Here is a 144,179-nt window from a genome sequence, read left to right as displayed (position 1 = left end):
TTGAAAGTCTAATTAGGCGTCTAAAAATTGTTTCCTGATAAATGTGTGAGTTCCATTTCATCCCAAATTACTCAAAAATTTTCAGTTAAACCACCTCTGATGATTTTTAAACCTATAATTGAAGACTCTCATCAGCAAATTTCCAGATTTAAGCAGTAAGGAACTGTACCTCTTCACTCTTGTGTTCAAGATAATTCTGCATAAGAATGAGGATGGCTGGATATTAGAAAAAGGTTCTTCACCCAGAGGGTGGTTGGGCACTGGAACAGGCTCCCCAGGGAAGTGGTCACAGCACAGCCTGACAGAGCACAAGAAGTGTTTCAATGCTCTCAGGCCACAGTGAGACTCTTGGGGATGGTGCTGTGAAGGGCCATGATTTGAACTTCAGTGATCCTCGTGGGTCCCTTACAGCTCAGCACATCTGTGAAGGTAAAAATCCAATTCAAATAAAAGCATAATTTAAGAAACATTAATGTTACACTAATTCTTTCAAGGCAAGATTTTGCCTCCAGGCAATTAGCCATTCTGCCTCCCATTCATGTAGACTTACACCCTACTATTCCAGTTACATCCTGCAGGCACTGGAAAGGATGCATGAGACATGAGGTTACCTGGTGTGCACTTCACCATAACTCAAATTTTATGTATAGTTTTAGAGCTATTTGTAATAGTAATCCTGGCTACCATCAGGAGTGAGAAACAGACATTCTAGGACACGACATATCTTAATCTGTCAGATACATATGATTAGAAGAACCGTATCTTTTCCACAGTATAGGGGGAATGTAGACAACTATCTCTAACGAAGACAGCTGAGTTACAGATTATAGAGTCATAGGATGGTTTGTGTTGGAAGAGAGCTTAAAAATCATCTAGTACCACACACCTGCCATGGGTAGGGATACCTTCCACTAGACCTTCCACTAGATTAGACTCCATTCAACATGGCCTTGAACACTTCCAGGAATGAGGCATCCACTTCTTCAGGAAACCTGTTCCAGAGCCTCACCACCCTCACAGGGAAGAATACCATTACACCATTTACTCAAATAAATCCTAACTCTGCTACCAAAGATATGTTTTAAACTGTTACAGTGAAAATTTTGCTGTTTACACATTCCTGGTTGTAGCTCTAAAGAAGACAAACGTTGATTTACAAGGATGAATAAAACAAACAGCAACACCTCTGAGGCAACTGCTGCTTTCCCTTTGGCTAAAGGATGTATTATTTTCTGTTGTATTTTAAGGACCATGGCTGTAACCATACAATATACTGAAGTAAAACCCTTTGGAGTTATTACATTCTATCAGGTAGCTAATATGTCTTAAAAAAATACTCTAAATGTGTTTACAGGCTAGAGACTAACAATCTGTCAAGTAATTCATGTTTCTGAAGTCTCTAATATGGTATGTACATTTGGTAGGATTTCTTTTTCCCCAAGGAAAAAAAAACAGTGGCAGTCCTGATTACATCACACTAGAAAAATTGCCTCTCCAGCTTCTTGGCTGCATTAAACAAATGAAACTACTATACATTATGTAAACACTTGTAAAAATGTCAGTGGAAATTAAACAAGTTTTTTCAGCCTCTTGAGGAAGATTTCTGCAGGTATTTCTCAATATAAAGTATAAGGGCTGTCTAGAGAACCACCACTCACAACTTGCAAAGTCTGATTTCTTCCTGCACTGAAATGAGCTGAATAAAATGAAATAGTGTAGGGAAAAAATCACTCCCCTTTTCACAACATACCAGCAATCTGCACCAACAAGGAATATCTAAGCAAGCCAAATACACTCTATCTCTTGAAAATAACAGCATCCAACACAGACCCAGAAGTCAGAAATTCTCATATCTTCGGTCTGTAAACTTAAATTTAGGATATGCATCCATGTTCTTTTCTCAAGTAGGAAAGTTATTCACAACATCCTCACCATTCTCATTATTCACTCTCAGCTGCTGGTAGTTTAGTAGGACAGGCAGACGAAACTTAAAAATTTTAATTTCTTTCACAATTTTAAATATCAGGAAGGGAAAGGAAAGATAATTTGTGGTGGTGTTTTTACAGACACAGGTTATTATAATGAACCAGTCTGCTATGCAGGCACTAGCAGAGGGCAGAAAATATTTCTGCTAGTTTTGTCAGAAAGTAAAACATTATGTGGAACAAATTGGAACTACTACAACAGTAGTTTAGATGGTATAATTTAATCCTTGTACCTATGTTCTCCTACAAGTGACATACAGTAAATAATCCAGTGTTAAAAGAGTAGCTACAGAAAAGTCAGAGACTTCCTTTTTCACAAGTGATCAGATGGAAAAGATAAGGAGTGGTGGGTATAAATTATTCCTGAGGAGATTCCATTTGAACACAAGAGGAAGATTTATCACAATATGAAAAATCATCCATTGGAATACTCATCCCAGAAAAGTGGTGGATTCCCCAGCACAGAACACTCTCAAGATTCACCTGGACAGGGTCCTGGGCCATCTTGTCTAGACTGTAGGAAACCTTTCCACTTTAACCCGGAAAGGTTGGACCACAGGATCCTTGAGGTCCCTCCCAACCTAGTGTTCTATGATTCTATGATTTTCAGCTAATGATGGATCTGGGTTTTAATGATCCCTAAAGAATCAAGAAACCATTCTAAGCACATATTTTTAAGATATTTTTTTAAATAGCTTTAGCTGTTCTTAGTATAATTGTTTTTAAAATTGAAGTTGTTATCTCTTTGGAATTTTGTATTTCACCCTCAAACCAAGCATCTCAACATTCACAGCACTCCAAAGACCTATGAATTCTCTCCATAAAAACTGCCACTGCTGTCCACGCTAATTTAAATTATGCCTTTTTCCTCTTAGGAGATCTTCTGAAATTAGAATCTTGTCAGTTGATTGGCAATTGGCATTAAGCCAGGATATAATTCTCTGGTATGCACCATTAAACCTCGCAGTGAGGATTAATTAGTACTGCAAAAGCACTTTGGAAATGAAATGCGCTGTGTACTAAATAATTATTATTTTTATTATTATAACATTGTAAGAAAATTAGCAAGTGACTAAGAGACAGTTTACAAGACCTCCCACTGAAAAATACATTAGGTGACCCATTTTTGAGAGATCATCCAAATAAAATTATCCACCTCTATATACATCTAAATCTGTTTAGATGTATATAGAAGTGGATAATAAGGTGCCATAATGGATCAGCACTGGTAACATAGCTGGGTTAGGATATGGGATCAGTGAAGAAAAATAAATTTGCCAAGTAATTCACAAGACAGTGTTATGATACGGTTTTCTGCCTGTTATCTGCTGTAACCATGTATATGCGTATGTGGGCAAGCATAATTTGTGGATATCCATAAGCTGCAGAACTCACTTTGATTAGTCACTTATATTTAGTAACTAATTCAGGAGCTTATTCCCAAAATATTCCTTGCAGCATCAAGCACAATATGTGCTCAAATCTCACAGGTTTAACACAGAATCTAGATTTTTCTTCATACTGACAAAAAACAGTTTCACCATGATTCAGCAATCAAAGGCTAAATGACTCACCTTAGGTTTTTGCACACAATATGGACTGATTTAGAGCCATCTTCATTATTCAAAATAGTGCTTACCATGTCCTTAGATGCATATACAAAGCTGAATGTATGATTTCACAATCATGCTCAGCTCACTTTGAACACTTGCTTCATAATTATGAAATTAGGAACCACTTTGCCAAGAGTGGGAACTGAGGCTTTGGGTAGGAATCATTGGAATACTTTTGCCTACATTCCTTCAGCTAATCCTTTCCTTGTTTCCTGGCTTAGCAAAAGGAAAGGTAGCAGATTATGCATTTGCAAACTCTAGTGTAATAAATGGCACTGAGCGATGAATAAATTCACACAGTGGGACACAGTAGAATCCTGAAAATAATCTGTATGAACAATGCCGTTTTGAGGCTCTGATTCAGACAGATGTTGTCCCATGTATTTTTCTTCATATTCTTCAAACTGTGTGGCTATGCAAAAAAAAAAAAAAAAAAGAAAAATGCAGAATGGCACAATCTATCTTTCCATTGCATAATCTAAGCTTTAGCTCCAGCAAGGACTGGTATTTTCTCATTAAACAAGTATGCATAAAGATAAACTCAGCTTAGACTTTTTGCTTGTCTTCTGCTTTCTAACAGACAGGATGCTTTCTAAGGTATGTATTGTAAAATAATGAAAGTAGTAATCCAATTATTCTTAGACACAATTAGTCAGTCCCCTGGTTAAACAGGGGCAAGTTGCATGTGCAGCAAAGAAGCCTGTGATGAAACCTATGTAAGAAGCACATTCAGCACACTCTGTAGAAGAAAATATGAGTGGCTATCTATCAAAAGCCACACAAAATGCAGGTCTGGAATCTATGACAGTATGTGAAATTTGTAAGGGTAATGTATAGTCACAGAGCATGGAAAAGATCAAATGGCATGCCATTTATACATTATTTATATTAGTTTTGAGGACTAGCAGGCAGACTGCTCTTTGGAGACTCAGGCTGTTCATCCAGGTTAAGTCTTGGTGAAAAAAAAACACACAGCCTCTGGTTCATAACTTTCCTGCCCCTAAAAGCTTCTTGAGAAATTAAAAGATTACTCATCACCGATTTTATTTTGATCTCAAGACAGAGAGATTTATACACACTTGGTATAACCACAAGTAAATTTCTAGAATAATTTGGAATACAATAAACCTTTGGTTAATCATTAATATGTTCATTTCCTGCATACTGTCAGTGATAATTAAACTATCCATTCCAAAAAGAAGATTCTTAACCTTGCCCATCTCCTCCATTCTCATTAAATTGCTTGTTAGATTTAGTGTCTATCAATGCCTTACACATTTCCTCTGTAGTTTTGAAACAATTCTTCTTCAACTTTCATTTGCTAATGGGAATAATTGATCCTTATCCTCTTCTGAGCATTTCTTCATGGATTTGCTCTTCCCTTGTTATTTATTTAATTCAAGGTTCAAAGCGCATAACTAGTAGAAAATCCTAGTATGGCATATTTAGTCAAACACTGGAAATCCTGACTCAAATCTCAGTGTTGCACAGTGCTAAATGACTTCCACAATGGAAAAAGGACTCTCAGGTCTTTATCTAGAGTCTAAAAAGATTGGGAAATGTTCTGCATCAAAGATATTTTGGTTGTATTTGGGTGTTTTTCATACATCAGTCCTGCTCTATGGATATTTTTCTCAGATTAGGCTCAAATACATGTCTAGAAAATTTGGGAGCATTTTACTAAATCAGAGTAATGGATTCAGATGGATGAAAGACATCTGTAACAACTGATATGAGTAATAATGAAATAAAAATTAAACTCCCTTAACCTTCATAAAGCTACATAATTCTTTTGTTTGTGAAGGTTTTAAAAAAAAGTTGGAATAATATCAATCCTTGAAAAATAATTGTCATTAGAAATTCTGTAACAATAATTTTCATTCTTAAACAATCCAAGTTTTAAGAAATCAAAGAAAATAATTTTAAAAGTAAGAAAGATTTTATTTATTAATTCTAAAATATGAATTCAAAATGAATACCATATTCAATTTTTAAGAACAGCTTTGAAGAAGTTTCATCATTTTATGTAAAAACTCTTAGAATGTATCAAAAACCAAACCTATTTTTTCTCTGTAGCACTCTTTTTAAAAACCAAAGATTGTCAGGTAGGCACAATTCCTATTGCCATATTCAGATCAAGACATAATCTCTTAGATAAGGTGCTCCAAAAGAGTATGGTAAGTTTATAAAAATTGCATGAAGGCCATATAACATATTATCTATATGTCATGTAAACAACTTCACAAATCAATTTTCAAGCCATTTAAAAACACTCTAACTTGTGAGATTATTTGTATTTTAGTTAATTTTCTAGACCACTGAATCATCCTATATTAAAATTTAAAATGGTTGCTGAACATTTGGAGTACAATAATGACCCTGTCATGTCTTCTTGTGCATATGCTCTGACTGTGGCAGTTCATAACTACTTATTAACATTAGTAATTCCATCTTTCAGTATTGGTGTAAATGATTCCAGCCCACAATGTTGCACAGTCTATGAGGGGACTGTATCAGCCACATGCATTGATTGACACCAGAGATTAAGTTAGCATGTTGACATGACCATGAGAAATTACCATACTCACCGGTTAAAAACACATTATTTCTTGAAGTCCATTTCACAAAACAGAAAGTTATGCAATTATGTGGGTTATAAGGAAGTTCAGAAGGCCCTCTGGTCCAGTAGCAGATCAAATAAATAATTTGACTTCTGTCTCTCAAAAAGGCAAATTTTGGTAAAATGAATCAGCCCATTATTTCAGCTTTTTTCAGCTTTTTTTTTTTTTTTTTTTTTTTTTTTTTTTTTTTTTTGAAGAGTAGGGAAGGAACCTTAAAAATTCTTTAAGAAATTAGGAAATTTAATGTATCTTTCTGTTAGTGAACAACACTCAGTACAGTACTTCTACAGCAGCTTCCAAGATTATCTCTGTGTCATGACAGTAACCCTATGAGAGTGATTGTCATTGCTTCAACTGCAGACCATCCCAGACTGACTGCAGAATCATATTTACACTCTCATCGGTAGCCCCAGCCTAGCTTCCCTTGTAAATCTGTTTCTACTGCAGTCAACAGTGCAATTTTCTTAATGATATATGTAGTTAAATTATTGGAGGGAAAATAAAATCTTCCATAGCACCCTCACTTTCACTCTCTGCCTGAATTTTCTTTCCTGGATAAAAAAGGCAGTACGTCTTCAGAATCTGAAAGGAGGAAATAGTGCAAAAAAATGACTGAATCCTTATATTTGTAAGGAATCAAAGAGCCCATAATAGATATCAAGCTTCCCCTACATATTTAGCCTTTATTATTAGATATTGTATTCCAAATGCTTCCTAGACACTGACTGAAAAACTCAGTTTGATCTTTACTGTGGGAGAATCAAGACATCAAGACTGATTTACATCAGGTGAGAAAAGGTTTTTCCTTTTTAAGTAATCTGGGATGTATTGCAATGGTACAGTGGTATCTATGTTTTACTATTGAGTCACTTCCATGAATAATTACCAAAGTAATTTCATAAGATATAAATTATTACTAACTCCAGGCTACAGTAATTCATGAATTCCAAAGCTTTTTAATTTAATATGCATATTTTATGTACTTGAGGATGAAAAGCACACATTTTAGACTGACTCTGTTTTGATTTACAGCTTTAGCACCATGCCTGAGAAATGTTATTTCACACACAGTGGGAGGGAGATTATCACTGTATTACGTAAATATTGTATATATTGGTGTGCAAAAAATAGATTGTTTCTTTTAACATAGTATCAATGCCTCTCAGTACACAACTTTGGAGATTTGAGATAAAAAAGGAAAACTACTAATTGAAAAAATGTAAGACATGGTTATGGGAGTTTGAGAGATGATGTTTGTACAAAACGGTTGTGACTAAGCACAAGGGGTACCTAATTTCATAATTTGACTGTGTGCTACTGTTAAAAATATCTAAAAATAATGCCTTGAAATCAGACCATGATTGTATATTATACTGATGTTGTGAAAAATGCTCCATTTACACCAGATAAATTAATCAGTGGTCATTCAGATCACCACAAAATTATTTGGATATAAATACTGTTTGTGAAGAAATAGAGCTTTCTTCCATGAGAAAAATTCTACTCCATGCCAGAATTTGATAGGCATTCTTTTAAGTATTTAGAAGTAATGTTTTCAGAATCTAAAGAATTTGTAGGGTGTTAAAACCTTCCTCTTGGGTCCCCCTATTGGGGAGACCCTTAAAAAGTTCTGTGCCAGGAATGAGAGATGAACAAGACTTTTGTTTTTTTGTTCTTCAGGTTGTTGTTTATTTTTCTCTTATCCTAAGCTCTGCACACTGTCTGCATCTCAGACTTAGCGTAAAAAAGAAGGCACCAAAAAGTCACAAGACACACAGATTCAAGGTCTCTTAAAGCTATTTTGTCCAATTAACTCTTAGAATGTATTTTATTTCTATCTTTCTACCAATAACAAATTTTTCTGTCTATTCAACATCTGCATTGTGTTTTTTTTCTAACAATCACCCTCTGCTCCCAACACTGCAGAAAATGGAGTAGATGAAGAGCAAGAAGGAGATCAGAAATGCCCAAAATCCTCCATTTTGTCACCTACCTCCATACTAAAATCCCAAAACCCTAGTTTCTCACCCTGTGATAAACTATTCTACCATATATTTCAAACACTCATAGATTCCAATTCATCCCAAAGTCTTGGATGCTTTCTCCATGGACAAAGTTTAAAAGCAGTGTTTTCCTGGGGATCAGGACTTCTCAGGATAGGCAGAGAAATATTCTCTGTGCCCTGGGCTCCAACAGTAAGGTTTTATTTAAATCAACAGTTTTACAATAAATATCATCCAAGTTCATTGAATGAAAGGTCTGAAAAAGATTAAGTTTTATCTAGACAGGATGCAGATTGATATTTCATTTTTAAGTGTCAGTTTAAAGTAAAAATTTTGTAAATTTTTACTTTGTGTCCTTCTCTCTAAGTTAAAATTTTCTGATGCAGACTTCCTATGAATTTCTGTGATGGTAAGAACTAAATGCAGTTTGGGGCTCTTTCCTGATGGACAGGAAATAGAATACTGCTTCACTCCAAGAAGAGGCCAGGGAACAAATTGAGGATGCCAACCTATGGTGGCTGGCAAGTTTAACTTCAGTTAGAAAAAAACTTCACTCTTTCACTTACAATCCAGCTCTACAGCTAAATGAAACAGATTGTTACCAAAAGCTTGTAACTGCCTGGTCAGAGCACAAATGAAAGGATGGCATCTGGTGACTGCAGTGTTGGGAGGCACATGTTGCTTAGTCCGCAACCATAAAAGTAACAATAGCAACTTCTATTAAAAAATGGGGAAAACCATTTGGGAGAGTCATCTGTTAACTGCCAAGGGTGAGCAGCATCACCAGGAGCCATCCAAGTACAGACTATAGTCACCTGAACAAAGAATGCATTCTCTTCTTCCTCCTTATTTGAGAATTTATTCCATCATGCCTCAAGCCAACCACACTGGTCAGATCACAAGGAACAGAAATATAAAAACTTGCTCTTCATGGTCCATTTGCCAGCAGGAAAAAGTGTGTTTTTGTTTCACTGTTGCCAGAGAGACAACCTCAGCAGGTTCAAGCAAGCTCTTGATGGATCAGTCAGAAATTATCAACCTCGAAACTTAACTGTCAGCAATTCACCTCTGAAAGACACATGTGTAAGTGACCACTTTACCATTACTATATCTTACAAGGTGGCAGAGAGCCTAAGGGCAGGATTCTCCTAAGCAGCTGTGACTTTGGCATTCTCAGTGTCGGACATTGTGTTAGCTCACATGTAGCTACACAGGCTGCTTGGCAAGTATTACTGTGGAATTTGAATGTCACAACAGAAAGGGACCAGAAACTAGAGCTGAAGCTAGATCTTTTCACTGAAAGAGAACACAACATAGATTTACTAGATAATACAATTTTTTTTGTTAACCTCTTTATTCACACATATTTCTTCTCTTTTTGCTAGTCTTATTTGCTTAGCTCTATAGAATTAAAGATTTGCTTAAGGAAAATATACTGGTTTTAAACATATTTGTATGTGAATATCAGAGATAAAACATAGGAAACTAAGTCTTAGCATGCATTTGTTTATGCACAGAGACACTGTGGCCACCTCTGGTCAGTGAGGAAGAGAAAAATAGAGACATGATCTTTGCTCATTAACATGATGACAGCCACAGGATGGCTTGGGAATTTAGAGTGGAAGCATTCACATAAACACTTTTCTGATTAAAAGTTAAGTAGAAGAAATGTGAGCTCATGGGGCAAAAAGTCTTTGCCAGCCTAAAATTCTGAATCACAGATATAAGGATCTCTTACTTGATATTTTCAAAGACTTTTAGTTTGATTAATAATTTAGAGGTCTCTGGAAGACATGAGCCTCCAAAGCTGTAATTATAAAACTGTTTCTTTTTGAGATAAACTGATAAGAACTAGAGTTACAAAGCTGGACACACAAATTATATTTACACTTGAAAATTAAGCACATCAGATCATGCCTTGGCCTGAGACAATCATGGCCTGACCCAGTTATCATCGCTGAATTTACAACTTGTAAAGCCAGATAATTCCTTGGTCACAAATTGCCACTGCTGAGCAGTTACAATTTGAATTTCTCCTTCAATGCAAACAGCCAAATGGGAACAGTTCTGCATCTGTGCAATTCCCACACTACGTGCAGGAGCAGGTCCTGGTTGGCATTATCTGAAACCATGGTCAGCAACTCCTTGCCAGCTGATCAAATTCAACTGCTCGAGTACATTCCCTTGCACTGTTGAAGCTACTGGTACTGATATGGCCAGATTCAATTTTCCACTGGGCCTAGATGAAATAATTTTTTCTTCAGTTTTCTGCCCTGGTAGTATTGATTTATTCCCTGCCCACTTCTGTAATGTGCAAGGCAGATCACTGAGACACCACAGATCTCACACACAATGAGAATTTTCAAAGTTCTCTGGTTTTTATATCCTGCCCTTCTACATCCCTTTTTTCCTCTCCACCTCCTGTCAATAGACAACGAACCAGCAAGAGGCAGAAGCTGAGACCCTCTGCCAGAACAAAAACATCTTCAACAGGAGCTGCTCAAGAGTGAACTGCCAGCTGAGCTAGAGATGAGAAAAGAGTACAGCCTGAGCAAGGTGAGCCAGGAAGGAAGCCCAGGAACACATCTTACACGTGGGCTGAGCTCCCACTTCTTCCAGTTCTTCCTCAGCACTCTGGAAGGTTTCTGAATGATGACAATACATTTTTCTCTCTTTAGTCATCAGACATAGCAACTATTTTCCTTTTCCCCTGTGCAGGGCTGTATTTTCATAACAGTTTTTTACCATGATTTATTACTTTGGTGAGAGCAATAAAAGTATCTTTCCTGAATGACACATGCATGTTTTTTTTTTATAAAATGAATTAATGCCTTGCTTATGGCTACTGTTTTTAAGCTCTCCAGTCACAAATACACTATTTTTATAATTTCCTCCCCTCTGTTTACCTATGGATTATAATAGCTTTAGTCATCACATCCAGTTGTCAGAGAGAAAAAAAAAAAGAAAAGGAGCATTGCCTGTCAAGTTTTGACAAAATAAAATTATTGATTGCAAAATTGTTTCAAATAATTTCATTCTTTATCTCAGTAATAGAAAATGTAACATGTCAATGTTCTACACCATGCTAAAATAGCAATGGATGATGCAACCCATAAAATAGTAAAAGGAACATTAGAGGTTAGATAATAATAATTCAGATATAAGCTCACATAAAAATGTGCTAGTATTCTGCAGTTTTGCAAATCATTAGCTCTCTGGAATAAGGACTGTGTCTTTGCTTTGTTTTTCACACAGCATAATGGCACACTGACACTGATGAAGACTTCCAGGCAGTCCCAAAATGTAAATAACATCACAATTAAATTATGATGGTAATGTCTTTTGTTTTTTTGAGTATACAGCTGAAATGAGCTCTGTTCTTTATCTAAAAAAAGATAACAACAGTTTGTTTTGTATAACATTTTGTATGATCAGTGCCCAGGATCCTGGTGTTTCTGGTGGTAGAAATAAAGTCTTTATTGTTTAAACAATATCAAATACATAAATGTAGCATGAGCATATATCACAAGAGGAAAGAGGTTAGGATGGCCCCTTGAATTAGTAAACAGATTAGGGAATACAGAAGGTAGTTAATGCCCAAGTATTCTTCAGAGACCTAAGATTCAGCTGAAAGCTTTGTGATTCTATCAGCTGTGGTGACTACTTTTACTGAAACCATCAAGGCTTGTTCAGCACAGTTCAAAATCTTTGGTTTAATTAATGTTCCTGCACGACTACTGCAGTGCATAGCAAGCCCAGGATTAGAGCTAGAAGCCCCTGAATCTTGGCATGAAATATACTAATGAAGAGAAAAGCACAAACCATAGAATCCTAGAATAGCTTGGGTTGGAAAGAGCCTTTAAAGGCCATCTAGTACAAGGTGCCTGCAACTGGCAGGGATGTCTTCAAGCAAATCTGTTGGCTTAGAACCCTGTCCAGCCTCATCTGGAATGTTTCCAGATATGGGGCGTCCACCACCTTTCTGGCCCCCTGTGCCAGTGTCTCATTATGTAAAAGTCTTCATATAAACCTTTATGTAAAAATCCCAACCTAAATCCACTATCCTTCAATTAAAACCATTTACCCCCTGTCCTGTTACAACAGATCCTGCAAAAAACTCTGTTCCCTTTTTTCTTATAGGTCTCCTTTAGTACTAGAAGGGTGCTATAATGTCTCCCCAAAGCCTCCTCTTGTCCAGGCTGAATAACCCCTACTCTCAGCTTTTCCTCATACAAGGGGTGTTCCAGTTCTGTGATCACTTTCATGAGAGTACAAAAAGAGGATAGTCACTATGATTGCCAACAAGAACCTACAAAGGCTGGAACTTCACTGCAGGTTAAGGTCTGCCCACAAAGTAACTACCACACTGAGGCTGTACTGTTTTATACCATAGCTTTGCATGAGGGAAAAAAATTCCCTGCAAGCACTAAACCTCCCAAGCTCTAGTCTTCAATGAGCTCTGTCTCATAATCAACTGGCTGTTCAGTGGAAGTGCACAAAATCCAAAGCATGAACTTACTATATAACAAAGAATCTATGTCAAAGACAAAATTTAATAGGTGCATTAATGTGTTGACACATAATGAAAGAATAAAGTCCAACTGAATGTTTCCCAGTATGGGATTTGCAATATTTCTCCATTATGTCAATAAATCCATGACCTTGCTGCATTCTTTCAGTCAGTATTAGGGTCTCACAGAGAGGTTTTCTCTTTGACTGCCACAGTTTGTAGGAATTTATTGTCTCTGAACCATACATACCATTTGCTAGAAATTATCCATTGAGTAAGGAAGCAGAGGCAAAGGGACAGATGTGGAGACAGTATAATCCCATACACTTTGTTTCCATAGAAAATGAGACAAACAATCATAATTGTTATGAAACTGGTTTGGGGTTTTTTTTTTTTGTGTAGATAATTGCATTTTCCTTGTGTATATATTTCCATCATTATTATTTAATATAAATCACTCTCTATCTGCCCAGCATGATTTACTGACAGGATGTTTAAAAGGGAAGAGTAAAAGCCTGAGCCACTATGCAAGGGATAAAATATACTTCATATAATTTTAAGTATATTGATCTTGCTTTTGAAATTGAAAAGCATAATTTAGGAAGGCATGTCTATTCATTTGAATTTAGAAATAAGAAATATGTCTCATGATTCCCTGCCCCTACAAACTAAATTATAACCATGAATTTCTGAGTTGCATTGTTTTATATGATGAATTTTTCCACCAGCCATCTATTTAGGAAATCTTATTAAAGCCTCCAAACAAAGACTAACCCATAGATCTAATAGGACAGTAAACCTTACAAAAATATTAAAAATAAAGAAATATTAAAAAATTACAATAAACTGATATTACTTTTCAGTTTACCATATGCTATCTACTTGGCAGCCTCATTAAAAATCTCCATTAATTTCACAACACAAAATAAAACTAAACATGTGAAGAGCAGTCTAATGAAAAAGCTTATGCTTCTTTCACGCTGGAAGAACTGCTTGATTTACAAAAGTTCCTATAATTAAAGGGAAAGCAAACAGTCATGTAGATTACCTAAAAGGTCACTACTTTTGAGGGTAGATTAACATAAATTACAAATATCAACACTATTAATATAAAAGATAAAAATTTCTCTTTTCCTGAAATCATACACATTTTTCAAATGCAAATGGGATATAACATATAATTAACTTGAACATATAACTACTCATAGGAATAATGGTGCCCAAAAAGTTCAGTGAATATGTATCTGCATCTAGCCACAGTAGCAAGCAATTGAATCGAATACAGAAAATTCTCATCTGCACTCTTGCTAAGAGAATGATGTAAAAGAGCTTTAAGAAAAGGGTTTTTTGTATGTGCAAAGTAGTGAGGCATGGTACACCAGGTGTTAAAGTAATTTAGCCAAGCATTCTTATACTAAGCAGTGCTTTCTTATTACTGCCTTATTAAAGCTGTATATGTGTGATATTCAGCACTGATTTTCTCTATCAAATTTCAGTGCTAATATCTCATATTCTTTGAAAAATATTTGGGATTGATGACTCTGAAGTCTGAATTTACCCTTATAGAGATGAGTGAGGAAGAAGGATTGATACTACTGTATACATTTAGTGGTGTGCAGATCAGGCAAAAAGACTTTTCACAGAGGTTCAAGTAAAATTTGGTAGTAAATTGGTTACTTTCACACTTTATGATTTTCCAGAGTAACAAAAAAATTGTTCAAGACTCTGACATGTTTGGTGGTTGTTGCGGTTTTGTCTTTTTTTTCTTCAGTGGCATTTTGGTCAGCCCTGATCCATACTGTTTGTTTTGCCTACGACTGAGCAAGACATCTTGTTATAATTGTGCAATGATATATCTGTCCCTAATCTCAAACTGGCAGGGTTATCAGTCACAAAATAGGCCATATTTGAACTGAGTTAAAACAAAATACACATCACTGAGCAAGACTTCTTTTATGTTACACTTTACTGGTTTTACCATTCTTGAGATTATTTGACCAGTTATTGAATTCAGTGTAATAAATGAAAATATCTCTGTTTTCCCTATTTTTTTTTTATATCAATAGCTGCTCTTTAACTAGGCAATTGGTGACTTATATGCTTATTGTCTCCCTTCACTAATTTAATCTTATTAAAATGTGACCTTCCTAAGGCCCTGAGGAATACATCCATTTATCACTTGTAATGTGAAAAATGTACCAGCTTTCTATACCTACCTTTTGTTAATAGTTCTCCAAGTTCATATGAAATTGCTGTCTAATATGTTTTGTGTCATTGGCAAGCTGTTAAATGAGAAACTTTCTCAGTGAATTTTGTGAGAATAAAGAAAACAATTGCCTCAAATCTTTTCTGTCAAATTTCTGCTTCAAAATATCTTCATTCCCTGAGGGCTGATAGCTTCCTAATTAATCAACTGGACACATCTCTTTCATTCCTAGACTCTACAATGCACTGGACTTTCAAAGTGAAACTTCTGATTCTGTTCTAACCCATTCTTAGCTTCAATAATAAATACATGACAGCATTTCAAATACTATTAATATGAGGGAAGATGAGGCTACTTTAAAGACCACTGCCTTAATTACAGTTTAAAGATTCAGATTCAAAACTGGAAACATTACGAAAGCATAGCAGTAAGGACCTTCAGAAGCGCTCATATTCCTGAAATACAAAACCAGGATTTTTGCTAATATTTACCTCTAAAGAAAGACCTCGTAGTTGCAAAACTGAAATACAGAAAACTGGTAGTTCTGGAATGAAGAATGCCTACTACAATCAAGGTCACTATCTTTCTCTTCTTGAATACATGCTCAAGGAATAATCACCTCTGATACTGAATGCAAAATGCAAAGTAATTACCTATTTATTTGATATTTGAATTAAGTTGTGATGATAGGGCTGAGATTTCTGCTCTTGAACTAAATTTATCTTACAAGAAGAATCCAGAGAAAGCAATGAGCTTGGCATCTATTCACTTCAAAGTTAATGCTAAAGTTAGACTTAGATACACTAAGACAGATAAAAATACAAATTTGTGAAGTCTGAGACAAAATCTAAAATGCCCTATAATTAACAAGATTAACAAGATTCAGGATATCACACAGACAAGTCAATCTAATTCTATTCTTAGAAATACTCTTCTTTCATCTTCCTGCCAGCTGATCAATCATAGCAACAAGGGCCAGACCAGAGTCATTCTTAACTAAAAATCTGTAGTAAAAAAAAATAAACAAATTTTAAAAACTGAGGAAAATAAATGCTACCCCCAAGATGATGAATAATCCTGTCCATAGAAACTGCTATAATTTATGAAAAAATACATTTTTTAATTATTAAAAGGACAGTAATTTATTTTTTCTAACTCATGGGAGTATATGCTTGAAAAAGAACATAATACCTTGCCTTACAATATCTTTAGCAGTTGTTGATCTTACTGGCATGAGTCAATCTTACTGTCTTCCCAAACAACTGTCTTCACAATACCTTGCTAAATGATTTAATCAACTACCAATAAGATTGTAGTTGATTAATCAAAAAATATTATCACCCTTTGCTGTTCTGGCTCCATGAAGTCTTCATATTTAGTTATCTCTTCTCATATTAAGAGATAGGTGCTCACAGATCAAGTGGTTTAGCTTTATTGACCATTACTTTATTGACCATGACTTTATTTCTACTGCCTTACATGGACAGGTTTAGTACTAGATGAGAGGAATTCCAACCCAGCTGTCACCAGTGTTCACTCTCCAGTAGCCTACCAAAATCAGAGCACCTGTTGTAAATATTTCTGCCCTCTCACTAACAAAACAAACCAATTTTCCACTAGAATTTCTGCTTGAGGAAGATTCCATTTCATCCCTGTGGACACCAAAAGAGACCTTTAAAATACTGAAAACCCCAAGCAGACACTAGACTTGGATTTAGTTTATATGGATATTCATAGGTATGAACAGAAACAGGTACAACTCTTGCAAAATTATGACTCTTCTTCTATTAAGAAGGTTCTTTGAAGAGATATAACCTCAGCTGTGTTCACATTCTGCACACACACAGAAAGCTCCTTATGCCTTTCTGCTGCCTTTCCTTTTAAGACTTATTCTGCTTTCAGTAGTTCACATTTTTTACTGTGGTCAAGGTCCTTTCAAAGGTCTTTTTGTGTATTCATTATAGTATAAAGTATATTTTTCAAACCCTACATGCCATTTCCCTCAGCACCACTGTCCAGCTATGTTTTTTTCCCAGAATCTTCTTTCATTCAATAAACATGAAACAGTTAGCAACAAGGACAATCCTTGTTACTAGCATTAGCAAGAAGAGGCCCAGAAAGACAAACAAACATAAAACAAACCAAACTAAAAGCAAAACATCAGAATAAAGTGTTTTGAATTAAATAATTTCTGAAACATTTAAAGCCTTTAGAAAAATCAATATAGAGTTCTTTGGAACTTTGTAGCAGAAGTTCTATTTCATTCTGGAGAAGTAACTCAAGCAGTGTGTAAATTCACAACAAATTATCTATATTCCATGTACCATGTGGCATCTCCTGACAACATCCTACTGCCTTCAGTGACTTACACTGGCTTATCTTCTGGCTACCCTCATTTGAATGTGTATTAAAATATGACTACTGAATCATTCTTTTAAGCAAACCTTCACTGCACTCAGCATCTTAATTCTGTCCATTTATTGAGGGTTTTTTTTCTTTCACATCCCCCAGCATTCCTCAGAAATATCATAAAAAACCTCTTCTGAGACTCCGCATCAAAGATCACGAATCATAGTTCCAACTTCAAATTCCATTTTGAAAATTACAGGGGGGTGTTCAAAATGAGCTCCACAAAATCCAGCAAAACTTAATTTTACATCTTTTAATAATGGTATTTCATAATATGTATCTATATAGCTGTTTGCTCTACTTATACTCAAAAATCTATTACATATAAAGCAAAGTCTTACTTGTCTTAAAAATGTGGGGATTTTTTAAATATTACGGCATTCCTGCCTGTGATGAGGGGGCAGTTGGAACTCTTTAAGGTTCCTTCTAACCAAGTCTGCCTCCTACTGATATGAACATCAGACTGTAAACCTATTTGTGATCAAGTACAGTAATTAATTTTAGCATTAAATATGGGGTTTGATCAATTTTAAGAGCTTTTTCCAACCCCAGTGATTTGCATTATGTTGAACCTAGACCGGGACCAATATTTTAATTTTAAAAGGTGAATTTTTTGTATTTACTGGAAGACTATATCTTATTTAGGATTTTTCAAATTTAATTTCATATAGTCTGACTTGGAATACATTGAATTTTTTTTTAAAATACTCTCTGTTTTTATGAAGGTCATCAAAGCACAACAAAGGATGAGTATCTTATCTTGGTTGGGTATGCGAATGTTATTGCTTTATTCTTTGTAATTTAATCATCAAACTTATTCATCTCATGAGACTGTAATTTTCTTTCAAGTGCAATTATATTTCACAGTATGCCTGCTGATTAGGCAGAAACAGAAATAATTCATCAGAAAATTACAAAAAGAATTAATCATCACCAACATGTAAAGTAAAAATACGATATTCAGCAGCCAATAAATAATTAAATCCCTTCTTTCCAAATCCACCAAAGCTTAATAGGAGGCATGTATACATGTGCCAGTAAAGAATAAAGATCATATAACCACCCATTAGGGGTTTCCATTTTGAATTGTGCAAGACAGATGGATAATTTATTGCTTGCTTCTTTACAAAGAACTATTTTAATAGATCATGTAAGAGACAGCCCCTTGTAGTATAAATATGTATTTTATTGCAAACTGTGCTTCAATCTGCAGCACTAAAATCCTGAAATGGAAAAATTAAAAGACAGTCATAAAATAAGAATTACTATTCTTGCATCCCATATGACAGCCTCATAGAAAAACTAAGTCCCGAACAATTCTTTAGAAAATTGTAGCCTGATCCTGTAAATACACGCACACATGTACACATCTGTTAGTTTCTGTAAGGCCACTTAAAAACAGGCTCAAAAAAACAAAAACCTTTGCAGGAGTCAGGCCTCAAGTTCAGTGTCTCCAGTCATTATGTCACTTAGAGGCAGAAATTTTTTCACTCATGGCAAACAGTTTATAAATTAGAAAAGTCCATTTATTTGAAGTTCCTGTAACACAGAGCAAACAAAAAGCCACCTACAAGACACTAAAGAGTTAATTTAGATTACAAACTAAAATGTCAGATTCCTAGAAGTTTGTCTTTCAGAATAATTTTAATTTCAACATATGTAAACTGAGATGTCTTCAGGCATCTTGAGGTTCATCACAGCCCTGATTCAGTAGTTCCAGATTAAGTCTCATAACTGGCAGATACAGCACAGAAGTCAGGGCAATAATGTACTCAGAAATAATTGACAACACAAGGTTACATTAAAATCTTTCAAGTGGTCACTAGCAATGATGGAAATCAAGAATGCACATGTGCTGTTGAACTGAGGGCCTGTTCAGATTCTGGAGGAGATGATGGCAAAGGGACAGTGCAGGGACAAGAGAACTTCCTATCACAGGTTGCCAACAGTTAAAAATAAATGAGTTGTACAAAGGAGCTATGTCAAGTAGCTAAAAATAGTATTGAGAACTACAGAAAAATGCTAGAAGTACCAACCCAGAAGTAGTACTACCTTTTTTTGCAAAGCCATTACAAAGATGCACAACATTTTCATTGAACTCTGGAGACTAAATAAAGCAGAACTTCATGAGGAATAATGTGGCATGAGCCTGAAAGCATGTGCTGGAGAAGGGATAAGGTTTTTATCAACAGCAGCAAACATGTATTTTATATATATTTTACTCGTATATATAACCTATTTCCATGAGATTTAACCTTTAACCCCTGTGTAGTTAACATATGTATCATATGTCTCCATTTCCTCATAAATAGATATTAGCTTAAGTCTTCCTTGGCAAAGTTCTTAAAGGCCCTGAAAGTAATAAAAAGAGTAATTCCCAAGAATGAGCAAAGGAGTAAAGCAGTATAAGGTCATTACACTGATTAGATAATAAAGTTGAACCCAATGTTGCAAAAATTACACAGAAGAGATTAGCTAAATAAAAAAAATTGCCAAGTTATGTCTCAAAAGAAATAAAATATATTTTATTTATTTTACTTTATAAATAAATACATAAAGATTATAAAAATAAGTAAATGTTACAAGTTATAGTTTCCAGTGTAAAAATATATGACATAAAATCAGTCTACATTTGTCTATCATTAAAAGTTACAGAACAGTTTTAAGACAAAACAAAAAAAGGGTTATTTTTACAGGTCTACCTGCACAAAACACCTGCATACAGAATCTGTGTATTTAGACGTGGTGTAAATAAATTTGAGATTGAATTAAGCATTTCAAATAACAAGAGATATTTTCACTGGAAAATATATTTGCATTATATTTACAAAAATGCAATATAATTAGTAACACTTCCCATATCAATCATTATTTTTGTACTTAATTTCACTGCTTCATTAATATTTTTACCAATAAAAGGTCATAATTTATTATAAATTTGCACATGTAAGAAAAGAACTAGCAGTGTCCACTGTTACAGTATGAATTACAATATTATGCAAAACATAAAAGACTGATATAAATGTAATGTGGCGCAGCTGTAGGTACTTGGAAACCTATATAAATCAGGCCATGATTCAGAAATTTGCTTCAAATATATTTTTTTCAAGACCAGCACCAGAGTCAAGCATAAGTTTGGCACTGTTAAACAAGAGTCTTAAGTGTCACTAGTACTGGTTAGAGTGATAGAACTGGATCAGACCCAATGGAAATGTCGAGAAGATTCAGCCACATCCTGTGGATAAAAATACAAGTGCTTCAGCATCTACAGATTCAAAATGTTTTTAAACACTGTAAAAAAATTCATCAAAAATCTTTCAACAAGTAAAAGGCATGCAGATCTCACAAATTATTAAATAAAAACATGAAGTTCTGCCACATTTAGTACTGTGGAAGATAATTCATATTATCTGCTGCAGCTATCCAAAATAAATAGTGATTCTGTATGTAGCTATCCCAACCCTTTCTTAAAATGGAAATATGGAGCTGTTCTATATTATATAGAAAATGTGTGTAATTCACACTTATGAAAGAAGTGATGCTCCATACTCAAATTCTTTCCAATTTCACCCTTTAGAAGTGAAGAAGTAACACTGCTGCCTAAACTGGGCCTTATGAAAGTTAGACTAATCTTCTTGGCCCAGCTCCTTCTATACACAAAGAAGACACATGGAAGTTTGCTGGATTGAATCAATCCCAAGAGAGATGTTTCTCTTTATGTCTTTTACTAAGGTGTTCACAACAGAAATATGACTTCTGCTATGAAAATAGTAAATACACCATGCAAAAAAAAAAAAAAAAAAATTCTGGACAATATTAAACCTTTCACTAGTGATTTTTGTGTTTGAAAAAGAAAATAGAAGGCATATAAAGGACTTTGACATTGGGAAAAGCAACATTGTGTCTGATTCTGATCTGATGAACAACTCCTTTAGATAAAGCCCATATTCAGAGTAAGATTAATTTTTCATTATTTGTGTCTTATAAAAAGTTGCTGAATTTCTTAATATAGATTTGGAATTATTAATCAGTCTTGGTATCCCCGGCTTCTGTTGATTTCTCTGCACAACAAAAACTCTTAGAATATACTAGAACCATTTATTTTGCACCCATCACATTTCATAGCTACCTTGCACCATAGCAAATGCACGTTCTTGTTATTAAACTGACTTACACTATCCAGAGAGGAGTGGCAATGAAAGTAGAAGAGTGGTACATTTCTTCATGTAACCAGAAAGAAGAAAAAAGGAATAATACCATTTATTTGACTTCAATAGGGTTTTTTTTCTGCACCACAGAAGTGGCTGTAAAATTAGACATTATTTAAATAACATCAGACCTAACTCAAACTTTTAAATTAGAAAAAAACATCAGTGGAAATGTCAGTGCAATCAGACCTTTCATAAGCTTCACTGATCACTTAGCTGTTTTTTCAATATCTGTTGCATTCAAATACCTATCTGACTTATTTAAATAATTATCAACAATTAGGAAGATAACCTATATTAAACCTGAAAGGGCATTCAAAACAAATCACATTTGTTGCTGGGGTCTAAATAAGCTATTTTTGTCAGTCTGAAAAATCATATGAAAGTGTGACTTTTAGTTAGTTTTCAATACTGAAAAGAGTTTCAGGATATGTAATTTAAAACAGCAAAATACTCTTTATTGCTATTGACTTAGTTTGTGAAATCAGTATGAACTGCATCTGAAAAAGGCTTTACTTATATAAGCCTTGCTACAGTTAGGGGTGTGTCTAATACAAACATTGTGACCAAGAAATATAATACCCAGCCCTTCCTAGAACAGACAGTACAAACTTGTTTCAAGCTGGTAATTTTAAAACCCTCAATAATTTGAATACCCTCAATACAATCTGCTACCTGTTATCTTAGAACTGAATATTGGATATGTTTTCAAAAATTCTTACTCATCTCCGAATGAAAGAGGATTAAAGGTCCCTGTTGACCTATCTGCACTTACTATTATTGTATGAAAAAAAAAAAGGTGGGAGCACTCATGTACAAAATTCCCAATGTATTCTTTGTTTTATGTTTTGAATGGATTTGAATAAAATCTACTACTTCTATACCAGAACTTAAATTGAACATACACATTTCTCTATGAAAGGAACTATAAACTGAAGAAGTAGAACCTAAAACACTTCTCTTTCTCTCTATCATTTAATCAGTCTGCAAGTTTTACCACCCATTGTATTACTTCCTTATATGAAAATAATTAAAATTACAGTGCTACAACTTTGACTAATTGCATTAATATGTAACAGACTGAACCAGTGTCTTGAGCTACATCTATACTTCAAAAAGGGCATCCAGGAGGACTCAAGGAACTAGAGGCTGTTCACCCTAAGGTCCTGGGATGGCTAAGCAGCAAACTCCACAAGAAGGTATTTAAGATATTATGAAGACATTTACTGTTTATGCTAGAACAATTTCTGACCTCCTTTAAAGTCCCCTAACCCATAATATTAATGGAAAAGAAAAAAGATACAAGTTTTACTGAACTTGTATCTTTTTATTAAAGTTAAGTAGAAATTCATTTATATATACAGATACACTTTGACTTTTTTGCTATATTAAATTAAATTTTTAGTTATGAACATATTTTATATTAAAAATTCATGGTTCAGGAAGTGTACGTAAAATATGTTTCTCTGGTTTTCAGCTTACTTAAACTTGACCAAACTTTAGATGCTGTACCAGAAAGTAGAACAATTTAGATATGGAAAGGGCCAGTTTTCACCAAGGTGTAAACTGTGTTCTTTGTGTACTGATTTAGACAGAGTGTACCTGTGTGGATGAAATTAATCAGATTTATAATTGAACTGAATTATCCAAGGTAGTTTATCTTACAGTGATGTTTTAGCAGGTGGGGGTTTACATGACTTTCTCAGATACAGTTTACAAGTCTGTTCATTAGTGTCAGAACACCAAGCAGGTGCATTTCATTTGCTTGGTTTGTCTAAAAATGTATTCTGATAGTTGAGCAACATAGTCATGGGAAACCTTCTGCCCAAGTGATATTGTACATGCAATGAATGAAGATGAAAATCTGCTTGCAGGGGTGCAAGTTATTAACAGGAAGCAAATTACCTCACTGAATGTAAAAGAAAAACACAGTCCAGATTCTTGATAGCACGTCTGAAGTGTTTTATCAAAAATATTTTAGATTTTTTTAATTTATAGAGCTTAAAGTGTTTCTTCAGAAAATTTATGGGGCTTTTCTTCCTAACCATAAGTGTTTTATTTTGTACAGGTTTTCACATGTTCACTCTACATTAAGCTTTATCTTTCACTATTCTTGTAATGGGAAAAAAAGGTAGAAAGGACCTTTAAGAGAGCTTCAATGCTTACAGAGCATTGTATGGATTAGAAAACTAATAATATTCCTTGAAGAATAGGATAGAAATACAGGAGATGACCCCTGTGATAATGAAGCAGGGGAAAGCTATTCCTTATTTCTTTCAAATTCCCTGGCACATGATGCCAGATCCACTATCAAACCTTGAGATGGAGCAGGGAATCATAAACAAAAAATGACCCCATTGATTTGATTCAGGTGGCTGATGTGCAAGAGCATTATGACAACAAACCAGGCAAGACTGAAGTTCAGCAAGTATACATGATAATGGCCCATATATTCAGATCTCTGTTGTTCTCATTAACAATTAGTAGGATTTTAATAGATAAGGGAGGACAATGTCCAATATTAATGCAGCAGGATGCTGAGAACCTGAGTGTCTGACCTGGAAGACAAAGAGTTAAAATCACTCAAGCAAATTGAGGAAGTGTTACATGCCAACTGCTTAGATTATCTTTTGTCCCCTGGATGACAAGCAGATCCTGACCTTTCACTTTGCAGTTGAAGATCACAATAAAAACAATTTGGGTTTCAATATTCTGAAAAATCAAACCTGGTGTCTGGTTGGCAGTGTGTGGTCCTTTGGTAACATTTACCCTGTTGCTAAAAGATCACAGACTGCAATGACCTTCCTTTGTGTGGCACCTGCATGCCCTGAGTATAGAAGAAATGTCCCAGCCTGTCATTATCACCTGCTACTGGTTTTCCCACTGGGTACTGATGAAGTCTTAAGCAGGCTGCAGATGATCAAGAGGGATCTCAGGACCTTGGGAAGTGGAGCACAAGCTGTGCTCTCTTCTGTTCTGATAGTTACAAGGAATGATGGGACAAGAAATAGGAAAATCATGCAGAACAATACCTGGCTTTGAGACTGGTGTTATTAGCAGGATTTGGGGGTTTGATTATGGGCCGGTATATATGACAATGAGCCTGATGGCAACACACAGGGTCCATGTGTCTCAAAGAGAAATAAGAACTTAGTCTGGATGTAGCAGGGCTCCTTGAGAGAGTTTTAAGTAGATTTGAAGGGGGAGAGGGACATAGCCAGGCTTGACAGACATGAGGTGTGGGAAGGGAAGAACTATTGCAACCAACCAAGTAGCAAAATGAAGCTTAAAGAAGGGACACCTCCAGCAAGCACAAGTACCCAGAGACATAACAACAAGAATGGACTGTGGGGCATCCCTTTGTACCCCCACTGGGATATTGACACAATCAAATACCTCTATAAAGCTTGTGTACACAAATGCACAGAGTATGAGGAACAAACAGAAGGAGCTAGAGATCTGTGTGCACTCACAGGGCTTTGATCTCATTGCAGCTACAGAGACATTGTGGGGCAGCTCATGTGGCTGGAATGCTGTCATGAACAGCTGCCGGCTGTTTGGGAAAGACAGACTGGGAAAGCACAGTGATGGAGTTGCCCTCTATGTGAGACAGCACTTGGAATGTGTCAGACTCTGTCTTGGGGTGGATGATGAGCAAATGAGAGCTTATGAGTTGGGGTAAAAGGGCAGAGTAGCAAGAGTGACACCGCTGAGGGTGTTTCTGCAGGCTCCTGGTCAGGAGGAGGGAGTGACGAGGCCCCGGAGCAGCCTCGGAGCAGCCTCACAGCCACAGGCTCTGGTTCTCTGGGGCACTTCAGCCACCCTGACACTGCTGGAGAAGCACAGACAGGATGGGAAGAACCAGGGAAGTATTGATGGCAACTGCCTGACACCGATAGTGGAGGTTCCCACAAGGAATGGTGCGCTCCTTGACCTTTCACTGAAAAACAGGAAAGCCTTGTTGGGAATGAGTCTGACATATACTAGCAAAGCTGTCCTACCATAGTCTTCATCAATAGAGTTCTCTATTTTACCAGGTCATGTTTGCTTATTACCTGCTAAAAGTGAGAATAAATTATATCTTCATGTTAATTGGCAGTACAACTATAAAAATGGCCCACATTAGATTATTGCTCATAAGTCAACAATAGAAGCTCTCACTAAGGTCCTCTTCCCACACACATTATTTACCTTATACAAGGTAAAATGAGAAAATCCATCCCTGAGTTCAGACAGGGATGGCAAGAACAGAATTAAAAGATACCATATTTTCAAAGTCATTCTAAAAATACAACAGTTCCCTTAAGATATTGTTATTTTAGCTTCCAATTTCTAGATATAACTAGGAAAAGAAATTTTGTCTCAATACTAATTTCAGTATTTTTAATTTAATTTATGTTCTGATTGAGAAAGGAAAATCAAATTATTGGAAAATTCATAGGAGTACAAAAAGGTTTGAATCCAAAATGACCCAATTCCTGATTGAAAAATAAAAAATGGTCAATTGAAACACACACTCTCCACTAGAAAAGTATGATTTTTAGTCGCATTACATTTTCTTATATATTTTCTCCATTTTTCACAAAAATATTACCACTAAACCTACTTATTGCTCTGCATATTACTGTTCATGAGTATGACATTGTATTTATCACCATATGCCATTTTCAAAACATTTATAGAGGCATTTCTTGCAGGCTTTCCTACAGATGCACAGTTGGGAGATTTAAAATTCCAAATATGTTAGTACCTCCATACACAGCCTACAAAGTAAGAAATTTCATCCCAAAGGTGCATATACTTACAAAGTATATGCTCATAACAATAGTCCAGGTTTATTTATGCTGGATATGTAATAGCACTTTCTGTACTACTTTTTTCTATATGAATTTATGCTTACATTTAAATTTGCATTGACTTACCCCAAATTTGCAGTACTTCTTTTAGCCTGCTACCCAGACTTCTTCAGTTCAGAAAACAGTAGCTCTGTTTTCAATTAAAACTTTTCCTGAATATCCTCAGAGACAGAGTATCCCCTTCAACCTATGCCAAAAAGCATATAGCAGTTAATCCACTGAATATTTAATTGAAATCCCATTATCAGCATTTTCAACATTGGTTTCACTTGGAATTTTACCCATTGAAAATGCATGAATAAATAATATTTACTTTCACGTATGCAACTGCTGCAATCACAAATTCTTTCAAGTAACTCATATATTTTTTAAAGGGTTTTAATTATTTCTATGCCATTCCTATCACTTTTTCTAAGAGTTACAAAAATACATCAACTGAAGTGCCAATAGTGTATGTCTGGATATGCTGAATCATATCTGAATTTTTTGCTATAAATATGTATGGTTATATCTGCATTTGTGCATGAATATGCACAATTATACCACACAAATACAGAGTGCCAAATTCCATCTTTGGATTCAAATTTGAGATCAAGACTCGCTGGAATCTACCTTCTAAGTACAAGGAGATAGCATGAGTGTCTTTGCCTTTTCTCATGATAGAAAATGCAATCCCCGCAAGTTCACCTTGTGGCAATAGTGGTAGGCAAGGTGGGCTACAGCAAAAGAGTCATCAAATAGACAACTGTCTTAGTGTCCAGCAGTCTGAGGGACCATTATGTTGTATTTCCTACTTCAGTGGGCATTTACTTAATCATACAATTAGAACATAATTTCCATTAAAAACAAATGGAAAAGACTCATGAGCAACTCCCACAACTCAGTCAGTGTCTTAGGATAATGTAATAAAGCCTGAGTTTAAATCCATTCCCACTAAGGGCTAGGACTTGTGACACCCATCTTGCCAGCTCAGATGACGCGCACCTGGAATTCAGGATTTTGTGGATCACAGTCTGAGATTCCCTATTTTCCACATGCATTCTACAGGAAGCTTAAGAGACCATGCTGAAATTACAAATGTGACTGAATAACACCATGTTTAAAATGTACATGCTATAATTATGATCATAAATCTTCTTTGTGAATCCTGACTAATTTTTTCAAATCATTGAGTAAACTAATAAATTGCCTCAACATCAAGAAGCATAGACCTTCCCAGGTTTCAGTCTCAACATCCATTTGCTATGTTCACATAGTCAAAATAGTGACAGTGCTGTCTTTAAAATTAGACCTGCTTCTCTCTCTCAATTCATTGACTTAAGTGTACATAGAATCAGTGTAGGCATTCTTTTAAGCATAAGTAACACACAAATGCACAAATGATTAATGACAAAGAAATTCTGATATAGCAGCTATGATTTTCAGATTAATCTTTATCTCATAAAACATATGTGGTACAATTTTATTAAACTTACTAAAGTCAGTTATGAAGCACACACTATATTTGGTGAAGCCAAATTTTCTGCCAGGGCATTCATCGTATGACGCCTAAGAGGTGCCTTCCTCTCTCAACACTGTTAAAGAATGAGTCAATTCTCAGTCAATTTTGTAAAAGACAAATTACAATTTAAGGTAGAATGAAAATAAATATATTCTTATAAAAGACATACATAAACAGACTTATTTCAATTGCTTCCGTAAGTGTTCACAAGAAAATCTGTGTTGTTGTATTGCATTTTCTTTCTTGGTTGCCAAAGGTAAAAAGGAGTGTTGGTTGTATATTCTAGTTAAGTCAAATGGATTTAAATTTTCAGTTGAAACTGATTTAATGATGTTGGCATTTCATGAGTTACCCCTGTAATAATGACAAAAATTTGATTACTGAATCCTACAGGACTCCAATCATCATTTAATCATACCAATATCCTAAGCAAACGCTTCATTGAAATTTCAACCACATCAGAACTAAGCAAGAAACCTCACCATTCCACCCCTTAATCAAAAACTATATTAAATGGTTTCATGTTCAGAATCAAATGCAATATGCTTCACATTCTGCATGAAAAATCCAGCTTGCATTTAAAATAGGCAAACACATTTAAAAAACAAGGAAATCTAACATCAGTCACAGTATTGCTGGCATGTACTGTAATTTCTACTTGCACATTCTCAGGTGGAACCTACATACATAAAAACCAATTTATCTCTTCCTTGCAGACTTTATATACTAATCATTAACACTTTCCTCACTCTTGTTTCATTCTAACTTTTATTATTAAATTAATCTTATTTTATTTCCTCAATTTTAAATTATATTCAGTGGTAATAGACAAAGAATTAAATACTAATTCTTTAACTTATGAATCAAAATACCTACAAAATATTATTTACATATGTATTATTAAACAAAAGATCTGATCTGAAGGCCTCATTCAAGTCAAAACTCTGCTTCAGGGATAGATATACACTTCAGCAAGGTTTTTACTTAAATAAGACCTGGAGGGTCTGGCTTAAAGAAGTAAAATAATGAATTACGCTAATTTCATATTCACAAAGACATTCAACTCTTATAAATAATTTAGCCAAATCAAAATTACTGTTGGTGTATGAAAGTGAATTAGAACAAGCGTAGGGAACAAAAGTATCACAATTACAATACTAAAACTATTATAACCTTATCCCACTAAAGACTAACATTTATCTAATAAGATTATTGAGAAAATGTTTATTTTAAGGAAGCAAAGCACTGAAATGTAATTTTCAATCTTTTTTAAAATTTAAATGAATTTCAAATTAGCATCTTCACTAATAAAAACACAGACAACATGTTTTCTGCATTTTTTTAGGCTTTTAGCAAAATCAGTAGTTCTTTCTTGCTCTGCTCCTGACACATAGACAAAATATGCTGGGCCCCATTCAGTTCATATCCTTTAACTGGCAGACATAGCAACTGCATTTTGGCTAACAGAGGACAATAAGCAGTAGTCTTTGATCCACTGTCCAAATGCTTCAAATAGAGTAATAAACCCTTATCTATGAAAATACAGAAGTTTTATTTTTCAAAGTTAAATGCAAATGTGTTGGATTTGATAAAAAGGGCTTACACACAAACGTTCATCAAACACATTGAGCAAAAAAGGATATAAGAGGCAAAGACATAAAAATTAACTAGAAGGCTTTTTTTGAGAAGAATGCTGCAATACTTAGAGAAAGTACAATAATCTTATTAATTAAATTAATAAAATATATATTTGGAAACTACTCAATACATTTATACCTTCCAAGAAAAATATCATTAAAAGTAAAGCTATAACATTCTAGCAATTCAAAATAGTTTTATGAAAGATTGATCTTATTAATATTGGTTCTCCAAGCAAAGAAAAATATTGATGTAATCCCATGGCTGTAATAAAAATGAGCATCATAATTATGTATAACAAGGATACTCCAAAAATGAGCATTTATTCTTAAATAAATATTTATTGTGCCCTCATATTCATATTTAACATTCTTTACTCCTTATTTTAAGTGTTTCTCTTTTTTTTTGTCTAGTGTCTTTGTTTGCATTTCTGAATTCTCCAGCTCTATTTACATTTTCTGTATTCTGCATTTGCCTATCCCATGCTTTACTGAATTATAAGCTTGCTGTACTTTCTTTCTTATTCTTGCTCTCCTTTCACATTCTGTCTTTTCCTACTTTACCATCAAGTGTGATATACTGCTGTCCAGTTTTCAGCTATCTGGCAATAGGTTAGTGTGGTAAAGATCATCTCCAAAAGAGCCAGTATGGATATAAAACAGCAGCACATAATCTCCATTGACCTTACTCAATGGGCAGTCAAACACAAGCAGGTTGAAAACAACTTCGTACACACAAAAGACTAAAGTAGGAACTAAGTTATAAAAGCTGATAAACCTGGTGCTGTTTTCAGCTGCAGTAGGCAACTCTCCTAGATTTTGTTATGGTTTTTGAAATTATTTTCTGCAAAATCAATTGTGAAGCAGCTGAACTTTAATGCTAAAGCTTGTGTGAACTTTCTAGTAAAATCTTAACTGCTGATGTTAGCTGATGAGCAGCATCTCTTCTGTGAACAGATTGAGGACTTCACCTTTCTGTACTGTCAGTCTGGCACCTTTCACAAGCTTTGAGTCCCCTTTAAAAAATAAAAATAAAGATTTCACTGTCAAAACAGGTTTGACCTGACAGATGAATTGAGTGAGAGATTTCAGAGATGAAGACAGGTCATTGCCCTTCAGCAGTCTTTCACATCTGGGCTGAAACTGAAAGACAGTACCATATTTAATCATTTGATTTTGTGAAAAAAAAAAGAAACATAAAAGTCATCTTTTGTCTCAGTCCCTTCCAAACATAAATAAAGATAAAATAAAATACTACTGTATCCTGATTTGTATATTTTCCATTTTTCCCCCCTATTTTTAAAGTATCTACTACTCTAACTTACATGTTTGGGCAGCTTATCTAATATTGTTAACACTAAGGACATCTTTAATATAAAATAGCTTTTTTATGTTTTAAAAAACACAGATATAGTGCTATAAAATTATAAAATAGCTATTTCTTTATTGTAACTATTATAAAAATGCCTAAGATGTTACAATATTCATGCATATAAAAGCCCTATTAATTACACTAAATATATGTAAAAATAATGCAATAAATTAATTTAATAAATTAATGATTTATTGACAACATAATCATCATGAGCTAACAGTAGATGCAATCGTTTTTCATATGTGGTCTTCTCTATTGGTTTTATAAACCATAAATGTTCCTCTTTATTAAAGTTTTCATTGAGGAAAATTATATGCTCTTAATGATCACTAATATAATTTCTGATTTGCCAGGATAAATAGAATCAGCTCAGCTTTTTTGACTGACAGGGCTCAAGTTTCTATTAAAAATGTATATGCATCCATTCAGCATGACACAAAAAATTCAACACAACACATTCCAACTCTGCCAGAAAGGAAGCAAAAGAAAACCTGAAACTGAGTATCAGATTGGTATATACAATTCTGCGTTTTCTCTACCATGACATTAACATTCAAAAACCAAATCGATCAAACAAAAAGTTCTATTGTGAGTTCATGGGTGAGTGGCCCTGGTTTAATTCCACTATTTTATAAAGAGTTTAAAGGAGTAGTGGAACCATAAATCCTTCTGGTAGAGACTCAGCATATTCCCCCACATTATCCAACCAGCTCACCTGGCTGCTTGAGCAAAGAAAATCCAAGAAATTGGTCTAACTTTTCAAAAGGGAGGACAAAATCACAGCAACTTTCCCAGGAACTTTCCAATGTAGATTATGGGAACCTGATCATCTCCACCAGTATATAGTTAGATGATCCTCCAGTGTTAATCAGCCAAGTGGCTTCTGTAAGATTTGCAAACCAGTATTTCCATGCCCCAGCATCAAACAGTTTCAGCAGACTTTAGCAGTCCATCATATCTTTCAATCTTTATAGATAATAGTAAAGATGATATTGTAAATAAAATGTTTTGTCTTTACATTCTAAAAACATATTAAACCTTTGGAGGAAAATAAGTACTTCAAGATATATAGAAATTTAGGAAAATTAAGAATGACAAAACTAGTTTTAGATGTATTTATGAAACACAAAGATTATATTCTTTACCTTCTAATAGCATCAGATACTTCTGGTATTTCAAGTCAAGTTGTGCTGTACAGTGGCACTAAGTGGTACTGTATAACTGCATTACTGTATATCTGCAGAACAGAGCCCATCTATATTATTTTTGAGATCTATAGAGATCCAGCTGTGCAGCATATACAGGAAAAAATTCTATATTAAAATCTTAGCATTAGAAGAGATTACCCATGTATTTAAACAGTATTTCTTTTACAGGTTGATTAAACTGGATTTAACATTGTCCTAAAGAAAATTCACAGTTCTACCTTATTCTGTCATCCCAAATGGTTGGGTATAGAGAGTAGTTCTGAGAAGGACAAGACTGAATAATATTAATTCCACAACATTTAACCTCAGAATTTATTTATATTGCCTTAAGTGATCACCTATATGTTATCTTGGGTTACCTTTTTCCATAAAAGTGTGGTTTTCATTTTTCAAGTGCTATTTTTGTATTTTAATGGCTATTCCTTGAGGTCTACTGGAAGGTTCCTGGTACTTTGCTTTGCTGACTAATGAAACATAAACAGAAAATGTCAAAATAGAGATTAAACAGTTTTGATATATTGGTAATTATGCCAAAATAATTTGTTTCCAATTGTATTTAGTGTAACCAGTATCAATGTTCTTATTTATCACATCCATAATCTTTTTTACTTCGATTTCTAAAGTTATTTTGGCTTTGCAAAAGTGAGAAATTAACTGCAGCTCTTATGCCTATATTCTCATATTTCAGTCACTGCAGGTAGCATGCATAGATCCCATTAAGAAATGTTAAACTATTTTTGGTAATTTTAAGAAAAAATAAATTATTCCATACAAAACTACAATTAGTTCTTTCAATTTCAAAGCAGAAGCCATTAACAACTTGTCATCACTCCTTTAAAAATGCAGGTAACATATAGGCTACCTTATATATATATACATAGCATTTTTACATGCTATTCAGTTGGACGGAGAACATAGCCAGTATGTTCCCAAATTGTCATTGCGGCCCTACTTACCACTAACTCCAGTAAAGGGTTATTCCCCTTCTGGGTTCCAGTTCCCTCTTCTGAAACTATTTCAGTCCTTACACAATAATAAACATCAGAACTAAACAGTATGCATCAGAATTGTAAACAATCCAGAATCCTTAGAACTTCCTTTTACTTTAAGAACAGACAGAATGTGGCACTCAGTGCCATGGTCCGGTTGACAAGGTGGTGTCAGGTATAGTTTGGACTCGATGATCTCAAAGGTCTCTTCCAACCTGATTGATTCTGTGACTCTGAGATCCTGCAAAGCTTGCTGTGACCAGATTTAGACTGGTTATTTGTTAGCAATGCAAGAATTGCATCAGGCCAAGGTTTAGATTTAATGTCCCAATGGATTACAAGTAGCCAAACTTGTGTAATATCAGTGCAGTGATATTTCTAATATTATGATAAACGCATATGGCGCTGTCATATATACTAGCAGAAAAAAAAGAGCGAAAAAAATGAGAAAAAGACAATTTTATAATCATATAATTATATTGATATAATTCCATTTTACAATTGATACAAAAATCCCATTGAAAGCAAATTGTAAACTAATTTAATAATGAAAATATGTCTTTATTTTTTATAATGTGATCTTTCACATTAAGAGAAATTTTAGAGAAAGTAGATATGAAGTTAACTATGATACAGAAAATAAAAGGATTGTAATAAAAACCTATAAAAATATTAAGTGAACCACAGATGGCACTCATCTTAATTCAGGAACAGAAGAATAACCAATAAAATTCCAACCTGATGGAAATAAATGTAACTTTTATTACATGACAACTACTTTCCATGTAGTTATTGCTGTTTAAAAAAACTAATATCTCAATAACATTTAAAGAACAATTAAGTTTATGCACAGATACATTAATGTATTAACTAAAAATTATGAGATAAATCCAGCATAGAAATCAAACTTTGATAACATTAAAGGAAAAATTCCTTTATAAGTAGTACAAAGATCCCTCCATGGTTACCCAGGTCTCCCCAGGTGAGAGAAAGGTAGGTCTCAGGTTCAGGTACTCTGTGGCCTTATCACTCTTCACTGAAGTGCACACTGTGGGTTTGAAACCAATTAATCTCAGAAAAGATTAAGAACTTTTTTTTTCTAGTTAAGGCCTTAGACAGCTAAATAGTTTATGCAAACATTTCTCTCTTCACTTTGAGCCTTTTCGTTGTGTTTTCTAAAACAGGAGAGTAGTCCAGATACCTGTACTCAAATGGTAATGGAACACAGACTCAGACAAAGTATTACGCCATGAATCTCCATTTCTCTGAGGTGACCATTTCTCCATGGTTCCATACCAGCACCTTACTCTAAGAAAATGTCAATATTTCCAATATACTCCTTTTATTAGTATATATACATATATATATATATATATATATATATATATATATATATACACTATATCTCTAGCTGGTTTATGCAACATTCCATGATGTGTCAGCTGTTATAAGTCCCATTATGCAAAGCCCAGAAATTTCTTTATATGTCCTTCTCCAGCAATGGTTGCACTGATTGCAATGGGTAGTCCTGCACTACAAACAAAAAAGGTAATTATAGTACAACTGTGATGAATACTGTCTAATCCATTTAATCAAGCCTACTCTGAATGGAAAGAAGATTCAGCCAGTAGAGTTAAGAAGGCAGATATTTCAGGAGAACAAACCAGCAAGAGGAGCAGGCTGGAGGCAGCAGCCTCTTCAGTGCCATTGCTACAGAAAGTTACTAATGCTCTGGCTTAGGTGTGAGCTACAGCTTCTAAGCCAGGTCCAGATGAGTTCACTGGCCATGTCCCAGCTCCGTGTCACCATATGACCCAGACACATGTAATCTGGAAAATACATGTGCACCTTGCCCTGGTTGCCTTATGAAAGGGGCCTGAGCAGGCTCGGTTTAGAGAACGCCCACCTGGCCAATGCACACAACGTAGCCACTATTTAGATGCAGTATCCCAAGTGTACCTCTTCAAAATTAGCAAAGAAGCTACAATAAGCAACTTTTAATTTAATTCCAATATGTGGGCTCCCAAATAGATTTGATTTCTTGATTTTCTTCTTAGTGTCTAAATCTCTGAGTTTATGCCAGAGGTCTTTCCTATAAATCCCATCTGTAGGAAATCAGGAGACCAAGAATCTAGAAACTTTGTAATCAGTGAATTTTACCCATGACTTCCTTGCAAGCTTAACAAGAAATTTAAAAGTGGAATAGTCTTTTCCTTTTGCCTGAAATATCCCCAATAAATTAAATAAATTTTTTTCATCTTCTACACATGAATATTAAATCACTTACTTTTCTAGTGCAGGTCAGAGAAGTAATAAATTCAACATAAGAAAACTAAGCACTATGAGAATTTGGTGATGAGGATAAATGCAAAAATAATATGAAAAATGCACTCAGTTATTTTCAGATTTAAAGCATATAGGTATATTTTCATAATTGTCTACATTTTACTTACTTAAAATGAAAATAATTAAATCCACATAATCTGAATTAAAATATAAATTACAACAAGATTCATTATGTTACCTAATGTTATGTTAGCTATTTTTAAAATACCTGAAACATACCCTAGCCACATCTTTAAAATGTATATTTAAAATTATTTTTTTAACTACCTCTCACCTTTTTTAACTTAGGTCCTCTGGAAATTGCATATAATAATCCTAAAAAGGAAACCATAAATAATTCAAATTGAAATTATAAGTAATTTCTGGAACACTGTCCTCTTTTAGTAATTGTAGAATAGATCAAGACTAGCCCAGAGGAGAAAGATGGGAGTGTTGTAGACAAAAACTCATCACAACCTGGCAGAGTGCCCTTGCCCAGAAGGCCAGCTGTGCTCTGGGCTGCATCCAGAGCAGTGTGGGCAGCAGCTGAGGGAGGGGATTCTGCCCCTCTGCTCTGCTCTGCTCTGCTCTGCTGAGACCCCACCTGCAGTGCTGCATCCAGCCCTGGGGTCCCCAGCACAGGAAGGACATGGAGCTGTTGGAGCGAGGCCAGAGGAGAGAGCTGATCACAGGGCTGGAGCACCTCCCGTGAGAAGATAGGCTGAGAGAATTGGGGCTGCTCAGCCTAGAGAGGAGAAGGCTTTGGGGAAACTTTAGATCACCTTCCAATACCTAAAGAGACTACAAGAGAGCTGGAGAGGGACTTTTCACAGGGTCAGTTGTGATAGAACAAGGGGGAATGGCCTTTAACTGAAGGAGTGTAGATTTACATAAGATATAAGGAGGAAATTCTTCACTGTGAAGGTAGTGAGGCACTGGAAAAGGGGGTCAAGAAAGGTTGTAGATTCTCCATTCAGACTGGAGAGGACTCTGAGTAACCTGGTCTAGTGGAAGATGTCCCTGCCCACGTCAGGGTCTTGGAACAAGATGACTTTTAGGGTGACTCCCAACTAAAACTGTTCTATGATTCTATGATTCTAATTTTATAATTTTGAATGACAAGGGTTACAATGAAGATCCATTCTCTTTTTTACTAATTTTAAATAAGTGTAATAATGCTAATAAAGTCTTCCTTCTGATGCCTAAAGAGGCTACCTAGAAGGGAGGCTAGATGGTGTTAAAGGAATATTTATTAAAAATAAATATTTATTATAGATATTTATTAAAAAGGCCTTAGAAGGATAAACCTTGGGCAGTACAAGAGCCTGGCTGAGGCTATGTTCAAGATGGATGACAGTCATGAATTTCCACGGTTTTTTTTAAGTTTTAGACCATTTATGTTTTGGGGTTAATTGTCCAATTACAGCTTCATGTTATGAAGCTCTCCTCAATTTGCTGTTGTTTACACTTTTTGGGCCTGAAGCTGCAGCAGTGTCCTTGGTTCTCAGGCTGGAAAGGATTGCTTTGTCTAACTGAACTTACTAACAGGCTATATGAAGCTCAGAGTTACACACTAATGCAGTACAAGATCTGAAAAATATGAAAGTGAAAACTTAAGGCATCACTTCCACCTACTGAAGAGATTCAACCAGGTGAAAGTATTTATAACATCATAAGGTATTATATTAACAAAGAACTTAAATTTTAGATGCACTTTAATAGTTTCCCTTCTATATGAGCTATTGCCCCCTGCAAATGGCATATACCAAATAGCTTCTAAGTGATTGGTTTATAAAATTAAAGAATATACCTTCAATTACAACCCTAAATCCTACTCATTTAAATGTGAGTTATACTTGAGAATTGTAAAGTTGATGCAGTTACTACAGGCAGCTGTACACATTTTGTCCCATTTTTTTCCATATACCATATTTTTTTAAGTAAATGTTCTCCCACAAAACAACCAGCATAATTTTACCCAAGTAGTGGCAATATAATACATGTCATCATTAAGAAAATATTGCCTTTTACAGTCAAATTTTGAAGAAATCATAAAAATTTCAATTAAATCAGCAGGGTGTCATCTGAAGTACCTAGACACTGCTGTGAAACATTTTCTTAAAGTATTTAGACACTAGCAAATGGTGTGAAACCATCAAGTCATTTGATTTAGAACTCTGAAAGACTTCCAGGTGGTAGTAATTTCTGCCTACCATAAGTCTTGTCCAAATTCACATTCCTTATGTACAAGTAAGAGGCTGAAGAGCTACAGAGCAAACCGCTTTGAATTACCATTATTTAATAATAATTATGTGAATTCATTTCAAAACTTATCAACTAGACATCAGTTTTAAAATGCACTCAAATGATACTTAACATAGTCAAATAGAATATTGTTATAATAAAAACCAAATTATTTATGCATTTGTTCTGAACCCAGAGGAAGAAAATTATCTTATGAACTGTTTTAAATCTAACTCTAAGCAATGTAAATCATAATGTTGTTTATTTATTCAAGTAAGCACTAACAAATAGGTAATTATATTTGTGCAGTTCATTTTTTATACCACAGGTATCTCTGTTTAATTTTTTTAGCTCTCATATTTTATGTGAAACTAATTTTTTGGAAAACTGTTCTAGGAAGAGCATACGATATTGTGTTAGTATCATGAATTGCTGATGGAGGTACATTAAGAAAGACTGGGAAGATTCATAGATAAATGAGCACCTAGGTGGTAATTTTTCAATGAATTCAAACAGTTCACAAATTTAGAAATTTATCTGTTAGATTATTCACTATTTGCAATATGGCCAATTGCAACATAGATAAAAGAGTACTGTAAAAACAAACTTGACTTTCCGAAGAAAAAGTATTAGGAGAGCTAAAAAGAATTATTACTCACAAATGGAAGGTTTAGTAGGCTGAACAAAAATGCCAAACCCATCAAATTAAAAATGCAATCAAACTATAAAGGTAAAACATATGCCAACCCATAAAGATATCTGCTCTCAGAAACTGTGAAAGCAGTTACAATATTGTGCCAAATCACACTATAGAAGCAATGACACCTCATGCAGTTAACAAAAACAATATTGCAAAAGGTAAAAGCATGTTGCTGTTCATAAAATAAAAATACTGCCTGAAGAAAGCCTTCAAACAGAAAGGTATTGGTACATCAGACTGTGAGTCCATCAGTACAGTATAATTGTTAGTCTTAATCTTTTCAGAAACTATTATAATAGACTATATCAACAGTAAATATAATATCCAAATTAAATGCTTTTGAAAAACAACTAGATAGCCCAGCTTGAAACCTCCTCTGTAATGACCTATAAAAACCACAATTAAGTGCAGCCCTGTCTGATCCAAGAAATCTGATGTCTTTATTAGATTAATTCCTATTTGACTGGTATCACATATTTTTCTTCTTTTGGACTCCCAAACTGGATCTCTCACCACTGGCAGTCCAATGCACAGTCTGTGAAAGTGGATCTTTCAGTCTGTCACCAAATCTAACTCCCATCACAAGTGTATGTGTAGATATCCAACATGGGTATGCAATATGACAGCAAGGATAAAGACCACAAGAAAACTTATAAAATAAGGAAGCTGAGTAAAATAACCATCAGATTAATTCTGACTAATAAAAAAGTCCAGATTCAATAAATAATGTAGCATGACAGGCAGAGAAGTTAATCACCGTGTCATAAGAAATGCTATGAACCGTGACTATTTAGATTGAATGGTGTCATTTGTAAGGATGCATCTAATCACAGAAGATCCATCTTCTTTCAGCTCTCAGAGCCATCAAACATTGAAGCCATGATATGAATGAGCTGAAATTTCAGCTCATTGAGTGTTGAAACCAGTTTATATAATAAAATTTATTTTAAAATCACTGTCTTCAAAGGTAGGGCAAGTTTCTGTTGATTCTAATGGTTGCATTGTGGGATTAAAGAGCTGAGGTATACTTTGTAAGGATTTGCAGTGCTTGCTTTAACTCCCAAGTTCTCTTTCAGTGTAGAGACTTGAAGGGAAACATGCGACAGAAACATGATGAAGCCTCTTGAAAGGCCGCATGTGTAAGCAAATTTCTCTTTTTCTCATTGTTTTGAAAACCATGCAGATTTCTAAAATACAGAATGGTACTCCAAGTTTGATCTTTCCATATCCAGCAAGTAACTATTGTACAACATGCTTCCTGTAAAATCATTTCTAGAAACTTCCTCCAGAACAAGGTCTTTTTGATCTACTCAACTGGAGGACTTGCAGTATCTGGAGTCCATCTATGGGAGACAAAAACACCACAATAATAGGCAAAGAGGATATTCAAAGTGCACAATGTTTGTTACAAGTTGTTCTGGCCCAGAAGATTCCTTAAAAAATTCCAGAAGTTGCCTACAATCACAAACATAGGTTTCAGATGCCTAATTACTGTGCCTAGTGCACTTTCATACCTGTGGAATCTGAGCCACAGAAGTGGTGAGCTGCATGACTTCTGGAGCCTTGTGCCACTCTGGAGCAGCAGCTGGAAGTCAGGTAGCATAAACCAGAGGATTTCAATCAGCAGGGGATGTCTATAAAAATCTCATCTCAGATGTCTCTACTGTCAGCAATAACAAACTGTTCTGATAAAATATTCAAGATGTGGAAAGATCTCTCCGTAGCGAAGAAATAAATAGAAAAGTTTTACACAACAGAAAACACAGGAAAACAGCTTGATTCAGCCAGCTGGCTGAGGGGAACTGGAATCTTTTATAGTAGCATTAACCCCAAGAACCGAAAAATGCTTTGGGAGTGTTCAAACACCATTCTCCAATGCCTGTGTACAAGAAAATTATGACAAGAAAAGTGGAGGTACTAAAACTGCTTCCATCTAAGAGGGAATGGTGGATGGCTGACAAAAGGCACCTTGAGGAAATGTCTTAGCTTGACCAAAAACTCAACATAAGCCACAGAAAATATCACTGTGACCCAGCTGTAATGTTAAAAAATAAATGATGGGAGCTGAGATGCTTCTTTTTTACACAACATGTGTAAGATATAGAAGAGATGAAGAAGAAATATGTCTCCACAGCTAAAAGCTCCAAAAATTTCACTTATGTACTTTCTCTCAAAAGAGGAATAAATTGTCTGAGACATAAAGAAGTTAGTGTAGCACAAGCATTGGTAGTTTCTTCAATGTTTCAAAAAACTGTGGTTAAAAAAGGTTGCAAAAATCAGGTTCCTAACTAAAGAATTAATTTAACAGGCAAGCCAACTCAGTCTATAAGGCCTTCAATGGCAGGTTCTGTGGAAAGCAAGAGAGAGGGGGCACCATATTTAAAGAATAAAACATGCTGAAATTGTAAGAGTCTCTGCAAATGGGAAGGTAAAATTTTCTTTGGTAATGTACTGGTTTTCATTTTGTAAATCTGAACTCTTGAACTCCTGAATTACTGTTATCAATATGAAAGTAAAAAACCTAATAAATTCTCAAGAAACACAGGCCTTGAGAGATATATGGCAAAATAGAGTAACAAATTTCAGTGTAATTTTTTTTTTTTTTTATTTGTAGCTTTCAGGAACATTGCTCCTGCCAGAAAAACACTTTCAACATATGAATAGATCTGAGCAAAATAGTTGCTTAGAAAGACTGAGAAATAATCATTAAGTCATGTTGAAGTTAGAATAAGTGAGAATAACATTTTTTTGTCCTCCCTTCAAGATTTTTTGTATTTTAAAGGCTTTCCCAAAGAAAGCCTTATCAGAATCTTTACACTTTCTAAAGTGTAAAGATTCTTATAATTTAATAATTAGAGGAAGGATGCTAAACATAAAGGAAAAGACATTTTATTATCTCTGACTTAAATTGAAGATTTCACAAAATAAATAAAGTTCCATTAACATCCTGGGAAATTAAGAGATTTGTCTAAATGGGTAGAACCCTTCTTTTTCATTTTACTTTATTTCTCTGGTGATACACTATAAGCTCACCAAGTGGTTTACTCTACTTTTTGTTTACAAACTGAACAAGATCAAAACCAAACAATAACAAGGAATAACAACTGATTCAAGGAGAAATCTGTCTAAATTTAAATCATCTGTCTATTCAAACATGATTTTAAATTTCAACAGTTCATTTTAAATCCTAGTGTATTTCATCAAATTTTAAAACTCATTAAAAAAATGTGGGGTCATATCCTTAGTGCCTGTCTGACATAACAGATGAGTCAACAGTGAAATACATTGTCCTCCAGTCCTCAGCTGCACTCTTTTTGTGTTATTCAACAAAGTGATCATGATTCCAAACAGAAGCAAGGTAAGTTCATCAAAACAGTTAGCAAGACAATAATTTAGTGCATTGCAGTCCATTTTAGATGTCATGTCCAGCTCTGGGCTCCTCAGTCCAACAGAGGTGTGGGTTTACTGCAGCAAAGCCCCAAAGACGAGGAAGGCCTTGGAGCACATCCTGGATTAGGAGGAGAAGCCAGGATAATTGCTGCGTGGGGAGGTGGGATAGCTCAGGGGGATCTTACCTTTATAATGTGTATAAATTCCTGACAGACTGAGTAAATAGACTCTTTGCAGTAGTGTCTGGCTACAGGACAATGGGTACAAACTGAAAGATGGGAAATTTCACTAAAGCATAAGAAAAAACCTTTTTTACAATGAGGTTGGTCACCTCTGGTACTGGCTGCCCAGAGAGATTGTAACATCTTCATGCTCAGAGATATTCAGGACCTACCTGGGTATGGTGCTGGGCAACCTGCTCTTGCTGACCTGCCTGTGAGCAGGCATTTGGATGACTCCCATAAGTGCCCTCAATTTTTAACAATTCTGATTTTATGTGATTTTGTATCAATGACAGATTCTCAAAACTCATTTATTCTCCTTTCTTTCCCTTTCAACACACACTGTTCTCCCAAATACAGATTAAGCTAAATCATTAGAAAAGTACTTAGATTTTTTTTTTGATACTACAATCTCTTTTCCAAAAGATGTGTTTTCTAATTAAAAAAAAAAAAAAATTATGATAAGTCACCTTCCTCAGAACCTAGCATTACATGTCCATTTTCCTTGAAACTCTTCTTCCTATTACTTCCTTCTGACAATTACTTCCTATTACTTCCCTGAAACTCCTCTTCTTCCCACAAGTGTAAGTTTCTTTTGGACCTTTTGAAGATTATCCATAACTCACAACCCATTCAAATATTAAAATACTTCCTTCCTTCTCCTACATCACTAATGACACTAATTTTAATACCTAATTTTCAGTCATTTTTCATTAATTTTCATTCATTAAATCTTTTCTCTTTTTTGATATTGAAGGTCAACTGAGAAGAACAAATGTAAAAAGTAACTGAGTCCAGGACTTTGAAAGCAGATTTCCTTGTCTTGTGATATGAAGGTTTTGAAACAAAAAAACCACAGTATTTATAAATTAACAGCTGAAAAATATATTTTTTTAAAAGAGATTTGGTAATCTAGGCTTAAGTCGGCCATTTCACTCTGATAATGCTGCAAGCCTGCTCTAAATTGCTTTAGAAAGTGATCTTCTGTGATCTTCCATGGCAAAGTAACTTCTAATAAATTGTGTATGCATATCAAAAAGAAAGCTGAAGCATCTTCTGTGTAACATAAGGAATCTACCTCTATTTAGATGTCATAAAAGTAATTAATAATTTACCAATTTTCTGTACTATTGGGATCTAAATGCTTTATATTGAACAGATCTCTTCCCTCCTTTTCTTCTTTTTTTTTTAATATGGAATATTATGATGTAGTTTGTTGTTCTAAGATCAAGAAGATATATTTTAATGATCTGTTTATCTTGCAAATTGCAAAATATAACTTTCTGTGTAGGTAAATACTATGTCAAGAAAAACCCTTTCCAAGAACATGTGTTCTTTTTTTCTTCTTTTTCCTTTTTTTTTTTTTTTTCTTTTTCAATAAATAAATAAAACTGCCTGGGCCAAGTCCTAGCACTCCTACCACAGCGTGTCAAGTTCCAGCCAAGAGCAAATATTTATGTCTGCATGCCACATTAAAACATCTTGAAGCAATAAAGCTGCATTCAGAAGACGTTTGGAGCCATCTAGTGGAACTGAGTCAGGTAAAACCTGAGCACCGTGGACATGAAATGCAATCAGTTTGGCAGAAAAAGGAGAGACATGGTTCATTTTTAGCAGTTTTTATTCCTCAAATACATTATGAAACTTGACACAACTGTTGTTATTCAAGTTTAAGAAAAAAATAGCTTTAAAAAGAACTTGACAATTAACATAAAAATTCAAACTTGCAATATGCTCTGAGGGTTGATTTCAAAACATCATCCCCAGAAATATATAAATCCAGAGAAACTAGGAAAGTTTCCTGTAGCATGGCAGCTACAGGAATTAACTAAAATACCTAAATTATTCCTTTCTCTTCAAATTCTATTATTTAATTTTCTAGTGGTAGATATACATTGGTCAAGAATTATTCAATTTAATAATTACACACTTCCTTTTCTTGAAGAAGCAATTCACATCATATGTCAGACATATTCTTCAATTTATACTTTTTAAATTGGCTCTTGATTTTAACATTGGAATCATGTGTGATTGCTTGATTACAGAAATGTCAAATCTTTCAACATTAGCCTCATGATAAAATTTCCTGCATCACATCTGCACTCAGAGAATTACCTCAGCTTTGTATTTATTTCTGTGTACACTTTAAACATTACTTGCTTTAGTACACAAACCTTTCTATCGAATTTATCATGATTATTTCAGCTGTCTCATCAATAGGGTTTCAGATAAGATCATACCATTTTTGGGAGTTATCAATGTTCCCATATGCAGAGAGAATACACTCCATCATCAGTATTGTCTTCAATGGTAGAACAAATGCTGCCATTTTCACAGTCCAAGTCCATTGTTTTTCAGCTAATGATGAGAACATATCTGGTCTTCTTTCACATAATAGACAAGTTTTTAGGTGGAGATAATAGAATAGATCATTAAAACCACATTAGTTATAGAATGACACTGCAAAATCTGCAGAGATTTTTGATCTCTCTGTATTTGTAACTTGCTTGAGTTAACTAAATTTACACAATTGTCACAACAATGGTTTGAATTATTAGGAGGTAAGTTGAAATCAAATTAGATACTAGATAAGCAAATTTATAAACTTCTACTAATAGTCTTTTCTGTGGTTATATCATTTTGAATGCTCATCACTTTAAATACTAGTTTCTCCATTAAATAAGTCTTAACATTTAAGATGTTAAGACTGGAAAACAATATATTTTCTTCTTCAAAATTCTCCTATTCTTGTACAGTTGAACTCTGTCTCCAAAGAAGGTGGCTTTTCTTGAATTTTATACACATTACTTGAGTAAAGGACCTGCTGTTAAGGGCCATAGTCATAATACACCCCTTTGTACACCCAGGCAGAGTGACAAAAGACATGTGGAAGATAAATATTAATTCTTTTTCTGTTTTATTGTTAGAATAATATTATCATATATAAAAACATGACATTATATCAGACAGAAATGTATAGGAAATTAGGTTTCATTAGCAGTTCACAGAATTAATTTCTCAAATTGCCAATTTGTAACATTGTTGTTTTAGAAAACTCTGTGGTGCTTTGTGATTATGAGATTATTTTTTCTAAATAACTGTTGGATTAAGGGTCCTTTCATGTTATCTATGATTTTTAAATATTGTATTCTAGAAATTTTCTTAATATTATATAATGGTTTTTCTTTAAATTTCACTAATATACTATAACTATGCATTGCAGTATATCATCACATTCTCAATTTATTTCCTTCCTTAAAAATACTTTGGAAAAATTAAATCTGTCATACCATACTAATTTAACTTTAATTCACAGTATCAAAATCAAAAAATTGACCATTCCAAATCCTGCCTGGTTAACCAGAGTTTCACTACAAACATTCAGAACTGAGACATTTGGAAATTTTTATATGTTAAAGTAGAAAACTTAAACTCAAGTAAACAATCTGATTTATAACATATTTACTTGATATTATGTGACTTATTACAGATAAATTGCCATCTGGAAGACCCACAGAAAGTACTGTGAATTATTGATTTAATCTGCAGAAAAAATAAATCATACATCATTAGCTGATGCAAGATGTTTAAAATATTTTCTTCTCAAAAGCATTCCTTAAATATAAACACTAGTCCCACAGTCAAATACTATCTTTGTTCAGTGCAATATGTTACACGTCAGTGTTTTGGAAAATCTGTCATACTTGAGGAATTCCAAGGCTTTCACTGTTACATGTCTTCTATCCTCAAAAACCTGTGTCATATTCTTTCACCATTTGTCCAAAAGACTTTTCTGTTTGGAACTGGCTGCCACAATTTAATCAACCAGAGAACTCACTGTCAAGTGGCCTGATACACTCTCTCCCCTGAGAAAATAAGCTGCCATCACAGCTTTTCCACTATCTACTAAGCCAAGAAGTGAAAAATTGAGGCTTGGAATTAAAAAGGATTTCCAACACAGAAGTTCAAACCAGGAGAAAAAAGCTATTAAATATTCATAGTGATAGTCAAGTAACTCTAAAACCTGCTTTCCTAACCTACTAAAAAGACATTGTAGGTGCCATTTTGCTTTAATTTATGCTATATAAAGCTCTGGTATCATTAATGATACTGCAGCAATTGTAAACCTCTATGCAACTTCAATCTGTTCATTCAAATAATTTTGTCTATCGATGAAGACCCAGTAGAAACAAAGATAAACTGCTAATGTAATGGCAAAGGTAGGAAAGCATAAGTTTTTCCAGCATAAAATCTGTCCTTAGATGCAAAAGCTGAAGTGTTACATGAGAAAAAATGTGAATAATCAGTGAGACTGGGTTCTATACTGGTGGGATTCTATCAGTAAATGTGTAAGGCAAGGAATTTGTTAGACATAAAAATCTGTGTTCTCTCTTTCACATGTTCTTTAGCCTGGAGTCAATCTCACTATTTTGTATCTATACAAATAGCCAGGGACAGGATGCCACAAAGCACAGTATTCTTTGTTAATATCCATGCCTAAACACTCTTCAAAGGATATTCAATTGTCCTCATTGGAACTGTGAACCTCAAAACAAGGACTTCGTTGGAAGGGATGCTGAATGGCATTCACCTGAAGTGTGTCAGGGACTGCACTAACAGATTGGAGATTTCATCCTACCCCTTGCAGGCTTAGGACCCTGCCTTGGCCCTGTTCTATACAGTATTAAGGTGCACACTAGGTGCTGTTATAGTTCTAAATGTTAATTGGTTGGCAATTATGTAACTTAGGTTTACATTTTAATCCTTTAATTCGCATTATAGATACACTTCTTATAGTTTTAAAGGATATTTGTGGAGTAGAACAAATGGAAAAACACTACAATGTACGACAAAATCCTAGTCCATCAAAATATCCACACACAATTTGCTACATTTACACTACTGAACAAAGAGTGGCAATACCTATTTCCCAGACCCTAAATCACATAGCATCATCTTCTAATCCATAAAATTTAGTTCAGTGAGTCTTCAAAATAAAGTTCATGCCTATTGAAATGGTGTTTGGTCCATCCTAATATCTAGGCTGGGAACTAGGGTGTGAGCTGGTGCAAGCCAAAAGCATGTCCCAGTACAGATACTTGAGTTCTGGTATCCCAACATATTATCCTAGAATGAGACAGTTTAATGTACTGATAAAGATGCAGCCAGAGGCAAACAGACTATGGCACTGTGTATTATAGCTATTACCTAGAGGTCTCTTTCTGACCATATTCCTGTACCATTTCAATGGAAGACAAAGTACAAGGAGAGGAGATGATAAACACCAAGGTTGCATAATGACATCTGGACAAGACACAGCTGGAGTAGCCACCTCAGCCTGAGAACTGAGGTTTTCTCAGGTACTTCAGTCATCCACTCCATAATCACTTAGATCTGGTCTTCCTGCCTTTCAGTCTGTTTCCATGAACAAACAGAATTTGGCTCTAAATAAAACTCAATAGAGAGAAAAGAATAAAATAAATTTTGATATATTTCCAAACTGATATTTTGTAAATCCTCCCTATTCACAAAGCACTCTTATAAGGTACGTCACAAGCAGCTATACAAAAAGACATGCTACTGTTCAAATTAGACCCAAATGTTTGTGTCATTAAAATAGCTTTTATAATTCAGGTGTGAGAATATAAACTTGCTGTTGTTTTTTTATTCACAGTAATTAAAAATGTTAATTTAAATAACAAATTCAATTTAAATAAATTCAAAGTCTTTTTGAAAAAGGTTTTGCTGTCTGAAGAGGGTGATCCACGGAGATATTATGTGTATAACAGAAGACAATATTATGGCATTTTACAAATGTGTAGTTTAGTCATTTATACAAAGTAGGTATCAAAGGAACAACATAAGTTCCAAGATTTATATTTCTTATTTATAGAAGAAATTGGGTGAGATTAACTTCATTTATTAACCTTAAGGTTAACTTACTTCATTTATTTATTTATTTATTTATTCTCAGTAAGAATGGCAGAGTTTCAGTAAATTCACAAGTCTAGCCCAATTCATTTTCACAATATTTTTTTATCAAAGAAATGACAGAGGATGAAAATACTTCAAAGTTATATTTTGAACCAAAATCCAGTTATAATTCAAAATGTAGAAATTTATCAAAGGCCTTTCCCTTTTAACCATTATGAATTCAATCCTGTTTGCCTTCAGTGCCATATGGGAAAATTAGAAGATCCTATTCAGAATGATAATGGCAACTTTTGACTTTCAACGCTGGACTCAAAATCATGTATTCAGTGAGATGGGGATACCCATATCCGGTCGTTTGGACTCTGCCTTCTCTTTAGAGAGAGAAGACAGAACAAAGAACAGATTAGAGTCATTGTACATAGGTTGGCTTTGATGATGCCAAAGGTCTTTTCCAACCTGGTTAATTCTGTGATGTATAAAACAGATTTACTCTGCATGTGCACACAGTACTCAGGGCTTTCTGCATTCTTAAAATAGTCCACCATTTGGATTGCTTAAATTCCCACTTGAACCACTTTGGTTATACTTGTAGGATATAAATGGGACTTCAGTAGTACCAGTGTTCCATATTGGCTGTTATGACCCTCTCTGTAACAAGCTATTATAATGATAAATACAGCAGAGATGTCACAATGCAAATTGCCAAAAATTACTATGAAAGGATATATAGTTTAACATTGCATTATCTGTATCAATACTGTCATAAAAATTCCCTGTAATCCATACTAGATGAATTACACATAACTAACAACTGTTTGAAAAATAAACAGTTTGAAAAATGGGCTATTATTCTGTGTGATGAAGTCATATAGTTTTAGGTTTATGAGTTAGAGTACTTACATTCTAATTTTGAATGTTTCTTATCCTCTGTAGCAGTTTAAATCCAAATAAGCTAACTTAACACCTATGTGATTTGGTCAGTCTCTGACTCCGCATAAGCCAAATAATGAGAATATCTTACTTATCTGGCATCAGTTTCAGCTGGGATGAAATCCATGCAAGATCAGATAAGAAAGAACAACTCTTTTTGCAGTGTGGGTGGTCAAACATTGGCTGGTTGCCCAGACAGATTGCAGTCTCCATCCATTGGATATATATAGAACCTAAATGGACAGGGCACTGAGCAACCTGCTTTAGCTGTCCCCTCAGTCAGTAGGGGTTTGGACTGGATGACCCCCAGAGGTCACCTCCAATCTCAACAATGTCATGATGCTGTGATTAATCACTAAATGTTATCTATAGTTTATACTGCCTGAACTTCTGCTTTTACACTCTACAGCAAAGAATGTAAGAGAGTAATAATTACTCTTAATTTCTGAAAATATTTATTGGCAGTCAACTGATGTTTAAATAGTTGCACCGTAAGGACAAAGGAAAGTTAGGACAGAGTAACATTATCTTTGTAGCCAAAATTTTTCATTATAAATCTCAGGTAAATTGATATTATTATCATATCATACTCTTCCCTGAAATAGCACACATTAACAGTTAAACATAAATTATACAAGCATAAAGTAATGAATGGGTATTTTTTTCATAGTAATTTAAACAGGCAGTATTCATAATTAAACACTTACTATCATTTCTTTCTTTTTTCCCCTCAGGCTTTTTAATTCCTATTTCAATGTAACTGTAGAGGAAAAAAAGACACAGTAGATAAAGTATGTTCATTTGTATTCAAATTAAATAGACAATCTAAAAATACTTTGGCCTCACTTTGAAATCTTTGTCTAAGAGTTGAGAGAAAAAAAAAAGGACATGGATAACATCACTTCAACTTACCAGAACTAAATGTAACACATTGTCACCACCTCAGAATCTAAAATCCCATCAGGCACAAGCCTCCACAGATTTGGAGACTTTAAGCCACTTCCAAAGGGCTGCTCAGAAACCCCACTCTGCCACAAATTGCCTGCAGACAGCCAGCAAGAGCTACAAGGCACGAGTAACAGCAGGAAACAGCAGCACGCACAGAGGTCCTGAGGCAGGAGGCAGGATGGGCTCTGCCAGCTCCCTGCCCTGAGCCTCAGCTCTCCCTGCTGAGCATCTCCTGGTGCAGCGCCGCCCGCCTCCAGCACAGCAGCACCATGACCAACACACTTGTACTAAATCACTGTGGTTTAAATTCTAGTCTACAGACATTTTCCTGATGTCTACTCTGATACATTGCATTTATGTGTATATGTAAGTATACAGAGTGGGAGTTTCATGGCCAGATTTATTCAGATCCGGAAGAGATTTCTGTAAATGGTCAATTAAAATATGGTTTTTGAAAAAGGTTTTGCCATCTGAAGAGGGTGGTCCAGGTAGATATTATGTATATAACAGAAGACAAGCACCATTATATATATACCAGATTTTATTTCTGCGGTATTCTTTTTCAATGAAATCTGACCAAAATTTCTGTGCAATCTAAGCAACAACTCACACTGGATATCTAAACTACTCAAACTTATTTTACTCAAGTTGAGATCTGCCAGCTAGATAATCCTGTTCATGAAAAAAAATGCCTTAACTTCACAGGGAAATAATTGATTGTATACAAATGTGGCTTATTGGTTATCAGAATTTTAATTCAAATTACTGAATTCTATTTTGCAGCAGTCAATTAGGTCTATCACTGCTCAAAAAAAAAAAAAAAAAAAAAAAGGAAAAAAAGGAGAAAAGGCCACTCAATGTTCTTGTTGCTCCAGTTTCCCTAAGGCAGTAGCAGCAAAGCATGCCTGAAGATTATGAGGCTCTTGACTATTTCTGCTGTACTCTGAGGTTCTTCAGAGCAACAGGAAAACCGAATAAATCTTACTGTTTTGACTTGCTTGACAAAACAGAGACCTAACCAAGTCTCTAAATTTGGGAAGATTATTCATTATTTGCACAGAATTTCAGCATAAAAATCCTAAAAGCTCTTGCTAGAATTCACTGCCTGCTGTGAGCACCATTACTCTCACTGGTGAAAAAATCACAGTTTTATCTTGCTGCTACTGACAGCCCTGTTGTTGCCTTCTCAGAGCAGGAGCAGCTGAACTGTGTTACAGCACCCCACATGAGAACAGACAGTTCTAAGATCAGCTCTGAAAAGCTTTGCAGGGTGATAAATTAATTACTGCATTAAAGAAAGAAAAAAACCCTTTGATCGTCACTATTTCCCAGAGGAGCAACTTGGCTGAATGAAACTTAGGTGTCTTCTCAAGCAGGCAATTTGCCTTTTCAGTGTAACACATGGTAAGGAAGAGTATTTCCATTCCTTCTCCTCCTCCTCTTCCCTCTCCTTTTTGCATTTTCATCCAGATTTCAGTTGTTCCACAGTAATTCAAAATGACAAAACCCTGGCAATACTTAGGCAGTTTATAAACTCAGGGGCCAGGGCAGCCCATCAACAGAGACAGCTTAACTGGTCAAAGAAAGAGCATTCCTGGCAGGTTTCATGAAGGTTTTCTCCCCTCCCTCATCCCAAACCCTGATGGCCCTTTATGAGCCCAGCAAGCCCAGGGTGGGCACCAGACAGCCCCATCCCTCCAAGGTTCAGCTGAGGCAGCCAGGAGCAGACAGTGCCTTCCTGCCTCCTGCTGCCCATCCCACCTGCTCTGCCCAAGGAGTTGGACGTGCTGGGGGACTGGCAGGTGTGCTCTGCACACAGGGGCAGACCCACAAAGGTGGGGTTAATTGTTGAACATGTCAAATGTCCTGAATAGCAGCAGGTTTTGGGGTGGATGTTACAGAGCACTTTGCAGTGAACAGAAAAAGGTTGATAAGACATCCCTGAAACACAAGGCTTTTGTTTCTCTGCGTGAGTCATTCCTTTTCTCTAACAGATGCTGAAGTGCCTGTGGAGTACTGAGGAGGGCAGCCAGCTTCTTGGAGCAGCAGAGACAGTGAAGATCCAACAGTTCAGCTGGGGATTGTGTGGAGATGCCTTTCCCTTCGCTTTCGTCATGACTTTAAAATGTCACTCATTATGAGCTTCTTATTTTAACTAGATTTCCTCAACAGTTTTACTCCTTTCCAATAGAACAACCAGCACAGAAAGGGGTGCTAAGGACCAAAAGTCCTTACATGAAAGACAATATCTAAAAAGTGTCATTTGGACTAGTAAAACAAACTTTTGTCCTGCTTGTCCTTAAGCAAACAAAAATGCTATTCTTATTTTATAATCAGTGAAGAATAATATAATTAAATAGAAACACAAAAAACAGAAATGCAATAAATCAAAATAAATATTTCTAATTATAGTATTACTCACTGCATCACAGGCCCAAACAGTAGCATGAACCAGAAAGGAACAGAAGAACAGCTATGAAAACCAGGTCTTTTCTATAATGAGATACTAAATATCTGTGTTTATTGGAAAGGAATAAAAGTCCTAATACTAGGCTCTGAAGATGTGGAATCAAATATTGTATTTTCTACAGACTTCCTGTTTACTGCCTCTATACCTCTTTGTTTCTGTCTTGTTTCTCTGGACAAAATAAATATTCTGTCACTTACCTGTCACACAAAGTATTCTGAGCAGAAATATGTTATACATGAGGGCCATTTTACCACTTTAACATTTTACAGCAAAATAAGTAAGCACCATTTTTTATGGGAATGCTGATTCAAAATAGTGTAAACGCAATAAAGAACTTACATTCCATAGTTATCACACACCTAAAGTGATACTTCATCTCATCTGAATGGTCAAACAGTAGGTGTATGAAGGTCTGTCTGAGGTATTACCTCCAATGGAAAAAAAATCTTAGCTAATTCTTTCAAAGCACCTGAGTTCTTTGGTTTTATATTTTCTTAACAATTAAGTTCCATTTGTCAGGTATGGGAGATAAGACAGGGAGTACAATGGAACTGATAAAGCAGCCTGATATCTTAGGCCTGATCGAGCAACAAGCATGGGAGAGACAAACACAGATAACTGCTCTCTGGTGTGGAAGTGACCAAGAGACATGTTGTGAAACTTTGTAATGATTACCACATAATTGATAACATAAAGAATGTGTAACCAATGGGAAATTGTCACTAAAAATAGAATCCTATATTTAAGTGCCATACAAGTAAACCTTATTTAAACCCTTTGTATTCTCAATAAAATTGGCTTTTGATCCACCTCAGTCATCCCAGTCTCTCCATCGCCAATAGCCAGGCACAAAACATCCCTTGGCAGTGAAGCTGGAGATCTGCCAGGCAAGATGAAGATCTTGGAGGAAGCTGTGGAAAAAAGTGTTGAAGGAAAACCACGGTGGTACCTGACACCTGTGTGGGCTAGGCTGTGTTCAAGCTGTTACATCTCAGCCATCAGAAGACAGAGGCACACAGGCAGATTTGCCCTGCTCTAATTCCACAGTCTTCTTCTGAGGGAGGTACAGTTGCTCTTATGGATGTAGCTCAGAAATCCTCTAAGGAAAATGGTTCTCTGGATTGCTGCTGATTGCTGGCCTTGTATCCTATATGAAGGATTTTGCTTCTTATAGCCAAAAGAAATGATCTTCAAAACACCTATTAATGGCAAATGCTGCATAAAACATATATGTTAAAAAGCAATGAAGTCAGCTGCTCTTTCTTCCCACTGGCATTTTGTCCTTGATAAGACACAGCTATTGAAACAGTATTTTTATCCAAACATCAGATTTTAAGGAATTACTTACACCAACTATGAACTCTAAAATCCAATTCCTCCAAAAATAGCATATCTTAACTATACAATGCAATGATGCAATAGCTCTTTCTTCATGGTGTCTAGCAACTTTTCAGAAACTAATCTTTTACCCTGTTTCAAAACTAATCTTTTTTGCTGCTTCAAACATGCTTTTGAATTGGCAAAAGAGGAATACCTTTTCTAGCAGAGAAAGGTTTAACTCATAATGACAGATAATGCCAGGTGCTCCCAGCCGGGTAATGGATCAATCATACCTGTTAATGGAAAAAGATAGAGAATATGTGTTTTCTTTTGTTTGTAACTAAGACAAAGATATGCACAGTCTCTAAACTTAAATTCAAGTAATATTTTTAGCACATGAAAGTGTGACAACATTGAGAATTATCTTCAAATGCAGGTTGTGAAACAAAAATCAAATTATATCTGCAAAGTAATCAAAAACCCCATAATATATCCCAATTTTATTTCAAAGAAATTTTATGCAGTCAAAACTTTCCGAATATATATATATATATATATAAAAGATTGATTTATTTATTGTTAAGGATAGAATTCACTTACTAATTTGGCTTCCAGAAAACCACTAGTCTTGGAAAATGTAGAGTGGTGGAACTTGCTTTACCTTTAGATGTGAAAGGAGAAGTTTAATTGAAAAACTCTTGAGAAAAATGCATGTGGCTATCTAAAAGTGTAGATATGTATGATTTAAAACAGATTAAGTACTCATAGTAAGCATAAAAAAAAAGATAAATGTCTTCATGGGGATCTTGATCTTTTAAGGAAAGAAGTTGAAGATTTGGCTGGTTTTCTCTGGACTTTTGGAGTAGTTTATTTTATTAAAATGATTATTTTTGACATTCACACCAAAATCTAAATTTGAGCAATGAAATTACTGAGTTGCAGGCCTTCCATCTGAATGCACCTGTATTTTTAGATAATCACTATGGGCACTGTCAAGCTCAGGAAAATTTTCAGAGATAATATATTTTGGTGCTAAGTAAAAAAAAAATTCATATTTTGTGGCTCTAAGGACCATTTTAGAATAGACTTGTGTCACCACAACAAGTACTCAGATATACACAAAACCCTTCACAGCCCAACACAGACTAGTTTTACATCCTGGTTAAACAGGAGAGTGTATAAAAGCTGAAGGTCTGCTCTTTCAGTGGACAAAAAAAAAAAAAAAAAAAAAATTTCCTATACTTCTCATCATTGCCTTATGTGAAAAATAACATATATGTGAAGATTTTTGCTTGGTATTTTTCTTAGATTTGGAACTTTTCCAAAATTTCCCCACAGTCACCAGAAAATAATGGATTTGACTGGACCAAAGCATTCTGAAGGGATATGTCAATTCCGTTGAAACCCTTGAATAAAATCTACTCATTTGTGGTCACCCTTCCCACTGCCCATCTCCTGGGTGCTTGGCTGCTAAAGTCCTTTTTCCAGCCAGCTCCTGGCTGCCTAATCTCTGGAGCTCTGTGGGGTTTTTATAAGCAGTCTGGTTGGCAGAGCTCTCAGCCACCATCCAAGCTCACAAAGGAGCTCATAAGGTTTAGCAATTCCCTGGACAGCTGGAAATCAAGATAATACAACAAAGATGAACTCTCTGGAGCTACTGTCCTACTCTGCAGCCAACTGGTTCCACATGCCACAGACAACACCAAACATCCTACCTCAGCAGCTTCCCAAGCTCTCTCAGCTACATGGGTAGTGAGTTCCTTGGTAACTCAGCTGTCCAGACATCCCCAGCAGCTTTCTTTCTCAGCCCTTCATCTTATTGACAATACTGCTTCACAGATGCTCTTTTACAAGATAGACAAAAAATTCATTTTCATTTTACTTTTTGTCTTCTATAAATTATTTCTCATACTAATTGTTGTGCTCCTGTAATTTTGTCCTTTTGTTGGATTTGGTCTTAAACCAAAAAGGAAAAAAAAGGAGTTTGCAAGGGACTGCCAGTCCTCTGGCCAACTGGAGTGTTGGAATCTGTGGTATTGATGATTCCAACATTGTAAAAAGTCTCTGTCTTTCTGCCCCGTTGCCAAAGAAGAAGTCGCAATTCGTCTGTGCTGGTTTCAAGGTTGTTTATTCTGTTTATCTCTAACATTTTATGCTGCCCTGCCGCAGGTCTGTCCTGCAGGGCAGCGTGTGGGGCTCTGCCCTCAGTGCGATGTTACAAACATTAAATACCAGAAACTACCTGTGCTATATTTACAATAACTTGCCAAGATCTATCGTCTACGTTGAACAGTGTGTCCCCAGCCTAAACCAATAGAAAAATGCCAACACCACAGGGAAACATGGAGGGCATGAAGAAGGAGAAAAAGGACAAGGCACACCCAATTTCCTCCATCTTGTCCCCTTTGAACCCCTAATCTAGAATCCTATAATTTTATTTTTGCACTCGTGCCACACTTAATTATTACTCATATCAAACACTCAGAGCTTGTGCTTCATCCTGTAAGATTGAAAACTCTTTTCCATGGACAGAGATCAGAGACAGTGTCTCTGGGGGCTCTGTCCAGGGGGGTTCCTGACCCCCTGCCAGGGTCCCAGGCTTTCCAGGGCAGCCAGAGGGAAGCTGTGGATTCCCACACTGGACGTTAGTTTTGATCTTGGTAACTGTGAAATTTCCTTGTTTCTCTCATTTTTCACCTTGCAATTCTCAAAGGTTTGGCAACGTTCCAAAATATACTTACCTGTTTTTCTTGTCCAAAGAATACTTCAGAATGCTTCTGAAACATTGTCATTATCAAAAATGATAGGGGATGTTGGAGCAAGAACACAAGTATGGTTCAGATAATTAGCACATCCTCTATTGAAGTTTGCTCACCACATTCTGTGTCATTTTACAGTTGAAGTGAACAGTTGAGGAATCTAAGTTTAAAGCTCATAAATTTTCACTCCATCTACAATTTCAAAATCTTGATTGTCACATTAGTCATCATTTTTGAATGTTATTGATTCACCCTCTAGAATCATTAACCCGTAATAGTTGGATTTTCTTTGGGGAACTTTCATTTCTTGCCATATTGGATGACAACCAGAGGTTTCAAGCTTGCAGTGGAGCTCCAGGACCTCCCATAATCTTCAGGAGCGGTTGGCATCTTATCTTACCTCTGCTTACAGAGAATATGCAAAGTTCAACCCACCTCACCTGGAAAGCTGAGATCCAAGAATAACAAGTATGAGAGGTATAACAACATGAGTAAAAAATCCTATCATTAATTGTAGAGTTGACAATTTCTGTGTAATACATACATGAAGCTAGACATGTGAAGTAATCTTAGTTTATGCACATCATAATTACTTCTTGTCTCACCCACCCTACTTTATTTTTGTAATAGTATGCAAGTTCTCTACTCTTGGACAAACTGAGCATAAGTCTACTATACCTTGAATAGCTCTTCTGATGGAGCAAAAATCTCACCTGAAGTAAAAAATGTTTATCAAGGGAAAAAAAAATAAAACTGAAATTTAATATTTTGTTAATACTTTGTGAAAACTTGTAAGTAAAACAAACAAACAAAAAGCACCTATGTATCAGCTTTCATTTATGACCACTCACTTCACCCTTTTAAAAAATCACCTTTTTGTGCCCTGTGTTCCTACTCTTTAAAAGTGAACTAGTCCTGAAGATCACATGAAAAAGAAAAGCTCCATTAAATTAGTTTACAGATTAAATATTAATGCCTGCCAGTGCACATGCCACGTGTGAAGCTAGCCATGCTTTGAGCAGGAGCTGGGGCCAGGTGACCCCCAGAAGCCGTTCTGACCCGCTGTGCAGTCAGGGCAGTGCAGCACAGGAGCACAGGCTGTCACTGTGTGCCTGTCCCTGCAAACGCAGCCTGGCAGGTGGCTGTGAAATGGGGCCGCTGCAGGAGCAGGGCTCTGCTCATCTCCTGCTGCTGGGGACATTCCTAGTCAAGCTCCTCCCGGCTTTCTGACAGAAACTGCTGTCATTATCCCAGCAGTAAGGACTGGATTCGTATTCCACCTCAGTCACCCCATTTCAGTGTTTTAAGCCCATCCACTGTGAAGAGGGAACTGTGTCCACATGCAAGGTGTGGCCAGGAGTGGGCACAACCTGTCCCATATTGCCTCTTCTGCTCAGCAGAGGCAAGCTCTGCTGTAAAAACAGGGCAGGCAGGAGAAGCAGCTTTTGAAATTGCTAAATCTATTACAGCGTTTTCACAGGTTTTGAATACAGATAGGAAGGGTAGTTTCTAGCCTGCAGTTCCACAGCTGCCTGCATATTTTTCAGAGTCGTCAGCTTCTGTGTGTGCAATTCCTACTTCTAATAAATTCAGTTATTTCACATGACATTTGCAAAGAGTTCAGTTCTGAGATACATATCTGCCAATGACAGCAGTCACCTACCACTCCTCTACCAGCTAGTTTGATTTATCCCCCTCTGGATTTTTAATGATTCAGTAATGCACCGTAAAAACAATCTTTTAATTACAAATAATTTTAAAGAATAAAGTCTCTCTTCTTTCATGGGATTTCATATACAAAGCAATTCAGCGGGATATTTTTTCATCTTTTCATTAACAGTCTTTCTTATAGTACACAATTCCATTTACTTCAAAGGCACGTAAAAAGAGGGGGATTATGCTAGTGACCTATAGTTTATGCTAAAGTACAGGGAGGAGAGTGTTTTGCCAAACAAAAATTAACTTTCTTTTTATGAGCTCTGCTGAAGGCTGTTCATGCGCATCCTCAGAAGACAAGAATCTAATTTCCACGCTTTAAAATATTCAATATAAAATTTAATTAATTATACTAGCAGAATTTCAACCCATACAACTAAAAAATTGCTGAGAACCACTTATTTTAGGAAACAGCAATTAAATCAAAAGACTATGCTGAAGATTTTCAGGCTTTATTCTGATTTTTACCACAGGATTGCAATAACATGGTTGATAAATCTGATTATTTCTTAGTTTCACCTACATGGAAAATTAGATCACTACCTAATTCACAGGGATGTTGAGAACCTTAATTTTTATGGGCTATAAAACACTTTTTGATCTTCACCTAGAAACAGAAGTTTACTTTTTTTCTGCGTCTTCTTTTACATATAGGAAGTCAGATAAATACTGAGTTTTTCTCTTTGTGAAGACCAGACTATAAAAGGTCACTTGATTTTCATGTCTGCAGCTTGCTCTCTGCCCTTTCAGCAGCAAAGAAAACTGATATGAATGGAATTAGTTGTTAGTTTCAAAAAGCACTTACACATCAACTCGAGATACTGCTTTTCTATCTTTATGTTTTACAATATATGCTACTGAAACACATGAGAGGCACATATTAGGGGACAAAAAATTGCAGAATTTAAGTTTTTAAAAATCTTATTTCCTTCAAGTATGTAAGGCTGACAACTAATTATGTTTTTATTGCAGCCATATTATAAAAATACATACTTACCACAATCATAATTTTTGCTAGTAAGGGTGGTTCCCAAATTCCCACTTCCTATGCTGGTGCAGGACATTGTCTGTATCACAGGTGCAACAATAGACTTAGGGAAATACTGTGATTTTTTTTTCAATCAGAGACTTAGTAATTTACTTTCAATGCTTTTATCATCTGTTGCCAGAACAGCATTTTGGAGAACATATAATTGATGAGCACAGGGCAATCCATATGGAGACTGGGAAGCCCACAGGAGCCCTCTAAGAAAAACATACCCTGTGTTAGCTCTGGCTCTTCTTTTGGCTGAGTCCAACAGTTGGTGCCATCCATCACTTACCTCCCAAGCAGGAGGGCACATGGTAGTGTGGAAAAAGGAGCAGGGCAGTGGCAGAGGAAGAAGAAGTGCTAGGGCCATACAGTCTTGGAACCTGGAAGAAACATCTGAACAGAGCAGGAAGAGGGATGAATTATAGTAGGGGTCCGTGGATTTGTGGGAAGCACCCACAGTATGGAAAGAACCAACTTTTCATGAGCTTTTCCCATACAAGTTCCAAAAGCTATCAGATAAAGTGAGTTGGAATCATCCTCAGCAAAAGTAAATGTTGTGAAGCTCTACTCGAAACATTTACAAGGGTTCTTTGACATTATTTTAGAAAACAAATATTAAGTTGAACAACTAATTCCAATAGAACTACCCTTATATTTCTATGAAATGCAATTTAGCCTCTCAGAAATATGACTTAGAAACCTTAAAATAATAATTAATTCTTGCCTGTTGCCACTCTAGTGTCTGCTAGAGACTCCCTGTTGGGAGATCAAAATCTAGAAAATATTATGGAGATCCCAAAGCAAAACTATACCTCTGAGAAGCAAACAATCCCTGGGTTTATACTTGACTCCAAAATGCCAAAAATTAACTGTTTATATTGGAATGATATTGGGTGATATTGTATCACTCCAAAATTGTGTGTGGGTGTAATTATTTTTGTGGTGTAAAGACATATGTCTATTTATAGCTCAGCATTGCAGAAGTTAGCCTAACATGCTTATAGCAAGATTTCATGTGGGGCACATTCTCCTGGCTGCCCTTGGTCTGTGTTGCACCATGCCAGAGGCGCAGCACAACATCAGCCACAGGAGCTCAGCCTCTTGTTACTTGATTTGCCCTTGCCAACAATACATAGATAGCTGATTCACTATAAAATCTGTTTTAGAACTTAAGTGTCCCTTTTGTTAGATTTTTTATGGTATCCTAATCAAATCCTGTTTGCTTCACAGTAAGTTATTTTTTCATGCCACATCATGGGCAGACATTGGAAATAATAAATTGTCATAATTATAAAAAGTTTTTTCATCATCACACACTTGCATCATACACTTCCTTACTTAAGTCTTCTCTAGATCAAATGAAGCTTATTTCACAGGCCATATTTGCCAGCTGTTCATCAGTTTTATTGTTTCACCTTTGGATTCCCTACACTTTGTCTGTATCCACTGCCCAGAAGTGAGTCCATTATTTCAGCTGAGACCCCAATGATACAATGAAAAAGAAATTAACTCCCTTCCATGTCCTTTATGAGTATATCCCAGACTGAAATATCTTGATAAACAAAAGAATCTTTTAATCTTTTGCAATGTAGTAACATTAGCCCTAAACCTCCAAGTCTCTTTCTTCTTTCACATATTCTGAGGCATCTTGTCACTTTTTCTTATGCACAATACATTTCTCTTTCTGTTACTGAATTTCATTTGTTAATACCTGGCAATATTCCATACAGTAAAAATCAATTTTAAACTGTCTTCTATAGATCTTGAAGTCCTCCTTACTCTTTAATTATGTCACTGAAAACAGCAACATGAATACTGAGTAGAATTGTGTTTGGGATAAACCTCAGAGAACTCTAACTTCAAACGTCCTCTCATTTTTATCCCAAAGCATTGATACTGTTTCTTAGCAGGTTTTTTTAAGCCATGCACTCACTTTAAGCAATGAATCAAAGCTATACCCCATTTGACATGCAAGCACCAAGAATATAACATCTTACTGTATTTCTACATCTACCAGATCAACAACAAAGGCAGATATATAAAGGAGGATTCAACATGATTTGTTCTTGACAAATCCATAGTTATTATTTCCACCACTTTGTGATACACTTGGTTCTTTCACTTATTTTTTTTATGTATTTGCTCTGGTAATCCAGTTGATTTGCCTGATGAGTTACCTTGCATTTCTCTTTTGTTAAATAAAGGAGGAGGAGGCTTCTCTAGGGCTGTGAGACCTCTTGGTCCTCCACAAGCATCTGAAGACAATTACTAATAGTTCAGCAACTGCTTTGGCAACCTTCAACCAGATTTCACCTGACCCTGCTGACTAGAACATTTCTAATTCATCCAAATATTTTTCAACCTGCCCTTTCTCTCTTCTGACCTGTGATTCTCTTCCCCTGTTAAAATTAATTGCATCAAATTAACCTTGGGAGAGTAAATCTTTCAGCCTTTTCTATGTCATCACAGCATACAAAAGCTTATTCCATCAAATTAAAAGGAAATGTATTGTCCATATAATCCCAGCACCTCAGTAACGCATTTTCATTATGCATCACCAGACATTTGTCCACTCAGTAGTTACAATACAGTTGTGCACATACACCCCAGCAATGCTGCTGGATTTGAAGGCCTGGCCCCCTCTCTGCTGATCAGCACTGACTGCTGTGACAGGACCACAGGATGTCTCACACTCCTCCACAATGGCATTTTACCCCAACACACACGTAACAGGGCAGAGATGCCACACACACTGTATGGCGTAGGAGATTAAAATACTGTTCCCCAGATCAGGAACAATTGCTTGACTTTATATTTACAAGCAGGAAATCAGTAATCTTTTTAAAACATTCAATATGGCAAGATCCCCATCTGGGCTATGGAGCACAGACACCATGCTTCTCTGTTGAGTTTTTGCTATTGAAATGAGTCAAGTGAGAACATCTGTGCATGGAAGTCAATGAAATGGTCTCTGCCATGTCTGTGCCAGTCATTTCTTCTTGTGCATCCATTGTCTCTCCTGGAGGTGCTATTTATTGCTTTGCAGCACAGACAAGGAAAGCCAAATATCACAGTTTGCAGGGAAGAAAGAAACAATAGGCAACCATTATTGTCTCTCTCTCTCATGAGAGAAAGAGAAGAACAAATTCAGCTTGCCTCTCACCCGGCGATCATAACTGCCAGTTTGAGAAAGAAAGAAAGGAGAGTTATTTTCTGCAGGCAGAGCATTGATTTTTTTCCCGAGTGTGACTCATGAGTCTGTACCACACTGGGCTGCATGACAGAAGAGGCATCCGGATCCTCTGTGTGACAAAAAGTCACCTGCGGCAGGTTGTGCTCTTCTAGTGGATGTCACACCTCCTTCAAGACCTTTTACAACCTCTCCTTATAAACTTACATGACAAGAACCACTGGTCAGCAAAACATTTGAGTGGCAGCTCCACATAATGGGGATTTTGTGATGGAGGCTGCTGAGATTTGATGGGTAGGATTCATCTTGTCAGTCAGAAAAGTCTGCATTTTAGCTTGTCACCTTGACCTCATCTCCGAGCAAATGAAAGAAATGAAGAGTCAGAACAAGGAACATTCCTATCCTGATTTAGACATCTAAAATAAGACAGATGAATCATATCCTGAATGCACTTATTTCTCCCCACAGACTAGAGAAACATGTGACTAGCTCAGATGCAAATGTTGGCAATGCTGATGTTTAAAACTGGAGGAGACAACTCCCAACCACCGGACCTCAGCCAAGACTTCTGGCAAACCCAGAAGGCTGAACTGATTATCATGATGGACTCAGTTCAGCTGCCTCATACAGAGGTGCCTCGTGCCCTAGGCACCCTAGGACATCCAAGACATTCAGCAAATTCATTCACCGGCCTCTCCTCAAGGGATGCAATATTTGACCTCAATTAAGCAAACTACCAGGTCAGGCTGCCCACTGCAGTGCTGCTCCCAGTACAGTAACCCTACACACTGTCCCAGCAGGTGAGCATCCTCCATCACAAGACTGGTAAAGAAGCAGGGATAGAGATCATGCAGAGCAACGTGTAAGAATAAGCCAAAAAACAGTACCCAGTATGAAGACACTTAAAAAAAAAAAAAAAAACCTTCAGAAGGGTTTAGAAGTAAAACAGGCTCACCAAAACCCTTAACAGTAAGGAGCAGCCCAGTTAATTACTCTCCATATTTGTCTCTCTTTAATCCTTTTTAACATGTAATACTACTTTCTTACTTTCAAGACTAATTTCACACATAATACCTCAGTTAATAGTGATTTCCACTGGGGGGTTTTTTGATTTCTTCTCATTTTAACTACATACCTAGCAATAAACCTAGTCTGCATAATCATGATCATACTCCTTAAGACCTTTAAAAATTTCATAACAGGTTTAAATATTCCCCTCTGTAATCTTATGACAAATGATTCTTCCCTGCCTGCTCACTATTAAAAATGGATTTCTGTGAATGCACTTAAATGTAGTCTCCAGTCACACATATACATTACTTGTTTAAACAGCAGAAAGGTCTTTTTTAATTCCAATATCCAATCTCTGCATGAACAAGTAAAGAGTAAGGGGAAAAGGAAAGCAAAATAGCCATTGAAAAAAACATTATGCATGCAAAAATAAAGCATGCTGAACCCATACAGCAGAAAAAGAGGGATGCACAGGACTCTATTTTCCAGCTCTGTCTTTCTCTTTCTTGCTCCCAGGAGAGCCAGGACATTGAAAATTCTTTCTTTATCTCTGGTTAGTGATCTCAACAATGGAGGGGAAAGGCATACGATCAGTGTGGGATTAAATCAAAATATGATCAAATATCATTTACACTCAAATCACAGCAAAGCTGACTTAAAATGACATGGATGGAAACTGTTCTCTTCTAGGGTGAGAGGTGATCTAATGCTCCCTTTTCCCTGCAGCCAGCAAAACATCAACTGACATCACAGAGCAGGTGAGTTGTTCAGTGGGCAATCCAGCAGAAATGCTGGTTTCCTATAGTATCCATTAATATTAGTTCAAGTCTTCAGTGCCTAGAAAGGACAATTTATCATCAAGTCTTTTCCTGTGGTTAGGATTTTGTATAATTTGTTTCCAAGATGGCTCTTTGATGTTTAACAGGTGAGTTCCCACTGCAGCCATCTCCTGAAGAGAAGGATCTTTGTTTACTACCCAGTGACATTTTTACATAAAGTGTTTAAAAACTGCAAATCCCAGAGACTTTATGTCACATCTGGTTGACAATGGGTAAAAGGTTCAAAAGTTATTTTAAGGAAATATACCATACAATGACAGTAGCTCTGTTTTTGAACAGCAGGTTAGCACAGCTGATCAAAGGAGCAGCCAGCACCTGAGGCAGACCCTTCTTGGTAAGGATCTGCAAGTGGCACCAAAACCAGGGATTTGGGCCTGTGCAAAACTGGCCACAAAGCCTCAGACCAGGTGTCTCTGGTGTCAGCTGCTAGGGGACATGTCACTGTGCAGCCTGGAGTCAGCAAACTCAGGCCCTGCTTTACCTGAGCTTAAAGGTTAATGGCCACTGACTTCTCATCTGTTAGAATCCAGCCCACTTTGGTTTAACTTAAAATCATAAAGCAGATTTGTCTTATGGGTTAGATCTGTGGATATTCTATTTATTATAAAGCAAAAAATGTCTAGACTGAAAGGAGATTTGCCTTTGTTAACAATTTAAAACATATTTTCAAATAATTCTCTTTATGTTGATTATGATTCGAAACAACTGCACAGGCAAATCAATTCCCAAGAAACTACAGTATATAATCAACACACATAATTAACTTCATTTTGGGTCTGACCAGATGCAAAGGAAGATAAGCTTTAAAAAGAAAACTGGGGGCATTGTGTAAACCAGGACAGTAGTCTCAAAGAATATTTTTTAAAAGAGATGTAACCACTGAGTATTAAGCATGAGGTTACACATCAGCTGTAATGCATTTATACTTTTGCAATACAAGTTTAAGGGATCCAGCATTTTATCTTCCATTTTCAGAAGCTGTAGCTAAAAATCCGGACCAAAAAGGAATTCCATGAATCAAGGCCAATTGTAAGTTTTCTGCTAACCCAGCTGGAGATATTTGGAAAAGGTAGTGAACTTTACCTAGTAAGTCACATATTAGATTTATTTATGTAGAACAGAAGAGTAGTAATGCTGGGGAAGAAGCAGAGAGTTGGATTAAGTAAAACAAGCTGACATGTATATGTACAGGGCATTTTGTAATAAAGAAATTACTACATTGCATTTTTATACCTCCTTTTATTTCTGTGTTTTACAAACACAGAAACACTTTCCCTCTTGCAGGATGACCATATCATTCATTTCATACTAAAGAATAAAGCAGGAACAAATTTGGATTTGTTGTTCTTTAGATATGCAAGAAATCTTTTCTTCACTAGATGGCACCCTGTCTTCTCATATGGATAAACGTTGAACACAGCAAAAAGCAAAGGTTTCTTTTTCACAGAAGAATAGAAAATTATAGAGGACTTACTCTTTGTGTTGAATGCTTTTACTGCTTTTTTTGTGTTCTACATCATACCTCTTGTGTACTTGCAAGGATAAAGTTTTGCATCATAGACCTACTTCAATTATTTTACATTCAATATTTGTTTCAAAACTGATTATTGCCCAGAAATCTTCATGGGAGATGCACACATTACAGTGGCTTGGACTCTGAATAACCTTTAAAGTGCTCAGAATAAATTATAAATATAAAAATACTTCTCTCTCTTTCTCTGCAAAATAAGCATAGATCTAGAATTGATGACAATACTGTCTCAAATCCTCAGCAGGTATAAATCAATTTGGCTTCACTGGAGTTGATTTATGCCAGGTGAAGATCTGCACCTGCAATTTAGATGCTGGCCTGCAGAGCACAGCTTGACTTGTTTTCTTTTTCTTCACTCCAAGGCATGATAATTGAGCTCATTTGGGCACTCTTCTCACTTCTTAGTCAAAACTCCCACCTGAGAATTGGACTTAAAATCAGTGCACATCTCCTTGTAATAATTCAAAATAATCTTTCACAAAGAAATAAAAAAAATAAAAAAAAAAGAAAGCTGTCTAAAGACTTAAAGACTTAGAACTCAAAAGTCAGTTGTTCAATACAATATCAGAGATTACAACATAGCAACTGATGTAAGCAGAAGCAAAATACCACTCAGCTCCTTATTTTTCACTCTTATGCCACTAGATGATAGTATGGTAACACCTGTATTGTTCAGCTGCACACCAGACCTTCTGTTGCTGAATTCCTGGCAGCACTCACACTTTTATATGTAAAGAATATCCAGAAGCTCATCAGTACTACATAGCTAGCCTTTGAATAGCAGTGCTTAATTATATCCCCTGTGATTTCATGCATTAATATACCCAGAGTGTGGTGGATGCTATTATTTATCCATAGACCCAAACTGGGCTTTATTTAGGCACAGATATTACACTAAATTGGTCACCTCAGTCTATTTTTATGAGTTACCATCCAGAGCTATAGTGAGACATTTTGACAGAAAGGGCAGGGTAATTACATTTCCCTAGCAGGAAGCAGGAGAATGGCTGGAGGTAACATTTACATTCTGCCTCATGGGCATCCCACTCACTGCCAGTTCTTCACTCGCTGCTTCTTCCACCTTTTCCATTTTGTGCTCTCCCTCTTGAGAGGATTCCCTCCTTATCCAATAGAAAAGCTCTGGGCTAGGAGGAGGCTCGCATCCAGAAAAACACACTGAGCACACAACTGCGTCCTCTCCCCAAACCCTTTATCTCCCATTTCACAGAGTCTGTACCCTCCTATCACAGTAAAATGAAAACCAAACTGTTCTTTCTGACAGCTACTTTGTAAAGTAAATAGTCAAAACCCTTCACTGCACAATTTTTTTCCTAGGTAAATCTTAACAATCTGATTTCTTTTTACCCACAATAACATGGTCAGTTTTTTCTTGGTAAACTGGATTGACTCTCCCTGGCCAGGAACATGCACTCCAATGGAGCAGTAAGTGGCCAGCTCCAGTTTTGCACAATACCTTCCCCATCACAGCCAGTTTTATAAGCACTTCCAGGTCCCCAGAGTGGAAAAAATCCCATTTCTTCATCCTTAATCTGTGGCAGACATGTAGAGTGATGAAGCTTCTGGAACAACAGGCAAGCCAAAAATTGAAAATGCGAATCTCCAGTGAAAAGACATCAGCCCTTAGTCCAACAAAGTCTAAGGGGATGCAGTTCAGAAAGTGCAAAGGGTGAAGTCACACATGATTGCATTGTTGGCTAATTCTCTACTCAAGGATTGGATTCAGCCATGACCATCACAAGTCACTGAGTGTCCCACAGAGATATAGACCTAGGGGAAACCCTGAACTTCTGCTTTACTGTGACAAACCTTTTATTTAAGTCAGGATGAAAATATATTTGTAAGATTAAAAGGTTTCAAAAGGCTTGTATTTATCTTATCTAATGATTGGTTTGGACATTTGGAATAGTGCAGAAACTACTAGTTATATGGCATAGTACTTGAATAATTTTCATAATCAGTAAGAATATCTTCTATGTAACATAGGTTGAACTATCTATTGTTTTGTACTCAAGGCATTTAGAGTGTCATAGCAGGCCCAGGAGGAAAAAACAATTCCAATGTCACAGTGTTTCAGCATGTCAAACAGAAGTCTCAAAAAGATCACTTGTTCCCATTGGCCATCAAGACCTAAAGAATAAAGTAAAATATATCAAACCTTATACAGATCACTGTTACTGACATGGTGTAAAATATATTAACAATATTATAAAAATCAAATCCCTTTATGGGTCAAAATAAAGCTTTAGAGAAAAATTCTAAAAGTAGACATCCTGAAAAATGTCTACTTCAAAAGTCTTCCTCCGTTGTGAACCTTCATCATATTTTACAATTAAAATTATTTCAATATCATCTTCTTTCACTTTTCATCAAGAACTGTAACAAAAAGAAAGGTCCAATGAACTGCTATTTTGCAAAGCATATTTGAACTGGCATTTCCTGAGCTTATGAAAAATGAAGCACTCCATTTTACTTACATGAATAAGGATGCTCTATATCCAACTTATGAATACTAATTTTTTTACAGTTCTTCTCTGTGATATAAGAATGTTAAAACTCACAGTCAGGGAGAATGTCTGCTGCTAACAAACCTGTAACAAACCCGTATTTCCAGGGATAAACATGTCAGCTGTCAGAGCACAGTGAGGAGCAGCTGGCTCACGAGAGATGGTGAGCCAGGAGCTGAGCAGCATAACAAGGCAAGTGGGAGCAACACTTTCCACCAAGCAGTAGTGAGGTTGTGGAGTGGCAAATCTGGATGGTGATCAGGATCAGATGTGACCCAGTGCTCTCTCAAGATGTGCAGAGCGAGTCAGAGCTCTCACAGGCAGTGGAGCTCCCCTTGGACTCAGCCAGTTCAATTCTGTATCTTAGCCAAGCCCCCTCCTAGAAGGGCGGTGCACTCTGTCCTGACATCAGTACTGCAACACGCAGCCCTAGCAGCTAAAGGTGCAGAGTACAGTTGAATGAAATCCGCATTTTATGTGAATAAGTCATTCAAAACGTGAATGGGTGATTACAGTAAAAAAAAAAACAGTTGCTATTGTTGCCTTTTTAAAATGCCAAAGAATGCCCTTTATTCAATAGTAAAATAAATAAGGGCTATGGGGATATATATATGAGGAAAAATTATCCATCAAAAATAAAACATATAAGAACAGTCTGAGAAACACCTGTGCTTGCCAGACAGACATGTTCCAAAGGCTTCTGCAGAGCTACAAAAAATGAGTAATTATATTACAATTGCAGGTTTAAATGCACATGGAAACACCCCAAATAAAAACAAATTATTATTAATTTAATTTTTAAAAAAACAATAGCTCTAAATTCCAGGGAGAATAATGGAAACCTTACCGAGCATGTCAGCAGGGTTCATGCAGGCTGAGCACTACATGCAACATTGATTTCTGCCTCCAGCAAGAGTCTACCTACAGGCATCAGCAACTAGAGGGTGAAAGAAATTACAAAGGGCTCATTCATTTCCAATGCCTCCATCATTTTCCACCCAGTTCCTCAAAGGGGTAAATATCAGATGTACTGTTGTTGCCCCTTGCAGGACAGCTACAGACCTTACAGACTAGCCTTGCTCCCTCTGCCCAAATGTTGAAATAAGGGCTGCTGCAGCCAGCGTGCAGGTATCTGACAATGAAACTAATGTCGTTTCTACCTCACATATAAAGCACTGCAAAAAATATCCTGAAGAAAATTAAAACTAGGAAAAATAAATGTTTTTCCACTTCTTTTATTCTTTATCCTAAATTTTAATAGAAATTGAGACTGTTTAAATGCTACACATATCGAGGAAATCTTTAAAACCTGGTGTGACTTCAGCTAAAATAGGAGCATTTAACATCTCAAAAAGCTTCCTATCTCCATAGAAGTCCTCTTTTCATCTTTCTGAGGAAATTGAACAATACAACAGAAACTTTCAAAACCTAGGTGAAAAACAGCAACTTCAGCACACATAATGAGGGAGCTTCAAATATCTGTATCTCAGGTTTGGACTGTTTTAATATAGCAACAATGATTTGACAAAAGTATGTTGGAGATTTAAACGGTTTCAGAGGATTTCTATAGCAGGCAGGAAACAATCATGATATTCAAAAGGCACTACTCTAAACAAATTGCTCTACTGGAATTGTTAGCTCCCTGCAAATTCTACAGAGTCTTTGTATATTAGTGTAGAAAGAAATTCACATTATTTAATAGATTTCAATATGCAGTTGGGAGAATGACTAACACACAGGTATCATACCTATCTTTATTAAAAGAAAAGAAAGCAATCAAAGGACCCATTTAAGTGATTTCTCTGGAGCTGGGCTGATAATCAAATACTATAGGATACTATAGTACTGCTAGTGATCTTCAAAATTAAAGCAAACATATATATATATATAAAGGAGTGAGATTTACAGAGTAAATATATCAAACAAAACAGTTTGTTTTCTTAGGTATATAAATCAATTAATGTCAGCATCTGTGGATATGAACAGCCTTGTATGGTTATTGGTTGTTTACATGGCACAGCACAGCAAGGTTGATGAGTTGGTTTCCTTGTCAGGAAATCTCTGGGACCACATGCCATTTCCACTGTGGATAGCCTATATGCCAATCTTCCATAATGATCAGATATGCATTTTGACCAGAATGTTATGCAATGATCATTTATCCTTAAAAATCATCTTAAAACACTGTGCGAGGTATTCCTAAAGAAACACAGGGATTTTGCAAATTTTTTTTGATTTTTCTGTGCCTAACAGTGAGATGAGGTGGCATGCAACTGGTTCCTGGGAAGATTTAAAGTAATTCATCATTTCTTTTGTGAAATTATGCTGGGGTGATTTTTTTTTTAATATACATCACATTTTCCATCACATGCAATTGTAAATTTGGTACATAAATTATTTGCACAAAGTTATTTATTACTGCTATATACACAGGAAAAATTTGGAAACTTTTCTGCTTTTCAAGGGATTATTTTAACAATCTGTGTAAACATTTAAGATGCTTTCTTACTAAAAGGAACTGATTGCTAATTTGTTTTCACAAGCTTAATTGCATACATATGAAGTCTGCCTTAAATTGTGGAGGGCTGGTATTTTTGCTTATTTCGTAACAAGACACACCAAGATTTTCTAAAAAAAAAGTGAAATGTTTATTTTAGGGAATTATATAGTATCTGAAATACTTCATGTACTGAATAATTTTCAGCAAAGGAATGCAGAAAATTGAATTGTTACTTTTACATTTAGCCAACCCCAAAACACCATCTGGATGGAAACCCTCAATACTAAATTATAACAATTTTCATAGCATAGAATCATGGAATCATAAAATAGTTTGGGTTGGAAGAAACCTTAAAGATTACTTAGTTTCAATCTCCTGCCATGGGCAGGAACACCTTTCACTAGACTTTGTCCTCCCTCGGAACTAAAATTCAGTTTACTTAAATGCTTTTTGGTCATACATCTGTGAATAGATCAATGAAGAAACATTATAAAATTGTATAAATCATGACTTTTGGTTTGCTTTGGCCAGTTAAAAAAAAATAAAATTGTAACGTTCAAAAAACCTACAGTAATATTTGTACTTATTGACTGGAGTATACAAAATATGTCTTGTTGCTAAAATATCCCTGTAGCACTACAAGAAATTAGTATTTATAGCTACAAATTTTATTAAGATAAAAGAATATCAGGAATCTAATTCTAACCATTCTAACAACTAGAGGTCAAATTCTGCCTACTCTTACAGTCATGTAACCACATTTGTTAACTGTTGTAAGGGCACATTTTTATCTAAATAGATATATTTTCCTACATAAAAAGCCAACCAAGCTATGCCTTATTACTGCTCTTCCCTTCTGAAGGGTAAATTCTGATATTTGAAATACCTAAACTGTATTTACAGCTGTACAACCCTGATGCCACATACTTGCAAAATTTCACTCGTACTCTATAAACATGGAGCAACTTGTACAATTGTCTTAAGCATTTGTCTTACAATAGAGAAAGAACAGAGCAGCTTAGACATTTTCTTTGTCAAATTCACACACAAAATACATGGTAATGTGACAGGCAACATCGTTCCAGCCCCCAGAGGCCACCATCTCCACACAGTCCTCCTCGTCGTAAGCGTTGTTGGGCTCCCCGCTGCGCCACTTGTTGAAGGTCTGCATGGGCGACCGGTCGGAATAGACGAAATTCCCCTCTTTCTCCAGGTCGTTAATCCCAATGAAGACTCTGGTGAGCCCAGCTTGGTTGATGTACGAGGCAATCAGGTTGTTGGCAGTCTCATCCTTGGGCATGCTCAGCGTCCCTCCTCGTCCGTGGCAGTACAGCTGGGCTTCCTTGTACCTCTTCTCCTCCTTCACCAGCAGATAGATCTTGTTGTCCGTCTCACGCACGCCGGCGACAGCTGCGGGGGAGGGCAGTGCTGAAAAGTGAGCACTCGCATTTCGATAAACCAAGTCACTGCACACCCCAAAATAGCTTCACAAATCAGATGTGGAATGGTGACACGCTTTACGAGCGATTTCACCGATAAAATGAGGCTAGAAGAAAGGAAAACAGTGATATAAAATTAACCTACCATTTTTTATGAATTTTAGCTCTGTCGTCAGCTGGGCTACTTGAATATCCATTTCACCAATAGCCTTCCTTAGCTGACTGCACTCACAAGGGATGCCTGTGAAATGATATAGATACAAACAAATGAAAAAGCTACCTAATTTCAACTATTATCTCAACAATTTTATGAAAAGGCCCAGCATGACAGCCCTGGAGAAAGCTGACTTGTAAGTTACAGAGAGAAAATTAGAGCCTTCACTACCCTGCACCATTATATGATTCTTGGGGGTGTCTGGGCCTGTGCAGAACAGCTCAGTTCACATCCTACAAATCTTCCATCCTGAATGCTTAGTACTAACGTAAGCACAGATATATATTCTCTGCAAAACATGCACAATGCTTTTTAACTAAAAACATTTTCCAAAATTCTCATTTTCAGTAAAATTATTTTCTTTAGTTTTCTCAAAGTTTTCTTTACCAGCAAAAAACATTGCTTGCAAATTCTTCCCAAGGAACATATCACAGCAGATCCAAAATTCCAACCACATATTTCACATAATTACCTGAAAAATGCAGTTCTGTGTTTTTGAAAGTACAGAATTTATAATACTTCTGACAATAAAATTAGACAATAGAAAATCATCTATTCACCCACATTGGCATAGGTTTGACAAAGATAATCTGAATGTGAATACTAAAATACTAATACATCTCTGACCACAGATCTCAAAATGAGGATCAATTACCATTTGCAGTTCTGTATGCAATTATTAAAATCTGCATTGGACTACCCACTTACCCTGCTCAGTTGTGCAAGTCAGTACTTGCCCTATCAAACTGTGCATGCTGTCTGGGTGCACAGCACGCTAGCTCAAGAGTTAGAGTGACAAATTATGTTCTCATGAGAAATCTGATCTGTGCACCTCCAATGCACTCTGCCAGGAAGGGATGAATTCAGTCCAGTCCAAACCTGCCACTCTTGCAAGGCTTGCCCTTCTTACACTAGGCTGTTTCTCTAGAACATCTATATACTTCTGGAAGATCCATGTGCCTCCATATAAGAATCTGAAGAGAGGGTGATGAGAAGACCGAGCCAGGCTCTGCTTGGTCGTCCAAGAAATAGGACAGGAGGCAATGGGCAGAAACTGATGTACAGGAACTTTCTCCTGAACATGAGGAAGAACTTTGTTACTGTGTGGGCAACTGAGCAGGTTGCCCAGAAGTGTTGTGGAGTCTCCCTCACCGGACATATTCAAGAACTGTCTGGACACAATCCTGAGCCATGTGCTCTGGGATTACCCTCTTGAGCAGAGGTTGGACCAGCTGACCCAATGTGTTCCACTCCAGCCTGACTCATTCTGTGATCTGTGTTCTTGACAATCTCCTGCTCCTATAACTATAATCCATGGATGGGCAGGAGCCTGCTCCCTTGCAGTAACTGGTAGACAAAGAGAGATATGCAGAGACATCTCTTTGCCCTGGTGATGAATGATACAGACAGTCTGACTTCAGTTCCACTAGACTTCTGGAGGGATTACTCCTCAGAGAAAGTACAAGATACTGTTCTAGCATATATACTATAAGTCCAGCAACTCCTGCAACTTCAATGATTTTAAGTCCTTTGAAAATACCACAGTGAAATATTACAGTACCAATGAAAAAATAGTTCATTATTTCCCCCAATATGTAAACAGATGTATTTTTAGTGATGAAAAGTCTTTCACACAAACCAGGTGTGTTATGGATTACCTGGGTCACCATTAGGACCCGGTGGTCCTATGTCACCATTATCTCCTTTTTCACCTGAAGACATGAAAAATAACATAATGTTAATGCTGCCTTTTCTGTCAATAGTACATTTAACACTTATATATTTCTTTTCTGAAGTAAAATTCAAATGTGGAAAGTAGAAATATGCCCGAGCAAAAATAAAGATTTTTCTGTCCTAGTCATTCCATAACAAAGGCTAGCCATACCTATAAAACTTAAACTCAAATAATATATACCAATATTCATTTCTTGACATTCATAAACTTCACAGAACCAGTAAATTCAGATGCTGTAGAAGGGAAAAGGCAGATATACCTAAATTTTAAATCATAATCTAGATGACTAGGTAAACACTGGTGCAAATGTCTTAACCAAAGTCACATAGGAAGCCTATGGAGTAGTCAACATAAGAAAACACATATTCTGGCTCTTAAAAGTCTGCCAAAGTACAACACATCTTCCCATCTTCTTTAACTGTCCACACTTGCATGGCAGTGCAAAGTTCTTTATTTATCCTCAAACCAGGATACTCACCGTGCTTTAAGACTAAATATACTGCTGTAACAGGAAAAGGTAACTAGTTGAAAGATCTCAATGGCCTGGCTGACTACAGTGTGAGAAAATTCCTACTAAGGCAAACTGTGAGGCTTGTTAGCCATTTTTCAAGCCCCTAAACTTTTCTCAAACATAAATGATCACACATTTTTCACCTGAAACACAAATGGAGAAATAATTGAATTAAACATACCTTTTGAACCAATAGGACCAATTTTTCCATGCCGTCCTATGCTGCCTTTCTGTCCTTTGTCCCCCATTTCTCCTGTACATAACAGAAGGATGAAAGACACAAGGCAGCAATGCAGTCTGATTCATTCAGATTCTACTATGTTTGCAATATCAGATTTACAATGAATAAAACCATGCTATATCCCAAATATTCACTGAACTCCAGAGGTCTAGCTCAATCCTTGTGAAGAACTTACATATAGCAACCTAGAGAGTGATTTTATCTTCACTAAACAATTAACATTAACAAGGTATGAATGTGTAATTGTCAACACCTCTTGTCTGAAAACCACTGGAAAAGCTTTTGCAAACTTCTTTCAGCTGATCATGACAGGATTATGTTGAAAATACAGAGGATTGTTGCACTCAAACACAGATCAGCAGATCAAAAGTATCATGGAGTTGAGGAGACCTAAAGGATCCAAGCACAACTGACATTTCATCTCAGACAGTGACTCCACTGTAACTGAGGGCTGGCTTTGGGCTTAATGATTTATTTATACAATATAAATATTGTCAAATGACATAGGTTTTCCTCTGTACCACACTTTTAAAGGAGAGGGGGTATGGAGGAACTAAAGGAATGAATGCCTTCTGAGGCTCCTATCCTGCAGAAATCCATGCTCAAAACTGCTTTAGGAAATATTTATGAAATTGCTTTCAATGACTGTTGAAAATATTGCTTCTTTGCTGAAACCAACATCTGCTATGCTCTGGTCGACCACACAGGTGCAAGGAAACAATGAGACAAGCTAGGAGGAAAATCCACCAGAGGGATCCAGCAACTGGACTTGTGCAAACTGTCATAGCTCAGCCTCAGTCTTGGATCTATGACAACTGAAGATCTGTTACCCCCTGTTGCTACTGCATCCTGACAGACATACGTATGTTTGAAAGCTGGATAATGTTATTTATTGCCCATTTTTTCATTACCTTTAGCTTAAAGGTAAAATCAATAACAAGTTTCAGAATATAAACTGATCACTGCTGGGCTAAGAGATGTTATATCTATTACTCCATGAAGTCTCAAGCAACCCTTGTCACTTGATGGCATGAGTGAGAAAAAAACAATTTCCTCTGAACTGAGAGAAGATAAATGTGCATGGTTTGTTGGTCTAATTAATTATTGGCAAGTCCTACAACCAGTCATTTTCCTTTGTTTCTAATAAGTATAGAATTCAAACACTACTGGACACAGGCTTTCACCAGAAGAAATAAATATTTTTATCTATTCCTACTGGGAGTACCACCCTGTAATCAGTTTATCAAGTTGCTCTGAAGATGATGTCTCTTGCTTTGCATATTAATGAATTTGGATTACCACTAATGATCATGAGAAGTTTTAATTCTTTCTCTTTTCAGGCTGCTACACCTGAAATTAAATAAACTCATTGATCTAATGCATAAATAAAATTAAATATATAAAATTATTTCACTTTCTTTCTTGTAGAAACTGCCCAGAAAATGAACTGCTTCTCAATCACAGACAGTAAAACCCATGTGCTCTGCTCAGAAGTAAAAGGAAAGTGTGTTATCTCGAGCACATATAAGACATATATTAAATCTCCTTTCTTCATTAAAAGAATTGTTCACACTTGGGTTTCTCTTACAGTGACTAACCCCTGCTCCACTCCAGGGGCTTGCTTGTTCTGCTTCTTCTGCAGAATAAATCACAAAGTTACAAGAGAGACCCATCTGCCTTGAGGGTTTCAGAAGTTTTAATACCTTTTATAAAGCCCTTTTTAGTGGCCCTATGATTGTCAAAAATGCAGTCTGAGGAGTCTTAATGAAATCAGGAAGTGATAGCTGGAAAGAAATGGGGACAATAAAAGAAATTAAGTCTCCATAGACCAGAAATAAGAAATCAAACACAAAGAATGAATAGAGAACTGAAGAAAGTCATCTGTCGTCTCTCAGATGAAGGTGGCATACATTGGAACCAATTATAGAAGATTTAAAGGATTTGGGAAGGAACAGTAGAGAAGGAAATTCTAAATTATCTTCTTGGTGGCTTTTTCAGGCCCACAAACAAGTGAAGAAATAAAATTCCAGAGATGAATGGTGGGCTGCAAAACAAGTGAAAAAATGAGGGGTTTCACTCTATGCCATACTATAAATGGGGGTCACAGAGTATGGGAAATCTCTTTAGGATTAGTTGGAACAGACAAGAAATATAAAACTACCTAGAAAAAGAAAAAGGCATCAAAAAACAAATCTAGTAGAAATGGAAATTCACCAAGACACAGACAAATTTAATTGAATCATGTTAAAAAGAAGAGAGAGTAGTTTTCTTCCCAAACTTAAGATTTGATTTTAAGACAAATCAAATCAAATTCATGATTTGACATAGAGGACATCACAGTCACCTACCTAACAAGGAAAGTAGAAGTGTACCAAACCACACCAAAGGCCTCTTGAATCTAGTGCCATCTTTTACAGCAATCTGCAGAGGATACTTAGGAAGAGAACATAATATATAGATGAAGATTAAAAAGTCTTTCCCCCAGAGCACCTCAATAGTTTTGCAGCAGTCAGCGTTCCCAATGCAAATAGCTAGCGTGACTTGAATGAGAATGATATTTTTAAAGGATATAACAATGCTATGGTAGTAATCTACATTCAGGACACTTCATTTTTAAAAAAAACATTGGCAACTGGAAATCAGAAAATTCCAAATATGTCAGCAGGCTACTGAACTGCTTTACACTGAAAAATCTGAATTATCCACACCAATGAAGGTCAGCAATTGGTGAGGGAACAGTGGCTACAAGAAGTTACATCTTATCACAGAATCATGAAATGGGCTGAGTTGGAAGCAACCTTAAAGATCATCTAGTTCCAACCCGCTTCCATGAGCAGAGATACCTTCCACTAGACCAGGTTACTCAGGGCCCCATCCAACATGCCCTTGAACACTCTTTGAGGGATGGAGAATCCATAGCTTCTCTGGGAAACTTGTTCCAGTGTCTCATCATCCTCACAGTAAGTAATTTCTTCCTTATATCTAATTTAAACCTCCTCTCTTTCATTTAAAGCCATTCCTCCTTGTCCTGTTATTACATGCACATGTAAACAGTCCCTTTCCAGTTTTCTTCTAAGTCCCCTTTACTGGAAGACGCTCTAAGGTCTCCTCGGAGCTTCCTCTTCTGCATGTGGAAACTCTTTCAGACTGTTTTCATGGCAGAGGTGTCCTATCCTCCTCTGATCATCTTTGTAGCCATCCTCTGGACTTGCTCCAGCAGATCCATGTCCATTTCATGTTGGGGCACCAGAGCCAGGGCTCTCATGAGAGCAAAGTAGAGTGGAAGAATCACTTCCCTCAACTTGCTGCCAATATAGCCCAGGATGTGGTTGGATTTCTGGGCTTCAAGGGCACATAGCCAGCTCATGTTGAGCTTCTCTCAAACCAACACCCCCAAGTTCTTCACCTCCAGGCTCCTCTCAATCCATTCTCTGCCCAGTCTGTATTTGTGCTTGGGATTGCCCCAACCCAGGTGCAGGACCTTGCACTTGGTCGTGTTGAACTTCATGGGCCCACCTCAAGCCTGTCCAGGTCCCTCTGGGTGGCATTCCTTCCCTCCAGCATGTTGACTGTGCCACACGGCTTGGTGGTGTTGGCAAATGTGCTGAGGGTGCACTCGGTCCCACCATCTGTGTCACCAACAATGCTAAACAGATATTCTTATATGAATGAGCAGTGCATAATCAGAAGAGGCATTTTTTATAACTGGGGAAAATCAATTTCACCCAGCATTAACCACCCTAAAGTTAGGGTTTTTAGTCTAAGATATTTATCTAAACTCCCACAGCAGGCAATGAAAAAATAAGCACCTCTCAGTAGTGATACATCCCACTCATGTTAGACAGGTCTCATAATCAGAATAGTTAGAAAATTTGGAAAGGAAAACTAAAGCTAGTGAGAAAAAAAATCCAATCTAGAAAGGCAGCACAAATGTTTAAAGGATTTAAAAGTATATTCAAAGCCAAAATGAAAATAGTGCAGTACATTCCAGAATGGAGTAGCTTCTATTTGGAGGCAAGCAAAGACAAATTACTGCCCTCATGAAACATTATCTTGCTAGAATTATGTTAACAACATATTAGCAAGCTTCTTCAAACCAGTGGTTCCTCTAGCCCAAGACTTTGTTTCCTGTGATGGCAGCAGAAGATGCAGTCCAGGAAGATCCCACAACCACAGCTACTATCTGCAGCTGGAATTGCTGTCTCTGTCCCCAGCAGATTCTGAGAGTGCCTCCTAGTTCAGGCATAATGGGATCTGGTGATTCTGTAATCTTGATTATAAACTCCTCAGACTGGGACTCAGAACAGATGCAAGAGTCTCAGTCTGTCCCTTTTCTCCTTATGAGGCAGCTCCTCTTTTTCACATTTTTGGTGCCCATCTCTTACCTCTCAAGTCCTTTTTGAGAGAAAGGCCAGAAGAACATTTGTGAGAAAGTACATGTCAGGCTTTTGTACAGAACAAAATCAACTGCAAAAAGAAGCTTCCTGTTTTGTCCTTTGTGCTTTTGTCATCCTTTTGTGATGATGGGCAGTGTTCTCTTGGCCTTGGGACTCTTGCTAATGACTTCAGAGCAGTCCTTGAGTTTTAAGTGACAGTTTGGGGTTTTAGCATTATTTAAGTATGGATTAAATCATGCATCCCTAATTTCCCTAGGCAATATGTTTATTTACATTGAAGCCCATCTGCCACCTTTTTGCCCACTCATTTTAGCAGGATTTTCTCAAAATCCTATTGAGTTCAGGTGGAGCTGAAAGACAGTTTTGAACCAGATACCCACTTTGTGAATTCACAGCTGTCAATGTCAGGACTTTTATATGGAATACTGCCTGCAGCACTCCTTAGTGAGCAATAAATCCATGTAGAAATTGACTCAGAAATGCAAAGGATTGATTGATTACATATTAATGAGCAATCAGTAATAATAAAATATAAATTAAGATATTATTACCTCTTTTTAGAATTTGATTATACAAATGACTGAGCACTCTGGCTCCAATCCAGTTAAATTAATGAGTCTTCTCTTCTACTTAAGAGGCTGTGCCTGTATTAGTAAATTAAGTGCCTGGGACTATTCCTTGGCAGTGGGAACCAGGTAGTCAAGGATGGGTATCACTTCATGATACTAAATTGTCTTACTCTTCGAGCCAAGATAATCTTGGAAGCTGCTCATTGTGTTAGCTCCCAAAACATGCCCAAGAATTGCCTGGGAAAGTGTTAGCTGGCAAAAGCCAAAACCACTGTGCTAACACTGCAAAAGTAGAGACAGTTCAGTTCCAAGCCCAAGAAAAATATGTGAGACTGTATCACATACCATTATAGTTGTATAAAAATTAAGTACAAATAAAGACTGAAATTAAAATACTAAAATAATATACATTTTAAATGGTTATGGCTCTAAGAAAATTGAAATGTTTTGAAGATATAATTTTAATGTTCTGTTCCTTTGATGATACATTCGAAGTGCAAATCCACTTTGCCCTCCTTATCTCGAATGCTGTAAGGCACTCTGGGAATATTCACAGGATGGTACTGTTACCAAACTATTTGTGTGGAATTTAAAAACATGAAAGTTATGGCCTTACAGACTGCACCAGGATTCAGTTAAATAACTGCGTTTACTCCCAACATGGGAGAGCACAGTACAGCCATTTATGCATGTGGGGAAAGTTAATTCTGCGAACTTCACGGCCCAAAACTTGCACTGCATTACACACTGCTTTCATCTGAAACAGCCATTGTACTCAACCCAGTGCTCCATGCTTTACATAAGGCCGACACAGTTTTCGATATTCTGCTGACATGCTATGCATCATAATTGACCTATACAATTAATTAAAAGCAATGAGAAAAGTAAGTGGAATTTAACCTTAATCAGCACACAAAGACATCAGTATCTCTGATGTCACCCTGAAGCATCAGGACAGGCAGAACAAGATTTATTTCAAGTAAGGACAAGAAAATTTTAATTTTTCTGAGTTACTAAAATCTGAAAATATCACGAGGAAAGGACATGATAAAAACATCTGCAGCACTTTCTGATCTTGAGCTCTTCAGGTCAAATATGCCATAATAACATAGTTTTTGTAAGCTATTTTATGGTTATTATACACCTATGAAGTTCAAAGAAACTAAACACATTTTCTTAGATTAACTTGCTGGGAAAATGAAACAAAGAAAGGGGAAAAATAAATAAAAGAAAAAAGATTAATGTGATTTTGATAGTGTAAATTAAGACCAAAAGTAGAAAATTCTACAAATGTGGCAGAAGGATTGCAGCTTCTCCCTCATGTAAACTATCACTTACTCAAACGTGAGAAAAATAAAATAGAATTTAGCAGCCTGCATCAACAGAAGGAGCCAAATATTAGACCAAGACAAAAATTATCAGGCTTAAAGAAAAATACGAGGGGTTGAACACATGCTAACTCACTGACTGAAATTCAACAGACTTCTCCATAGAAGCAGGGCTGCTGTCTATGGGTAATTTTAGGGGCAAAGTGAAGGAACAATGATTTTTGCCAAACATATTGTTACATTTTATTTTTGTCTGAATGTTCCATCTTCTGGATTAGAAATAGGAAAATCCTTAGTCTGCTGGAAGAGAATGTACTCAGTCTCATGCTGCTTGAGAATCTAGAAAAGTATTTATGCATGAACTTAGCTACAGGTCTGCACACTACATACAGTCTGTGGAGGTTATCCAGAGACTGAAAGGGCAGGAGACTGAAAGGTTTTTCCAGGTCAGAGTTGGATATTCTTCTGTGTCCTTTCCATAGACCAGATATTACATCTGTGAAGTCTGTTTGCTTATCCAGTCAAAACTGTGACATTCAAAGTGTACTGGATATAGTACAATGATGAAAAGTGGCACCATATAATCCAAATTTTTTTTAAGGTATCTATGTTATTTTCTTTGATGAAGCATTTAGGAAGCATAAGGGAGTTGATCAAGACAAATATCTACAAAATGTACAGCATTAATGAAAAGACTAGTTAATTAGAGCTTACTTTAAACAAGAGTTTGTTTGTAGAAATTTCTGTATGCAAAAAGAAAAGCAGAAAAATATGCTGCTACAGAAGTAGCAAGAAATTTTGCCTCTGTTTAGTTAAAAGTACTACCTGGAAAAATACTGATACAGCATGCATTAATATTCTATTTTCTTTAATCTCTTTTCTGATTCATGTATGTTTTCTTGTAGTGTGTTTCCTCTCCAGTGTTTCTTATTTCAGTCTCATCAGAATTTGGGACTTTTGCGAGTATGAAACACTAGAAAATTACCACTGTTATTAGCATTAATCAAGCATACCTTATGAGAACTATTTTTCAAATAAATGCAATTTTACAGTAGAAAATAAATAAATACTACATCATGGATTGCCCAGACTGAAAAAGAGTACTTCCACATCCCAGATGGTCCAAAGCGTTTTGAAGTGACATGACAATATGCCAAGATAGAGGAACATGCAGGACAGCGCGATGAGAGGGGTTCTGAAGAAGTTGTCAAGACAGCCTCATGCCAAAGGACTGAGGCACTTAGTGCTTTCTTTGCCTTTGTCTCTGCTGGCAAGGTCGGCTCCCTGGCCCCCAGTTCCACATGTCTGGTGGCAAAGATCAGGAAGGACAAACTGCTCATGGCATCTGACAACTGAGTGAGGACAACTTCACCTGGATGTACACGAGCCCACGGCACTCAGGGGTGATGAGGGACCAGCTGGTGCTGCTGCAAGACTGCCAAAGTCCAACCAGCAGCTGCTAAGGAGTCCTTCACTGCTGAAAGGGAGGAAGAAGCAGAAGATGCCCCATGCTGGCAGGAATAGTTGGTGCATTGGAGGGCAGCCCTGCCAGTCAGGAGGAGCTTGACAAGCTGCAGAAATGGCAGAAATGTGTTGACAGGAATGTCATGGGTTTAGGGTTCAGCCAGATCCTAAGTGCCTCACTTTGATGAGTCTGGCTCATGGCTGGGTAAAAAACTCCATTGTCTTAGAGGACCCAGAGACTCTCTTCTCATACATGAGAAGCAAACTGAAGTCCAGCTGAGGAAAGATGGTTTTACTTAACTTGGAATACAGAAAGGTAAGAGGGGAATTAATTGCAGTCTTCCATTACTTACAAGCAGTTTCTAGAAAAGATGCAACCTTTTCTACTCAGAGACACACAGAGAATGGGCAAGATGCAATGATTACAAGCTGCAACAGGTTTTTCATGATGACACCAGTGAAATAGATTAATTAAAATTTATGTGAAATCTCCATCCTTGGAGATTTTCAGAAGTCTACTGGACAATGCTCTGAGAAACCTGCTGTGATATTGAAGTCTGCCCTGTTAAGAGCAGGAGATTGGACTAGATGAGCTCTTTACAATCATTTAACCTAAATTATTCTGACATACTGCACTTCAGGCTGCACTGCCTTACAAGAGCTGAAATTTTAGTTTCCAATATTTTTTTTTCTAACAGACATCCTTGAAAACATATCTACATAAGGGAAATAGACTGACTGAACACACACCCCCCTCATGGAAGTTATAAATTTTCCAATGTATTGTAGGAGGAAGAGCTCTAGCTATGGATTTTGATCCCAGGATAATCAGTATCAGACTTCCATAAGTGCCTAAAAGAACAAAATATTGGAACATGCCACCATCACAAGGAAGTATAAAGGATCTCTAAAATTGCTTTGAAAGAAAGATTGTAAACTCAGTTCAGTAAAAGCTAACTCTAACCTTCTAATGATAGGAATGTCAATCTTTAATTTCAATATTGACATCAAAGGATGTGACTCCTGCTGATTTGAACCTTTCAGAACACAAACCTCCTGGAAAATTTATGAAGGCCAAATTTCCTCCTTGCTTCAGGAGGAAAACAAATGTGAAAAAACAGAATTTCCTGCAGGAGAGAAATGCTATTTTTCTCTCAGCTGCATAACTGAATACTGTTGAACACCATTCCTCTCAAGAGCTCAAAATATTTTTGAACTACAGTGCAAACAAATTTATCACCATTTCTCCATATCCAAAAAATGTGGGAACATTCATGTTCATCTTTGCCTATTATGGCTTACTGCCTTCCCTCAATGGTTTTAATTAAGTGTTGTGAATGTTCAAATTCGCACAAAAAAAAAAAAAAATTAAGTTGTTTGTTTTTTTTTTTTTTTTCCAAAATATATCTTTTTAACCAGAAGGTAATACTTTGTCTACAAATGACTGCATACAGTTGTACTGGTTTTGGCTAAATTAAATTAAGTAAATATTTATCATTGTAGCTCTGAGGGATTTATGATTTGGGATTTGTGACCAAAGCAAGGTTGATAGCACAGAAACATTCATCATTGCTGAACAGTGCTTGCACAGGACTAAGGCATTTTCTGCTTGTCACCACCCCTCCAGTGAGGAGGCTGGGAGTGCACAAGAAGTGGGAGGGGACTCAGCCAGGAGAGCTGACCCCAGCTGACCCAAGGGAAATTCCCTAACCTATGGCATTGTGCTCAGTTTGTAAAGCTGGGGGAAGAAGAAGGAACAAGGGGACATTTGGAGTGATGGTGTTTTTCTTCCCAAGTCACATTATGTGTGGTGGGACCCTGCTCTCCTGGGGATGGTAAACACCTGCCTGCCCTTGGGAAGCACTGAATTAATTCCTTGTTACACTTTGCTGGTGTGCATGTGGCCTTTACTTTCCCTATTAAACTGTCTTTATCTCAACCCATGGCTTTTCTCACTTTACCCTTCTGATTCTCTACCCCATCCACACCAGGGAATGTGACTGAGTGGTAATGTGGGGCTGAGCTGTTGGCTGGGGTTATACCACAACAGCAGCAAACAGAAATGGCCAAGGATTAATTAGTTACCCAGTTAAGGGATCAAGGAGCCCCATCCTCATCATCTCACAAGAAAAAGCAGTATTTTCTCAGGAATGACTCTCAAAATACCTTCTTTATCAAAGTTACCTTTTTCTCCTGGAGGTCCAACTCTGCCAGGACGACCTGGAGCACCTTTCTCCCCCTTTTCTCCAGCCTCCCCTGTTGATATAAAAGTAAACAACAAGAAGAATCCCATTAAACCAGGATTATTTTCTGTTAGCAGCCGTGAGAAGAATGCCATTCTCTCCAGTGAAAAAAATAGATGTGATCTGATTTAACAGCTTTACTTGATGGACAGAAAGTAGATTTTTCTTCAGTTGATGCAGACACTGGAAAACCCTGTCAATACATTACTGAGGTCTCATACAACAGGTCTAGTTTTGTGGATGTTACTTACACCACTGACCTTCAAAAAGCCAACAGCACAATTTACTCAAGTAGAAGCTTCAGAATCAGACCCCAGCTCAGCACATAAACTTCTGTGTTCACCAAACTCTTTCCAAGCCTCTGCTAAGGACATCTTTAAATCTCAAGTAAAAATGGCTTAACTATGGCCTTAAATTAAAAGAAAAAAATGTCATTTTTGTGACCTATAAGAGAACACTGTTACATCCATCATTTGAGGATCATTTTTAAGCATGAAAGCATTAACTCCCTACTCCGTATCCAGAGTTATATACTGTGCTTTTTAATCTCTGATGTATGAACCACTATGTAGTATATTTACATGTACATAGCTTGCAGTGCAGCATTGTATTCAGCATATTTAAACATCACTTTCTGTAAAAATTGCTTGCCTCCCTTTCATTAAAAATTTGGGGATGCTTAGCTTGTTTTGCCCACTACAGCCACACTAGTACTGAAGTCTGCCATTGACATAAAATTAAAATCTCTGACAAACAGAAGGTTAAAGAATTATTTATACAGCCACCTTGACAAAACAGGATTTATTTGAGGAAGGATAAGAAAGTTCTATGACTTCCACAGAAAATAATGTGCTGGTATGTAAAATCCAGAGCTAGCACAGCATATATGATATCCCAACAGTGTATCTCTATGGATGAGAGTGAGCATTAGCTGCTCTCCAGGAAGCTGAGGGGAGCACCACACAGGAAAGTCAATGGTTATCACGCACCCCCCAAGCCCAGCTCTCTGGCATAGCTGGCAGCTGTGGTTCAGAGAGGAGTCACAGAGATGACATGTAAAAACATGTCACACCATGGCACACTTCAAATATGCAGCCTCCAGCTCTCTTTCAATCTCTCTATTGTAGGCCTAGGTGGCTGTGAGCAGAACTCAGCCCTCCATCTGTTATATTTTCATTCTTCAGGCTGCTCCAGACCATCTTCCCTGCCTTCAGACATGCAAAAATAGGCCATTCTCTGACCTTAATGAGGACAAACTTCACATAACCCCCAGTGAATAATATTGTTAGTATGAAACAGGCTATAATTTGGCACATTTGGGAACGTCACATTTTTATTATCAAGCAACCAATAGGCATTGTATGATTGCCTTTCACCCCTCAGGGCTGGTTATGAGTTCTTTGCTTCCCAAAGATAAATCCTGACAATGACTTTTCCTTGCTCTCTGGAGGCTGAGAGCAGGCTATTACAGCCTATTGCTTTACACGTTCTTCAGAGTGAAAGCTGTGCATTAGGGATCAATAAAATAGATCACTCTTGCTTCAGGCCATTACACTTGCCTGCATTTATTCTTATAATACGATGACACCGCATTCCTTAGTGTGGGTGTTTTAAAAACTTTCTCCAGGAGGAGATTACTCCATTACAGGCCCAGCTACAGACCAGTTGACATTTTTTTCTTATCAGCTGTTTTGAGGAGCAAGACCTTGGCCAAGAGGGACTGATCAGTGGTACAGCACAGCTTGGCCTTGTGTAAGTCCCTATTCTTGCTGTTTGTACCCTGATCATTGTGCAAATTGAGGAAGTAAAGCCTGTGCAGGTGTCATGGGCAACAAAACAGTTTTCTGTCAAGACCTTTCAAACAAGTTAATTTTCCACCAATAAACAATAATGTTTAACTTCTTGATTTGTGAAACAAAGACACCCCGTGCCTCCTTTCTGGTCTCCGGTCCCTCAATCTACAACAAAGTCCCTTCAGAGCCGTAGGTTGGGATCTGTGCATTCTGGTCCCTACCTGACTGGTCTGCTGTGGCCTCTTCCACCAGCCACAGTCCCTTAGCACTTGCACCTCTTGCTCAATCTCCTCTTCATCCCTTCCTGCAGATTTGCTCCAGCCCCACTGCAGGAAACAGTACTTTCTGTGCCAGCACAATGCAGCCTTGTCTACACAGCTGAGACAGGGTGAGGTGCAGTTAGTAGTGCTCCACAGTGCTGAGATGCCCCATACGCCTAAAAGAAATTTAGCCCTGCCAAACTATGTGAGCTATTAAGCATTCCAGTCTGGTGATAACTTCTTTCTATTACTCATATTCCCCATGTGAGTTGATGTGGGTGTAAAAAAATTGGGTTTTTTAACGTAGCATTAACTTTTTTATGCATTGAACGTCATTGAGAGTATTGACAACTCCTGCTTTAGACTCTAGAAGGGAGACAAAACAAGATGACAAGCTGAGAATTTAAGCTCTGAAGGGCTATTTTTTTCTCCACAATAGTAGTAACTTCAATTTCATGTGCCTATCAAAAGAAACTGGACTTTAGGAAGAATATGAGTGAGCTGTGCAGTGAGGTTTCATCATCCATTCTTTTTCACACGCAGCACACTTTTCTTATTATTAATATTGCTGGCTTTTTAAAACATGGTTCAGTCTGCTATCTGCATTCTCAAAACCATGGTTTTTCCCTGACACTTTTCATCTAACTCCTTTATATTCTTGACTTAAAAAAATAACCAACCCACCAAAACCTGCCCTGCTAAAAAAAACCCACCAAAATTACTACAAAAAACAAAGAAGCAAAAATTCCACCAAAAATCAAATCAAACCAAAAATACCCCAAACATACAAAAACCCCCAAACCAACCAACCAAACAAAGCACACAAAAACAAATCCCGCCCCCCCCCCCAAAAAAAAAAAAAAAATCCCACAAACCACCAAAACCTGTCCCTAAGACCTAAAGTGCCAACTTTAATCTCATTTGTGCTTTTACTATTCTTGGTATCTTTAGTAGCTTTCTTCCTCATCCATTTCCACTTCCATTCTCATCTCATGCCCCTTCTGATTTTCTCTTTTACCCTGTGGGATCTTAATTGATTTTGTATCATTTTACATTTATTTAGTTTCCATTCTCTCCACTCAGTCTCATTTTTGAGCTCTTTTTCCTTTGTTTTTCCCTATTATCTCTTTCTGTTCTTCTAAAATTTCTCCTTTACACTCCCCTGCTTCTGTGTACTTTTCCCTGATGACTTTCTCCTTCATCACCCCATTTGGGCCCCACACTTTGCACCACCTCTTAAGTGTCTATCATCTGCCATTCACACATCCCATGGTCTCCCTAATTTCTTGCATTTTTTCCCTGTACCTGTTTTTTCCAGATTCCAACAGAGCCATGCCCAGCAGCAGTGTGACACTCTATTTCTCCACTGCTGGAGATGTTGCTGGCAGCCCAGGGAAGGAGGAGGAGATGGTGCAGATCTAAAAGCTGCAGTGAGTAAATCCTGCTGCATGGCAGCTGAAATGTGGGCAAGTGGCCACGTGTGCTTAGTTAAAAGGAAGCCTTGGCCAGTGAGATGGGTTGGTGCTGTGCCAGGAGGGGACAGCAGTATCTCATCACCACCTCTCTGAGACAGTCCCCCTGACAGCATAATTGGTGCATTGAAAGCTTTTTAGGGATTTCACATTAACTAGGTCAGTATCAGGTCATTTTGTGCTTTACTGAATTTGTACATCAATCTCTCTCAATTTTGCAAGGCTTATATCTTATGAAACTGAGTGAAATCATTAACACACAGTGGTTTTCAGGCCTCTGTCTGGTTTCCAGGCTCAGAATTGTCATCTGCCAAACAGTCCTGCACAGTTTACACACTTTAAAAACCTTTGCTGCACATGATAATAATAATAATAATAATAATAATAATAATAATAATAATAATAATAATAATGCATTGCAGATGCTAATTTTGACTGATTACAAAAATAAGAAAATCAATGCAAAGAAGTCATAAAACTCATCCCATCAAGTTCTTTGATATGAAAAATATTTTCAAAACTTAGGGCTGTGGAATCTGACCCTTTGACTGATCTTTCATGCAAGTTTGGACAACATATATTAACTTGGTTGTGTTCTCCTCTGTAAGTCACACTAAGAGAACTATCCTATGCCTTTTACACAGTAAATATATCAAACAAATTAAACAATTCTACTCAAGTCTTATTTAAACTTCAGAAGGCCTGGACATAGTGTTGTTCTCTTTAACTAGAACATCTGTAGAAAATCTACATATTATTCAGATCAAAAGCCACTTATTGAAGTAAATAGTAAAGAACAGCTTTTGGCTGAGTTCAGACATCCAAAGCTGCATGTGTAATAATAATAATATACAAAGCAATAATAACTATAAGAAATAAACATATTCTTAAAGCCAATTGGCTAAGCACAGCCCACATCCCTGTAGCCCAGCTCTCTTGCCTCAAGCAGAGGACAGGCACACACAAATTGGGCAATGCCTGGAGAGGGCAGTTTACACCCAGCCAAACCCGTGGCCAAGCTGGGCTCACAATTTAACTGTGTGAACAGCTGCAGAACAGAGCTGAGCCTCACCCTTCCCAATCAGTTAACCAGAACACGCAGTGACTGCAGTCCATACTGTGACTCTCAGGCAGCTCAGGAAAGCCCAGATTTGTACAGATAAGATTAATGGCAGCAATTGTGGTTAGGTGGGTTTTGTGACACTACAAGGCATAATTACAAGAAAAACTGAAAGTTTTGTTGTATGGTTTTTACACAATGCTTTTTTTTTTAATTGTTGATGGTAAACTGGTGGGTTTCATAGGGTTTTTTGTCCTTAAAAAGGACAAAAAAAAAGTTAAAAAGTATCTCCCCATGTTCAAAAGTGTTATATTTCAACAAAAATGTCATAGCCTTCACAAAGGGAATTACTGTTATTGACTAAATAGGGCTGTGATTTCAACAACCATAATGGATGTCGTTGCTTTAAAGTGCTAATTCTTCCCAGTAGTTGATTTCTTATGCAAGGTATATATTTTTTCCTATGAAAAGATAAATTATTTATTACAACACCTTCTTTGGGAAAGAGTTTGGGGGCATATTCTGTAAAAATATTGTCTTTTTCAAAAAAACTCTAGAAATGTCAAAAATCTAAATAATGTCTGCTTTCTTCTAAGAGGTATTCAAGCTTTTAAAAAATCAAAAGAAGATAAACAAAATACAAGAAAACACAAAATAATTCCTATTACATTGCAAAATTGAAATTAAAACCTTGCCAGGTACAAAGTAGGGCCTGATGTTACAGTTTTTGGGTATGTGTACCACCCCTCAGTATAAAACACAGAGAGAGCAACAAGGCAATGTATAAGAGCAACAAGTACTAATGATCACCAACAAATCCAGGCAGCTGGCATGCATTCTCTGAACCATTTAATTTCACCTTATGGACATTAAAGCTCAATTTTTAAGGAGGCTATAAACAGAGGCAAATAAGACGACAACTGAGAAGCACCTTCTTTGTCTCTGTTAAAACTGTCAATTATGCAAATGAGTCTGTTAGAACAAAAATTTTAATATCTGAATAATGGAGTAGGCTTTCACATTACCTTTGAGGCCTGGAACAAGAATCTGAACAGAGCAGGACTCCTCTGCAATGTGTTGAGGATATCCAGATCTTAGCAGTGACAGGAAGGCAAGGCTAATTAGAGTCACCAAGAAAACCAGATCTCTCTTCATAATGAGCACTTACAGGTCACTGACTCCTAAACAAAAGAATGAATAAACAGTTGTAAGAATTCTAAAGGCTTTCAACAGTTTCTAAACCCATGCAGCATCCCACTACAAACACAATATATATTTGTGTGCCATAACCCACACAGCATGAGAAGCACATGTGCAGCTCCTCCAAGCAGGTTATATGTTGCTCAGACACACATGAAACAGGCAGCAGCAGATTTAGCAGGTTTTTTTGCTGTTAGACTTGATGGGATAAAGCCCAGGAGAAACTGAATTAAAAAGAAAGAGATTAAACAATGCTAATAATAGGCAGTTCTGTGTTCATGATTTCTCATTGGAGTCAGCTATCTGGAAAGGTGAAAGGAGATAATGCAGCATATAGGCTTAGAATCACAGAATTCCTTAGGATAGAAAAGACCTCTAAGATCATCAGCAAACCATTTACCCAGGATTGCCAAGTCTGCCACTAAGCAATGTCCCCAAGTACCACATCTACATGTCTCTGAAATATGTCCCGGGACGGTGACTCAATCACTTCCCTGGGCAGCCTGTTCCAGTGTTTGACAACCCTTTCTGTGAAGTAATTTTTTCCTAATATACGATGTAAATTCCCTCTTGCACAACTTGAGGCCATTTCCTCTTGTCTTTTTCTTGTAACCTGGGAAAAAAGACCATCTCCACCCTGGTTACAACCTCCTCTCAAGCAATTGTAAAGAGCAATACGGTCTCCCCTGCACCTCCTTTTCTCCAGGCTAAACCCCACTCCTCACAGGACTTTTGCTCCAGACCCTTCACCAGTTCTGTTGCCCATCTCTGGACATACTCCAGCACCTCCATGTCCTTCTTGCAGTGAGGGGCCCAGAACTGAAAACAGGATTTGAGGTGTAAACTCACCAGTGCCAAGTACAGGAGAAAATCACTGCCCTGGTCCTGCTGGCCACACTGTTGCTGATAAAGGGCAGAACATCATTGGCCTTCTTGGCCACCTGGCCTTGCCCTGAAAATTGTAAGTACTAAGTTCCCACTTAGAGTGGATACTGCTCTAAAAAGGCAATTCAGTAACAGATGACACCAACTCAAAGGCCTGAAAATTCACTTTGCATCTACCTGAGCACTGGAATTGTGCCCAGGCAAATTGTCTGATACAGTAACCCTCATATAAGTCATTGAGGGTGGAAGGCAGGTAATATTTCACTGTATCATTCAATAAAGCTGAATCAGAGTCTTCAATAACTCCTGAAGAGAATCACCTTTGAAACTTAGTCTAGTCTAAGCTGACAAGTGAAATGGCTTGCCTGAAATTACACTGTGAAGAGATGTCCCAGAAAACAACCAAACAGAAATAGAGTTTGTGTGAAAGGACTGTAAAAAAAAAACAGTATTTAGGAGGCCTGTAAAAATACTTTGAAAAAAGTGTTATTTATGTATTTCTGATATGTTTTTCTAGGCTGTCCTTAATCAGCGCTCAGTAGTACACAAATAAGCTGAAAGTCATAACAGTTTTTTATCACCTTTTATAGCCACCATAAGGGCATATGAATTTTACATCTAGAGCAAGAAGTTTGGGCTATATTAATTTCCACTCCCTGAAACCCTTCAAAAGGATTAGGCACAGGTGTGGGACCAGTATATGGGTCTGTATGCCTCAACATATTGGGGATCTAGGAGAGCAGAACTGTTATTTTTGAGATGGCCTGAAGGTATTAACTGGCATAACAGATGTCTTAGCAGCAAGGCCAAGTAGATGATTTTGGATTTGGGGGAATAAATTGTCCCTCTGAATTACTGTCCAGTTTGTGCTTCCATTATCCCCTAGGAGACCATAGCCAGGGAATCTGATGGGAGCAGACTTTGTCTCCTTCCTCATGTGTAGAGGGCATTGCAGGAGTTACAGGCCAGGTTTCTCTGCCTCACAACCCCCTTGCTTCACCATCTGTTGCTACATCCACACTGAGGGACGGGGGATGCCACAATACACTCCTGTGTTCTTACTGATCATCCAGCTCTGGTGCAAAGACTTGTATGTGCTATGAGTTCCTTTTGATCCAAATCTTTTCCCCAGGTTTCTTTCCAAAGGAGAGAGACCTGCAGCTGGAGGACCACACCTTGAAAGATGGTATCTATGCTTTGAGTTGGGAAGAGCTCTTGGGTCAAGAGACCTCAATGCAGTCATAATCTGATGGGCTACAGTAGGGCAGGAAACTCTAGGGAAAAGGTAATGCTGGGCAATTTTCCCATGGGGCAAGGGAGGAACAGGGACTATCTGAGGATTTCCACAACCTGCCATGCAGTCCTATAATGGGTCAGGCATAAGCTACTTCACAGACAAACTTTGCCAACCAGAAAGAATACTTAGGAGATGGTGGGACTGCTGCTCAAATATTTAGGCCATGATAAGTTTAGTCACAATTGCAGCAATTATCACTTGAGGTTTCTCAAGAGTACAAGTCAAAACTGACTTTTGCCACTCAAGGATGAGGAACAGGATCTAGAAGAGAAGGTACATCATAAAGCCATGCATTGATCTGTTAGAATGTGTCCAGAGGAGGGACACAAAGATGACAACCTCTCCTACAAAAGCAGATGAGAGAGTTGCAGCTGTTCAGCCTGGATGATGTCTTAGGTTTTAGCTTTCATATTTTTCAGGCTCTGTACTGCCTTAGTGTGTGACTCTGAACTTCATAGTAAGTGCTAGTAAATTCACTTCACAAGGTAGCTAGACAAAATAATCCTTTTCCAGATTAAGGACCAAAGACAACCATTGCAACCTCAGACCCAAAAAGCATAAACAACAGCAAATTAAAGAGAGCAAACCAAGAGAGTAGAACTTCATTACCTTCAAAAACTGCAATTAGACAATTAACCCCAATATATAAATAAACAAAAACTTATAAAGGTCTAAAAATTCATAACCAGTTTTCCATCTTGAGCAGAACCCCAGCCAGGCTCTTATATTACCCAAGGTATATCCTTTAAAAGCCTTTTAATAACTACCTACTTTCAAATACCTAATTTCAGCTACCTACAAAGTTTATTCCTTTAACTCTGTCTAGTCTCTGATCTAAGTCAGCCTCTCTAGGCATCATGGAAAAAAGAAATCTCAGGGGAAACATCACTGGGGCCTTCCAGTATTTAAAGCAGGATTACAAAAGAGAGAGTGGCTTTTTACATAGACAGACAGTGATAGGATAAGGAAGAATGGCTTTAAACTGAAAGAGGAGATATTTAGATTAGGTAGACAGGTGTCCCAGAAAAGTTAAGAATGCCCCATCCCAGGAAGTGTTGAAGGCCAGATTGCACAGGACCCTGCACAATCTGGTCCAGTAGAAGATGCCCTACCCATGGCAGTGGAGTTGGAATTAGAAAATCTTTAAGGTCCCTCCCAACCGAAGCCTTTCTATGATTCTGTGATAAAGGTGGACATAAAGAACTGCAATAATCGGAGAGGAAAAGGAAAAGTAATAGTGATTTGGATGCCATGAAGAAGCAGCAACCAGGCCAGATCCCCAGTGCTGTGACAGACAAAACCAGCAGGAAAACATTTGCTGTGTTGCTGAACTCTGCTTTTCTGGGCTACAGCCTCCCTTGCCTGTGCACAGGGCCAGCCACAAATACTAGAAACCAGGTCAAGTCACCAGCTACTTTACAGCTATTTTCTAAGTTTATGCAAACTATTTGACCACAGTCTTGAGATAGTTTTTAAGTATCAATCTCTGTGAGAACACTTTTCTCCAAAATATTCTCATGTGCATACTAAAATTACTTCAGAAACATTAAGCTCAAATCTGGCTACATCTCCCCAGAAGGAGATTCCTAACCCCAGGGTACAAGGAATTTGTCCACCGTGGACAGTCCTGCCTCTTTTTCCTGTCTCTGATTCACAGCAGTCATCAAACAAGAGGGAGCAAAAAAAGCTAGTCAATAAGAAAGGTTGAGGAAAAGGGTGCTTTTCCTCAAAGGTTTCTAAGGTCACTCTTGGCATTTAAATAGTCAATGCTGGTTGACTGCAAAATGAAGGGGTCCCTGGCAGGAACATGATTTGCAATGCCAAGTGAGGGACCAGCAGTCCCTCATGGAGGAAGGCTGTGGTTGCCTCAGCCAGCCAGGAGGATGTGCCTGGAAGTCCCTTTCAGTCACCCTCAGCAGCATCCACCCCTGGGACAGGGTTTGCAGGCTGAACAAGAGGATGTGGGTCCTACCTGCATTAGCCTGCAGGACCACCTACACCCCAGGAAAGCACCTGATCACCAGCTTGCAGGACATCCTAGGCAGGATATCCCACCTTCTTTTATATAGTGGGAGCACTTCAGGATTCAGAAGATCAGACAAAGAGGCTTTCAAGCTGAGTGGTTCAGATACCCAGCTGAAAGCCTAGAAATTAGGCAGTTTCAGTATGAGCACCTGGCAGACTGATAAGAATTCCTGATGGACAAATTGGAGAGTAGAATGAAATGGCCTGATGTGGAAGGAGAAATTGAAATTACAGTGGTTCATCTGTCTGTATTTCATGAGGATTTAGATGTATCCAGCTTCAGCTAAAAGATCAAAAGCTCCAGGTATGTTAAATATTAATCCACCTTTGCAAACTCTTACACAGCTCAGAGATGAGACAGACATTGAGCAGCAGAGAAATGTCAAGGCTGCTTCTTGGCTCTCCTCAGCAGCCACATATGAAGGATTTTCTGGGGAAAACAAAATCTCCAATAAAGCTTCAGCACATTCCCTGCTGTCTGCTGCTGTGCTTGCATGTCTCAGAGACAGAGGGGATACAACCCCACCCTACCACATATTAACTCAACTCACAGGGGAAATGGACTTGTTCTAGAGAAAGCTTTAATGTCATTCAGGTAACAACACCCAGATCCATAAGAATACTTGGGGAAATTACCTTGGTCTGAGAAGAGCTACTAACAAAAGGAATCTCTGAGGAGGCTGCACATTAAAAAACTCTCTAAAATCTGTGGTTGCAGTAAAGGGACTGCAATCCTTGATTAATAGTAGAAATCAAGACAAAAGCGCTTTGTATATCACTTTCTTCATCTCTCCCTGCTTTCAAAAGAAACCTTCTGCAGCTAAAATTTCTTTCTGTGATTGAAATATCAGTTTGATCTCCAGGTAAGTGATACAGCAGACACTTTCACTTTAAAATACTAGAAAATTTCTTGCCTTTCTGACCTGCTTTCGAGCCCTTTAAGACCTAGATGCATAAAATCTTTTAAGAAAACTAAATTACACTGAAACTGGTCCTCAGATAAAGGAGGACCAAGCTGTTTTTTCAAACCACTGTTTTGGCCCTGGTATTTGGAGTATCTTCAGCATTGGTAAAATCAATGCTTGAGAGAAACCTAAACATGTTCAGCACTGTAAAAGTATTAATATTTTCTCACTGCCTCTGCAGGGGTCAAAAGTCAAGTTTATGGCTATTAACAGTTGCCATTAATTTAGTGAAAGCTGAAAATATTGGAAAAAAAATAGGAGAAGAAAAAGGCAGCACTTACTTAAAAAATAAAATTTAATAAAGTGCCTCAATTTCCATCAGAAATGAAAACATATCAATGCAACCAGCACAATAATTTCAAAACAACTTTTGAGACCTCTCAGCTTTAGGAATTCTGACTCAGTCACCAAAAGAGAAGAGGTTTCTCAAACCAAGCTTCAAATTACAAAGTCCTTGAGAGGTCACTGGAGAATCCCAAAGGCCCCACAGGCTCACCCAAAGCTGCTGCAGGACCAGCCAGGCCAGCTGGCACTCACTGAGTTCCCACACTTCCCCCTAGCTCTGGGGGATGGAAAGCTTGGAGATCACTTGAGCCAGCTAATGCCTCATGCATGAAGTCCCTGTATCTACCAGTGGCTCCAAAAGTGCCAGTGGCTACTTCTATGCCATTATTTTGGACTTAGAAGAAATAACACAGATGATCTGCCAAGCTGAAACTAAATGGATGATAAATGCAGCAGACAAGTGATGCTTGTTGGCATTAATGCTTGGCCAGCCAATAGCTACAGAGTAACTGCAATCCTCTGTATAACCCTATAGGACTCATCTTCGAGATGGTTTTATTTCATTGAGTAGATTTCATGCTATGATTTTTCTTTTTGTTGTTTTTTTAAAAATTATACTAAATTCTCAGGTATCTGAGCTGAATTATCTATATTCTGAATTGAGTATGCTTCTGCTACAGACACACAAATCTGCAGAGCCACAGCCACATTTGGTGAGTGACTTTCCCAAGCTGGTTTGAGTCAGCACTACAGACACAGCAATAGCTTTCAACAGGTTTCACTACCTGACTTTTCAAGTCCTTGTCATTCACATCTCAACACCTCCCCTGTAGAACCCTCTGGAAGCTCATGTATCTTTAAGCCAACTGCAGGCCTTAAGCTGGATTCTAGGAGATACAACACATGCCCAGGAAAAACAAAACAAAACAAAAAAATAGTAGGCTGTGACACTGTCCCCATGCTATTTCAAACATCTTGAACAGATAAAAACAAACAAACAAACAAACAAAAATTAAGTCACAGGGCTACCAGCAGTGCCAACCTCTGGCCAGGGACAGGTTTCTGGGGGAAGTGAGGAGAAGCAGAAGGGACAAGCCTCCAGCATTGTTGACACAAGCTGCGTTTCACCCCTTGGCCCAAGGGATGTGGATGATTCCCTGGGGAAGAAGCCTTTCACACTGGAGATGAAACCTGTGTCACTGACTTCATCTTTCTCCATTACACCCTTATTAATCTTTCTAACCTGCAGATGTTTTGTGCAGCTATGCTTTTACTTTATCTAAGCATTTTCTCATTTGTCCTCTCAGTTCCCTTGCACATTACCTTGGGTAATCAAACGTTTGCCATTTAGCTAGACTATAAAAATCAGAATCAATTACAAAGCTGCTTAAACGTTGGGTGATGATTATCATAACATTGCAATGCTCTCAAGTTAAATCCTACATGTTGATTTAAAGGTTAAAGCAATGGACTTGAAAGACTGAAAAAATCCCTAAATATTAATAGTGTAGAATTGCAAGAATGAGGACCATAACTGCCGTGGTTACCAAGTTGCTGTGAAATCTATGGAGCATGGAGTAGCATAAAGCAGAGACATAACACATTTCAGCTCCTGATAACACTGAAGAACAGCGAGGTCTGCTGTAGAGGACAAAAGAGTGAGTCTAAGCTGATGGGAAGCTAGCATTACCTAAAAAGCAAACTGATAGTAAGTCCTTGGTTACTCCCCAAAGTACACTTAATACTGGCACAATAGAGCCATTTCCTCAGACGATGTTTGTGAGGTGTAAGGTATGATTAGTTTGTCAATGTAAATGCCCTTATCAGATGTAGGTATAGTAGTCTCATTTTTCAAAAAGAATGTTTTTAAAAACTGGGACAAGTTTCATCCTGATGTTGCTCTGCTGAAGTCAGTGAGTTCATGTTAGTATTAACTTACTGTCATCTCTACTGGAAGTGTAAAAACAAGGCTTCCACAAGAGTGAGATGAAGTAGTGCCGGAATGGGCAAGTTTTCAAAACTTTTAACTAGAGGGAGATGGGACCTGAGTGCCAAATCTTTCACAATAGTTCTCCATGGATTTTTAGACAATCTATGGATTTTTTGTAGAAAATAACACTCAAGTACATTTTTGTCTTTATGTAACTTGGTGGTCAGAGACAACTAGAAATACTAAACAGAATTTCTCATGCAATGTTTCAATCAAAGTCTCTACTAGATTACAAGATCTCTTCCACCTTCAGCTATATTGTACAAAAATAATTTGTGATTTTGGGTGCCATCATTGTTATATGTCAGATCAAATTTTTTGTATTCTCAACCACAAACAAACAAACAAACAAATTAGTGTACAGGATACTAATTTAACTATCAGTTCTTCTAAAGCAGGGGTCTAAAATGTCTCAGTTCATTCCCACTCCTATAAAGCATTTACATGAGAAATTCATACTATCCCCACACAGCAATCTGTAGGAAATAAAAAACCAAGGATTCACTAAGAATCAGTGAATGATGTGGAGAATGCTGCAGGGAACATTTCTGTACATGAATAAATGCATAATATGGACATATGCATTTGTAATTTTACTTACGAAGCTTTAAGGCATTGCTTTTCAGCCCTTCCCATCTACAGAGGCTTAGGACTAGCTGCAGAAGCTGGGGCATCTGTGCAATATTATGCCCACTCAACTTACACTTTGCAACACGTTCTCACTCTTAAGGTGTTTGGAAGTTTCCTAGGTGGGCCTGACCATTGCCTTCTTGAGGAGACTGGACAGGCTGAAAAGGCAAACTCACCCTGGGAGGGGGTTGTCCCAGTCCTGCAGCTCCATTCTGGGAGGTGTAGAGAAGAGGCAGAAAAGTCTTTCAAGGCCCCATCCTATCATCCCAGCCATGCCAGCAGTGGCATCTGCCTTTTGCACAACAGAAATGCCATTCAAGTATTGATCCAAAAGGTGTGAAGTAACAACTATGGAAGATCCTCAGCTTAAAGGGATTGAAACACACAGCTCCAGCTCCCCAAGAGAGTAATTGCTCACATTAGATGGACACAGCAGGTGAAATTAGACTACACTCAGGCATGCTACATTAAAGGATGAAAGGAAGCAGAGAAGCAGCCTGATGATGAAGCTCAAGCCTAGTGGCAGGACACTAGACTAAAACTGGGTAATGTGAGTTTTCTGACTTCTGTTTTTATGTCCCACAATTGATCATGTAAAAACACAGGGACAGATCAGGAAAGACAAAATCTAAGAAAAGCAGTTTATGAGATTAAAGGAAGAATAAAAACAAGCAACAAGTCATAGGATATAGACTACTAGCAGATATAGAGCAAAAGGGAAAAATTAGAGGTCTGACCAGGGGAGAGTAGCAGAGAAAGGACAGAGGGCAAGGGGACAGGAAAAAGGTTTGCTTTTGTTGTCACAATATCCTTCTCCTCACTGAGGAGAACAAACAAGAAAGACCTGAAACAGCTTTTGACATCCTTTTCTCACACATTAGGTAAGTGACAACTACAATTAAAAGGAGGTTCTAATAATAAAGGGAAGCCACTTGAACTGCTGAACCATTTCTTCCCAATGCTTCAAGTATGACACCTCAAAAAGCAAACCACAAGACAGAGCACAGCTGCCACTAACAGATGCCTGTTTATCAGGACAGCTCTGCTTAGGTCCAGACCTTAAGCTAGCAGAGGTTATTTTTAAACAGACCCTTGGGGAGGGATTTAACTGTTCTGTCAGTCTACAGGAGGGTTAACAGCAACCTGGCTTCCTGCTGCACATGAGCCTCCCCTTCTCTGTACTGTCACCAATGGCCAGCTGATCCCAGCTAGCACAAGCTGCTATTTCAGCAGTAGGATATTCCTCTGCTTGTAATGTTGTTTTTCAGTTGATTTAGTTCCTTGGTTCATGGCAAGGATAAAATGGCCATAATTCCTGTGTAAAATGATGCCAGTCAAGGAAAGGAATGCCCTTGGCAGTAGCTGAGATGGCCTTCAGTGTGTTACAAAACTGTGCCACTGCATGCCAGCAGCATGCAGAAAACAGGAAGATACATAAGTGAAAGAATTCAAGGGACTAAATTACCAGAAAACCAAACAAATAAACAAACAACAAAACCACAAAACCAACCCTAAACAGAACAAACAGAAACAAACAAAAAACCACACACACACACACACACGCACAAACAATAACAAAACAAAACAAAGAACCTACAAGAAAACTCACAAAAAAAAACCCACTCAAAACCAAAAAACAACACAGCACATAATGAGAGTGGGACCATTTTAAAGGCAGGAAAGATATGGCAAAATACTAGGCTGCAATGGAAAATAATAACAAGCAAAAGAAACGGAACATAGGAAACACAACAACATCAGGCATTTTGTAATAGCATGCAAGCCACCAAGAGTTATGGAAAGGATCCAAGAGTGTTATCCTCAAATGACAAGGACATATTTCTTGCAGTGATATCCTCAATATCTCTGTGGTACATAAGCATTCATGATCAAAATCTTGCATTTGAACTGGGGCAGTGTCAATGCTATTTCAACAAAAGATTATTTTTACTTTCAGGCTGAGAGACCAACTAACACTCTACATGTGATCCTATGTGATTCTACACATGACTACATCAGTGGACAAGGGATGGGCTACAGATATCATTTATCTTGTCTTTCATAACGTCTTTGATATGGTGCTCCACAACACCTTCTCCCTAAATTGGAGAGATATGGATTTGATGGGTGGAGTGTTACATGGACAAGAAAATGGTTGGACAATCACATCTTGAGAATGGTGGTCAACAGCTCAGTGTCCTGATGGACATCAGTGATGTCATGTCCCTCAGGGGTCTGTATGGGAACCAATGTAATTAATATCATAATTAGTAACATAATGGATGAAGAGATGGAGTGCACGCTCAGCAAATTTGTAGATGACACCAAGCTGTGGTGCAGTGACACTCCTGAAGAACAGGATGCCATCCAGAGGGACCTGGACAAGCTGGAGAAGTGGCCCGTGGGGATCTCATGAGCTTTAACTAGACCAACTGCAAGGTGCTGCACCTGGGTTGGAGCAGCCCCAGTATCAGCCCAGGCTGGGGTGAACAGATCCAGAGCAGCCCTGCTGAGAAGGACTTGGGGGTGCTGTGGGTGAAGGCTGGACATGACCCAGCCATGTGCCCTCGCAGCCTGGAGAGCCAAACGTGCCCTGGGCTGCACCAGGGGCAGCGTGGGGAGGGGATTCTGCCCCTCTGCTCTGCTCTGCTGAGACCCCACCTGCAGTGCTGCATCCAGCCCTGGGGTCCCCAGCACAGGAAGGACATGGAGCTGTTGGAGCAAGGCCAGAGGAGGCCACAAAGATGATCAGAGGAATGGAGTACTTTTCCTACAAGGAAAGGCTGAGATATTTGAGATTCCTGTAGTCAGTTAATTGCAGCCTTCCAGTACCTAAAGGGAGTCTAAAAGAAAGATGTGGAAAGACAAGAGCATGTAGTGACAGGACTACAGTGAATGGGTTCAAATTGAAAGTAGCTTTAGATTAGATACTGGAAAGATATTCCTTACTGTGAGAGTGGTGAGGCACTGGAACAAGGCTGCCCAGGGAAGTTGTGGATGCTCCATCCTTGGAAGTGTTCAAGGCCAGATTGGATGAGGCTTTGAGCAACCTGGTCGAGTGGAAAATGTCCCTGTCCGTGGCAGGGGGGTTGGAACCAGATGATTGTAAAGGTCCCTTCCAATTCAGGCCATTCTATGATTCTATAATGTGTTCACTGGACAAGTGACTGGTGATCTTGATAGCAACAGTACTACCCAATGTCCCTTTATTCTTAGAGCTCTGACACACCTTTCCAAACACAGATAAGGGAAACAAGGCAAAAGAAAGGGGAACTATAAAAATAGCTGTCCACATTAATAGAAAATATATGGTTGGTACATAGAAATTCTTGTAGAAGCAAAATGCCATGGGAAAATAAACAGGTTTCTATGCATCTGATGTGACTTAGTTGAAGCACACACAAAGGCACTCAATCCCAGACATTAACTTCTTAGAAGTCAAAGTATTCTTACACTAGTATGCTACAGCAGACTTTCACTAATCAGTCTATATCATTGGCAATTGTCATGATCCAATGTAAAAGCTATTGCCTGAAGGAACCCAGCAGAAATAGCTTTCAGTGGCAAAACCTCCCAGAGCAGCTCTTACACATGCCACAACACATGCACTCAAAATACTTTACCATGTACAATGCACTCTTTGACAAATATTTTTAAATATATTAAATATTTTAAAATTTGAGGAGTACAAGGGATTGCATGCAGTTTGAGATGCTTTTGACAATCTCATCTCATTTTGTAAATCTGAAGTATTAATTCAGAAGTAAACAGAATGTGAAGAACACAATTTGCAAGCAAGGGTGTTTATCTGAATTAATATAAAGAAGGTGTTACTTGCCTTAACTGTATACCATGATGCTTCTGCTACCAAAAGATTGAGGATGAAAATCCCCTTAGAAATTTTTTCATTGAAGTCTTTCCATCTAACCAACTGCCCTGAGAGATTTCTATATTTTAATAATGTACATTTCTAGGGAATAATATAACAAGCTATGTTAAATAAGTGATAACTACTGGCATTTCCACTGCTTTGGTACTCAGCAAATTCTCTAACAATAGCACCAGATGTATCTTTCACACAGCTAGAACATGACCAGAGGGCAGCCGTGCACCAATTAAGAAGCTGCAGAACAGCTAAGCAGTGATCATTTGAACCTCCACGTTTGTCTGCTCAGAATTTATAGGGTTCTTATAGGAGCAAAAACTAATGCTACTGTTTTGATTGTGCAGTTACCAGTAAAATAAAAGGCTTCAGAGGTGTTAAAGAGTACACTGACCTGAAATCCCAACATCAGCCAGGTGACTTAAGAAAAGGAACAATTAAAAAAAAACAAGACTTGCCACAGTTATTCAGTGCTGTCAAAAAGATATAGAGGCATCAGTTCTATACATTACAGAAAGGCCATGTTCTCAGCCACTGTAGCTGCAATGTTTAATGTAATCTTCCCTAAAATCAAGGAACAGTGTGAATGCAATCACTTGTACATTAAGCATAACTAGGCAAACGCATGTTTAAATATGGAGTTGCTTAGGGACAGTCTGTCAGACGTGGTGGGTTGACCATGGCTGGAGGCCAGTTGCCCACCAAGCACCCCTATAGGTTTTGTACAACAGTCATAAAAGTAGAGAATGACAATAGAGAGTTTTTGACATTACACAATTGCATAAAAGGCAATTCTGACATATCATATATATTATATATCGTATCATGGCCTGGGTCGGAAGGGAGCTTAAAGATCATCTGGTTCCAACCTCTTTGCCATGGGCAGGGACCCTCCACTAGACCAGGTTGCTCAGAGCTCCAACCTGGCCTTGAACACTTCCAGGGATGGGGTATCCACAACTTCTCTGGGCAGCCAGTTCCACAGCCTCACAGTAAAGAATCTTTTTCTACTATCTAAAGTTTGAAGCCCTTTCCCCCTGTCCTGTCACAACAGGCCTTTGTAAAAAGTCCCTTTCCATCTTTCCTGTAAGTTCCCTTCAGGTACTGGAAGGCTGCAATTAGGTCACCCCAAAACCTCTTCTGGCTGAACAAATCCAATTAATGAAGATGCTAAACAGCAAAGGAAGATAACCTCCAATAAAGAGTTTTGTTTTTTTTTTTTCAGCTGCAGCTCATAGTATGGCTATCACTACATCATCTCATTTCATCTCTACATTAGCTTTAATGTGCAAGGTCATTGCACAGCTAGAGAGAAATACTGCAGGTGCATCTGTAGGTGCTGCTGGCAGATCCAGCACTCTGGAATCTCCTCAGCATGCACCATCAGTCCTTCTCTTGCTCTTCCACATGTTCTCAGCATCTGTCTCCTTAACATTTCTTGAACATAACTCCACTTCAGTGAGCCATCAGAGACCTGTTTTCTTATTAACACCATTCTGACAAAGCCCATTGATACACATTTTTCTTTTCCTATTTAATAAGGCTTTTTTTCCCCCTGTTTCCTGTGCTAGGCCTTAATTAGATTCTTGTCTGATGTTTTTAATTCATTGGCTATTATTACTGTGCCATCTAACAGTGCTGGTTCTTTCTTATCAAAATTTTTAAAGCTCTTTGTTTTAATTCCCAAAAATTAGATCTCTTAAAAAACTTTCTCTAATGACAATAAAAAGTTCTATAAATAAGTAAAATTAAAATTATACAATCACTTTTATAATTTTGTCCTTCCAAAGAGCAGACTGACCCTGGCATTCAACATCTCATCCATGGTCTCTTGGAGGCCCATAGACCATTTCTAAAGAGTCCATTAAAGATTAATAAATGCATACCTACTGTCAGCAAGTTTCAGTATTTGCTAAAATCATCAGCACCATCACAGCATATTTTGGAGTGGTCCATAACTAAGCCTGAAAATCACTCAAACAGAAAATCTTAGAGTGCTATCTGAAGGTTGTTATTATTATTATTATTTATGCTTATTCTACAACTAGCAAACAGGACAAAAATAAAATAATCACAGAGAGAACCATACCTAAGACCAAAGATGGGCAGCAGGAACTTAAGCACATCTATGGATACAGCTTCATTCTCCAAAGCCCCTATTCAAAAAACAACCAAAGCTGAAGCACTTTCCATTCTCCATCCTTTTCTCCCATTTTTCACCCCTAAACCTCCAAGTGAGAGCTGCTTAAGTTCAACACTGGCAGCACTACCTCAATCTCTCTCTGTGGCCTCATCCCAGATTTAAACAAAGCATCCAAATCCATCTCCTCACAATCCAGCCACCTTAAGAGGTAGGAGGTTCCTGTGGTTTTGTGGAAAAAACTTGGGTGTCTAAGCTTTTCTTACTGCACAGACCAGAGATGGTCAACTTCTTACCTGAGGAGAATAACAAGACACTCTTCTCCCACCTAGCACATTTCCATCAAGGAAATGCATCCAAAATCATTCAGTCTCCTCCAAGCATACCAAATTACTATGTTGGTTAGTTACAAGGGCACCTTTCCAGCAGATGGGAGGTGGAGGTTTGGAGCAGAGCAATGAGCTGCATTTAGACCTCCTACTTCCCAGGTAAGTGGCCCCAGACAGCAGGTTATGTGACAGCTGGGTAGCAGCAGTCTAGTCCTCAAAGAGAACTGTAAAAAATGTTTTTCTCAGAGCCATTTTTCAAAATCTCCATGCTTGAAGAACAACCCAGCACACAAATTCAAGGAAAGCTTCCACCTTCCAGAACTCTAGTTCCTGCAGCATTTGGAACTAAAGATGGTGAATTGATCCCCTTCCACATCCAGAATAGAGAATTATGGAACACCTCTCAGAAGCAATTTTTGGATGGCTATTTTGGCCATCACACACTTGTCTGACTGTGCTGAGTCACTTTCTTCAGCCCTTAGCTCTCCTCCACTCACTCCATACTGCACATAAGCATAGCCAGTTCTTGCTTTGGAGTCTGACATCCAGCTTGCAGCACTGTGAAACTATTTATTCATGTCTATGTTTCATTCACGTGCTGTTGGACTAAATCTTCAAAAGTCCCTTCCAACCCAAACCATTCTATGATTCAGTGCAGAAGAAAACTAATGTAAACCCTATAAATCCCCACCATTTGTCATAGTGCTCTGTCCTGGCCTCCAGGACACCCTATGGACCTCCTAACCAATCTTCTGATAAAGTTCTGAGGGGGCAGCATCCAAATAGTCCCAGAAGATGAGGATCCTTGGATTCTATGGAAAAATTAAGAGATTGGTGCACTGGTGAAGTGCTCAAGCAGACCAACTTCTGTTCTTTTCTTGACTACAAGTATGTTCTACAACTATAGGCAAATGACCCAGGACTACATTTTTATGAAGAGCCACTTAGATGGATGAGATGACACCCTGCTGTATTTTCAAAAGCACCTCTTTTTAAAGCATCAGGCTTCTAGTAGGTTGTTTTCCTCTTGACTTAAGAGTTCTTAAAAAATCTTAACATCCAGTAATACTCCATTGCATTTTTCAGTTCCAAATATATAAAATGGAACATTTTCAGCACAAAAGTTGGCAGAAGTATTAACAAAGCCTTAGAAATGTTAAATATTCTGTCCCTTGTACAGGTGTTTGCATGGCCAAAACCAACAAAAGGCTTTAAACCTTCTGCTGACACTCTCTGTAAGGGTCCTACTCTCATGGCTGAAATCCAGGATGGCCTGTGGCTCGTGCAAACCAGAAGGAAACACTCAAATTTTAAGAAGCTGCCAACTACTTATCAACCAGCTGATGCCTTATGAGCCCAGTCTGTGCCTCTTTCACAAGACTAACTTTTCCAAAATACATCCTATCACTCTTTTAATCAAGAGAAATTAAAATAGCAAGACCCTGACCACACAGCCTTACGGGAAGTGTGGTTCAGCTGCGAAGTTCAGCCAGTAGTGAAATGCAGTGCAAAGCACAAACTACACTTCCCAAGAGACGCCATGAGAATATTTTTGGCTAAACTCTCCTGGTTTTCAGCCAAAATAATTTGACAAAAGAACTGAACTATCCCAGAAAACTGACACTTTTCTTTAAAAAGCTACTCTGCCAAAAGTCTTCCTACTTCAAAAGGATTCTGGTTCAAAAATTTTTGGACAGCCCTAGAGATTACTAAAAAGAGCTTTAGAAACAGTGAAAAATCACTCAAAATAATCAGAAAAAAATAGCCTTGAATATAGCATACAATTAGAAATTGCACAGATTTCTGCTGCTTCCACAGATCAATTCTCTGTTGACTGTAGGACTATGCCATGTTTTATTTTTACTATGAATTTAACTTACCCATTATCTTTCATGTATTAACTAAAACAAAAATTTAATTTTAACAGATACATCTAAGAATTTTATGAAAGACAGTCCAAACATTTTTAAAAGGAATATTTAACTTGGAAGTCTTATTTCTTGCCTACAACACTGGCACACCTTATTTATGCTGCATCAGTAACATACTAAAATTTTAGGGATAGTATCATTGTGCCACCTTTAAATCAGTGGGTTTTTTTATATTTTCTGATTACTATAATACCTTAAATATTCATAACCAGGTAAACAATCACATAGATATGAAATACAAAGATCTCAGCTACAGAGAGGAAAACATCAGGCAGCAGTTTTTATATTTGCAACATTTAAAAAATATTTCAATACCCAAGAATCAAAGCGTATTGGTTTTACACCAATACAGAAATTCAGAGTACTTCCAATCCAGCTGCTTCGTTTCACAGTATGACAAGTAAAGTTAGGTATTCTTTACAGTGATTTGATTTTGCTAGAAAACAATCCCACTCCAAAATTTACACGTATGTATGCACAGAAGTCAGAATGGAAACTTGCAAGTCCATTATGAATCCTAGTTTTCATAGCTCATGACTGAAAAGCAGGCATGTGCCCTGCTGCTCACTAAAGTATGACTTCCTCTCACTCATTCCTGCTCACTTGGACAAAGATTTTGTATCATTATACACTCTTATATCTCACTAAGCATTTCTGCATGGCACCACTCCCTACACGATTTGGTTTTCACCGAGACTGCTCTTAATTACACAGCGATGTAATTCCAGCCCTTACTGGACCTTCACTTCTGCAATGCCAGTCTTCATTCTCTGCTTTGCAGTGTATTAAAAGATCACTTTTCAAGTGGGAAACAGACAACTGCCTGTGTCTGTTACTAGGAATTACAACTCAAGAATGAAGTAAATTAAGTTTCAATTGTAGGAAAAGTTAAAATTCATGCACTGTTTTTCCTTTCCTGTTAAAAGGAAAGCAAGGTCTTCCAATGGAATTTGTACATTTTAAATACAATTCCCCTAAGCTAAACTGGCATTCAGTGATCTAACCCACATGGGTGCTTCTCAATAGAAAGGTCCAATGTTATCCAACAGACTCAAGCGAGTTCTTTTTTCCTTTACCTTCCACTTCTATTTGCAGTACTGTCAATTATATTTTGCCATATACAAAACAACTCCCTAACAAATATCCAGACTTTTTCTTCTACATATTTTTACAGAGTGAAAGCATAGAAGTCTCTTACCTTATGGCTGCTGAGAGAATGGGAACTGCACAATGCTCTGTGCCTGCAGGGACACTGCACAGATGAACCTCATTGCTGATGTTTACAGAAGTCTGACAGTTTTTAATTTGAAAAGAGGTTGTCTTTTTCTTTTTGACAGTTCAACAAATCAGACAAAACAGTTGCAAGTGTTATCTGTAAACAGCTTCCTGTTTGAAATAGATCAGCTGTCCTGCAGGACAATAATTAGGGAAGAAGTGTGGGAAAACTGAAGAGGTCCATGATGTAAGCTTTTTATTTTGGGAATGTACTTTTTTGGGAATGCACACTTACTTTCCCCTCCTCCTCTCTAGCAGAGAACCCCTTTTTAACCATTTACATCTATTCAGCTCTAAGCCATGCATGCACATTGCCCCAGCACAACACTTCTCTTCCTTTGCTTCAGGAGATATGAAAACACATGAAACACAACACTGAATGTGACTATCTTGTGTGGATAATTAACACACTCCCCTTGCTGAAATTCTCTCTATTCTTGCAACTGGCTGCAGCATTCTTGACTTGAGTAAAACAGGCAACTGTTTCAGAGCCATGTCTGAACACCCCACAACAATGTAAATGCTAAATTATCCACATGGCAGGCATCTTCATGATTTTTTGGGGTTTTTTTTTAAAACATCTTTTGATACAAATTTAGCACTATTTCACTATAGCTTCTAAATAGTCGTACAACTCTGGTTTTTACCTTAAACAGCTAGACTAGTTTGAGGCCTGGATAAACCACAAGACTCCATATACATTCAAGCAGCAAAAAACTGGGGCCAGCTGATTCTGGGAAGTGGGATTTAGAGAACATCCCCCTCAGTTACAGCAGTTTATACTTCAACAGATATAAATGGCTTCACTCTCAATTTCCAGGGCAAATAGAGAGTACCACTTGTGACTATATCAATTAATACCCTCTGATGAAAAGCTGCTGCATTTGTAAGACTTGTGTGAATATTGTGTGAATCATCTGTCACCATCCATCTCGTGCCACTGTTCCCTCCTCCCTGTTCTTCCAGGTAATGTTTGAGGGGTCATGCTCTAAGCAAGCACCCAGTGGGCTGGGAGGCTGGGTAACCCCCAGTATGTGACCTCTTATTTGAAAACCAGGACAGGAGCTAAGGGCAGTAGCAGGACATTCCTTTCCATTTTCCAGTCCCAAGATCAGGAAAGTATCAGAACACAGAAAAGGTTTTAGACTGAGGGGCTAGAGAAAGCTGCAATAGAACCATCTGTGTGCTCACTTTATCACTTTTCCAATCTCTTTTGAGGTGTAGGTCCACTCCATTGAGAATTTTGTGTTGTGGTGGGGCCTGCAGTACAAGCTGATGGCACAGTACTGATGTACTCTCTTCCTGCTTTGCTCTTGACATCACATATCCTCTCTCCCAGCAAACCTCTCCTTAAGCCTGTGCAACCTTCTTGCCCATGACAGCCCATTTTATTAGTCCACAGCACAAACTGACCACCTTTAATGGCAAAGAAAAAAACAGGTACAAAAAGAGACAGTGATGCCTCAAACTCAGGACTCCCTGTGGACTACCTACATACAGGTTTCCATGTTGGACTGAAACCTGGTTATCCACCTCAGCTGCTATGGACTCCTGTATTTAACACACACCAAATGGTCATGAAAAGTTAAGAGCTAATGATCTCTTCCTCAGTAGATTACCTCAGTAAAGAAAGGTAGAAAATGAACAAAATGGTAGAACATTAACATAACAGTCTAAGGACCATGCAACTTTAATTGTAAAGTCTATTTTTAATGCATACAGGCCCCATCAGTTCAGTGGGAGCAGAAGGCAATTAGTAGGACTGGGCCTTCACAGCACTTTGTTGGCAGAAACTTGCCAAGACAAACATTTTATATAAAGAATGTAGCAAAGTGACTGTAGTCCAAGCCTTTGAAGATCATATTACCATGGCGAAGACAACTCCATTTACATACATATCTATTCTCCCTGTAAACACAGGAAAATAACTTTGAGACCAGAAACAGAATTCAATAGAGAAATAGAGCCATTCAGGAAAAGTTGGTAGAAAAGGTAGGACTCAACACTGGGGAAGCAGAAAAGAAAACAAACATAAATGACCAGAGTTCAAAAGGAAAGGGCAAACACTACATATGCAGTGAAAGTGCTTTCTCTAGAAAAGGGAGAATAAACAAGCACATGGTTTTCTTTCACATGAGAGAGAAAGGCATAGTTCACATACAGAAGGGAGTAAGTAACCTTTTCCCACCCCAAAAACCAATTGGAAACAGTGTAGCCATAATGGTGCATCATCTAAATCAGGCTACTACTATGTGCAAACTGGGGTACTGATGCATGGACCATGTGGGAGCAGCTTAGGTCATCACCAGATCATAATAGCCTCTGGTCATTAAGTTCTTTATTATGTTAACATGCCTGTCTGGGACACTGTAGCACTTCAAGAGCTGATTCCCAAGTCTTTCAGCAAGCCTTGCTGGATAGAGAGGGACAGCCTTCAGAGGCCACAGTGTACCAGTACAGAGGAACAAGGAGCTCCTGGACAAACTGAAGCACAGAGAGGAAGCCTGAAGAGGGTGCAAGCAAGAATGTGTAGCCTGGGAGGGATAGAGATTGTCTGAACAAGGGATCATGTTAGGAAAGCTAATATGAGAAACTTAAATGTGGCCAGGAATATCAAAGGCAACAAGAAAAGTTTCTTTAGGTACATTGGTAATAAAATGAAAACTAAAGAAAATGTGAGTCCCCTCTGCAAGGAAACGGAAGACTCTTTTGACAGTCTCAAGAGATGGGTCTGCGCAAACCTCATGAAGTTCAACAACACCAAGTGCACATGGGCTGGGGCAGGCAATCCCAAGAATAAGCACAGACTGGGCAGAGAATGGATCAAGAACAGCCCTGAGAAGAACTTGTGGGCTGATAAGAGGCTCAACATGAGCCAGCCATGTGCCCTTGCAGCCCAGAAATCCAACCACATCCTGGCCTGCATCAAAAGAAACACTGACAGCAGGTTGATTCTGTCTCCCTACTCCTCTCTGATGAGAACCAACCTGCTGTGCTATATCCAGCTCTGAGACCCCAAACATAAAAATGTGGACCTGTTGGAATGAGTCCACAGGAGCTCTAATGAACATGATCAGAGCTGGGCTGGAGAACCTTTCTAATGAACACAGGCTGAAAGGGTCAGGCTTCTTCAGCCTGTAGAAAGCTCCTGAGGAGACCTTAGAGTACCTTCCATTACCTAAAGGGCGCAGGGCTAAAAGAAAGCTGGAGAGGGACTTTTTACAAGGACATGTAGTGATAGGGCCAGGCAGAAAGGCTTCAAACTCAAAGAGGCAGGTTTATATGAGATACTGTGAATTCTTTACTGTGACACTAGTGAGAAACTGGAACAGGTTTCCCAGAGAAGTTGTGGATGCCCATCTCTGGAGATGCTCAAGGCCAGGTTGGGTGGGGCTTTAAGCAACCTTATCTAGAGGAAGGTATCCCTGCCCACAGCAAGGAGGGCTAGAGTAGATTATCCTTAAGGTCCCTTGAAACCCAAACCATTCTACGTTTCTATACAGCAAGACACCAGTTAGGCCAGCTACTTCAGCTTGACCCACTACACAACTTTTCTTCACCCTTTAAATTTAGGTTAAATACCACATTGACAACTACAAGTAGAATTCTTGGAATCAAACCAAACCAAAACCATGCAGATAAAATCCAACTGGTTATAAAAGTTCAATAAAAAGTTTTTAGGAAACAGGGAAAATATGCTAATGCATTTTAGGAGCATCCAGGAAAATTTTTCTACACTTTGCATAGTCAGTTGGCATTATCTGTGTATCTAGAAGAGGATTAAACACAATACCTATTTAAAAACACAATGGTTATTAAAAAATCTTAAGAGAAGATGACAAGGCTCTGATTTTCCCTTTGGTTTAGCAAAGCATCCAATGGTATCAGCATCTTCCAATCAGATTTTTCTGCAGGATCACTATTTCCAACACCCAAACTCTTTAAAAAATAAGCATCTGAACTCAATTGCAGGAGCTTAGTTTATTGCAGGCCATCACAAATGTTGTTCTAGCTAATGAAAGAGCTGCCTCACTAACCAGCCCTTATTAGGCCTCCCAGGGCACCCCAAGAAACTCCTAAAGTGGCAAGGAGATGCAGCAGATAGGATTCCTCCATGGTACAGACATGCACACAAGCATGCCAAGTGCAACCCCTCCTTTCTCCCAGGGCAGCACAATGATGTGTCCTATTCCCTTTGCTTCACATAACACTATCTGTTTACCCAAGAAAATAGGAAACAGCTTTATTAAGCGTTAAGACAGTCCCGGTAAAACACAGCTTACAGATCTCTCTCTGTGAAGATATCCATCTGTCACCTGAACATCTTAGCATTGCCCCAGCACCTCTGCCCTCTGAAGCTCTCCTTCCTGCCTCTTCTGTGCAGTACACGAGATGTACAGTGGGAAAGATGAGTGTGGCCACAACAACACAGTATTAACTTTACTTGCAACTGTGTAAAACCTGGCCTTCTACTTCAATCTTCTCAGTGCTTGGATTTTACTTTTGCTGCTCCAGGGGCAGATCACAACTGAGCCACACATGTTAACTCAATATACAATAATTAGAAATGTTAGCTATTAATCATTTAGCAACACCAAGTAGCAACTGCATGACACTAAGCATAAGAATGATTTTCCTGAAAACAAGACAGAGTAACTGGAAGGAAGAAGAGGGGATATAGGAACTCATAGGCCTAACAAATCCAACAAAGTTTCTCCACTTGATGGCAATACATAAATAAGGTCCTTTACTTGTAGCTCTGTAGGGAACAGAGCACTAGTGCATAGATGTTCATGTCAGCAGGGTTTTCACACTAGCACCCTCAAGGCAGGCAGTAAGGGGCAGGGCAAAGACACTTTGTTAAACTGCAGTGAATTATTCACACCAACCAGTGCTGCAGTCAGCCCCTACTGGAGACAGAAAAACTCATGTTCCCTCAGCCTCACCACCAGCCTTCATTTTATGAGGCTTCATAACTTTCTGTAATAGTCATCTTTTTCCTGTCATTCTGATAAACGCCCAGTGGCCTAGAAAGCACATCCCACTGGAAAAAGGTGTAGCTTTTCAGCATTACTCTGACCTTCAGATGTAATTGAGACTCAAACTCAGGCCTACCATTTGAAAATTCAGGAAGAACAAAGGAATAGGAAATTGACTATTTCAGTCCACAAGGCAGGAGTGATAGGATTTCCTTTGAATGCTGCTTGGCATGAGATCATACACTGAAACTCACCAGTTGCTCCCACTTACACTCAAGAGGGGCTACTCGGACATGATGGTTATCACACATCAAGTTGCCCTATTAATACAAGCACTTACCACCCAAAACTTCAAGCAAGTTCTGTTACACTACTACAATTGTGACACATCCATACACCTTTACAAAGAAAAATCAGCAGGGATCAGTCCCCCTCATAGGCAAAAGTATTTTAAGACATTGTGAAAGGATTAATATGAAATAATTGAAGCCTTAAGATCAAGTGGAAGTCTCATCAGCACTTAACAGATGTAAAGCCCTTGTTGTCATTTGGAGCTACTACAGGAAAGAACTTCAGCATATGGCTGTCTTTACACATTGGTACTATCCCCAAATTACTGCTGCAGTCCCTTGTGACAAAATGCCCCACCGCATTTTCACCCAGAGCAGCTGATAAAACTCATGATCACTCACATGTTCAGAGTTCAACTGTGCCAGCATATGAAAGGTATAGGAAAAGTCTAGCATCATCTCACATGGAGTTTGCTTAGGTTAAGGTAACATTTGACACCAGCATTCCAGCAGCCTCATTAGCACTTGACCAGATGGCATCAAACTGACTTTCCAGATTGCAGGCATGCACTTAGTATGCTTGTCAAGGGACAGAGGGAGTTGTCTGACTGCATCACTGACACAAACACACGAGGGAGTCTGTAAATAAAGGTAAATTAAGACTAAAGTCTTCTGCAAACACACAGCCTTGTAATTTATGCTACAAAAATTCACCTCTCCTTGTAGCTTAATTGATGTAAAAGCCATAGAGCTTCGACAGCATTATCCTTTCCCTCAAAGAATTTGCTTATGGGGCCATTGTGAGCCTTTGCATATCATATAGTTCAAGAGGGCTTGCAACAAGAGCCAAGAAAAATCTATAGCCAGCTGGCAATGCCTGGGAACATTTGCAATCTTTCTGTTCAGTTTACTGGATTTCTCCTCCCCCACTCACCCCCTCCCACTGCTTCCAAAGAAACTCAACTGACATTTTTATTACTATGAAGAGATGAAACCTGAGTTACATTTCCCTATAAAGCAGGAAATGCTGTCTAGCAAAGCCTGCTGAGGATCACCTCTCCTTGCAGAGGTTACACAGCCCCAGCAGACTCACCCACCTCTAACTAAAGGTAGTTAACATCTGGTAAGTCTCCAAATACTCCCCAAGCTACTTCTTCAGCCCACACCAGCCAAGGTCTACTTGCACAGGCTGCCATCTGTGACTGTTTTAGAGGAAAGCTTAGTAATGTGTCTGAATTAAGACTGTATTTTTGGGGGACTAGACAAGGTGGCATTTCCAATCTGAACAATGTCCATTTTTGCAATGAAAACTTGAATTCAAAAGTTACAGGTCCGCTACTGTAAGATCTTTTACAATTATTCTCCACACAAGCAGACAGGATTTGGGGTTCTTATATACCTGCCAACTCCTCTCATCTAATTCTAAGGGAAGCTGATGCATTTACTTCTGCTGAATCATTCAAAATGAACAATAAGTAGTCAAGGAATAAATAAGGAATTAAGTTATACTCCAGAGACAGAAGTTTGAAAAAGAGACAGGAAAAGCCCTTAAGGTAAACAAATTTCTTCAAAGATACAGCCTGCTTTTCGTGCAAATAGTCATGTCTTGTCAGCAAGTAACAGGAAATTAACTACTAATTGCAACAGGGTACATTTTTCTTCTCTTCACATTCTCAGCACCAACAGATACAGCACAGGGCTATCCATCCTGCCCTAAGTCATGCCATAAATTTTGAAGTCTTCATTTTTATAATGCAAAAGCAATGCAGAACTTGTTTTAACCTTTTTGCTCTCCATAGCTAAAGCGATGTCAAATGGGAAGCAACCAAAACTACTCTAAATGAAAAACGGAAGAAAGGTAAAAAGACCTTCACCGAGTGGTACTTGTCCTCCACCTACTCAGGTAGGAAAATGCTCGTTAAGTGTGTTCCTGTCACACAACTTGTTCCCAACTTAGCTCTCCACTTACCACTGACTTCAAAAATTAGTTGTCTTCTACTACGTTAAACACTCTTAATACTATGTTTAGTACAATCAAGCACTAAATTCATACAATTCCCTCAGAACTTTACATGAACAACACCACCCTGAGCTCATATAAAGGGCTCTTTAACACAGGTACTGAAGTCAAAACTGTTGCATTTCTGAGACACTCAGCCTTTGGATGCTGATGCATCTAGCTTTTTCCCACCTCTCCCTGTATCACTGAGCATGTACAGAACAAAGGTAAAACATAGTATAAAACAAATTATTTCTGAAAGCAAGATCAATACATAAAAAACCCAGTTTTTGTCCAGTGATACAGTCAAGCACTTGGAAGTAAAAATTCCTTCCCATTTCAATCTGAAAGGTGAGAAGCTAGAGACTGCTTTTAGGTAAGAACTGGTAAGGAATGTTGCCATATAGAACAAGTTAAGTTACCTCAAAAATCAACCTGTACCTCCCCCAACCTATTTCATAAGAATTCAACCCTCTTATCCAGATGTCATTTCTACACATTTTGTAAGTCACACACCACCTGCTACTTGACTTCTTCAGGAAGTGTCAGGAACATGTCAGTCTCCAACTGATATCTTGTGTGCAAACCTCAGAGGAGTTCCACTGCCCTACAGTAATTCTTCGTATTTTCCCAGTTGAGATTTGGAATACTTGGGTTCTTCAGTATGAATTCTTTTTGCAGACTCTGGACTCTTGTCCAGTTGTGTTACAACAGTGCCAAGAAAAACCTAAGAGGGCTACCATTAAAATGTTGGGGAGTTAAAACTTTGATTCACAGGTGTCACTCTCCAGACAGCAGAGAAGTCCCATGAACCAGTTAATCCCCATTTGTGTTTATGGAATTCAAAATTTAAATGAAATTACTCTGTTATATGAATAGTTGTTTATTCAGCCATTTTTTGCATTTTACAGCTGGAATTCTGGAAATTCAAACACCACATCTTTGCCTGTGAGCTTCTTGTACACACCAGAAAATGTTTCCACCTGTGAAGACAAATAAATCTTGCTTATACATGCTGTGTAAACAAGTAACTCTAAGTTAACATACTTAAGGTACTATACTATTTGCCTGTGTATCTTCACTTTGAGGCCAATGATTTTCTTCTAGATTAAGGTAATTGAGGATTTACACAAAAGATACATTTCCTCTAGAGTATTTGGGCTCTCTCCGATTTTCAAAAATGTGAGACCCTGAGAGCTAAGCAGACCCAAACACAAGACTCTCATTTCACCCCGACAGAAAAAACTAAGCAAAGGGTAGGCTTTACTGAGCATATCTGTTTAAGGTCAAAACTAAATGCTTCACTTGAAAAACAACAAAAACACAAACAAACCAACCCCTATTCATACAAAAAAAACCCAATAAAACATTGTCAGGTCCCATGAGGGAACCAATATAACTACTTTATAATCCAGGGTCTTTGGCAAGTTGAACTAGAGCTTTAGTTCATAACTGTCTTTTCTCTATTTCAGCACCCTACTCCAAATACAAACCAAAGCACCTCCACAAGCCAAAAGGCAAGTCTTTTGCTGTATCCCTAAGCAGTTTCTTAGGGATGTCAGAATGTCACCCCCACCTGTATGAGAAAGTAAGTTTTTTTATTTACCTTGTGTTCAACATTGTTCTGTTGTGCTTTATCCAGATGGACTTTTATAAGCCTGCTGCCGTCCAGTTTTACACGGATTCTCTTGCCCACGATTTCACTTGGGAAGACCAGGTCCTCAAGAATAGCATCGTGCACTGCAGTAAGTGTACGGCTGAAATGCCACATTTATATCGTTAAAACACATCCTCTTGGAAATTTTCCAGTTTGACAAGGTTTAAATCTTCCATAGCATGCTTTGGCTGAAAATTTGGTGGCATTTCTTCTCTTTTATGCCAGTGTGACAATACAGCGCTATCACAGGGCATGCAAAAAAGAAAAGCTAAATTCTACAGAGTGCAGAAATTTAATGACTGCACAAGAAAAAGTAGGTTTCTGATCTTTTAGAGCACATGTTAATTTGTGGCAAGAGCCTTGAAACATTCTTCTATTTCTACGCATTTAATAAATATTTAAATTAAAATCAAACTGCTCCATCTGCAACTCTGCCAGAGACACTGACTGGAAAATTTTAAGTGTATAAATATCCTCAGCTGCACAGAGTACTTTCAGGGGAGACCCAGTTTTGAAAAACTGGTTTCTTCATCTGCCTACACCCAGCAGCTTAGAAGATCGATGTAATACAGAAAAGGACTAGCTGGCCAATTGAGTCCATGCTTAGAAGACTGCTTGAAATCTAAATGTGTGTGTTACTGAACTGTCCAGAAGTGAGCCAACATGAGAAAAGGCAGCCCAGGTTATTTTACATGAGTCTAGAGAATTAGCAAGTCTTCCAATTTGCAGCATCTTGACCCCCAGTTTCAGGGCAGTATCACTGTAACTAACACCCGTGTCTACAGCAACACTTCACACCCGCCCAGATTGGCACAGCTAAGGGAGACAGACATCTACAACACAGCAGCCTGATCTCATCTCAGGCTGAGACAGGGGCAGTCCTGTACACCTGCCTTTCCTCAGGCAGAAAGTGGCAGTGTGCTACTCAGACACAAATGCCAAGTTCTCTAACCACTGTGCAGTGCTAATTTTGAAAGAACACAGGCAGAGTCTTCCAAAGGCAGGAGTGCAGCTATTTAAGTACTTTTAAAATCCATGCCTGAAGACTGCAAAATACAGTAACACATGACACAGGTATAATACTGGGGAGGCAGTGAGAAACTACAAGACATGCCACAAGTCATAAACAGGACAAACCTTAAAGACACAGACTTACACAATGATATAGCAACATACAGATGAGGCACTGACATCCACAGAGATGTAGCAGTGTTGCATGTCTAGCAATCCAGTGACTAGATGAGAGCAGGGAGGCCATTTAACACACATTACTATACTATTGCTATCAAATTAATATCCAGAGGGTCTAGTACTCGTACCTACACCCCTCCTCAGCCACTCTCTCCCTCATTGCATCCCCTTCAGTGTGCCAGCCTTGACTTCTGCACACAGTCTAACATGTGATGTGGAAGAGGCTCTTCCTACAACTAAAACAAAAAATAGTTCTTGTCAGCACACTGTGGTAACAGAGACAGCAGGTTGGGGCTCCTTAAGCCAGCACTGCTAGCTAAAAAATTTGCTACAGCTGTAGCATGATATGCAAGTCGAGTGCTAAGAAATGCAACACAGTGCCCAAAGGTGACCTTTCTACTGAACACTTTAGCAGTCAAATGACAGATACAAAGCAGTATTTCAAGCAGTAGGAGAAAGGACAAGACCACCCAATCACTTGAATGACTTTTCAAACTAACCATTACTTGACTAAACTACCAGGTACAAAAGAAGGTTGTCATACTGAATCAGTATCATTTACTAACCTCCTCGGACGCTTTTGCTTGTTTTTTGTGCGGCTTTTTCTTGTTGGCTTGGGCAGAATCCTTCTCTGTTAAGACAAGAGAAGAACAAAAACGGTGTTTCTCAGTATCTGGTGGTTACAATGAACTCGGAAACACGCACCTTTTCCCCCCACAGAGAAACCAATGCATGAAAAGCCAAAAAGATAGACTTAAGTATGCCTAAAGTTACATCAGCATTACAAACTAGAGAACTAGTTGCCTGCAGAAGGTGAAGTGTTGTACTGCTGTATTTCTCAATTACTACTCCTGTATTCAGTGCACTGAAATAGAAGATATGTACTTCATCCTCTCTCTCCAGGAATACAACCACAGTAGTTTACTGTGTCTCATTAGCACTGTGAACACACTTCTTTGGGAACAGAAATCCCAGGCAATTTCAAACTTCTGTTAGACTGAGCCTCTGGTGCAAACCAGAATACTGAGCTCAGTTCCACAGAACAGCTAAGTGACATCTGAGATCGAAATGCTAGTTTTAACAGTAAGATCTATTGCACAATCCAGATCAAACCCTGGCTTACATATAACCTGTTCCAAAATTAGGATCTAAATGTTAGGTCAGTAAAACTTATTTTCTACTTTCCTACTGCAAGTGTAGACATTTTAAAACATTCTAGATGCAGTTTTAGCCACCTGCAGTATTTTCTACCATCATATCACAGCTTCCCCATGATTGTATTCATGATGGGGTTGCCATTATCCACATTGGGTCATGTCATACTCAAAATCACATTCCCTTCTAAAATACAGATTATAAATAAGTCTCAAGAGATTACAGAATCACAGAATCTTTAAAAAAAAAAAAAAAAAAAAATCACTGAATATGCTGAATTGGGAGAGAACAACAAAGACCATCGAGTCCAGCTCCCAGCCCTGCACAGAACATCCCCACAAGACACACCATGTACCAGAAAGCATTGCAGAAACACCTCACGGCACTCTGTCAGGCTAGTGCTGTGACCATTTCCCAGAGGTGCCTGTTCCAGTGCCCAACCACCCTCTGGGTCAAGAACCTTTGGTGAAGTGAGCCAGAGGCACTTCACTGAAATAAATCATCTTAGCCATATAAAGATTCAGGGTAAGAAGAGGCTCTGGCTTTAAAAAATGCATTAAAAACTTCCAGCTAGCTTCAGTTTAACAAATTGCCCACTCTGCAGACAGATCCCTAGTTTGTCCAACCCTTAAGTACTGCCCAGAGATCCCTCCAACACCTTTTCACCTTAGCTCCTGCCATATACTTAGAACTTGCATGGGGTTTTTTTTTCCTCCTTTCCTAGTAATTTAAATTTTAAATACCTACATTGTCTAAGTGTAACAAAGTTCCTATTAATATTTGATTCCTTTTATTCTAAGCTTTGTGTGTCAAACTTCTGAAGGAATAAGAGTGGCCAGAACAAGAAGGTTCTATCCTCCATGAAAAACTTTACATCTCACTAAGTTTTCACTGCTGCCAGCTGAAAACATTTTGCCTAACATCCACCAGACACTCATTACATTCCTGCTGGTACAATGAATTACTATCACTGTTACCATGAATGGGTAATGCAACACTGGAACATGTGTGAGCCTGGACTGGATCACCTCCAGATATCCCTTCAAATCAACATTTTTGTAATTCTAAGGGGTTTTTTACCTGAGCAATGAACACCACATGTTTTCCACTAAATTTCTTCTCAAGCTCCCGAACTAGCCGCACCTGAATCTTCTGGAAGGACTTCAGCTGAGGAACTGGTACAAAGATAATGATGGCTTTTCTGCCACCACCTACCTCAATTTCCTGGAACAGAAGTACAAAGTAAGCATTAGCTGGGGGTTGAGAAGTAATGTTTGGTTTGACCATGGATCCTGAGTACAGGTATTGATAGTCTTGCTTCTGACTCTTTGGGGCAGGGAGTGCATCAGAGAGCAGCACCTGCCTTAATGCTCTACAGACAAAACACTGAACAGAAAAACTTTTATCAGAGTACTTGTTTTGCTGTGGAGGACTGATTGGGCAATAAATCCCACCACCCCTTTCAGAACCACATCCTCTGAACAGCAAAGCCCATTCCTACTGCAGAATGAGACCCAGGTGCTAGAACTATAAGTACACTGAATGTCTACCATCACATCTGCAGTTGTGCTGATACAAAGTTTCAAAAATTACTTGCCTCTAATACAGACTCCAGACAAAGTTTAGGGCAACAATCTCTTACTTTTATCTACTGCTTCATGGAAATCTCCTTCTGCCAGCCACTTGCCTAAGCCTGCATCACTACTCAATCAAAACATCTGTCCCCCCTCCAAATACCAACAGGATTACAATACACTAGTACAGGTTGTCCCCTGGTTTGTCTCTTCAGCAGCTGACCAAACCCAAAGTTTGCATAGGTTTACAAGGCACTTCTCCCAAGAAACTGGCTGCAGAGACAACCTCATTCTCCAACAGAATGGAAGGATGGATTGCTCTTCACCAGCTACCTTCTCATATGAGCCAACTCAGATGCCCATGGGAGATTTCTCACAAATAAAATCAAGCAGCTAAGTAAACAAAAAAGACTCTTCTAAAAGCATTTCACTACGGACAGCTGGTTCTGCTGTACTTCCAGAGAGATGTGGTTTCTTCTGAAGGCCTTTCAGCTCATACACCAAACTGCTTTCTGTATTTCCAAATTCTTTAACTCAACTCTAAGCAGTCAAGGCCCCTGTGTCTGTACTGGTAAGCCTGGGCAAAAACCAAAGGTAGCCCAATAAAATTTCTGACTGCAGTGACCTGCTTCATTGCTGCCATCCAGTCTCCCAGGCTGACAAATTCTAACACTAACTTTCTTCTTTTCCACTAATTGCCTTCTTTTTCTTTCTTGATGCTTCAGCTGCCCAAATGATCTAAAACTAGAAACGTACAAGCAGGCTAAGCTACACGATCAAGTCAGTCTATTGCCTTAATCCACATACCACCTACATAAAAGACTCACAAAAATTTTGCTTTTTACAAAGAGTATTGCAGTTTATGCTTCTAAGTTTCTGTAACACCTACATTTCCAGCCAGTATCTACATACAAAAAGCCAGTTTCATACCCCAAACCCAGTCTGTAGAGACATAAAGTAGAATAATCGCTTTTAAACACTTTTATTTAACATACTAAAAGCCTATTTGGGCTTTTACAGTGGCTTTTCAGACTAGTTCCTAAAAAAACCACTATTACAGAATCCTATCTGCTAGCAGCAAATACCAGAAGATAAGTTACAATAGCACCTAACAAAACTACCACAGTCTATAAGGGCTGAAGACACAATTCACCTAGTACATTAACATCCACAAAAATTAAACATACACAGAACAAGTCACCACCCAGCTCTTAGCGGAGAAGGTCCAGCCTACCTTAGCTGCTGTGATGTTCAACTCCCGCAGCTGAGCCTTTAAGTCGGAGTTCATTTCCAACTCCAGCAGAGCCTACAAAAGAGAAGTTGTGGAATAATCCTTTACGTACCCTTCAGTTCATGGAAACACCTGAGACCAAATTGTGTCTACAGTGCCAAAGAGCAAGTATAGACTTTTAACCACAGTCAATATTGAAGACTTAACTTCTGGTAAGACACATCAACATCCAACAAGTTTAACTGATGGAAACAGAGGCTGACTCAGTTCCCAAGTAAAACTAGGAAAAAAAACCAAAAAACACGCTGACAAGATCAATCTCATGGCTTAGGGTCTGGACAACTACGTTTGCAACTTGAAGTGAGTTACCGAAGATAAAAAGGAAAAGCCACGTACCTGGGATATACCAGACTCGAACTCATCTGGCTTCTCGCCATTAGGCTTCACTATCTTGGCGCTAGAGCTGAACATGGCCTTTCTGCAACGCAAAAGAACACTTCGGCTATCACCATGCACGTGTCACCTGTTCCAAACACAGCCAGGACTCTGCAATCCGGCTGCGCAGCCACACGCTCCAAAAGCACGCCAGAGAACGCCCCTCGGGCCAGGCCAGCCCCAGCACGTCGCACCGGGGGTGACTACCCGGCCACAGGAAAAGCGTCCCGGGAGCGCGGGGCCTGCCCGCCTCGGGCCCGCTGCAAGCGCCGGGAGCCCAGGAAGCGGCACCAGCCGCACAGAGCCCCACGAGCCGCCCGAGGGGCGAACGGCGCTCCCGGGCCCGGCTGCCGGCCCGGCCCCTCCTCCCGCGGGGCGCCGCCGGCCGAGGGAGGAGGGAAACCCCGCCGACCGGCTACCCCCGGGCCCGGGCGCCCCGGCGGCCATCGGGCCCCGGGCGGGCGGTAATCGGGCGCATCCCCACGCCGCGGTGCCGCGGGGGGCCCCGCTCCACGGCCGGTCCCGTATCGCCGCGGCCGCGGCGGGGGAACGGCGGCCCCGGCCCGGGCACCCACCTCGCTCCGCGCCGGCCGGGAAAAGGGGGAGCTCTCGCGAGAGCAGCACAGATCGCGGCCCGGGAAGGCGCTGGCCCCGCCCACCCCGGTGAAGCCAGAGCCGGAAGAAGGGCAGGCGAGCCCTGTGAGCACACCGCGGCCACACCGCGCGTCCGCTGCAGCGAAGCCCGAGCGGACATTTAGAGTTCTGGCGCGGGGGGGCGCGGGCTGGCACATGCGCAGTGCCGCGGGGCGGCAGTGGGAGCTGCCCTCCCGCCCCGCCTCAGGCTCTTGCGCTTCGTGCGGCGGGGAGCGGCGGAGCGGGAGGGAAAGCCTCCCCTGCTCGGCTCTGCTGCCGCTCTCACGCCGAACCTTCGCCGTGGGCCGCCCCCAACGCACCTCTCAGGCGGAACTCTCGGCCTGTGGTGTCGAAATGCCGCTCCTGTGAAGAGCCGCTAGAATGCCGGCCGTGGCACCGCGGTGCGCTCGGTTTGCGCAGCCCGCGGCTCTGCCTGCCTGTCTCCCTCTCCTGTCTCCCTCTCTCCCGCCAGGGCTGTCAGGACGGCAGCAGCCACCGCTCGAACAGCCGTGGGGGAGTGGATGGAGTCTTTCCCCATCCTCACGTGGCAGCATTCCATGGTAATTCAGTGGTGTGGGAGTTCACGCTGATGCCCATGGAGCAGCGCTGGCAGTCACCCCCGGCCTGCAGCGGGGCACTGTGTTGAGAGCCATGGCCAAAGCCATGCCAGGGAGCGTGCTGGCAACCCGGGAGTGTGGGCAACCGCCTGCCAGCACAGGGCAGCCTGGCTTTGGTTTCTGTTTGCCTCTCGTGACCGCTCAGTTGCTTCTGCTAAGACAGTGTCACAGTGATCACAGTTAGCAGACTGTCACTAGACTAGAAATAATGCATGAGTCTTCAGGTGTGCTCAGGTACTACTAACTCAAGATGAGCGTTCTGGGCTCAACATACTCTGTCATCAGTGTGTGAAAAGTGCTTATTATACGGCTCTATGCAGATATTGACTATATGTATTATGTTCTATTGATTTGAAATGCTGTATTAACATTTTATTAGTGTGTTAAATGTAGTTTTGTAGTTACAAAGGAACTTCTGTAGTTAAAATAGAAACTATGTACATGGGAAGAATGGAGTGAGGTATGTGCATCGAGATAGTAGCCACAGGACACCTAAATCTTCCAGAAAAAAAAAAAAAATTAATGGCTCCCTTATCAGAATAAACTAACTTCATCCTGCCTTGCTCAGCCCTGAAGATGCCACAGAATTAAGAAGACGTTGACACTGACCAGACAGAGTTCTTTGTTTTGACAAAGTTTAGGCATCATATATGAGATATATGAATATGCAACAGACTATTCCTTTTAAGGGTTAATTCTTTGTTCACAAGGCATGCTTTTCATGGCTTAGTGCCCGAGAGCATCCTGATGTCTGTAATTCTTTGTTTTATTGTGCTTTATGGACCTAACTCTGATTGTCTAAATTCTTATTGCTCTGATTTTTATTACTGTTTTCATACTATTAAACTTTAAAAAAAATTAAAACAAGTGATAGGCATTTTTCACAAGTGGAAGCACTCTTTATTATATACTGTGTTATTATCTAACAAATAACACTTGCACACTGATAAAGAGAACAAGCTGTACTTTTTAATTTTAAAAGAAGTGCCTGGCTGCATACCTATCTGAAGTAGAGCTAAAACCTTGCCTTGACAAGAAATCTTCATCTTAACACTTCTCTGTTGGCTGATTTAGGTTTCTTGCTCAAGGGTAGATCACACTTGGAGGCAGGTGTGCAACTCTTTGCACATACTGTCCAGGGATGTTAGACCCAGGAATGGTTCAGAGCACTGGTTCTGTGCTTAGATTCCCTGGATTACCCCAAGAGCAGCCAGCCTAAGTTTGTACAAACAATTTGCTATTACCATATAATGCTGTGTGTAGTTTGTTACTTTACAAAATACAATAGTGGAGTAATAAGCTCTTGTAAACAAAAAACTGACAAAAACACCAACATCCCAGACTAAACAACCTTAGCATCTGCAAAATGCAGCTCATCATGTTTTCTAACATTTCACTAAATTTATTATCATTTTTGCTACATTTATGATAGCCTGAAAAACAGATTGTTCAGTGCCCATTTTTCTCCCAAATCACTCTTCTTTCCTAGCATTAATTGAATGAATGGAAAAAACCACTTAGCTCATACCAATGGCCAGGATTAGTATTTATAGAGATTTGGTTTGGCTAAACAACAGTGATCAGGACCTGAGTACTAAAAAGAAAGATAACAAGGAATTGTCTCATCAGTCCAGTAGTACGCACTCAGTTTATATTGAGAAGCTACTCATGAGAGGGAAAAAGAAGAGGTGATGTGTGGATGGATCAAAACAGGATCAAAACATGACTGTTCAGAGCATTAATGAATAAATATGAGACTGTCTGCACCTTCCCATCTCCATGCTCTGAGCGCTGAATAGACCAGGATGCTGCATTACAGCAACGAGAAAAAAGTTGTAGAGAAAAGTTTTCTTTTGGACACTGAGTTTATATTAGGAGAAGATCTAGAGTGATCAATGTTCCTGGTACCCAATAATACCTGGTACTCAAAATACATGACAGGTTTTTAGGAACCACTGTGGATCTGTGATCTTTAAAAGAAGTTAATGTCACTACAAAGTAATGTAATTAAGAAGGTTCTTATGCCATGTAGTCTCAGAGAGGGCACCATGAAGAAGTGGAAAGAATAAATTAGTCAGATATGTAACAAAAGTATCCCAACAGCAATAGAATGTTGTAAGTATATGGAGTCTTATGAATATGTTGGAAGAAATAAGGAAAATGCACTAATTATATTTTCATACAACCCTGACCAAGGTGTTTCTCAGTTCCACCAAGGCCTGTCAAATACATAAGCTCTTTGGGTTTGGGGTTTTTTTAAGATAAATGTTATCCAGTTAATACACATAGTAATTATGTGTAATGTTGAGCCCATTTGTTGGTTTTGCTACAGAAGGCAAAATTAATGCCAGTGTTTTGCATTCTTGAACACAACACTGCAGCTCTGGCACCATGTGGTCATCTTTGTCAGAGGGATCTGCACTAGAGCTATGAGGGAAGTACAACAGCAGCTTGGATACCTTGGGCTGTTGCTGGAGGTGGCCACACCAGTGCCCCCATCGTTGCTTCTTTGACCTTGTCAGAAGCTGAGGTACTGAATTTGACACACACCCAGCTCCCAGCTTTGGTCTCCCAGTACATGGCAGTCCAGGTGCTAAGAGAATGGTGCCAGACTCTTTTAGGTGGTGCTTAGCGACAGGACGAGGAGTAGTCACCATAAACTAAAACATGAGAAGTTTCACCTCAACATGACAAAGAATTTTTTTCAGAGGTGCCCGGGGAGATCGTGGAATTTCCCTCTCTAGAAACATTCAAAACCCGCCAGGACGTGCTCCCGTGTCACCTGCACCAGCTGACCCTGCCACGGCAGATGATGCCCAGAGGTCGCTCCCGGCCCTGCATTCCTGGAGGAGTTTCTCCTCACCCCAGAGCCACCTCGGCTGCTCAGTGGAACGCACGCACCTGGAGCCCGGACAGCCGGGTGAGAACCAGCTAAACCCCCTCGTTCAGCTCCAGCCCTTCGGACGTGCTGGACACGTCCGTGCACCCGAGAAGGCTCCTTTGCCTTTTAGCAAATGGGGCTTCCAGAGCGAGGTGGCTTGTGCAGAGCCGCTGCGACCCATACACCTCATGCCGCACCCCCAAAACAACAGCTGATTTAGGTTTTAAAAATACCATTACTGGCGGGCGGAGGGAACAAAACCAACCAAACAAAAAAGCCGAGCCACACAAACCCCTGCGCTGTGCATTTTGTGGTAGTTTGGCCTCTCTGGCGGCCCGTAGGCGGCCCGGCGCTGCCGTGAGCGCGGCGGCCGCGCAGGCGCAGCGGGGCGGATGGCGGCGCGGCCGCGGGATGCTGCGCTGGCTCGTGGCCGTGCTCAGCCACTCGTGCCTCGGGCCCCGCGCCGGCTCCATGTTCTACGCCGTGCGCAAGGGCCGGCGGGCCGGCGTCTACCGCACCTGGTGAGCGGGGGCCGCGGTGGGGCGGGGAGCCCGCCCGGCCCGGCCTCACCGCTGCGCGCTCTGTTGCAGGGCGGAGTGCCAGGAGCAGGTGAACAAGTTCCCGTCCGCTAGCTTCAAGAAGTTCGCCACCGAGGAGGACGCCTGGAGCTTCGTGCGCGGCGGCCTGGCGGGGCCGCAGCAGCAGCCCGGGCCGGCAGGTAGGAGGGGGAGCGGGGCGGGCACGGCGGCGCTGCCAGCGCTGCTGCCGCCGCCGAAACCGGCACCAGCCCCGTTCGTGCCTCGTCACTGGCTCTGCGCCGTGGCCATGGCCTCCGGACACGGCGATGGATGTGCCGGTGCAGTGAAGGTGTTTCTGGGGGAGGGGGCGCGTGTCAGGTGACGGACTAACATTGATAATAGTTGCTAACAACTGTTGTCTTTAGAATCTTTAGAAGCAGTCGTTTCAAATAAAATTTGATTTTGCTCAACTTCCTAACTTTCTTTTTTTTTTTCTTTTTGAAGAGGTATTTGGTCCTCCAGCTGTAACACAGGAAAATGGTAGCCAGAGAGAGGAACCAGAATTAAATACCATGTGTTGCAGTGCATGTAAAAGGCCATATGAACAGTCTACCAATGAAGAGCAGATTGCAAAGCGTGTAAAACATGATGAAAAACAGTCAGTAGGCTCAATACCAACAGTCAGTGAAGATAAGTTTTCATATATGGGTGAGTTCTTTGTTTATTCTCTGTGACGAGCAACAAGTGTAACAATTAGAAAACTTTTAGGGGGGTTTGTATATGATAGCATTAGGCCCATTATTTCCTTTGGAAATGAAAGCATTAACTATGATTTATTTGTTCACATTGTCTTTCAGTGTAATTTTGATTTGTTTTAACTGATATGAATATACAGCTTAATCATATTGTTATAGGTGTGATTTTATGTGTTCCTGGGCTACAAATTAGATGTAGCTTTGAAGTTTTGAAAAAGACATGAACTAGAGTGAAAAGTGTGGGAGTTGGGGCAGAAATTCTTGAGCCTGACTGGTGGGTGTCAAGCTGTAGTGGGACTTGTGGTGTTCTGCTCTGCTGATTCACATGGCTTCTGTAGCTACCTTTTGGAAGGGCTCTCTGAGGAGGGAAGTTTCAGGGATTAACATACTGGCAAATATTTCATCTGTCGTAAATAGTGTTTTTGAAGAAGTGCTGATTTTGATAATTTTTTTGTAGGTGACTTTGCAGTTGTTTATACAGATGGTTGTTGCACTAGGAATGGACGTAGCAGGGCATGTGCTGGAATAGGTGTCTACTGGGGACCAGGCCACCCTTTGTAAGTAGGTCAATGGATTTTTTTTTTTATTAATTAATATATTCTGTTTGGTGATTTACAATACTAGCCTCCTTTTAAATATGAAACTGTTGTTGAGACTCATAACAACAGTGTTATGAGACTGAGTCAGGAGATATCGAGGGAAGCAGAGAAAGCACTCTCTCTGGGAAAAAATCAATTGGAAATAATTTTTTTTTTTTTTTTAATGTGTAGCCATTATACATAATTCTGAATACCTGAGATAACTAATCTACTGTTTGTTCTTCGGTCACAGAAATACCAGTGAAAGACTTCCTGGACGGCAGACTAATCAAAGAGCAGAAATCCATGTAAGTAGCAAATGTTCTGAAATGCTTCTCTGTATTAGACTGCAGCTGCATTTTCATGTCTTTTTCAACTCTGGTTTCCAGAAACCAGTATGGAGCTCTAAGAGAAGTATGCAAAATATTCAGAGTTATGACTTCAAACAAATAGTTATCTTCAAGTTTTATTGGTCTTTATTGGCTTTGAACTAGGTAATTCACGTTGAGGATTTCCAAATGTCACCAAGCACAGCTATTTGAACAGCCTTACATTAGGAAAGTCTTGCTCTCAACTCTGCATAGATTCTCTTGTGTTTTTAATGAGTGTGCTTCAGACCTTATAGTGAGGACTGCTGAGTATCAGTTGAGAGTCAGCTTCTTTAATAGCAGGATCAGAGTATCATAATCTTTAGATAAATATAAAAAACAGTTTAGACTAACTTCTGTTGAGAACAGCAGATTTAGTCTTCTCTTTTCATCTCCTCTTCGTTATGGTATTGCTGCACTCCACATTTGGAGATGAACTGAAATGGGCAAGTGGTCTGGTTAAAAACTACAAAGTTCATTTTAGAGGTGGTGTTGGTGTGCCAGTGGTAAGATTTGTCACAGGAGCTTTTCAGTTCTACATGCACACCCAACCACTTCTCCCTGTATTATTTCAGAGCACCAGAAACACCCCCTAACCTGTTAAGGCATCCAGACTGTTGGAACTGATACGAATTCTTCCTCCTCAAAGTTTTGCAGAAAATGCCTTGGTGTTGACAGAGGTTTTGATAGTTAGAAAACGTGTCAGAGAGCTACTCCTTCAGCACAGAGTTGAGCATCAGAATGTTACGAGGCTTTTTTTGCTATTGAAACTTAAGCGCCTGCCTCTTTGCCTGAATCATAAAGGTGTCATCTGCAATACACAATTTTGGGATCCTTTACACTAAAACGTGTTGATAACCCTTGGTGGTGAGTTTACAGTAATATATGTAGTTCTGTGTTAGCATCAGGTACTTTGTTAGTATTTTAATTCCATGTGGTCAAAATCCTTTCTGAACTGTGGTTGTTTTGAAATGTTGTTTTAGGCAGCCTGCAGAGCAATAGAGCAAGCCAAGAGTCAAAACATCAAGAAATTAATAATCTACACTGATAGCAAGTTTACTATTAATGGTAAGTTAATGATTTTAATTTTCCTGATCCTTAAAGACACTACATGCTTTTTCATTACATAAGACCCACAGAATATTCTGAGTCCTGGAGAGAGGAACGGAAGGAAGACAGTGCATAACTTAACATGTATGACTGCCTGGGGAAAAACTTCAGAGTATCAGACATTGCCTCCTAACTGCATGAAACAGAAGTATAATCAAAGTGTCTGTTATAGTAAACGCTGACAGAAGTAACACCAGGATTTGTGTCTTGAGGTGTGCAGCGTGATGCAAAATTTAGAAAAAATGTTGCTCCTGTGTAGGTTGTTAAAGCTGTACTCAGGAAATTACTTGGAAGTTGATGTGGTAACCTGTAGGGTTTTTGTTGTTTTGCATGTATTGGAGAGGCTGTCTTTAACACACACACCTGTGAAGTACATTAAAGTGAAATACATTAAAGTTCTCTTGCTTCCAAGCTTTTAGGCTACACTGAAAGACTAGCCAGAGATATGTGCTCAGAATATGCATTAAAAAACCTGGAAAACCTAATTTTATTCTCCATAAATACCATATGAAGCAGCCAATAAGATTTAATTTTGGAAAAAAAAGACATCCTATTTACTCAGGACCTTCAGATTTTGTTCTGGTGTTAATCTGGAACTGCTTAAGTTTTTTTTGTTTGGTTGGTTGGTTAGTTATTTTTGGGTTTTTTTCTCAATTTTACAAAGGCAGTATATGTTTGTTTCCGGATCACTTCGGAGATTTGATTTTATGGGTTGTTTTGAAATAGCATTAAACAAAATTTTAACATAAACAAAACCAGCTTATGGTTGAAAATGAAATGTTTCTCTTTTTGTCTTAATATCTGTGGTTTTGTTTGCAGTTTCATTTTGCATTTTGGGTCCCTGAGGTGCAAGTGCCATTCTTGTTTAACCGAAGGTATCTTGTAGATGTGTCTAGGGGTTATTATTTAAAAATGCCAAAAAAGGAGGCTTGTAGTTAAGTGCAAATTGATGTGATTTGGTTTTTAGGAAGTTTTGCATGCATGATTAGAGATTTCCTATTTGGTTCAGGTCATGAAAGCAGTAAGAATGTATTACATTGTCCATACGAGCAAAGATATTAAAAAAAATCCTTACTTAAGGAGTAATGTAGAAAACTCCCTGGTGAGCAGTAAGCTTTGCTTATGCATCATCAAGCAAATCCTTTGTTTCTGTTTATTGGTGTTTATGAGATACTTTGGGTACAATGCATATATAAGATGGTAGTCTTTATATTAAATATGTATTTGGAAAAAGAGATATTTAATTTAATGATGGGATAATTCAGGTAATAATGTAAAAATACAATCCTGAAAGACAGCATCAGAGAACCAAACGAGAGTTATCTTTTGCCTCCAGTATTTTTGCCTGAGACTTTGTACAGAGGTAATGTCTTGTTAAAAGGCTGTTGGCTCCGTCTTGATCCTTCCTGGATTCTTTAATAGCACTTTTATGGTGATACTCCCTTTGCACAGGTATTACGAGCTGGGTTGACAACTGGAAAACAAATGGCTGGAGAACAAGTTCAGGAGGAAGTGTAATAAATAAAGAAGATTTTGAAAGACTTGATAATCTTGCAAAAGACATAGAAATCCAGTGGGTAAGTTCCTTGTTTCTTATTCTTAATGACATTTTAAACATGTTTCTGGTAGAATCTTAGAAGTGTGATCATAACTAAGACTTCTGTAGACCACTGTATTGTACATTCTTAAGTAAAACTGCAAATACAGAGAAGCTCTTTGTTGTATGTAAAGCAAATTAGCAACATAACCTGGATTATTAGAACCAGAGCTGTCTGGATCTGGCTCTCTCTCATGTAGGGGCACTGCTCATGTCTTCACAGAACCCACATCTACAGCTCCCACGTGGTACCAAAACCTTGCCATGTAAATCTAATGTCACTTCACACCCACTTCATGCTTATCCCCTCTCAGATCTTGTCAAATAGCAAGCTTGATTTTCTTCCTCACCTTCCTACTCCACCCTTATTTCTGAAAAGGATTGGCTTTCACTTACTGATTGATGTTTGGACAATTAAGACATCTGAAAATTGAGAGGATCTTTTAATATCCTATGTATGTATCCTAAGTGAGTGCTGTAACTACCAAGGCTTTTAGTGGAATACAGGACTTTGGCTTTTAGGAAAAGATCAACTCAGTTTAACCACTGAATGCTGGAAGGTGGGAATTTTGAATTGGAGCTTTTGTCTGCATTTCTTAAAGGAGAGGTTAGCTGGTCCTTATGCTTTTCACTAATTACTGTAAAAATTATAGTCACAGTTTGGCAAGAGTTTCCCTAGAAGAAGAGAGACAATGAAAATCTTTGGGAAGAAGACCTAAGGGCTAAATATTAGGTGAGGACCTCTGAGGAGGTGCTCCTGTACTATCAATGACAGAGCATTGCTTTATCAAATTTCATGTATCTACTTCCTGGTTTCTTCTGTATCTAACACTCCTATATTTTGTCCTGACAGATGCATATTCCTGGTCATGCTGGCTTCCAAGGAAATGAAGAAGCTGATAGACTAGCAAGAGAAGGAGCTTCTAAACAAAAGTGCTGATGGCCTAGGAGTAGAGACTGTTGCACTGAGAGTAAAAGGCCTAATATGACAGCAACAACTTGAACTGCTGTAATTATTTTGGAGTTGAACTTTCAGCTGTACTTCTTTCTGGCCTGAAGCACTAAATATAAATCAACTTCTGGGAAGGAAAACCCCACAGTTTCTTCTATTGTATTTGTTTTACAATTGAGAATATTTAGTTGATGATACTGAGTATTTGTTTTTTCTCCATCTGTTGGAAGGGCTGTGGTCAGTGTTTTTAGCGTTCTTGTGTACTTATGAGCTCACCTTAATGACAAGCTTCTGAAGAAGTAATTTTAAATCAAAGTTTTCTGTATTTTCCTCTTAGTTAAATAAATATATTTTTTTTTTTCTTTTTTTTTTTTTTTCTTTTTTGTGCAGAGGTATCTATTGCAGCCCAAAATAGCTGGAGCAGACTTTGGGGTTAATTGATTTGGTAGGAGGTCACCTAACACAGATTTCTTTGGTCTGCTCTGGCATTCTGGTACTGGCAATAACTGCCCCACAGATGGGCTTGTAACACTGACCTGCAGTGCCAGCTGCAGCACCAGTATCTTTCTTTTATAATGTTATTTTTCATGAGCAAAGAAAAAGCCAGGTTACAAGAAAACAATGAATTTTCACTGTTCTCTCTACCTGATTAATTTCCAAGCTCTTAATCTGTCTTCCTGTTTCCACTAAGTAGTTTTTTTTGATGCATACTGGTTCTTGTTAGCATTGTTAGTTCCTCTTCAGTGTTGTCCCAAAAGTAGTAATTGACATTTAATCTGAAATGGGACTAGAAGATAAACTTCTCCATACCTTCCAGATCTCAAGTATTTGACTTCATTTTTTCCAGTCAACTCTGAGATTGATGGAATGGCTAAATGGAGAGTAATTACTAGTAATCAACTTGGGTTTATTTTCTATGCAAGTGTACAAGAAAAGCAAACAGGTTTGTTGTGCTATCTGTGTCAACTTCTCTATATGGTACATCTGTACCATTGAATAGTAGAATTTAAGCTAGGAGTCACTGACATGTTTTTGCATTTGTTAATTTCTATACAGATGCATTATAACATCTTTCCCAAGGCAAAGTGTGAGGTTTTACATATTTAGTCACATGGCTAAAGGAGGAAACTGGCTATCCAGTAGTTAATAGGTCAGTGAAGATTTTTTTTTCTCATCCAGAACTGCACATTGAAGCTCATCTAGGGCTTCAATCAGTGCCCTCTTTCACCCCTAGATACTGGTTCTTTGTATGTATGCACACAGCTATCTATTTACTTTAGAAGTTTGGCTGCAAAGAAAAGACCCATCACCCCGATCAGCTTTCTAGTAACTCGCCTATCGTACATATTATGTTAAACAAGTAAATCCTATGTACTGTATGGAAATCAGTATTTTTTTTTATTTAAGCAGGAGCTTTGGAAAACCTGTAAGATTGTGGTGGGCAAATCATAACAACTGTGTAATACTGAATTTAGGCCACTTGATTACCTGAATCCAATAGGTAGGTTATAATAGAAAATCTAATAGGACATACCAATTTAATATGAACATTTATTCTTATTCTGGAAATTCAGGACAGAAGAAAGCCAAGAGGATGGTTACAAAATTAAGGCTGATTAAAAGATGGAAAACAAATAGTACTTCTCAAAAGGACTTAAAAGGGGCTTGAGGGCCTGCAGAGGATGGTGGATGTCAAAGTAATCTTTTCAGAGAACTGCAACTTTAGGAGAATATTGACATTTAGCAGCCACGATATTCAGTGCTGGCTGTCCCAAAACACCTGCTTGTCCTCCATGTGCCTTAGCACAGCTTCTAGAGTATCTGTTTGATAATAAGTAGTGTTTAAATATAAATACTACAGATTAAATGGATCTGGTAGTGGGTGAGACACCTTGCTAAGTAAGAAACTCTTTTTACGAAGAAAAAATCTAAGGAGGGATTGTTTCAGTTGTCTGGCCATTCTTACATTGTGCTTAGCTGGCTGTGGGTTTATTTGTCCTATAGGATCAGGCAGAGAGCAGAACTGTGGAGGCACAGCCCAGGGTGTCTTGTTTGCTCCAGCTCGGGGAGAACGCTGAGGCTGTATCTTCGTGGATGGAGACAACACAAGTTATCTGTGCAAGCACGTCTTGCCACTTTATTTTTTACCTCATTTTTTTCTATATTGTGGGGTTGCAATGCCGGCCTTTAAGCCCGAGACGTACGGGTAAATTCCGTCGAAGCGTTACAGCGAGGGCTCGATGCAAACACCACGGCCTCTGCGGCTACGCTGGGGCGCTGCTGCGGGTGAGAAGCGCCGAACCGCGGCCTGTCTCGGGGACTTTCGGTTCCCAGCCTGGAGCTGTCCCCTCAGCCGAAAGCTCCGCACCGCTCCCTGCCGAGCGGCGCTCTGCCCGCGCCGGGGCGGGCCGCCGGCAGCCCGGCCCCGCGCACGCGGTGGCGGCGGCATGGTGGAGGCCTGGTACATGGACGAGTCCCGGGAGGACCAGCGGGCGCCGCACCGGCAGCGGCCCAACCGCGCCGTCAGCCTGGAGCAGCTGCGCCGCCTCGGCGTGGTGTACCGCAGGGTAGGGCAGTGTCGGTACCGCAGGGCCCGGCGGTGTGTCGGTACCGCAGGGCCCGGCGGTGTGTCGGTACCGCAGGGCCCGGCGGTGTGTCGGTACCGCAGGGCCCGGCGGTGTCGGTACCGCAGGGTAGGGCAGTGTCGGTACCGCAGGGTAGGGCAGTGTCGGTACCGCAGGGCCCGGCGGTGTCGGTACCGCAGGGTAGGGCAGTGTCGGTACCGCAGGGCCCGGCGGTGTGTCGGTACCGCAGGGTAGGGCAGTGTCGGTACCGCAGGGCCCGGCGGTGTGTCGGTACCGCAGGGCCCGGCGGTGTCGGTACCGCAGGGCCCGGCAGTGTCGGTACCGCAGGGCCCGGCGGTGTCGGTACCGCAGGGCCCGGCGGTGTGTCGGTACCGCAGGGTAGGGCAGTGTCGGTACCGCAGGGCCCGGCGGTGTCGGTACCGCAGGGCCCGGCGGTGTGTCGGTACCGCAGGGCCCGGCGGGGAGCCCCGGGCCGGGCCGGGCCGGGGCGGGGCCGCTGCGGGAGCGCCGTGTCCGTGCGGCAGCTCCCGTGCAGCGGCCGAGCCGCCCCGGCACTGCCGGCAGCGCGATTCCCACGAGTACCATGAGTTCCGCCTTTAGCAATGGCGTCCGAATGCTTTTTTGTTGTTTGTTTTGTGTGTTGTTTTTTTTTTTTTCCCTCTGCCTATTTTTTAGTTGGATGCTGATAACTATGAGACTGATCTATGCTTGAAAGAGATTAGGAGAGCAGAAAATTATTCTTGGATGGATATAGTGACCATACACAAAGACAAGCTTCCAAATTACGAGGAAAAGGTATGCGAAACTTGGCTCTCGGTGCGGGTTTCCACACAGCCCAGCGGGACACGGGGATGAGGCTTCCACGTCTAAAATACATCCTGTACCGAAGTCCTGAACATTAAAAAAGAACTTTTGATGTAATTTTAAAGATAGTAGAGGTCCTTTGCTTCTGTAGGTTGCCTTCAAAGGTTTTGAGGATCATTTCCATCACTGTAATTTCATAACTAAGACTCCTACCAGGAGAGTTCTGCCAATGCTGACCTGTTCTCAGAGAGCCTCTCTGAGATGAAGGCAAGTAGCTGCCAGCTGGGCCTGGGCTTTGAAAGCTTTGACAACCTAATGGCTGCTTGCACAATGCATCTTTTTTAAGTGAGTATTACCCCCATGGAATTGGAGGGATACATGCTTTGTACAAGGAGATTTTTTACCTTGGGGAGCTTATACCTTGTCAATTTCATAGCAGCTCAACACTGTTCAGATGAGCCTCCTAGAAGGAGCTTTCTCATCCCAACCTCCAGGTGCTGCTGGCTTGCTGCTCTGACTTGAAGACAGCAACCCAGTGACACTTTCATATTTTTATTAAATTTCCATTTACCAGTTTGTTTTAAGCCCATTGTGTTCTAGTGGTTTTGTTTTGGTGAGAAGGTAAATTAGGTAGTAACTCATTAAGAAGATGGCCTGGGTAGGCTCTGTCTGACAGAAAGATGGGCCATTCTTTACAAGACATAGGGACTTTTGCTCATCCTGCTGCGCTGGATCACTTCTGGCTCAAGGACATCTGCAGAAGTGTGGCTAAACATCATTCAGACCTGAGCAGGTGGTGATGGTACCTGGCATTGCACTGCCCATTGTGCACTAAACCTCTCAGGTTTCCGTTAATTGAACTTTTAAAATGTGTTTTGTATTCTGTGAATGTACAAAGAATTTGCCATTCCAGAAAAAAGAGAATGTTGCTGCCACTGTCTTGGACAAGAGAGCCTGGAGCTGGGTCTGACTGTGTGTGGGCAGGCATGACACACTGTTTACATCAGATTGCTGTAGATGGGCCGTGTTTGGCAGTAACTGCATTTTCACAGACAGTGGTAGTACCCTGTGCAGCTAATTCAGCTCTACATAAGTGTAAAAGAGGGGGGATAGTCTGAGGCTTTGTTTTGGTGCTGTGTGTTGAGGGGAAAAAACCCACAAAATGATTGAACTGAGCAAGCGCAAGGACCAAATCCTGTAGTGGGAAATTTTGCCCATCTCTCTTTCAAATGGCTGTAAGCATTACTGTTATTCAGAGAATGGTTACATACAGCTAGAGCTCCTTCTTGCCAGAGGAGTTCCTGCCCTGCAGAGGAAATGTAGAGGCCTGCTCAGATGTGTCTGGAGATGGGCTGGCTGGCTGGGTTGGCCATCTTACCCACGTTGGTCTGCTCTGCTGGTTAAAACACAGTTACCCCTTGAAAGCCTTTCTCAGCTTCTCTGTGTTTCTACCAGATTTCTTTGCAGCTTTCCCATATCCAGTAGTTTTCCAAAATATTTGCTATTCCTAGATAAAGACATTTTATGAAGAACATTTACACCTCGATGATGAAATTCGCTACATCTTGGAGGGATCTGGCTATTTTGATGTTCGAGACAAGGATGACAAATGGATTCGGATTTTCATGGAAAAAGGAGACATGATAACCCTCCCTGCTGGCATATATCATCGATTTACACTGGATGAGAACGTATGTTGTGTAGATTACCGTAAATTTTGATAACAAATCCATGTGAATATATATCACATTAGTAACTGCATGCCCTGAGACTTGCAGTTCATTAGTAAAACATGTTGCTTTTCCTTTTGGAATCTGGAGACTTCACACTTCCTGTAAGCTTTATTTTTTGGGTAGTTCATGCACTTCCCATTCTGTTTTCATGGCTGTGACTGTGATGCTTCTGGTGTTCCCCAAAAGCATTGTGTAAACATCTTGGGTACTTGGGTTGCTGCTGTTTAAGTAAGCAAATAGGGTTTAAATTGCTGCACTGCTGAGTATTGCGGATCCGGTGCAAAGGTCTGCATAAGACAGGATGGTTTTGGTTTCTTTGAAATGGTGCAAAGTACTGCTTCTTCCTGAACTGAAAGCATTGATCATAACACAGTGTATCACTGCATAGGTGCCAGAGTCTTCCACTGCAGGCACTGGGAGCAGGACCAGCAGTGTAGTGCTGTAATCTTCTGGAATGTGTGAAGCTTTCAGTCCATCATGAAATAGTTTCAAAAATTTCTGCTGAAGCACAAGTGAAGCCTTAAATTTGACATGAAGATCCCTTGAAAAGGAGCTCTTAAATGATTTGTCACTTCTTGTTCTTTGGCAGAATTATGTGAAGGCAATGAGGCTGTTTGTTGGAGAACCCGTCTGGACGGCGTACAACAGGCCGGCTGATGATTTTCCTGCTCGGAAACAGTACATGAAGTTTCTGGCTGAAGAAGCACATAATGGTGTCTGAGACCTGACAGGTGGAACATCCCGAAACCCCGTCAGGATAAATGTGCCTTGTTGCTTTTCACTGATTAAACTTGTACTTAGGTAGGAAATTGGAATGACAGAATCCTAGAAAAATTTAGATTAAAAGGTCATTTGTAGGTAATTTAGTCCAACCTTGTGAACTCCTATGCCAGTTTTAAAGCTAGACCAAGTTGCTCAAGACCCTGCAGTTTGGAAACCTCTGGTGGTGGAGGTTCCACAGCCTGTCTGGGCGCTAGCTCCGACACTTAGCTGCTCCCATGGCCAAGCATTTGTTCTTCATGACCAACTCCTTGGTTGCAGTTTGCAGTTGTCTATTGCCCTTTCACTGCATGTCTGAGGAGAGTCTGGCTCTGTCTCCTTCACAGTCCCTGCTCTAGTAGTTGGGTCTCCTGTGAGCCTTCTCCTCTCCAGGCTGCACAGACCAGTGCCCTTGGCTGGGCTCCCTTCTGTTCTGCCCTAGTTCTGGTGACTGAGGGATGTCACTTGTAACCACCTAGTTTGAACCACAGACTGTTTCGAGCCCAATGGACCTGAGGTTCTTTATCCATTCAGTAGTTTGTGTCCTCAGCCAGGCTACAAGGTTGCTGTGGGACACACTAAGTGAAAGCCTTGCTGGAGTCAAGGTAAATGGCACCTATGGTGTCCCCTCTGGTACAGAGCCATTGCCCCTGGCAGTCAGCATCAAGCAGAATGTGCTCTTGGTGAATTGGCGTTGACTGCTCTCCATCACCTGGCATTTCTTGTGCCTGGATTATTCTGTAACATTCCTGGGGACTGAAGTGGGGCTGAGCAGCCTACAGTTCCCTGGATCTTTTGTGCCTTTTTGAAGGTGGCAGTATTATTTGCCTTTTTCTGCTCAAAAAGGTTTTCCTGATCTCTGTGACCTTTCAAAGATGCCAGCAGCCTTGCAATGACAGTAGCAGGTTGCATTTACAATTGTTCAAGAATCCATTTTCTAATCTTTCTTTCCTTGGTATTTCTGGCAGGTAGAATTGTGAGAGGTGGGCTACATTAATATTCATTTTGCTCAGAATTCATGCTAATGAACTATGTAGGATTCTGGTTTTAATTAAAGAAAATAAACCCTCCTTCATTCTTGTCTAAAAATGTTCATGAGATAAATCTGCACAATCGGCATTTTAGTATGCAGCTTTCCAAGTTCTACCCTGGTACATAAAGCTGTGGTTTTCTCAGTAAAATGTAGCAAATTTGTTCTTGTGAGTTATTAATAAAATTACTTTGATCTAGGTATGTTGATTTTTTATTGCTTTGGGTTTTTTTTTATTCTTTGTGCTGACATTTAGAACCCATTGAACAACGGTGTTACTGTAATTATTAATCAGCTTTTATTCCTTGTGCTGGCATTGATTTGTTCTGTAACATGGGACAAATGACTCGCTGTGCCTCAGTTTCTTGAGCTGTGAGAGGGAGAAGAGTTGGCTTAGGCACAGTAGGCTGGTTTTCAGTAGATAGCTTGTGCTTGCACGGGACATGGAGCTCCCCAGCAATGGGCACTGGAGCGTTTTACTCTTCTCAGTGATGAATTATGTCAGCTGGGTAGATGTACTGCTTGCTGCAGCTCTCAGTGGATGATGAGCTGACTGTAGCCTGTGTGCTGATTCCAGCCAGATATAATACATGCTCCTACCTTGCAGTGTCCTAAATAAACAACTAGAAGGAGGTTGAAATGGTCCTACCTGGGTCTTCCTGATGTAGCAGATGATGGATAATTGAACATTCCCACTGTTCTTTCCTATGAGTATATACACAGCCCTTCTTTAGTGGTAATAGTGTTTTTTTCACTTTGTAGCAGCATTACTGTTAACCATTTCTAGGTGTTCTATTTCTTTAAATGTTTCTGAGGGTGAAGTTGCGTGGGACTGTCTGAAAAATCGGTGTTAGGAGCAAATAGGAAGTTTAGCTATAGTCATACACACATTGGGGAGGCTAAGCAGTGACATGTGCCTTACTGGCTCAGGGATTTGTGTGCCACTTGCCTGAAGGGAGCACTTGAATGTCCTCTTGTACAGCAGACTGGGGCTTCCTGCTCCCAGAACAATCTTTGGGGATTTTTCAAGGTACAACTACAGGAATAAATGACAGTTGTTGCCTGCAGCAGATTTTATTCCTTTGATTTATATGCCACAGAAAATTGAGTTTCTGAATGTAAAATAAAATGACTGCTTTCTCCTGGTGCTGGTATCAGTCCCTGGTATCCCATCGAATTCATCCGCCTTCTAAGCTTTTGTTTCCTTTTTTTTTATCAGAAGCCAAGGTGAGACTGCTCATTTCTCATATGGGCCTTTCTGTTTTGATCTATCTCAGCAAAAGGAGAGGTGGGGCAGCAGCACAGGCCCTCAGGAACCCCCAGTTCCAGAGCAGCCAGCCCCAGCAGGCTGGGGGAGCGACCAGGAGGAGAGAGCAGGTAACACGTTCTCCTCGGGAGAGATTTACAGTTGGGAGCAGTGATGAGGGATGGACACTAAAGCGCCTGCCCGCCGCAATTGCTTTCAGCAGCTCCCTGATGTAGGATGTGACCCGGGGAGCAGGACTGAACCACCTTGTTTTGTTGCCTCTCTGGAGGAATATATACTCCCAGTACAGCTCCCATCTCCTGGCTGTCAAAATAACACACGATCACCCCACTGGAGATCGTTCATCATTTTCATAGCACAATGCATTCTGCTGCTGAGAGGTGGCAGGGGCTGTGGGGGGTCTGACTGTCAACACTTCGGAGTCCATGCCCTTTAGTGCTATAGGTGTCTTTGAAAGGGTGAAAGCTTTGCACTCTGAAAGTGGTTTTTGTCAGCCAGGAAAAAAGCAATTTGAGGCCAGTATAAAGATTCCACTCCTGCAAAGAGGTTATGTAGGAAATTATAGTGGGAGGAAACAGCTGGGCAGAAAAAAAATGTTAATAGAAAACATTGTAGAAAGCAGAGAGATGGGAAGGAGAATATGCCATTCCTTCAGATGAAAAATGCAGTTCATTTTCATCAGGGTTTTGTGGTATTTTATTTCTTCCTTCTGCTCCCCCTGCCCCTCCAAGAAAAAAAAAAATGTACAAATGAAACTGATTTTTGGTCCAAAAACATGATTCTGTTTTAACACAGGTGGAAAATCCTGGTATATTGAGGTAGTATGAAGATTCATGGAAGTAGTTCCAGCAACATTATATTGGCAGCATTAACTCAAGCAAATATTTCAGCTTCTCCAGGATTAGAGTTAAAAAAAAATAGGATAAATGGTACCGAATTGAGATGTTTAAAGATGGCATTTTTTGGTACTGATGTGTGATTCTCTTCTTTAATCCAAACTTTCCCAAAGTGGCATATACCCCATTTTCTCATGAACACATTGAGAGATCTTTTCTGAAGGGGACTTCATGTAAACTGTGGATGGACAGTAGGATTTTTAATAATTTAGGTTAGCAAAGTGGTGGCTGTGCTCCCTTGTTGTATGTCCTGGGAAAGTTTCTTTGGCTGGATTTTTTAATGAAAAGACATTTCATGGTCAGTTGGTAGTTAAATAGTAACATCCACTTGGGAAGGGTCTAAAAATAGGTGAAGGGAACTGCTGTTGGTGGTGAGTGTCCTGCCCTGGGCTGCCTGAGAGCAGGGGATGTGCTGCTACCTGCAGCTGTGGGAGCTGGTAGCTGCCTGTCCTGGCTGCTGAACTTGACGAGTATAAATCTTCATGTACTCAGAGCATCGGGTCCTACTGGCAGAACAGGCACTCTCCTGCCAGGTTTCTGGTTCCAGGACTTAGCCTGAACTAGGAACTTTGTGAAGGGACAGACAGTTTCCTGACAAAGGCAGTCATTTAACATCAGCTGGCAAACACCAGCACACATAAAACTGAGATGCAACTTGAGCACTGCTTTGAAGAGTATTTCTTTGTAGCCAGATTGTAGATTTAGATATTTGGCCAAGCTGTAGACCTGACTATGCTTGAAAATGACATCATTTGTTTGGGAGTCTTTCCTGGGAAAATGATAGAAATTCTCAGATCCCTACCAAATAGGGGAGGAAGTTTGAGAATAGGTTGTCTTCTGACAGTTGTCTATTTCCTGAAGCCATATAAACATATCAGCTCATTGGGGGGATGAAATTGTGTTACAATTTAAATGTTCCTGGTTCAAAGATGCAGATCTCATCTTATTTACTGCACTCATTGTGATATTACAGCTTGATTCCCAAAACATTTTGTGTGGTTACAAAAATGTAATACTCTGCTATACGTGCAATTTGAAAAACCTATTTTTGTGCAACTGAGTTGCTAGGTCTCATTATTTATTTACTGTGTAAGTATCCAGATAAGGCAAAGAAGCAAAATTTCACAAACCAAAATGCTTGGGGAAAGATTCAACAGTTAAAGGACTGTGAGTCTCTTGCAATTCAGGCCTCCCCTGCTGTAGTTCTCTCTGGGATACCTGCATTAATTTTGTTTCACTCTCTATGCTGCTTCTCAGAGTACCAATTAAAAACTGTTGTGCCTGTCAATATCAGCTGGTAGAAAATTGGGCTGGGTATGCTCTGGGATTGCCTTTGGTCACAGACACAGCCCAGAGCAGCCAAGCTGAGCTCTGGGCTCTGGTTTCCACTGTGATCACAGGCATTTGAGCTGGGAGAATTTGATTTGGGTCCACCCTCAGGCTTATTTTTTTCCCAAATGATTCAGGCAACTTAAAGCTGACCTGCTGTTCATGGGAAGGAGGTGAGCTGTGCTTGGTGATGCCATAACAAAACAAAGTGGTGGCTGGGTTATGCACAGGCTTCTGCCTCAGCCTTGGGTGGGGGCTTAGTCCTGCTGCCTGCCACTGGAGTGTGTCACAGAATTTGAGTACTTGCTCACACATTGCATTGAAAATAATGGTTGTTTTTTGTTGGGGGGGGGGGGAATTGTTGTCGGTTTTTTTCTTCTAATAAACAGCTCCACCTCTGCATCTCTACTTCAATTTTTTAATTTAGTACTGACAGTTTTGACAGTTTTTCAAAGCCAAAGTGGAACCTTCTCCTCTCTTCCATCCTTGCCTCAAAAAGGAAACATCCATTTTTTTCCCCCTCTTTGTGGGAAAATTATAAGCCATTATTGCTGCCTTTTGGGTGGATTCATTTCAATGACTCTCATACATAATAAACATCTGCAGATGACTGCCCAAATCTAGGACAGAAAATCTGCATGTCAATCCAGAACAGCTTGGAAAGGCAGCACCTAGGTCTTCCTCCCCATGCACACTTTTCCTAAGTCCAGGGTTGTGACCATCTCACATCTCTTGAAGATGAGAATCTTTAAATTTGTAATCCCCAGACTGGCTGGGAGAACTCAGTGGGAAAGCAACTTTCTGCTACCATTTCCTGAAGGTTTGTGGTGGGGCTTGTTTGCATTCAGCACTACAAAACTGCTGTTCAAATGCCAGAAACTGTGTGGATTCCTGCATTGTAAGGTACCTCACTGGTAAGATAATTCCTTCCTCAATGTTTAATCAAGTGGGTAGAAAGCAGGATGGAAGAAGTGGAGGCATCTTCCTT

The 144,179-nt window shown here is 38.8% G+C and overlaps 4 protein-coding genes and 1 long non-coding RNA gene across 7 annotated transcripts; 3 read left to right on the top strand and 2 right to left on the bottom strand.

Annotated features, from left to right (window-relative positions):
* Positions 1 to 6,978: 6,978 nt before the first annotated feature.
* LOC144246013 (uncharacterized) lies at positions 6,979 to 51,840 on the top strand. The gene is made up of 3 exons (XR_013339615.1): positions 6,979 to 7,007; positions 39,467 to 39,529; positions 51,808 to 51,840. It is a non-coding gene; the product is annotated as an uncharacterized LOC144246013 (long non-coding RNA).
* A 17,586-nt stretch (positions 51,841 to 69,426) lies between these two features.
* On the bottom strand, positions 69,427 to 116,309 carry COLEC11 (collectin subfamily member 11). 3 transcript variants are annotated; one of them, XM_021551224.3, is made up of 7 exons: positions 116,056 to 116,309; positions 90,459 to 90,614; positions 84,790 to 84,861; positions 74,788 to 74,859; positions 74,019 to 74,072; positions 72,292 to 72,387; positions 69,427 to 72,135 (listed from the first exon to the last, which is right to left on the bottom strand). In XM_021551224.3, exons 2-7 carry the CDS (start codon positions 90,586 to 90,588, stop codon positions 71,726 to 71,728), a joined length of 834 nt encoding a protein of 277 aa, XP_021406899.1. In that variant the 5' UTR covers positions 90,589 to 90,614; positions 116,056 to 116,309; the 3' UTR covers positions 69,427 to 71,725. The 3 variants fall into 3 exon arrangements, with proteins under 3 accessions (XP_021406899.1, XP_021406898.1, XP_021406900.1); XM_021551223.2 differs by lacking the exon at positions 116,056 to 116,309 and adding an exon at positions 108,192 to 113,269; XM_021551225.2 differs by lacking the exon at positions 116,056 to 116,309 and adding an exon at positions 108,192 to 113,268 and having other exon boundaries at positions 69,427 to 72,117.
* A 94-nt stretch (positions 116,310 to 116,403) lies between these two features.
* RPS7 (ribosomal protein S7) lies at positions 116,404 to 123,419 on the bottom strand. Its single transcript, XM_021551226.2, has 7 exons — positions 123,355 to 123,419; positions 122,741 to 122,822; positions 122,348 to 122,419; positions 120,620 to 120,763; positions 118,951 to 119,015; positions 117,143 to 117,293; positions 116,404 to 116,519 (listed from the first exon to the last, which is right to left on the bottom strand). The coding sequence occupies exons 2-7, from the start codon at positions 122,813 to 122,815 to the stop codon at positions 116,442 to 116,444; spliced, it is 585 nt and encodes a 194-aa protein (XP_021406901.1). The 5' UTR covers positions 122,816 to 122,822; positions 123,355 to 123,419; the 3' UTR covers positions 116,404 to 116,441.
* A 3,863-nt stretch (positions 123,420 to 127,282) lies between these two features.
* RNASEH1 (ribonuclease H1) lies at positions 127,283 to 132,989 on the top strand. Its single transcript, XM_021551113.3, has 8 exons — positions 127,283 to 127,431; positions 127,501 to 127,628; positions 127,933 to 128,136; positions 128,641 to 128,740; positions 129,015 to 129,069; positions 130,113 to 130,197; positions 131,692 to 131,816; positions 132,690 to 132,989. Exons 1-8 carry the CDS (start codon positions 127,322 to 127,324, stop codon positions 132,774 to 132,776), a joined length of 894 nt encoding a protein of 297 aa, XP_021406788.1. The 5' UTR covers positions 127,283 to 127,321; the 3' UTR covers positions 132,777 to 132,989.
* Positions 132,990 to 135,179: 2,190 nt separating this feature from the next.
* On the top strand, positions 135,180 to 139,898 carry ADI1 (acireductone dioxygenase 1). The gene is made up of 4 exons (XM_077782414.1): positions 135,180 to 135,355; positions 136,049 to 136,168; positions 137,689 to 137,868; positions 138,500 to 139,898. The coding sequence occupies exons 1-4, from the start codon at positions 135,236 to 135,238 to the stop codon at positions 138,629 to 138,631; spliced, it is 552 nt and encodes a 183-aa protein (XP_077638540.1). The 5' UTR covers positions 135,180 to 135,235; the 3' UTR covers positions 138,632 to 139,898.
* The last annotated feature ends 4,281 nt before the right edge of the window (positions 139,899 to 144,179 follow it).

The sequence above is a fragment of the Lonchura striata genome, chromosome 3, assembly GCF_046129695.1.
Source record: "Lonchura striata isolate bLonStr1 chromosome 3, bLonStr1.mat, whole genome shotgun sequence".
NCBI lineage: Eukaryota > Metazoa > Chordata > Aves > Passeriformes > Estrildidae > Lonchura > Lonchura striata.
The sequence above is the reverse complement of the archived record's forward strand: the minus strand, read 5'-3'. Positions and strand labels throughout refer to the sequence as shown.

Coding starts and splice junctions, on each gene's coding strand:
- COLEC11 (XM_021551224.3), bottom strand. CDS start 90,588: ATGAAGAGAGATCTGGTTTTCTTGGTGACTCTAATTAGCCTTGCCTTC. Junction 84,862..90,458: donor TCTTGTTCCAGGCCTCAAAG/GTAATGTGAAAG, acceptor TTATATCAACAG/GGGAGGCTGGAGAAAAGGGG. Junction 74,860..84,789: donor TGGACCTCCAGGAGAAAAAG/GTAACTTTGATA, acceptor TGTTATGTACAG/GAGAAATGGGGGACAAAGGA.
- RPS7 (XM_021551226.2), bottom strand. CDS start 122,815: ATGTTCAGCTCTAGCGCCAAGATAGTGAAGCCTAATGGCGAGAAGCCA. Junction 122,420..122,740: donor TCGAGTCTGGTATATCCCAG/GTACGTGGCTTT, acceptor TCTCTTTTGTAG/GCTCTGCTGGAGTTGGAAAT. Junction 117,294..118,950: donor AAGCAAAAGCGTCCGAGGAG/GTTAGTAAATGA, acceptor GTGGCATTTCAG/CCGTACACTTACTGCAGTGC.
- RNASEH1 (XM_021551113.3), top strand. CDS start 127,322: ATGCTGCGCTGGCTCGTGGCCGTGCTCAGCCACTCGTGCCTCGGGCCC. Junction 127,629..127,932: donor GCAGCAGCCCGGGCCGGCAG/GTAGGAGGGGGA, acceptor TTCTTTTTGAAG/AGGTATTTGGTCCTCCAGCT. Junction 130,198..131,691: donor TAGCAAGTTTACTATTAATG/GTAAGTTAATGA, acceptor CCCTTTGCACAG/GTATTACGAGCTGGGTTGAC.
- ADI1 (XM_077782414.1), top strand. CDS start 135,236: ATGGTGGAGGCCTGGTACATGGACGAGTCCCGGGAGGACCAGCGGGCG. Junction 136,169..137,688: donor TTCCAAATTACGAGGAAAAG/GTATGCGAAACT, acceptor TGCTATTCCTAG/ATAAAGACATTTTATGAAGA. Junction 137,869..138,499: donor GATTTACACTGGATGAGAAC/GTATGTTGTGTA, acceptor GTTCTTTGGCAG/AATTATGTGAAGGCAATGAG.